The sequence below is a fragment of the Marmota marmota genome, unplaced genomic scaffold (assembly GCF_001458135.2).
Source record: "Marmota marmota marmota unplaced genomic scaffold, marMar, whole genome shotgun sequence".
NCBI classification, from domain to species: domain Eukaryota; kingdom Metazoa; phylum Chordata; class Mammalia; order Rodentia; family Sciuridae; genus Marmota; species Marmota marmota.
The window spans coordinates 8620625-8730368 of record NW_025999977.1 but is presented as its reverse complement, the minus strand read 5'-3'; the positions used below and the strand labels follow the sequence as shown (position 1 = coordinate 8730368).

At 36.5% G+C, this 109744-nt stretch overlaps 1 protein-coding gene and 2 non-coding genes across 4 annotated transcripts; 1 reads left to right on the top strand and 2 right to left on the bottom strand.

The window, feature by feature from the left end:
* Positions 1–1390: 1390 nt before the first annotated feature.
* On the top strand, positions 1391–1463 carry Trnaa-agc. The gene has a single exon. It is a non-coding gene; the product is annotated as a tRNA-Ala (tRNA).
* Positions 1464–35643: 34180 nt separating this feature from the next.
* On the bottom strand, positions 35644–35745 carry LOC125617369. Its single transcript, XR_007348342.1, has one exon. It is a non-coding gene; the product is annotated as a small nucleolar RNA U13 (small nucleolar RNA).
* An 18721-nt stretch (positions 35746–54466) lies between these two features.
* Positions 54467–82153, bottom strand: Peli1 (pellino E3 ubiquitin protein ligase 1). 2 transcript variants are annotated; one of them, XM_048804216.1, is made up of 7 exons: positions 81732–82153; positions 67895–68034; positions 64969–65098; positions 61506–61607; positions 57659–57856; positions 57375–57563; positions 54467–56881 (listed from the first exon to the last, which is right to left on the bottom strand). In XM_048804216.1, the coding sequence occupies exons 2-7, from the start codon at positions 67963–67965 to the stop codon at positions 56315–56317; spliced, it is 1257 nt and encodes a 418-aa protein (XP_048660173.1). In that variant the 5' UTR covers positions 67966–68034; positions 81732–82153; the 3' UTR covers positions 54467–56314. The 2 variants fall into 2 exon arrangements, with proteins under 2 accessions (XP_048660173.1, XP_015335095.1); XM_015479609.2 differs by lacking the exon at positions 81732–82153 and having other exon boundaries at positions 67895–68185.
* Between the last annotated feature and the right edge of the window lie 27591 nt (positions 82154–109744).

Sequence of the window (109744 nt, the reverse complement as noted above, 5' to 3'; positions counted from 1 at the left end):
AAAAAAAAAAAAAAAAAAAAAAAAAAAAAAGCAACAGTCAAACTGTATTCCCATCTGAAAGCTTGACTGGGGAACAATCTCCTTCCAAGTTCATCCAGATTTTGGCATTTTTAATTTTCTTTCAGTTGTAGGTCTGAGAGTCTTGGTTTCTTATGAGCCATAGGTTGCCCTGGCTGCGCTCCTAGAGGTCACCTGCAGGTGTTTGCTCTGTGGGTCTTTCCAACATAGCTGCTTATTTTAGCAAACAATGAGGAGTGTCTTCAACATCTCTAAATTAACCTGCTAGCCAAACAGTGATATCCTTTCTTCTTTGCCATAGTCTGTGCTTTAAAAGCAGGCCACGAGTTGCACTCAAACTTGAGGAGAAGGGCTTATAAAAAGGTGTGAACACCACACCTTTTTGAATTGTTGGGGGCTATGCTCAACTTTGTCTGTTACCTGCAATGATTAATGTCACAGTTTTTAGAATTTGGCTAAGCTTGGATTTCCAGGTCAGCTATAACACTCTAGCTATGTGACTTCGATCATCTTAGTTTTTTTTTTTTCTTTTTTTTTTTTTGGTACCAGGGATTGAACAGGGGCACTTAACCACCGAGCCACATCCCCAGTGCATTTTTGTATTTTATTAGAGACAGGGTCTCCCTGAGTTGATTAGGGCCTTGCTGAGTTGCTGAGTTGCTGAGGCTGGCTTTGAATTCGAAATCCTCCTGCCTCAGCCTCCCCAGTGCTAGGATTACAGGTATGCATCACCCGACCCAGCAGTCTTTCTCTTTCACTCTTAGTTTCTTTATCTGTGAATAAAGGCAATAACCTCTTTTTTTTTTCTTGGTACTAGGGATTGAATCCACAGGTACTTTACCACTGAACCACATCCCCAGCCCTTTTCACTTTTTATTTTAAGTCAGGGTCTCAAAAGCTGCTTAGGGCCTTACTAAATTGCTGAGGCTAGCCTAGAACTTGCAATCCTCCTGCCTCAGCCTCCTGAGCTGCTGGGATTACAGGTGAGCCCTATCATGCCCAGTGAGGCAATAAGCCTTTCCACTATTTTTCTCCAAAAAATGTAAAATAAGGCTCATAATAGAGTTGCTATAAAGATTAACTTAGCATTTTAATACAATAACTAATAACATGAAAGGCTCAATAAGCCGTTGTTAGTTTTCTTTCTCCTACCGGCCTCAGACTTTTCATGTTTTCTATTTCGGTCTGGATCCATTAGAAGTCCCCATTATTTCAAGCTTCTTAACTTCTACTTATTTAGTCTATGTCCAGGGTTGGTGTACGTGTGTATGTGTGTGTGTGTGTGTGTGTGTGTGTGTGTGTATACACTGGTATCAAGGGTCATTCAAAACCAATTCTAGATTTAATACCTTTAAACACAAGAATGAGGGGTGGGGGTGTAGCTCAGTGGTAGAGCTTTTGCCTAGCACACACAAGGCCCTGGGTTAGATCCCCAGCACCACACACACACACAAAACTAAAACAAAAAACAAAATACAACAGCAGCAGCAACAAAATAAGACTGATATTGTTGCAAATGTTATGTCCAACTTAAGCTTGGCAAAATTAATAAAATGATAAATCTATAACATCAGAAAGATAATTATCAGACATAGAGTCCTTGAGAATTTAGAAAACATTGCTGAGATTGGCTTTAATTTCTCCCTCTTAAATCATATTCCATATGCATAAGCTACAAAAGAACATGTTACAGCATAATATTATTCCTGGGCATCCATTCTAGCTAAGTAACCTTGGGCATGTTACTTCAGCTCTATAAAGCTGAGTTCTTTATGGACACAATAGTACCCCCTTCATAGGATCATGTTTAAAATTTACTTAAATGCCATAAAAACTGCACCTAACTCATAATCGGTACTTAAGAAGTGGTTATTATAATAACCATTATAATCTTTACTATCTCATTACTTTTAGGAAGACTATATTAGGAAATTCTACAAAATAGGAAGTGGGGCGACACAGCTATGAATGAAGTGGGTGAAGTGAGGCATAAGAAGCCACAAGATCTTAAGTTCTCATAATAATTGAGGATGTGGCTTAGTGGTAGAATATTAGGCTAGCAATCTCAAAAACCTGGGTTCAATCCCAGGGAGACTGAGGGAGGAGGATCCAAGGTTGGTAGGCCAACCTCAGTAACTTAATGAGACCTTCAGCAATTTAATGAGAAACTCTCAAAAGTTAAAAAAAAAAAAAAGACTGGGGATGTAGCTCAAAGGTAAAGTGTCCCTGGCTTCAATCCACAGTATTTAAAAACAAAATAAAATCAGACCATTTCCCTAGAGAATTTTATATATATATATATATATTTTTTTTTCCTAATTCTGTTATCTATTTTTGCTTTATGTTGATTTTCACAGTATTTAGTTATTTTTCCATGAAGACTTCCTCTAACAAACTAAATTATAAATATTTCCAGGATAGGATTTTCTGTTATTATTGCCATTGTAATTTTTAAGATTCCTTATGAAATCTGGTATAGTACATAGCAGACTTTCAATAATGCTTATTGAATTAGAAAATAAATATTAGTTACTCCTCTTTATTAAATGGTATTTGGTTTAGCAAATATTAATAATTTATGAAATTAATAAATGACATTGAAATTCTTCTTGACTCTTTCATATACCACATCTAATGGGTCAGCAAATCCTATTAGTTCCACTGCAAAATATATCTGGACTAAATACTTCTCACGTCTCATGTAGTACTACCCTGATCCAAGCCATCTTGCCTGCAGGGACTCTGACTGCAGCTGTTGGGCTTTAATACCCTGCTCATTACAGGAAGCACCATTCACAGAAACTTCAGGGTGAATGTTGCTTCCTGGAGTTGCAGTGCAATGATCCTACTTGCCTGTATTACTGCAAAAGCCTCCTAACATCCCCTTTCTGTTTCTGCCTTTGTTCTTTACCAGACTATTTTTTTAGGTGGGGGGGGAGCAGTTACCAGGGATTGAACTCAGCGGCACTCAGCCACTGAGCCATATCCCCTGCCTATTTTGTATTTTAGGTCTCACTGAGTTGCTTAGCGTCTCGCTTTGGCTTTGAACTTGCAATCCTCCTGCCTCAGCCTCCAGGGCCTCTGGGATTACAGGCTTGTACCACCACACTCAGTTTACCAGTTTATTCTTAACACAATAGCTCGATCCTGTTAAAACTAAAGTCAGATCATGTTATTTCTCTGCTTAAAATCTTCCAGAAGCTTCCATCTCATTTAAAGTTAAAGATAGAATCCTTGCAAAGCCCTTGACTCACTTTTACCTCTCTGGCTGCATCTCCTTCTATTCCTCTATTTTTCACTCTGCTACTAGTTGCATTGGGCTCCTCACTTTTCCTGGGACGTGCCAGCCATGCTCCTGCCTAAGAGTATGTGCATGTGCTGTTCTTTCTGCTTGGAATATGCCCCCACTCCCATATCCTCAAATATCCACATGGTTAATTCCTTTTGGTCTTTATTCAAATTCCACCTTCTGCTGGATGTGGTGGAGGTGCACATCTGCAATCCTTACTACTTGGGAGACTGAGACAGAAGGACTGCAAGTTCAAGGCCAGCCTGGGTAGTTTAGGGAAAGCCTGTCTTAAAAAAACAAAACAAAACAACAACAACAAAAAAAAAACCAGGGGTAGGTGCCACAGTCTGGCTGGGCACAAATCACGAGCCACTCAAGCAGGAACAAACTTTATTTTCCGAACTCCCGCAAACGCCACCCTCGCGGCCCTTCTAGGCACACCACACACCAACCGGGACTCCCACCACCAGAACTTCCCCAACCAACACGAACTCCCCAGGAATCCCCGCGAGAACTCCAAAGTAGCGGGCGCCCCAGGTGGACAGCAGCGATCTGTATACAATTGAATACACAACCTGTTTCAATCCAGCATCATCTTAATGGCTCGCCTCTCAACCATTACTTCTGGCAAAATGCCAGGGGCCATTCTGACTAGGCTGTGGCTCTCAACAGGTTGGGGTAAGGGGGTGCTGGCAGTGTAGCAGAGCACTTGCCAGGCATGCCCAAGGCCCTGGGTTCAATCCCCTACACCAAAACAAAACAAACAAAAAACCACCTCACCTTCTTGATGAGGAATTTTTCACATCCATATTTCTCATTGCATCACCATGCTCCGTATGCTTTATGCCTTAGCTTTTTATTATTATCTCACCCACTATTTTTACATACTTTTTGTCTGCCTTTCCCCCACAGAATGCACACTGAAGTAGGTAGCTGTATCTGTTATGTTTATCACTTGACCTCCAACACTTGGAACCATGCCTGGTGCAAATAAGTATTCAATAAATACTGGCAGAAATAATGAATGAATGATTGAAGACACAGTGGCTCTTCTAAATATAAACTACTTTCTTCCATACACTAAGCAGAAGAAATAGAGTAGTCTAATGTCTTGAAAACAACTTGCTAGTGATATTATAGGGATCAAAATTTTGGCAAGCCATTATTCATTCATTAGATTTGTGATAAAAATGATAGTCTTTTTCAGTACTGGGAACTGAACCCAGGGCTTCATGCATGCTAGGCAAGCACTCTATATACAATTGGAATATTTTATGTAATAACCATTTGAAATTATTTTTAAAATATGCTATTCTATAATTAAGTAGAACTATAATGACAGAGAGTCAAACATTTATAGAAACAGTTTCTCTTATTTAAAACTTCTCTAGAAAAAGGAAAATTTTCATCTAAAATTTCTTGAGGAAAATTATGGACAATTTAAAAGCCATACCTTTCCAGAAAAACAAAATACACAGTGGAATGGGAATCAATCGGATCAGTGGCCTGAGAATTATAATGCATTTAGGTAGCCAAGGAAAGTTAAAGCCTCTCAAGGGATTTCCACAAGAACCCCTTTATACCCAATTGCTATCATGTACGTGACTTAACACCAATCATTGCTCATAAAGAACTTCCTGAGTAGTTGGAATACAAATTCTTACAACACTGTGCTATTTTTAAATAGAGAAAAAATATCAAATGTGTGGAAATATTTTACAAGCAAAATAAACAGACAAAACGGTATTGAGCATCATGAAACTAGGAAAACTTCACAACATATTCCAAAGTGAAAGATTAGTATGACAATGAATTGCAATTACATAATGATTTTCCTTGGATATTTAAATGCATTATAAAAATCATTTAATTCTCAAGCTACTGATCATTTTGGTTCCTGCTTCACCAAGCAATAAAATATCCATGTTTTCTATCCTTATGTTTTTACTCCTGTGAATTCCTGTGCTATAATAAATAAATTTACAACAACAATAACAAGCTCTTAATCTGAATCTCATTTCAATGTGGAAGTCTTACTTCCAAAAATCTAACTTTAGATTTAGAACCACATATTTCTTTTCCATACTTTCATTTACTTAGCTTGTAAGGCTCTATGTAAAATAAAAATAATAAAAGAAAGAGAACATTGACGTCAGACTTTTGGAATTGGTGAGGAAAAGGAGGTCCAAAAGGCTGAGAGAGATAATATTTTAATGGTAAAAGTCAATTTCCAATCAGAAACCAGTTTAAGGACTTTTGGTCCAGTGCCCTTTGTCCCACACTCTACTAAGAGAATGCTGTATTAACAAATTACTGAAAGTAGAGAATTATATTTAGTGGATGTTCCTATTATTTGAATCCAAAAATTATCAGATTCCTTTCCCAGCTCCCAAGGAAAATTTAGGGCTTTCACTAAAATATGATATATGAAGCATCTCTCACTTGTAAACAAAAACAAACAAACAAAAACTTTGTAAGGAAGATTTTACTTGGTAATAAGGATTTAATAACTCAGGAAATAATGATGCAGATTAATTTATTATTTTAAGCACTCTTTACTAGTTCTCAAATCCAAGTGACAGTTCCCATATTTGGTTGAAAGAATCCAGTGTTTTAGAAAATGTATAGCTTATTTTCATGTATTCCTCCTTCATAAATATGTAAAAGCCTATTTCTATTCTTCTAAGTTTATCCCAACTTACTTTGAAGATCAGTATGCATAGCAAAAAAATTTTTTTAAAAAGGTAAAATGAGTTTAAGCAACACATTTACAAAGTATAAGTATTTCTGTGTCTATTACAAATGGAAAGTCAGATTACTGACAGGATTTTTCCCCCCCACAGATCTCTACAACAAGCATATATCAAATCAGTGAGCAAACAGAAAGCTTGTATAAATGGCTTTGTCTTTATGATTAAACTGGCTCACTGCTGTGTGCCAATGAATGCTGCTTCCATTCTGGGTGTCAGCACATCTCTTTGGTTAATGGCATCTGAGCTCCACTCTGACTGACTTATTATTTACTGCCTTTCTAAAATACCTGATTTTTGCCCCAGTATGTTAGAGACTACTTCAATTACTCACTACTTGCCCCCAGCATAAGGCTAATTTTTGTCAAAAATTATGATTCCTTTAAATGGTGGAACCAGCATTCTAATTCTAATTCTAAATCTCTTATCATAACGAAGAGTTGGGAAAAAATCTTCCTACATCAGTATTCCTTACCCCTCTGGCACACATCCTCATTCTCAAATAGACATCCAGAATATCCAATGAATATTTATCAAGGACTTTCTGGGTCCTACAAACTAGCTGTAAGCAAGGCTGATTCAGTGCCTGCTCTTATGGAACTCACAAATTGAGAGAAGAGAGACATTAAACAATTATAGAAATTGTTTGACAACAGTTAGGATATGTGTCATGGAAAGGTAAAAGTGATGCAAGCTTCTAAAGATGAGTATACTTTCATGTAGGTGAATGGAGAAGAACATTTGCCCAAAGAAGCAGCATTTAAATTGAAGAAAGAACAGTTGGCCAGGGAAGAGAGTATTAGTGGTAAAGAGTCCCAGGCAGAGGAAATAGCTCCCAGAATGAGCTTCTGAGGCACGAGAGAGCTGGGTGAGCGGAGGGAACAGGGGTAACCAGCATATAAGGGTACAAGTAGGCCTAAACCAGACCATATGGGAACGTTAGGTCATATTGAAATTTGAAATTTATTATAAGATATAATAGGGGCTTTGGGAACAATGTCACAAGCATGTTTTTAAAAGATCAAGTTGACCACTCTGAGGAGAATAAAATTAGTGAGGGTGATCATGATAAATTGTGGCACTAGCAGTTGAGAGCATCCAAGTGGTCTAGATGTTAGCCAAAGAGATGGCAGTAAAAACTAAGAGCTGTAGACAAATGTGTCAGTTAGCTTGAGCTGCCATAACAAACTACCACAATACAAGTGGCTTAAATGATAGAAATTTATTCCTCATTGTTCTGAAGGCTGGAAGTCGGAGATTAGTGTTCCAGCATGGTCTGGTTCTGGCAAAGGCTCTCTTCCTGGCTTATAGATGCCAAATAATAGCCATTATGAAACAGGAACCTCAGTTATACAATTGTAAGGACTCAAATTGCACCAATAACCAGTGAGCTTGGAAGAGGATCCTGAGATTAGATCACAGTCAACCCTGACACCTTTATGTCAGTCCAGTGAGACTCTGAGCAGATATCTGACAGAGGTGTCTGTTCCCACACCACTGACTGACTCATGGAAACTGAGAAAATAAATTTGTGTTCTTTAATATGTTAAGTTTGTGATAATTTGCTATGCAGCAATAGGAAACTAATACATAAAGTCAATATGCAAAAATTTAATTTTTTAATTTATTGGCAACAAACAAAAATTTTTAAAAATTTTAAGTTGCCAGTTACAATTATGAAAAAATATCAAATACTTATGAAATAAATCCAATGAAAGAGTGCAAGACCCCTTTCATAGAAACCATAGACCTTTATTAAAAGAAATTGAAGACAATCTAAGTAAATGGATATGTATGCTGTGTTCATGGATTGAAAGTGTCAATGCTATAAATAGGTTACTCTCCCCAAATGAAATCAATAGGCTCAATGCAATCCCATTGAAAATCCCAACTGGTTTTATGTGTATGTGTGTGTGAATAGCAGCAACCTAATTCTAAAATGAATATGAAAATCCATGCAGTCAAGAATAGCCACAACACTCTTAAAAGGTGAGAAGACTTACTTGTCATGAAGGTTTCTTAAAACCACAATATAATATGGCATGATAATAATATAGTTAAGTGTTAATATGAGAATAGACAAATAGAATCATCAAAGACAATAGTCTTTTTTTTTTTCCTGGTACTGGGGATTGAACTTCAGGGGCACTCAACCACTGAGCCACAACCCAAGCCCTATTTTGTATTTTATTTTGAGACAGGGTCTCACTGAGTTGCTTAGCACCTCGGTTTTGCTGAGGCTGGCTTTAAACTCACAATACTCCTGCCTCAGACTCCAGAGCCTCTGGGATGACAGGTGTGCACCTCCATGCCCTGCTAATAGAGAGTCTTGAAGCATACCCATGAATATATAAACACTGGATTTATAAAAAAATGTCACTCTGCATAGAAGTAAAAAAAATTGGTCTTTTCAAATAAATAGTGCTGACTCTGATAGTAATGTGGGGGGGGGGGAAGAAAGAAACTTGATCCCTACTTTATGCCCTGCACAAAAAATTAAGTTCATACGAATTATAGATCTAAATGTTCAAGGGAAAATAATGAAGCTTATAGATGATAACATAGAAGAATATTTTACTCTGAGACACAAAAGAACCTCTTATGGGAAAAGTTGGATACATTTGAGTGCATTAAAATTAGGAGCATTTGTTTATCAAATGACAGCATTAAGAGATTGGAAAGGCAAGCCACAGGGTGGGAGAAGGCATTTATATTATATGCAACTAAAAAAGTTTATACATGAAATACTTCAGATGATAAAAATTTTAAAACTTCCTACAAATCAGAAATGAAAAAAATGGGTGATTCAATAGAAAAATTATTCAGACCCTCAAATAGGCGCTTCATGAAAAAGGATACAAATCACCAGTAAACATGAAAAGGTATTCAGCCTCATTCATAATTAGGTAAACACAATATGATATACTGCACATTCACATTGAAAAAAACTGAAAATACCAAATGTTGCCTAGGATGAGGAGCAACAGGTACAGATTAGGGTAGAAGATCAAATTAGTACAATCATTTTGGAAAATAACTTGACAGTATCATCCAAAGCTAAACCTACAGATACTCTATTATCTATCAATTCTCCTCTTAGGAATATAACCAATAAAAATGTAAGCATATGTACACCAAAGACATTTACAATAATGCGGAGTGACAGAAACCAGATACACCTTTACATACATTCAAAAACTGTCAAAATTATGGTGTTAACAGTTCAGAGGACAGAGTATAATGATTGGGAGGGAGTTGAATGGATAATATTACTTCATTTGGGTGATAATAAATGGGGTATCACTTAATGATGACTTTTGACCCAAACATCTGTATTGTGCATATCTTTTCTCCATGTGAGTGATGTGTCAATAAAAAAGATTTAAAAATAGAGCCAAGTTTCCTGTCTTCATGAACTCTATTTTCTCCTTACACCCTCCATGTTGGGTGGCTTCAGTTTCAGGTTTCAAGTGAGCTCCTAGTCTACAACTTCCCATATTCAAGTCAGTAGAAGCCAAGGCATACTTGTCTTACAAGCTCACCAAAGTCCCAGATTGCTTCTCACTGATTCTGATTGAGTCATACTTCCATCCCTGATTCAGTCACCCGGGCCAATGTGAGGCCCTAATTGGTCAGGTCTGAATTACAGCCAGGCCCTGAAGTCAAAATCAAATGGGGTCAATTTCATCAGAACACAAAAAGTGAGAATAGAGAAAGATGTGGTTCTCCAGAAGCAAAACAAAACTGTGGCCCCATTTCAGAAGAGGAAATAAATGTGAGCTGAACACGCAACAAATGTCCCTAACAGGTCTCCTGAAAATGAAAACCCAGATTTACTGCTTCCTTTTAATTATTTACACACCATGTCAGGAATTTGGCTGCTCACCTCCTCCACTGCTATTGTGAGTGCAAATGGACTCTTCTCTTTTTCGGTCAATACTCTCCCTTGCTTCACCCCTATTTCTCTGACATTGAAATAACCCCCAAATAATCAACCAATGAGTCAAAAATAACAAAAATCCATCGAGTTTTAAATGTTTGTTTCTGCTAGAAACAATAATGTATCATAAGGATTAATTTTTTTTAAAAATCAGATCTTGTAAAATAGATTCTATTTCTAACCTACCTGTAAAGGCTCCTTTCAGATGCGGTGGGTCTACCTCCTCTGGTAGGATTTCTTTACCATCCATCCCCTTCTCTGATCCAAGTTAATGAGCTCCTCTGACCCTTAGCTCACTTATACTATATTGTGATTTTCTGTGTACTTGCTTGACTTAACCATGGGTTTTTTGAGGGCAGGGCTTCTGTCTTTATCTCTGTATCACCAGTACAAAGCTCAGCGTCTGGGACATACACGTGGAGGGTCAATAAATGTTTTCTGAATGAGTGAGTGCTTTATGTTCCAGTCACTTTTAATTGTGATAACAGACCAGTAAGATAGAGATGATCAACCTGAAGTTTGGAGAGGTAAGGCAAGGCAAAGCTATTGGCTTAGATCACACTTAGTAAATGGGATCAGGATTCAGGCTCAAATCTATCTGATGCTAAATCTGGGCTCCTGACCACTACCTTCGTCAAAAGTGTTCATTTATTTGGAATATGCTTCAAACTCTAGGTTGGATACCCTAATTGGATATCTTATCTGCCTTTCTGTAGTTGTTCCCCTTCATGCATCTTTCTTTACAGCCCCTGAGCAGACGTGCGCTTTCCTATCTCTTTTTTTCTGCTGCACTCTAACAACTCTGTCTGCTAGAATTTTATCCCTTCTTCAATCTCAGATGTCATCTCTTTCAGGAAAATGTTCTCTTATCACGTAACCAGAATTGACATCCTCCTCCACTGAAGTGTCATATCATTTAATTCCTGAACCATGAACATGGCATTTATGACATAATGGTTCTGTTCAAGCTACTAGTGGACCTCTTACTTTCCATATTGGACTAATAGACTAAATATGATGATTTGCATGTGGGCTGACTTTTTAAAAAATTGCTGAATGAACTAATGGTGGCAGTAGTGACTTTTGGGTACACCATCCATTTTCCCCACTGACTAGGGCCTAGGACTATGAAAATCATTATTAGATCTGCCTTTCTCCTTCATATCCCATAGGCTGTGTTCTCTCTTGATAACCACAGGGATTTGGTCTGTTCAGAACTACTAAATATCCAGTAGGCATTTTAAGAGAGACACTTGTGACAGCTGTTAATGTTTTCATAAATAGTTGGGAGATATGGCTTTGTGCATTTCTCTCCTTCCTTCCTTCCTTCCTTCCTTCCTTCCTTCCTTCCTTCCTTCCTTCCTTCCCTCCTTCCTTCTTTCCTTTTTAGTTTAGAAGGACTAGTGACTGGGAGAAAAAAAAAAGGGGGGGAATTTATTCCAGGTGTTTTTAGAGCAGAGTATCCAATCTGACAGTAAAGCCCCAAATTAACCAGAACCTGATTAGTGATCATTAATTAGCATCTCCAGTTATACACACATTTAAGGTGGGGAGGGAAGAAGAAGAGAGGAAGGTTGTGTCCTTAGCATAAAGACAAATGACAACAGCAACAAAATATCATCGAAACAGCAACTAGCCACACATGTTCTGTTCTCAGTAACAGCATGATTTCTAGAAATGAAACAACTCAGAATTCTGAATCATGCAATGAGATCAGAAGGTAAAGTTGTCACTAGAAAATTCATTTAACCTACATATGTCATTTCCCACAAATTATAGTGAAGCGGTGTTATATTGTAAGACCATAGTGAACCATTTAGCAGTTGTGGGTAGGTAGGAATGTATAATATTCTTAACAACAACAAAAGCAAAAGAAACCAACAAACAAAAATAACCTTGCAATGTTGTTTAAGGAATGAATTACATTATAGAACTAAACTAACTACAAGTGTAAGGAGTATTTTTTAAAAGAGACTGGATTCCTCAATATGCAGCTGGAACAGAAGATCCTGGTGTGCCTTGTTTTCTGCTAAATTGCAGGCTTCTTCAACCATCAGGTTTCAAGTTTCACTGCAGCAACTGACTCTAAGTGATTATTTAGCTTGCAAAAAGAGAGAGTATTAAGGGCATGATTGAGGTATTGAAGATTACAATTACAGAAGGCTCATGAAAATTGATCTGTTCTTCCATTTTATCTGGTTGAACAATACAGGAATAAGAGAATTTAAAATAAATTTTAATATTAATGAGAATAACAGAGAAATATGATTTCCTGTGGCATTATTCACAATGACAAAGCGGTCATGGAGAAAAAGGCTGACATAAGAGATATATATATATATATATATATATATATATATATATATATATNCACCATGGGGTCTCTCTCTCTCTCTATATATATATATGTACTAGGGATTGAACCCAGGGGCACTTAACCACTGAGCCATATCCCCAGCCTTTTTATTTTTATTTTATTTGTAGTTGAACACAGTACTATTTATTTATTTATTTATTTATATGTGGTGTATACTTTTGTGGTTAGTTTCCACTAGATCTTGTGCAAAAGATTCATGATTTATCTCTGCATTCCAAACATGAGGGTTTGTAGGGTTTTTAAAAAATATATGTTTGTGCTTTAAAAATATTTATTTATTTATATACAAGTTACTTTTTTTAGTACATACACTGTATGTTTTTACAAATGCACAGAATCAAATAAACAAAGGACAGAAAGAAATTCCCTCATTCCATCTGTTTATTAGCCTGTCCCCTCACTTCTAACCCCGTGGCAAACATCAATCTTTTTCCTGTCTTTCTAGAATGTTATATAAACAAAATTAGATAGTCTACAACCCTAGTATGGCTTCTTTCACTTAGCATAATGAATTTGAGACTCATCCATATTGTTATGTGTATCAATAGTTCATTCCTTTTTATTACTGGGTAGAGTTCATGGCATGGAGGTACAGGGAGATTTAGATTTTTCCCTGGTTTGGGATATTATTAAAAAAAAAATTTAAGAGGCACTTAACCACTGAGTCACATCCCAGTTCTTTTATTTTTTTAATTTTTAGACAGGGTCTCACTAAGTTGCTGAGACTTGCTTTGAACTTGTGACCCTCTGCCTTGGCCTCCCCAGTCACTAGGATTACAGGTATGCACTACAGGGTCTGGCTGGTTCAGGATATTATGAACATGTGCATATTCAGGTTTTTGTATGAACATATATTTTCACTTTTCTTAGGTAAATTCCTAGGAATACAATTATTTGGTCACATGATAAATGTGTGTTTAACTCCATAAAACTGCCAACTGTTTTGCAATGTGGCTGTACATTGCATCCCATCAATAATGTATGAGAACTGCTCTGTTCCTTTACCATCACCTGTTAGCATAATTTTTGTTTTAGAAAGCCATTCCAGGTCTCCAGGTCAGAATATCCAGCCCAATAAATAAAGCACATGATTATGAAGCAGAGTATTAGGAATAAAGACCAGAAGCTTTCAAACAAAAGAAAATAATTCTATTGAAAGAAAGGGAAAACAATAACTTCAGGTTTCTCAACAGTGTCACTGAGTTCTAGAAGACAATGGAGTATATCTTCAACATTCTGAAGTGAAATTATGTTTAGCTAAGAATTTTATATCCAGCCAAATCACCAATAAAATATGAGGGTAGAATAAAGACATTTTCAGAGATTCAAGGACTCAAAACCCTTTACATACCCTTCTTAGGAAATTAATGTTTCAAGAATACATGAGAGTAAACAAAGAAAGAAGAAGGGGTCCAAGAAATGGGGAGTCACAGGGAAGATGGTGAAGGAAATTCTATAATGACAACCATGCCCAAGCCTAGGGAGTCACCAGTCCTGATTAGATCAAGGAGACAGAAAGGGTTTGGAGGGATAGCTCAGTAATAGAGTCTTTGCCTAGCATGTGCAAGGCCCTGGGTTAGATCTTCAACACAGTAAAAATGGGGCAGGAGCCCTGTGAAGGCACACACCTGTAAATGGGGCAGTAAAAATGGGACAGCCTCCTAGTGGCTCAGGAGGCTGAGACAGGAGGATCCCAAATTCAAAGCCAGCCTCAGCGATTTAGTGAGACCCTTCTCAAAATAAAAAAATAAAATGTGCTGGGGATGTGGCTCAGTGGTTGAGCACCTCTGGTTCAATCCCTGGGAAGGAGAAGGAGAGGGAGAGGGAGGGGGAGGGGGAGGGGGACCACAAAACAAGTAGGAAATAATAANCTCTTTTTTTTTTTTTTTGTATTATATTTAGAGACACAGTCTCACTGAGTTGCCTAGGACTTTGCTAAATTGCTGAGGCTGACTTTGAATTTCCAATCTTCCTGCCTCAGCCTCCTGAGCTGCTGGGATTACAGGCATGCACCACTGTGTGCTTGGCGATAATATCTTAAATTGATAAATCAAGAAAAGATTGAATGAGCAAATTACTTAAACACAAAGAGATAAAATAGTAGGTAAAACAGCTAAAAATTTTGTGGAAGTGGCAAGGTAGAAAACACATGTGTGGTTAAGAGATGGAGCAGAGGCTAGATGGGTTTTAGAATAATTAAGTTAAAAAATACCGTGTGTATATATTGTTTTAATAAAAATTTCAAAATGTTTTCATATACTTCTCAGAAATGGGATCACTGGATATAAAGATCTAACTATTTTTAAGGTTTTTGTTTAATAATATAAAATTATCTTCCCAAAGTTGTAACCATTTATAGTCCCACCCCACCATCAGTGTGACAGTACCCATTTCTTTACCTCTTTGCTAATATAGGTTATTTTTTAAACACTTTATCAGTTGGCTAGGCAAGAAGAAAAAGTTTCTCACTATTATTTCCCGTGCATTTTCTTTAAGTAGGTCCTACTTGTAGCTGAGGATAAGTGGCATTCTCTGTTTCCTCCCTATTGATTAATGCTTGATGGAATTACAAATCTTCTCTATAAACACATGTACTAACATCTAGATTCTAATTGTCTTCAGCATGAAGTAACAAAAAACGTAACATATCCCAAATTGAATTATTTATCTGCTTGCTCAAATGAGTGCCTTGTGACTTCTCTATTTCTATTAATGCCCCTAGTAATTTTTGATACTTTCCTCCATATTTTTGATACTTTCCCCCCATATTTAGTCATCCATATTGTCATATGTAGCAGTAATTTGTTCATACAGCCTATAGGGTATTTACTCTGGTATATGGGGTATTTATATAGAGAGAATCAATACAATATTTCTCATTGTATGAATATTCCAAAACTTTTCAGTTATATCATTGATAGTTGGATTATTTCCAATGCTTGCCTATTGCAAATGGTACTGCTATGATCATTCTTGTATGAATCTTTTGCAGCACATATCTGCATATCTGTTCTATATATACCTAGGAATTGCAGCTGGATCACATGGTATGGCTGTGTTCAGTCTTAGTAAGTTTGCGTTAGTTCTTTAAAATGGTTGTACCAGGTACAACCCCACAAGCAGTGTATGAGAGACAATCAGACCACATCATCATCAACACTTGGCAGGATCAGTTGTTGCAAACTGGGTTTCTGGCAAATAGACTGTAGAGTGGGTTCAAAGTGACTATAGTTAAGCTCCTCACTGAGGTTTCCAGCAGGCTATGTTTTCAGTATGTATCCAAGGTCATGACTACCCGATTCAGTGTATGTACTCAAGGTCATAAACATTTGCTTGTGAGCATGACGCCACTTATGTAACCTGTTGGTAATATGCTTTCTTTGGCCTGCACATAAAACAAAGCCCATGGAAGGACTCAGGGGGCAAAACGGGGCTGGTGAGGGGCTATTGCTGCTGCCTCTAAATAATGTCTATTACTCCAACCATGCCTTGCATCTTCTTTCAACTGCCTTGCTACCTGGGCCTGAGCCACAGCTGTCACAAGACAACAGGCCTAATCAACAGGATCTTCTGCAAGCAAGAGGTGTCTCAACCCTGATAGATGGGGACAGGGGGAGGGACCCGTGGTCACCAAGCAGCTGACAACACTAGGTTGCCATGGTCCTATTAGTGTAGACTCCTGTAGAGAACTGGGATATGGTGGATGAGTTCCCCATGAGCATAGAGAAGACTTTAGCTCCCACCTACAAAACTGTGCCGCTCAAAATGAGCAGGACAAGTAGGTTGGATTCTTCTGATTGCCCTGCAAATGAACATGGATCTGGTGGGGTGGACTGTGAACTGAGCAGTGAAGCCCAACCACTGGCCTGCAGCCAATAAGAAGGGTGGCAGTGGTGGTGTGAACTGGATGGAGAAAGAGCCTGAGGAGGAGGAGGAGGACGATGACTAACTCCAGCAAGCTCGGCCAGTGATAATACAGAAAACGAAAGAGCAGCAGTTGATGGCTCCCATGACAGCTGCCAGCATGGCTAGCTCAGGAAACCAAGTTCACCATGTTCTGCCTGTCAAGCAGAGTTGGTGGACTTGTGAAAATAATTTGGACAAAGGCCAAGAAAGATCCTGTCCACTTTATTGTTAGGCCTGTGAGATTTAGTGGTGTCAGGAGCTGACATGGGTGCAAGACATCCTGTGTGCCTCATGTTATGGATCCTGCACAACCTTGTGACTCAGATGTGGAAGGAGCTGGCAGAGGCCAAGAGACTTCAGAAGGTTCTAGGGCCTGTGACCTATCTATGTAGGTGAACCATAAGTAAGCCCATACCTTGGAGGTGAGTCAAGTATTCTGTTCAGTGTGTGGTATACTAATAACTCCTTGTATAGAGCTAGCTGTGTGTGTGGAGACACTGTCTGCATTGATATCAGTACCAGACAAAATAGCCAGTGAGCTGAGATAAATGGTGATAGCAAATGAAATATTCCCATTGTGATATGTATGACAGTTCTGCTGTGTATTGGGTGCAAGTTCTATTGCAAGAGCTCTGGGAGCTGGGCTACCAGGAATAGCTGAACACAGGGCATGTTACCGGCCATGTGTTCCCTAACTAGTCCAGGAAATGATGAAGCAGATCCTTTGGCTGGGGTGTGGTGGTTAGAGCTGGTGCCTCTCACCAACCTGGCAGCTTGGTGGCACCACTGCCCACAGCATGAAGGTGTGAAAACTGTGTGGAATGTAGTCAAACAATGGGGCCTGTGTTTAACATGGAATGTTCTGGTAGATGCCTGCCAGGCATGTGTGGTTTGTACTCAGGAGTGTCCACACCCCTGACGCCTTGGAGCCTTGGATGTCTGGGTAATGCATGGACGCGTCTCCTTGACACAATGGCAGATTGACTACATTGGCCCTATACTGAAGTCAGACGGGCCATGTTTGTCTTGACAGCAACTGATTAGGTAGGAGTTCAGGATGCCAAGATATGGAGGCAGGGTATAAGAAAGATGCTCTTGGAGAACAAGACAGAGAGGAGTCATGTCCCTGTTTACGATAAGTCCCATTATCATGACAACTTCCACCATAGGTTCGTTTGGTATTTTAAAATGACCAATGAGGGTAAATTGGGCAATATTCTACTCAGGTATCATAGGGTAATTCATGGGAGTAAATGGTGTAAGGTCTTCAATCAGATCTGTAGAGGGAAGAGAACGCCTCATAGCTCAATTCTAAGACACTAACATCAGACACTAGGAGCTTTGTGAGCCTCTCTCTCTTGCTCAGCCCATTCCACTCTATTTAATAGAGTACTACCTTCACCTTCAATAAATCTGTACTTTGCCTGTTACTTGTGCATGTCTTTCTCAATTCTTTGTTCAGGACACAAAGGACCTGGACCCCCACTGGACACCCTGACAATAACAATACAGCTATAGGTTTGTTTTGGCCTGGCCCAGTTGTCAAGCGAATCGGCACACTACGATTCACACCCTGACAGTGTTAATAGCCTTGTACAGCCAATCCATCACAACAGAGAGTGATCAAGGCACCCATTTCATGAGTCCAGATGTAAAGTGATAAGCAACTGGGTTACAGGTTCAATGGAAGCTGCGCATCCCATACCCGCCACAGGCTGCAGGCATGATAGAGAGATATAATGGCATGCTTAAGCAAGGACTGCAGTCAACTCACCTTCTATGAAGGAGTGGGCACAGCATCTGTAGGTAGTTCTGAGAGCTCTGAGTGAGCATCCCTGATGAGGGGGATTAGCTCCAGTGAAGGATTTGCTGCACTGAACAGCCGTCCCAATATAGGTCTAGGTGACAACAAAGGATGTTGTACTGGGTTTAGGAAACAAGGGAATGTTCTTTTGCCTGCTCCCAGTGGATTGAATATAGGGGAAACTGTGGATTAGACATGGCCTTGGATAATAAAGGCTGTCCACTTTTGTTGGGTAACCCTGCTAGCCCCATGGGGAAGTTTTGGAACATATTCTACTTGTAATACCATGGGTGCTCGTGAAAGCTCTCCTACTCCATACATGTGACTTGGCTGGATCCTGCAGATGGGGCACAGATTTTAAAGGGCACATTTGTTATTTCCCTTTAGCCAGTTAGGAGTTATCCCGTGCTGGTACACACAGAGCCTGCTGAAGTTTAGGGTCAAGCTGTCTGAGTGGTTTCACTGCCCAGGGAAGCCTCCAGAGGTGGCCACTGTGCTTTCCTGGGACTCAAAGCTGGCATGCGTTCCCCTGGATGGATGGGATTTCCTGTACTAGTACTGCTTTGTCCTTTCATTCATAGGTGTGTCCTTACAAACATCATTGTGAACTGGGCACACACCTACACCAGAGTAATAACACCTCTGCCTGCTGGGTATGCACCAAAGTGCCCTAGTGAATCCAGACTACGTCCCTGGGCAATTGGACATGGCTGAGACATTCTTTCATTGCCACTTCAATATGGGATTAAATTGGCAATGGTTTTCAGTAATCCTAGGTGTTTTCTGTTTGTGTGTTATTAGAGCTTATATTATTATTGAGGCCTGTGGATGCAGAGCTCTGCCCTCCTCGCCGAAGGATCATTGCTGAATACCTCAATCATGTAGGCTGTATGGTAAGGAATCCTAAAGCGATGGATTATTGAGCAGGGCCAATATAGCTATAGTTAGGCTCCCTCACCAAGGCTTCCAGCCAGCTATGTTTGAATATGTAGTCAAAGTCATGAACACACTGATTCAGCATATGTACACAAGGCCATGAACATCTGCTTAAGAGCATGTACCCACTTATGTAACCTATTGGCAATGAGCTTTCTTTATCTGGCCTGCACATAAAAAAGGCCTATGGATGGAGTCAGGGGGCAAAATGGGGCTGGCGAGGGGCTATTTCCACCTCCAAATAAATAATGTGTGTTATCCTAACGGTGCCTTGCATCTTTTTTCAACTGTTGTAGCCCCAGACCTTGCTTCCTGGGCCTGAGCCACAGCCACACTACAGGACATAGACTTTGAGAAGAGATCATTATGTAGGAAGTTTATTGGGAGGTATTCTTGGGATTAACACTTGTGGAAGGGAAGAGACAGAGGCAAAACTGGATAGAAGGAGAAGCAGGTCTATGATACATTTTTAGCCAGTTCTTCAGTGGAGCCTGGAGAGCCCATGCTTTTGGAACCTTGCATGGCTTCTACCCTGCCACCCTGGTATGCTCTCACATCTCTGATAACATCAGAAGCAGATGACAGAGACTAGTGATCAGCCAGCCAATCATTTTGCCTCCTGGTTGTTTGGTGCCGTGTCTATGGTAGGAGCTCTGTGATGGGTGTTAATATGCAACCTTCATATCCACTTTGTATTCACCCCCAGGTGGCCACCCTCCCCTAGAACTCCTTGCCTCTAATCTACAGCATTTTTTTCTTCCAGGCCCAGACCAGCTGGCCAAACCCTTGCCACTGCTTATAATTTCTTACCACACAAAGTGGATTACAGGTACCATGAAGGTTTTATTGAAGCACCTCAGTGATTCTCGATGTCCAACTACATACCCTAGGCAAATTAAATGAAAATCTTTGGATGGATGGAAACCAGATATCAGTGTTTTTTTGTTTTGTTTTTAAGATTTCCAGGTGATGCCGTTGCTCATCAAAGGTTAAGAACAGTTCAGTTATTCTATGGTTCTCAAAGTTAGTTGTAAATTAGAATCAACTTGTCAATTTGTTTAAAATGCAGATTCCTAAGCCTCACCTCCAGAAATTCTGATTCAGAGGACTGAGTCAAGGCCAAAATTTTTGCATTTTTAACAGTCCCTTGATTCTAATGGGAGTGGACCAAAGAGCTATGAAAAACTCCAAAATAAGTTCCTGGCTTCCAATGAGGAAATCTCACAGGAGCACAAATTATTTTAATTGTTGGCAGAAGGAATTTTAGCAGTTTTGAAAAAATCATCTCTAGAGGATTTTAGAAATCAGACAATCCATAATCTGCTAGGATGATTTAAATGAAATTTCACTTGAAAAAGATATGAGTCTGAGTTGCCATGAGACACTAACTAAACATATTTAAAAATTCTTGCTGGGTGTGGTGGCACATATCTGTAATCCTAGTGATTTGGGAGACTGAAGCAGGAGGATAGCAAGTCCAAGGCCAGCCTCAGCAATTTAGTCAGAAGGTAAGTGACTTAGCAAGACCCTGTCTCAAAATAAAAAATAAAACTCTTCATAATATGTTTGACTTTTTTAAAAAAAACTAAGGCTATATTCTCAGTCTATGTTTGTAACAGATCCAGCCAAATTAAAATTGCAAAGACTCTTTTTTGAAATTCATGAGTGGGTTCTCTTTTCTGCAAAAAGCCCATGGTCAACTGGCAGTAGCAATTGTGTCTGTCTAGAGCACTGCTTCTTGAATTCAATATGCAGAAGAATCACCTAGAACTCTTGTTAAAATGCAGATTCAGAATCAGGAGGTCTGGGCTGAAGACCAAGATTTTGTGTTTCTTCCCCCCCCTACTCTCTCTAAGAGTCTGCATTTCTAACAAGCTCCCAGATGATGCTGATGCAGCTGGTTTAGGGACCACACATTGAGTAGCTAAATTCTATGAATTCCTTTTCCTTCCTCTTCAGCTTATGCTTCACCTTATAAGAAATTCTGTGGTACATTAGTCCTTTGAGCTAATGCCAATAAATTCAAACTGCTAGAATATTTGAATCTGGGGGGTTCACACGGATTCCATTACATGTTCTCTCTTGAAAATTAGAATGAGGACTTAATGAAATAAAAAATCACACTACTGTCAAATAAGGACTTTAAAAGAAGCTAAAATGTGACCCACACTCTCCATATTAATTCAGATTTTCCATGGCTTTTGATTTCAGCAATATTGTCATCACATCTTGACCTCTTGTTAATTAACAAGATTTAAAAGATATATCAATGGAAAAATGTGTTAATTTATCTGTTGATATTGTAATTAAGTAAAATTCCCTTAGAAATCTATTTGGTAATGTGTATAATGAGACATTTTGTACACACCAAAACTGCCTTACTGTTTGACCCTATATTTTCAATCCTGATCATTAATTTCAAATAATTTGCTTATATAACAAATGTTGGCTGAGCATCCCTGAGGATGACAGATTACAGAAAGGGCAAAAAGAATCCCTACTTCATTCTTTTTTCTTTTTTAAAATTTCTTTTAGTTGTCAATAGATAACATTTAGTTGTCAATAGATAACATTATTTTGTTTATTTATATGTGGTGCTGAGAATTGAACCCAGTGCCTCACACATGCTAGGCAAGCACTCTACCACTGAGCCACAACCCCAGCCCTCTACCTCATTCTTTAAGTTTGGTAATTTCTGAGATAAAAGGAATAGTGGGGTGGGAAATGGGATGAGTGGGCAACACCCTTGGAAGAAAGATAATGGTAAGCAAATCCTGATCTTAAAGATCTGTGTGTAGAGGAAGACCCAGGCAGCTGGGGTGGTGGTGGTGGTGGTGATGAAAACCTCAGGATAGGAGTAGAGAGTGGAGAAGGGAGGAGAGGAGTCTGGGGAATACAGTGATTGGTCTATATCAGTCTTGTTTTTATAGGGGAGGGAAAGACTTTCCCATTGCCCTTCTAGATTGTATAACTTGGTCTATGAAAAAAATATGTCATTAGGCAGATGATCAGGAGAAATGATATGCATGGGAACATCAGAGGGAAAAAATGTGAGGACCTGAAGAGAGCAGATTTGGGAAGGGGAGGAGGGATACAGGCAACTAGGGGAGAGTACATGGTTTGAGGAAAGATAAAAGGGCCCTTAGAAGAACAGATGAAAGAGAAGATAGTTTGTGACAAAGTTTGTGAAGATGTGGTGTCAATTCCTAGTGTCCTCTCCTATAATCAATCTTTGCAGGTCGGGGAAACTTCCAGGGGAGGAATTTATGACAACTGAGTTCCCTTTCGAAGATGTGTTTTTTGACAGATAAGGAGGTTTCAGAAGACAAAAATGCAGCTTCTCCTTTCATTTTCTGTCTTTTATACCCTTTCAGCTCAAAATAATTGACATACCAGAAAGGCATACTTTAGCATGTCCCAGACTCTTTCACTTTTATTTTGCTGAGCCATGAAAATATTTGTCCTTTTCTTGGGGGCATACTAAGCCCACCGAGAAGACTGAGAATAGAGCTTTTATCTAATGAGATGGGCACTGTGCTGATCCTGGCCTCTATGGAACAATCTGGGCTTCTTGTAAGAAGTCCAGGATTAAGGCTCAGAGGTGCTGCCCTGAAGATGAGCTGTTCAAAAATTTTCACCTGCCAAAGACTTTCCAGGGGTGTGGAGAATAAAGATACTCAGAACTAGAAAGGCTGAGCAAGTGGTAAGCCTGTCAAGAAGTTTTCTGAAGGTTACTGTGTGCTGATTGGAAACACATTGTTGCTGAGCCTGGAATTAAGGATGCTTTCACATTCAGTTGTGGTAAAGCCAGTGCATTCTGGGTACTGCTCTTTTGGATGAGTTTACCTCTTTGCTTTAAGCCAGTGCCTCCTGATTTGCCCTCCTATTTATACTTTCACTCAGAGATGAAGGCTGGTGGTGTTGTGTCTACATTAGTTTTATTCGGAGGAAGAGGTTGTCAGTGATCTTGGAAAAGTCCAATGCAAATGTGTTACAGCAGGTGGCAGCCTTTCCCCGGGAGAGAAGGAAGAGCTCATGCAAAATTGGCTTTGGTTTCATAGTTGAGTTTTATAGCTTTACCCTGACGTAAGTGTCAGGTGATTTATCTAAGATCCGAAGTAGAGATTGGCTTTATCACAGAGGGAAAGAGAAACAGGGGCCTGGACTTGGAAAAGGGGAGTATGGGCTTGCTTCCAGGGCCAGTCCCATACTGCTGGCTCTTAGGAGTTCAATGGTTCCCTTGGGGAGTCTGGTCAAGTTCAGACAACTACCAGGCATAGCGGGCAAAGGTATCAGTTTGAGGCTCAGAACAGGCTCTGAGCAAGAGTCTACAGGGAGGCAGAGAACTATTCCTAAGACACAGAATGGAGCAAATCAAGAACAACTACCATGCTGGGGCTGGGGTTATAACTCAGTAGCAGAGAGTTTGCCTAACATGCTCGAGGCCCTAGGTTCAATCCCTAGTACTGCAACCAACCAATCAATCAATCAATCAATAATCAAACAAATAGAATTATCCTGCTATGTATTCTAACATAGGGAACTTGATAGTAGAAGTGTTCCCTTTTCATTCCAAATCCATAAAGCAGCTTTAAAAACTAATCTGCCATTTAAAAAATTAAATTATTTATACACATTTGCAAAGCACTTGGTGGAAAATTATACTTGGTGGCGAAATTTTACCCTGGAAATATATCTATCTACTTTGTTTCTATTTTTTTTTCTTTCCTTTTTTTGTGGCACTGGGGATTGAATCCAGGGGCACTTTACAACATCCCCATATCCCCAGTTCTTTATGTTTTTTATTTTGAGACTCCCTAAGTTTTGGGTCTCCCTAAGTTGCCCAGGCTGGCCTCGAATTTGCAATCCTCCTCTCTCATTCTCCTGAGTAGGTGGGATCACAGGCATAGGCCACTGCACCTGTCTGTTTCTTGCTTTCTTAATGGTAAGATTGTACTTCTCACTTAGCAAGGAAGTGCTACAAAGAAAATCATGTCATTCAAAACCTAGAGTAAATGAGGAGACATTTACTAAAGTCCCTACAGATGGAGTTACTTTGTGCCTGAAGGAAATGGGGGTGATTAGACAAGGAGATGAGCAGAAAGAAACCAAGGGACTAGCTCTGACTAATGAAATTAGTAAGACTTCAATAAAATTAAAATGAAAAATTCATTTCCTCAGTTGCATAAGTCATATTTCAAGAACGCCTACCATATTGGATTGCACAGATCACTGAGAGAAGCTCTACTGAATCACTTTGGAGTAGAGGTAAAAACCACCTGTTGCCAAGCAAGAAGGTCAACAGTTTAGAACAAACCCTCCCTGTCATACAAATTGTTGTACTAATAATTCCTAAGTGTGACAAAGGTTTCAAATCATTTCTCATAAGCCTCATACTAACCCACAATGATGTTGCCAACAATGGTTGAAACCTTTTTACTGCAGGCCAGACACTATTTGTTGTCACAACTCATTAGTCTTTGCAAGGACCCAGTGAGGTGAGTACTATTATTGCTTCTATTCAACAGATGAGGAAACTGGGGCAGAGAAGGGCTTTAGTAACTTATCCTTGGTTATGTAGCTTATAAGGAACAGCTAGGATTCAATAGCTAGTATTCACATTGAATGAATGTAATTATTAAAGGCAAGAAAAATGTCTAGCTCACTCTCTATGACTAAAATTCGCTTTTGAGCCACTATGCCCCAAGGCAGACCCAACTCTTAGATTTTCTAAAACATAATTGACTTTTTGACTAAAGAAGGCTTTTTGCCAATTCCATAGAGTAACAATGATCCTGTTAGCCAGGATGTGAGCCACTTCCTTCCCCCAGAGCAGAATCTGTTGTCTGCACAAGGGAAGTTGGTTTCTCAGAAGCTTACCTTAGGAGAAACAAGTCTATTTGGATGAAAATTTCAAAGTAAAATATTTTTGTTTAAGCTGAAAATGAAGATTAAAAGTATTAATGGGTACATGCCATTTTCTCTTGCTGGTGAGATTTTGAAAAATTGTTCTGTTAATCTGTGTTTGGCAACTTTTCTACATAAACATGTACAGTAAAATCAGAAATTCAAAGTTAGACATTGTTTCCTAAAAATTGTGAATTGGCTTTTGTTAGCAGTCTTTCAATAATGTAGTAAATATTATCAGTATTATTTGATGCAAATAGCCAATGAAAATTCTTATAATTGAGTGCTAGGTATTTTGCCCAATTAGCAGAGGAAATGTGGAATTTGGTTATTAGGTTAAAAAGGATATTGAACAATCTTCAGGAACTCAATGATTCTGTGTAGATCGGGACTCGATGATTTTGTGTTCATGGTCCTATATCATGTTGTACACTTCAAAGCGAGATGCTGTCTGGTACATGAAAGAACAAGGAAAGGCTGTGAATCTCACTGATACCTTTATCCTCAGTTAGTATCACATGGTTCTCTAAAAAGGAAAAAATTGAGAACTGGTAATTGTTAAGCTTCTTTTCTCCTGCAAAATTCAAGATTTTTTGATAGTTTTGGTATAGTATTAGATTTCTTTAATTAAATTGCTGAAATTGCTGTGTTTCTAAAGGATCTCTTGATATACTTTTAGTTAAACCTGTAGGTAAGTCTACTATGAAAGGAGAGCCAAATAAGATGGTAACTAAGGTGTTTGGCCTAGTAGTAGAGCAATTGCTAGCATGTGCATGTGCATGACCTGGGTGATTCCCAGAACCACAAGAGAGAGAGAGAGAGAGAGAGAGAGAGAGAGGAGAGAGAGAGAGAGAGAGAGAGAGGGGCCGCAGTCTGGCTGGGCACAAAATCACGAGCCACTCAAACAGGAACAAACTTTATTTTGAAACTCCCCGCCAATGCCCCATATGCTCCCGGGAAAAAAAGTGTTCTCCCAGACCGGCAACAGGAAATCCCTCCTCCGGAATTCCCTCCTACCGCACTTCACCAACCAATGGGAACTCTCCAGGAGTCCCGTAGCAGGCTGAGGTGGACAGCAGGGGTCTAATATCCATATGAATGTAGATCTTAACATAATCATATCATCTCAATGGCTTACTGGTGTCACCTTTCAACCAAAAATGCCATGCATCATACTACTTGGCTATGGCTCTTAGCATCTCCCCCCTTCTGTTTAATTAAGCAACAAGCAATGTGGCTTAGGGACCGTGCCTGTTAGGTTGTCCAATTCAACATATGGTTCTTACCCGTCATCGGGATGAACTGACCTCTAGGCGTCAGCCTCCTGTCTTAGGTTGATACCACTGCAATTGGATCATACCCGTCACTGACTACCGGTCCAGCATATAGCCATACTTGTGGATAGGCCTATGCACCAGTGGGGGGGTGAGGTTCTTTGCCTCACCTCTGTTGGCCCCCAAATTTAGACCATCACTAGTAGAAGGGAGGAGGATACAGAAATGCCACGACACCAAGCCAATTGACGGCTCCTTAGGAAAAATTGCATCACTGGTGACACATCAGCAAAGATACGCCAGCACTACCATAATTTGCTGCATCAACAGATAGATCACAATGCTTACAAGTGATACATAGTCCAGGCAAGTTCTGCAAGCAGTTCAAAGTGGAGGAATCTATCAATAGAGAGAGAGAAGAAGGAGAGAGAGAGAGAGAGAGAGAGAGAGAGAGAGAGAGAGAGAGAGAATTAGCTAAAATGTTTTCAAATATCTACGTATTCTGAGTAAGGTTTAAGGAATTATTCATTTTTAATGGCTAAGGAAACCAATTTTAGGCACAAAAGGTAACCTAGAGGAAGATAATATAGAACCAAAGAATCAAGAATCCACCCCCCACCTGCACCACTCAGGCTTCCATTTTAAAACCAGTTCCTTCGAAGAGAGTAATTTAAGCGAGATGGCTATAACCCTGAAGTTACAGAAAATGAGAGATAATGTGAAATCCCAGCAGTCATCTGCCCAGGCAGATAGTTGGAGAAAAGGAAGAATGAACTGGAAAAGGGTAATAGACTCATTCCACAGGTGGTGCATGCAGCTGCAAGGACTTGGGTCAGAGAGGCCTTCTCAGAAACACAGAACTATTCAGCGTGGTTCCCTTCAAGAGTACAGACCTGGCAGCCTTAAAAAGGAAGAGTTCTGGAATCAAACCAGACTCCTTTGTGTTTCCTGTTTGGCTGAGAGCAATCTGAAACAAACAAAATCCTGAGATCAATTCACTTTAAAAATTTATATATGTGTGTACACACACACACAAACACCCACATGCGCATTTTATATTGCCTGATGATACCAAATAATTCACTTTTACCAACTAAATTGGTTTTGCAGATGGCCTGGAGCTACCTATTTGTCTCCTGTTTTCTGTTTTTCATATTTGGATAATATTTCAAATAACTTTTCTTTTTGCTTGATATAAATAACCAAGTTAGGGTCACTGATGTGACACTGTGACATGTTTATTCTTGGTCTCATGTTGCACTTCTAGTCTCATAAATAAGGCTGAATTGGAGCTTGTTTTATGGAGTTCAATTTTATAAGACTATCCTCCACTCTCTTTTATTCCTACCGTCTGGCTTTTCATGGATGTGTGTTTTGCTCAAGTGTCTCCTGAGAGTTGGAAGGACCAGCTAGATGGATGAGCTTTGAGTTGCTGCTCACACAGCTGTTTACATGGATGATCTCAAAAAAGCAGGCATCACATCTCATTTGTTGGATGAACAAACTTCAAGAGAGTAAGTTGGGGTTAGACCTTTTTAAATTTTTTTTTTCCTTCTGGACTTCAAGTGCAAAGACTTAGTTAATTCCTCTCATCAGATCATGATACGTGATCATCCACGCCAGGCCTTTTCTTGTTTTCCAAGCTATTTTATTTTACCTTATTATTCCTACCCACCCCCTATCAATGTCAGTCTTTGTAGCCATTCTAACATAATTAAATATGTGATTGGATATGAATGAATTTTTTTAACCTAATGTTGTTTGATGAATGCATGTTTAAATTCTATAATGTTCCATGGCTTTCATTCTTTCCTTGATCTTTCATGTAGAGCTGTTTTTAAGTTCTATCCATGTTTAGTCCACCTAGCTCATGTCTTGTCTCTGCTGCAGAAGGTTCTATATTATGTGTCTGGTACTTTTAACATATCCATTAACATACCCATTCCCCTAGTGATGGATCCTCTAGACAGCCTCTATCTAACTCCTTTCTACCAGCACCAACTCTGCAGGAGACACCTTTGTACAGATCTCCTCATGAACCTGTGTGAAAAGGCATTCCTGGGTGGTAGGTTGTACATATGTACACACACACACACACATACATACACACAATAACACATTGCCCAGAGCTCTCTGGAGTAGTTGTATCTATGTACAGTCCCACCATCAATCAGCACTTGGGGATTATTGTTTCTTACATCTTTGCCAAGACTGTCAAGATTGCCCAATTTATAATTTTTACAAATCTATGGGGTGTATGATGGTATCTCAAAGACTTTTTAAATTTGCATTCCTCTGTTTACTACTGACAATGAACTTCTCTTTAACCCTTCTTAGGTATTGCATTTCCATTTCTGAGAACTGACTTTTCATATTTCTGTATTTCTGCCAGGTGCCTTATCTGATTCACAGGAGCTCCTTAGATATGCTAGTTGGTTTGCGATATCTTCTAAACTGTTCCTTTCAGTCTGTTCTCTATCTGCTTAAATTTGTCTGTGATGGTCTTCATTGAACAGAAATTCTTAATCTTGGTACAGTCAAATCTTTTAACATTTAATCTTATGGTTTATTTTTTTGGTCTGACTTACAAAGTTCTTTCCTACCCCAAAGTCTTAAATATATTCTACCTATGTCTCTATTAGCTTTATCCTTTTGTAGCTTTATAAGAGGTTATAAGATATGAAATATTTGTGACTTTTATTATTATTGGCTGCCCCTAACATTGTTTAAATAGAGTACTGGCCACATTGGAAGAACGTCACAGATAAGTCAAACATTCTATTTCCACCTCTAGCCCTGTGTCTCTGTTAGTGAACTGAATGAGCACTCTGGCGCAGACTGCTTGGTGCCTGAAGAGGCTAGATGACCCATCTCTGATGAGGGCATCAGTAAGTCAGTTTCTCCCTGCCCTATCCTAGGATCATCTCTTGCCTAAGCTTCTGGAGTAACCTCCTATCTGACCTTGCTAGTACTCTTGGCTTTTTCCTATCCATTCTTAGCCCTGTTGCCAGAGTTCTGTAGCTTAGGACAGTGCAGGTTCATAGTAAGTGCCCTTTACATGTTAGCTATTATGATGATGGTCATAATCATTATTATTATGCATTGTCATTTCTGTGTGAAATTTATATTTTTGACCCTCCTATCAGTAGGATTTACATGTTGAGTTCCTTTCTCTCTTTCTCTTTGTCTCTCTCCTCAAATTATCCTAATTTAAGTGTGCCATCTGTTTCTCATTGGGACCCTAACTGGAAAAAAAAATCAATCAAAATTCATATTGTATAGCAACACTTCAAGTTTAAAAAAATCCATTTTCTCTGATTAAGTAGCTCATATCACAAAATTTACTTATGAAATCATTTGCCTCACAATATCATTATCCAACGTGACTTGTCAACTACTGTATTATTTGTATTGTATTTGGTCCATTCTATGTTCAGAAAGCACTTCTCCCAATGGATCTCTTTTCTTTTTCTTTCAGGGCTCTTGTTACTGGTAATTTTTCTCACAGGGAGAAATATGGATTTAATTAGCTTCAATGTCTTCATGAATTAATGGAATATATTGTTAGGAATGTGTGCATTTTAAAAGAGGACGCCAGGATAAAAAGATGAAGCCCGATGGCAGAGATTATGGACACTAACTCTGGTGAAGGATGTTTGACTTCATCTATTCTGATCAGAATGACGACTAATTTTCCTCCATCTTTGTTCAAAAACATATCACTCATTGCAGAATTTTAAAGTCCTTCTGTCAGTGTTTGTGCAGCCGCTCAGGATTGTCCAGTGTACCATGTACTCAAAATTTGAAAGCACATATCAAGGAGAGCTTAGCTTCCAGTCTTGAAAGTACAAGAAATACCCCAAATTTGTTGGTGATTGTTTTGTAGTGTGCCTGAAAAAAAAAATCACATCGCATCTCTTTTTGGCTGTTCCCTCTGATCAGCCCTGCCTCCTCTGCTTCACTTAAAATGAAAGAAATCAAGTAAACAACTTGCAGCAATCAGGGGACCCTAAAATAGCTGGTGATCTGCAGCAGGTTAAGCTCAGACCAACACACATGCAAATCATTCAAATTGTGTACCTGGCAAATAAAGCTAACAATTTATACTTTGATCTTACTTGATTATTTGAAAAAAACAAACAAACTGATTTTTCCCCCCTGTGGCATAATTATAGATGATAGTTCTGTCTTACAGCCAAGTTTCTCCCTAGAAGGCAGATTAATCTTATGATTCCTTTACATAGAAATCATACATGGAAATTAGTATTCCCTAACATAGAAATAAAATGGCACACACTAGTGCTTGTGGAGCTAAAAAATATGTTTGTAGCTGGGGATGCAGCTCAGCATTTGAGTGCTTGCTTAGCATGTGTGAGGCCCTGGGTTTTCCCCTGCCCAGCTAGCTTCCTTCTTTTCTCCTCTGGTTGAAATTCTTTGATTTTAATCCACAAATATTTGTCTTTCTTCTCTTCCCCTCTGGTTGCAATGAATTAGTTTTAGTCCACAAATATTTACTGAGTGTTTACTATGTGCCAGGCAAGAAACATAGTGCTACAGAAGACAAGCCAGGTCCCTATTTAAGGTGATTGCATTCCAAGTGAGGAGGGGACAGCTAGTAAACATGCAAACAAGCCAAATAATGCAATTTCAGTAACTAAGGGCTGTGAAGAAGATAAAATGGAACAATATGGCCGATGTTACTGGGGTGTGGTGTGGCTAATTGATGACATCATAGTTGCAAACTGAAGCCAGAGAAGGATACACTAGAGTGACAATCTGCAATCAAAGAAACAATAAGTGCAAAGGACTGCCGCGACCCCTCGCCGGCAAGGGAAAACACGACACAGGATTCTTCTTTCAGCAGTTTATTCAGGCCTTGATTCATGTATCATCTTCTAGTGACCCGTCGCCGAGCCCCCAAGCACAGCCTAATAAAGCCTCCAGCATACCAATCTTAAGCTGCCACGTGGACCTTTCTCATAGGGTGGGAAGGGATTGCGTGCCAATTCTCCATATTAGGAGTTGTTTATCACAGGCCACAGTGGAAGCCGGCGCCATCTTAATGGCGGCCACGGTCTAATTAGAACGGCTCACCACAAAGGACCTGTGGTAGAAATGAGCCTCATATGTTTGAAGACACAAAGGTGGGCAGTACAGAGCACAGTAAGAGGAAAGGCTTAGAAGATGATGAAGAAAGGAGGCTAAATAAGAGCCTGGTTGACAGAGGCAGAGCCAGATCAAAGAATGATGAGAAGCTGGGAAATTACAGTGTAGCATGAAGCATGAGATGGGGTTGTTTGTCTTGTGAATTCAAAGAATGAAATCCACAGACACAGGGTGAGAGCAAAGTGATAGAATTTATTAGAGTAATAGAAAGCAGAGCTCCTAAAGGGGAAGAGTCCCAAGAGAGGGATACCAGAGAGTGGCTATTGTCCAGGGGTTTATATGGATCTACAGGAAGAAGGAAATCATCCCCCTAACCAATCCTGGGTAAGGTACTCAGTGCAAGGAGCTTTTTATGCCGACTTTGGTCCAATGAGTTTACCAAACCTTTTTTGGTGGGGGTCTGGGTACCAGGCATCTATTATTTCTATTTTTTTCCCTCTCTCTCTCTCTCTCTCTCTCTGCCTACATACGAGTAAGCCTGACCTTGACCAGACCTGGCTTGTGTCTAGTTTCTCAGCCCTGCTACTTAGAGACCTGACCTTGAAGGGGTCCAATTTAACATGTCCATTTTAACATTTTCTCCTGTCTCAGTTAGGATCTGACTTATATTTGAAAAACATAACTCTGCCTATTTTGTGGGAAATGGACTTCAGGAGGTCGAATAAAGAAGTAGAGAGATTAGGGACAGAGTATACCTATCCAGGTGACAGATTTTAAGGACCATGAAGTTTTCACATGCAGTAGGTATACCTGTAGTAGCACCTGAAAATTCAGTAGCATTTACCATGCTGACTTTGGCTTCCCTTCAGCTGGCACTGGGAATGTTAAGCTGATGTAACAGAGATAATGCCTGTGAGATATTAAACCAACATATTTGCCTTCCCAGTAAACCCTTGTCCTCATGGCTCCCCCACCCACTAATTCAATGGCATGCATTGTGTCATGGAGACAGAAAACTCAGCCAAGAATGGGTAAGTCATCACTTAGCTTAGAGTCTCAAAATAGGATTAAAAATATTCACAGCAAAACAATAGTTTGGAATCAAATAATTTTAGTTAGCAAAAGCCACACTGTGATTGAAGGGAAAAAAAAGATGAATTTGTACACACACCAGTGAAGAAGAGCTGGGAGAACTGCCCTTGAGCAGATCAGAGGTAAAGCCAAGAAGAACACAGGATATGACCTCAGAGCCATTTTCCTGGACTGGAAAGGAAGATAAAAAGTTAAAGCAACAGGCAGGAAATTAGGCTATTCAGAGAGTAGAAGCACAGGGTTACTCCAGATGAGTGAAGGCAGAGCCCTGAAGAAGAGGTGTGTACCCCACTTTCCATTTGGAACTGAGGCAAATACAGAGAAGCAGAGATGCTGTGATTGGACAAGGACAGGCCTTGAGATCAGGCTTCCAGCTCCTTGGGGCCTGTGCACTGTTTGAGGAGATCCAGTGGGAGAATGATGGAGGTTGACAGGATGAATGGGCTGGAAGAAGAGTCCTGGCCTTGAGTCAAGAAGGGGCAAGGCTTATGCTGTTCATCCTTTAGGGCTGGGGCAGGGGCTAGGGCCATCAGAAACTGAAATCAATGTAGGTTCAAAGGCCAGAGAGAACAATTTCTTCACCAAGGGAAGTGGGAGGGCCTAGAGCATGGCAAATATATTTTTTTCCTGCACCTAGATGACATCTCGGGAAAGGAAAGGAGGGAGGAGAACCCCTGGGTGAGGGAGAAACCTTGAAAGATTGAGTGATTTCCCAAGAGACAAATTTCCCAGTTTCTAAAGAGATTCACATATCTTTAACTGGCAAGACCAAGTATTTCCACCTGCCTGTGGAATGGGGACTTTCCAGCAAGAAGTCATTATAGATAATAAGGTGGCTTTGCTTTTGCATAATTGATTTTTAGTGGATACAGAAATGGGTTGAAAACTCTGCTCTATTTGGAAAGTCTGGATTGTTACCAGATGAAGAGCTGGTGTACCTCTGCCTGAGACGAAGAAAGGGGAGGAAGGGGTCAGGAGGAAGGGGATCCATTCTGTCAACAGTGATTACCTCTAGGAAGGGTGACTGGAGGACAGAGGAGGGAGGTAGATATATTTTTCACAGAATACCTTCTGTGCCTTTTGCATTTGTTCTATGTGCATGCATTAACTATTTTAAAAAGAAATTAAAACAGGAAAAATAAGCTTCTGAAATTAAAAAAATAGCAAATGCATTTACTCTGATATTCAGCACTTGACAATTAACATTAAATACTTCTCCTCGGTGCACTTTTCGGTTATTCCTTTTACTTCTGTTAATGTTAGTTCTGTAAGCTGTCTGTCTTAATGAAAGGTCAGCTTTTTGTTTGATGATTGAAGACTCACTTCTTCTCAAAAAATATATTGCCTCTTTGGCTAACCTGAACACAGTACCACATAACCTGCAGGTGAGCTATCTTTTCTGTATGGGAAAATAATCCCACTGAGCCAGACTTTTTTGTTATCCTGGATTGAAGCATGGGAAGGATTGATAAGGGGTATTTGTCCCTACTCTGGCATCATATAGCAATGGGGAGGTAGTGGAAAGAACCTGGGTCCTGGAGTTGAACTTAATAGGGCTTACTTCTGCCAGCTACTAGCTTGAGGTCCTCAGGTGGGGTTCAAGTTTCTTCGTCTACACATTGGAGTAATATAAACCTCATTGAGTTGTCCCAGCACAATGCGAGAACTGTTCTGATTACCTTCAACTCTCTTCTCCTTGTTTCCCTCAGTTTCTACCCAAGATATAAGCCCCTTCGTTCATCCCTGACTCTCATTTCCATCCTCCCCTGTGTGTATTTCACTCCTTTGATTCAACTGCCCTCAGTTCCCTCTTTTATTAATGAGTATGCTTTCATCTGCCAGTAATAGGAAACTGAAGCCTAACTCATTTAAACACAGAGGGGATTTAGAGACTCAAATATCACAATTTTCACAGTGGCAAGGCCCTTGGGGTTGGTCACAATTCAGGTGTACCGAGAACGCTGTGTTTTTGTCTCCACACTCTGTCACACTCGGAGTCTGTGTCATTCTGGGATTGGCTCCCCTAGTGGTCCTGGAGGCCGGATGGCAGTAGCAACTAGGCCTACCTGCTTCTTCATTATATCCACAGGGGCTGAGAAGAAGTGAGTCTTCAATCATCAAACAAAAACCTGACCTTTCCTTAAGTGGAACAGCCTGAATCAATTGTGGTGACTAGGGGAATGCCATGTGCTAATTCCCTTAGTTCTGGACTTAATTGTCCACTCTTTAAGTCAATCACAGTAGCAAAGGAGCTGGGATTGCCATGATTAATTTAGATTATTTGTTCTCAACTGGGAGCCAAATGATTTCCTTGGGAGTACAGTCATGAATTACTTAACAATGGAGGTAGTTCTGAGAAACACCTCATTAGGCAATTTTGTTGTTAGGCGAACATCACAGAATGTACTTACACAAACCTAGGTGGTTGTATTAGCTTTCCATCACTATAATGAAATACGAGAGATAATTAACTTATAAAGAGAACAGTGTTATTTTGGCTCATGATTATGAGGGCTCCAGTCCAAGACCATGCTTTGAGCCTTTGGTGCGGGTGGTAGATCATGGGAGAAGCACGTGGTAGAGCAAGCTGCTTATATCACAGGCCCAGAAATGGAAGACAAAGAGATGGGGGTCCCACAATCCCCTTTGAGAACAGACCCAATGACCAAGGACCACCTCCAGAAAGTCCCACCTTGTAAAGGTCCAAAGTACCTCCCAATAACACTGCAGTGGGGACTGAGCTTTTAGCACATGGGCTTTTGGGGAACATTTAACAAACTATAAAAATGGTACAGCACACTACACATGAGCAACTTGGGTATAAAGTTAGTCACCATCATATCTGTAGCCTGTCATTGGCCAAAACATCATTATATCACACATGATTGTATATGCAAATGTTGTTAGGACTAGTAGGAGTGCCAGTGGCATTTAGGTGATGGTAGTGGGGAGATCAGGAGCATCAAATGTCTTGCAATGCACAGGATGGTCCCATTGGTTTTTCCAAAATGCCAATATTGCCCCTGTAAAGAAACACTGGCTTAGACCATAAGCACACATTCCTGAAGCTGGGGGCTCAGTGTACCCTGAAATATGGAAGTCACATTTATGGAATATGATGCATATCTGGAAAAAAATAACAAGATCACTTAGCTCCTCCCTAATTTTATTGACTCCCTGTCTTTACTTAAATCCCAGCTCACACTATTATATATTACTTTAGCTAACCACTTTTTTTTTCTCATGTCAGATGGGTAATGTGCAGATGTGGTAACAAAGTTTAGAGGGAGGCACATCTCACACAATAGCGTGACCACCCAATCATCACGCTTATGAACCAAAGGATCTTAGCTAACCTCTTAACAATATGGTTTACTTTGAACTCCTGTTGCACTTATCCAGACAAACCCTATTGTGGCCATGACTTTTGTATCTATCATTGGATCCCTTGAAAAAAGAGGCTCAGAAATTTAACTGGACACATGGTCATTCATAATAAAGACTATGTTTGTGCCGGGCATGGAGGTGCATGTCTATCATCCCAGCAGCTTGGGAGGCTGAGGCAGGAGGATTGCAAATTCAAAGCCAGCCTCAGCAACTTAGCAAGAGCCTTAGCAACTTAGTGTGAACCTGTCTCAAAATAAAAAGGTCTGGGGATGTGGCTCAGTGGTTAAACACCCCTGGGTTTAACCCCTGGTACTAAAAAGAAAGACTAATTTGTCAACTTCCCTATGGGACTAAGCCCCAGTCAATGAATTTAAGTAAAATCAGCATATGCCCTTCTCCTGGTACTTACTTCTTACTGATAGCTAGAATACAAACAAAATAGATGGAGCTGAAGAAGCCATATTGAACCATGACACAAAAACCAAATCCAAAGGATGGCAAAGGACGGAATTAGAAAGAATCTGGATTCCTAACACCATAAGTTCTACTCTAGCCTTATTCATCTACTTGGATTTTTTTAAAAAATATTTTTTAGTTGTTGATGTAATTTTATTATCTATTTATTTGTATGTGGTGCTGAGGATTGAACTCAGTGCCTCATACATGCTAAGCAAGAATTCTGCCACTGAACCACAACCCCAGCCCCCTATCTGGATTTTTATGTGGGAGTCATCAACTTCTTTCATGTTTAAGCAACTGGAAGAGGATGCAAAGTTGAATGAAAGGGTTGGTTGGTTGGTTCTGTTTTGCAGATGAGAGCTACTTGAGGATATTTGAAAGCTGAAAGGAAGTGGGGTTAGGGGAGAGAAAGCAGGGGTAGAGAGTAGGATGGAGGAGAGAAGATAGGAAAAAACAAAATGGGGGGTAGTCTTGAAGATAGATTATTATTTGGGATTTTCTGTCATTTGTAGGAAACATAACTGATATAATAATATTAGGTCAATCTACCCACCCTCATATGGGGGTCTTTAATACTGATGCTTTGACCATCAGTATTAAAGACCCCCATATGAGGGTTGATGCCAATATATGGTGGGTTGATGCCACCCATATGGTGGGTTGATGCCAATATCAAGTTATCAAGTATGTTCTCCAACCTCAACTGGGCCCTCAGGGCTACTCAGCAGTCTCTCCAATTCTCTAGCAAATGCTTCAGGCTTTCTTCATGCTCCTTAGACTTACACTCTTCCTTCTCCCTCCTTCTCTCTCAGTAGTTGACCTCTGCTTATCTAAGAGGGGCAATACAAGAAATCTTATTTTTAGATAAGGGGGTCCCTCCACTGCCTATCTTCAAGATTACCCCCCTCCCCATTTTGTTTTTTCCTATCTTCTCTCCTCCATCCTACTCTCTACTCATGCTTTCTCCCCCCTAACCCCACTTCCTTTCAGCTTTCAAATATCCTCAAATAGCTCTCATCTGCAAAACAGAACCAACCAACCAAGCAAGCAAGCAACCTTTCATTCAACTTTGCATCCTCTTCCAGTTTTTCTCTTCATTCCTTCCTCTCTGTCACCCTTTCCTTCTCCTTTTCTTCTTCACTATAGTTAACTAGTTGACCTTGTTGAGTCTCCACTTCTTTATCCTTAAGGATCTTCTCAAAATCTTTGGAATATGGCTTCTTATTAAGGTCCTAACTCTTTCTTTGTAGTTAAATCCAATGGACATTTCTCAGACCCTAACTTACTTTTCTCCATAGTAATGTGACATCGTGGACCATGTCTACTTCAAGGATTCTCTTCTCTTGGCTTCTGGACCATTGATCTCTTCTGATGTTATGCTTTTCCCCACCCGCCACCCCTAGGTCCCGATATTTCTCTCTTTGTTATGGGCTTCTTTTCTTCCACCGTACTCCTGTTAATCTCAGCCCTTCTAGATCATGGCTTCCTAGATTTACTCACTTGTAGGACCTTAGGCTTGAATGATCTCCAAATCCATATTTCTAAGGCAGATCTCTTTTGGGGATTCTAGACTCATACACTCAACTGCCAACAGAACAACATCATGGATATCTTATAGTGATCTCAAACTACATGTATCTTCGGCTTCCCTATTATAAATCACCTATCTAGCTACCCAAGCCAGAATCATGGTTACTCTTTCATCCAACCAACCACATAGTCCTGCCAAATATAAAAATATTAAAATGTGTTTAACATTCACCCACATGTCTCCATTCCCAAGGCAGTTCTCCATTCTCTCTCACCTGGGCAATGCTATAACTTTTTCTCTCTCTCTGCCTCCAGACTTCCATGCTGATTCTCCACAATGCATCCAGAATAATCTTTCAAAATTAAACCTCTGATCTTGTCATTCCCTAACCCCCACAGCCCTTAGGCTAAAGCTCAACATTTTGATTCAAGCAAACAAAAAACCCTGTCTGATGTCTCCTGCCTGCATCTCTTGCCCCCCTTTTTGCCACTCTCTTCCTTTTACTCTCCACTTAGCTACATTTAATTTCAGTTTCTCAAGTATGCACTACTCTCCATTGATGCTGACTCACCAGTTAAGCTGTGGTCTCTGCTAGGAATCCTCTTCCTACTGCTCCCCCTGCAATTCTGCCTCCATCGGTGTCTGCCTCCCTCTACTTTCAGATCCCTGATTCACTTCAGAAGGTCACTTCTCTGACCTTCTGAGTCTGTTCAGTGCTCCTCATATGTGCTCCCAAAGGATCTTCACTTCTGTCCTAGCACTTACTACACCACATTATGATTGTTTATTTACTATTAGATTTTTAGCATCATGAGGGTAGAAACCATATTTATTTTATTCATCTTTGTATCTCCAGTGCCTCTCACTTAGCTCAATATGTTTTTGTTGAACAAATGAATCCAAAGTAGATATTCAATATTCAATACATGCTTTACCTTTCATAGTGGACAAACATGTCTGACTGGTCAGGCAATTAAGCGATATTCAGTGTAACAACCACTCTCACTGTGAATGAAATGAAAGAATTCCTTTCTCCAGACATCTTTAGTTCATGTTTTTAAAAAAAATGTTGCTAATTTTAACAGAGCACTGTGAATTGCCACTGTTCACACAGAGAAAAAGATCAAACTGAAAGCAACTCTTGCTTTCCAATTCAAGGTGCCAATGGGCCTCTTCTTTGAAGTATGCCCAAGGGACCCAAGAACAAGAAGAGAGAAAAGTTTTTCACAATGGTTAGCCAAGACTCTTCCTACTTTCTAAGTCTACTAAAAAATGGAGTTCTGTCTCCTATCCTGTGATCTCAAGGTTGCTAGAAAATTAGAAATAGCTCCTCAGCACATGAAGGATGAAGGGTCCAGCTCTAATCTGCTCAAGTATTCAATGAATATTTAACTGCAGGCTAACTGTACGCAAGACATCGTCTGCCTTTTCAGATTCTCCTTAGAGTTTATGAGAGATCAAACCTTTGTCTTCCATTATTTCATTCTCTCACATAGTCTTCCATGAGAGGAGGAGCCTAACTATTACAAAATGCCCTCTAGCCTTTAAGAAACAGAATAAAAATCAGATGAACAGTTTCAGACCCAGTCATACAAGCCCAAATCACATCTAATTTATGATTATAAAATGAATGTTGCTGTTTGTTGAATCTCATCTATCATGATGTACACTCCTATATCATTCTCGTATAGATCAGCTCTGGCACTTATTTGTGAAATTGCTGGTCATAGGACAGTTTTCTTCATGAGAAAAGAATTGGTTAAGGAATAGAATCAAATTTTAAATGTATTAATAGGCCAACTGCACTACCTCCAACTCCACTTGAAAGAGAACCAGTGATCTGGAATTCCATAAAAGCATGGCATTATCTTCTTGGTACCCAAGGTAGGTTTAGATTGCTTAGACATAGTACCAGAAAACAAAAAGCAAATGCTGGCATTTTAGAATTGCTGTGTTAGCTGGAAATGAATAATGCAAACAGAAGCACATGAGAGAGAACTTCAAGGGTCAATGCATTCTTTCCAGCTAGGAAGATGGTGTTCATGCACAGGGCTCCCTTTTAATTATACCTAGTTCTCTAAATAAAGCCTATCAACTTTTCATGAAAAAAAAAAACCTTTAAAGAAACAAAGTAATAAAGCAAACTTTCTGGGAATGTTTTTACTCAACTGGTGCAGACTTGTTGTTTGTGTGCAAACCTTCTCTAGTACCAACTGCGTTCTATTGCCCAGTATAATGAACATTAATGATGACAAAGGTTAATGTAATATTCTCAGTGTAGAAATGTGCATGTAATGTCAATTCCTTTACTGATGACTCTCCCATTTTGTAGTACATTGTATTGGTAAGCAGGCTTAATTCATCATAATGAAGCTATGCATGAAACGGTTAAGATCAAATTTTAATCTGAATCACAACAAAACATTTTTGCAGGTCAAAAAGCATTTCAAACTAGTGTCAGAAGTCAACATATGATTCAATAACAATACAGGCTAATAGGAATAGATCCTTGGCATTTGATATTTGGGATTTTTTTTTTGTATTAGGGATTCAGGGATAGAATCCCAGGGTGCTTAATCACTGAGCCTCATCCCCATTCCTTTTTATATTTTTATTTAGAGACAGGGTCTTGCTAAGTTGCTTAGGACCTCGCTAAGTTGCTGAGGCTGTCTTTCAACTCAAGATCCTCCTGCCTCAGCATCCCAAGCTGCTGGGATTACAGGTGTGAGCCAGCCACCATGCCTGGCTGTTAGGGAACTTTTATGTTGGGTCACTGCTGTACAGGTACTGTGTAAACCAAATTATACCCTTTCAAGAAGTGTTTCAGGGGATCCAAGATGGTGGGCAAGAAGGAGGCTGCATTCTGTGTCGCTCTGTGACCTGGGATTCTAGTAGTGGGAATACTGTTTCTCTGTGAGTTACTGGAGGACCCCCGACAGCTGTTCCTGCACAGGAATCAGGCCACTGTGCCAACACAGAACTTCTGGCTGCTCACCCATGCAGGACCATGGGCCACCATGCCTGAGCAGCACTACTAGCATCAGCACCCATGTGGGACCCCTGGCCGCCATTCCCACACAGTATACCCAGCCACTGCCCACAAGCAGGACCTCTGGTTGCCACTCCTGTGTGGATCTCCATCTAACAATATGGGGCTCCCTCCACTGTCCCCTCCATCTTGGGACACTGCAACCATGCCATAGTCCCCTATATGTAATAGCCTGCACCTGGGGACACAGGACTGGGACTGGAGACAGCTGCCAGTCACAACACGGCATGCCACAGAGTTGCATCTCTGAACATGCGGCCCAACACCACACCCAGCCTGACCTGACCTGACAACCTATCTCTGAAAGCAGCCGCCTCCATCTTGGCACAACTTTGTCTTCATCTGTAGTTAGGGAAACACCCAGCTTGGGACACCTGCTGGGGCCTAAAAGCAATATCAAGGTACCTATAGTCCCCAACTCGCCTCTTTCCCTTGCAGCCACTAACCTGGCACAGTGCCTGTAGCTACGCAGCAGGTCAGTAGCTCACAAAGCCTGGCCCTGAACTGCATGATACAAAACAGCTCTTCTGGCAGGTGCGCAGCCCCCAAAGCTCAGCCCACAAGACCCCTGGAGAGAGAGGTTCATGATTAGGAAGTAGAAAGGGAGGGGGGGAGTGAGATACAATGTAGACTAAATTAGAGACCAGGAACTGTGAGGTCTACAGATGATATCGGGAGATAAGACCAGGTATCCACATTACAGGGGCAGGCCCCAAAGGAGAGCCTTGGGGTGCAGTCTCCCTCCCATCTAGGATGGGCAAGTGCTATACCCCACCTCCAGGGACTCCACCCCAAGACCAAACCTCCCAACCTAATAACCTTCACCATCCTGAGGGTGAAGATATCAGCAAACAGACAACCCCACCTATTGGATGAGAAGGAAAGCTGGAAAGATACTGATCTCCAATAAAAACAATTCTTATATTTTCCTTCGAGATATTTTTTTCTTTTCTCTTTTTTTTCTTCTTTTTTCTCTCTCTTCTCCTGCCCTCACATCCCCAACATTTGTGAAACCAAGTATTTTTCATGAATTAAGTTACTGAGGACTGGGATTGCTGAATAGTATATTATAGTTGTGATGTATATTCTTTTATCTCCTATTTTTACTTTTCTTAATTTTTATGTTTGTTTGTTTTTTGTACTCTATCATCTTCCCACTTACTTGTCGTCTACCCCAAAACACTTTCTCTTTTCTCCTGCTACTAGCCAACTTCTTTCGATTCCTCTTTCAAGCTTCCTAAGATCTAAAAACTCGATATCCTCACCTCCTCCCTCCTTAACATCTCATTCTACACCACACCCCCAGTTTTCTCTTTGTTCACCATCAGAATATATTGTAGATAATAATTGAACTAAACATTTCTGAATATTGTGACAAAACCGTAAATGTCTTAATAGCAGTGATTTGGTATAAGGCTGTGCATTGTTTGTATTTGGATCTGTTAATATTGTTCTCCCCCTTTAAAGAAGAGGTATTGGAATCCTGCAGGGACACTATACGCCTATAGGGTTAAAACTGTAATGCCTCTGATCCTCAGTGCTAGAAGGGAAGATACACGAACAACATGAAATAACAAGGGAAGAAAGTGCTTCAAACAAACCAAGAGACCACATTATTAGAATCCATGGCCAGCACAGCAGAAGAAATTACAGAGAAGGAGTTCAGGATGTACACAATTAAATGTTCAGGTTGTACATAATAAAATGTTCTGTGAATTAAAGGATGATATAACAGAGCAAATACAGACAGCAAAAGATCATTTTGATAAAGAGCTACATAAGCAAATACAGGAAGCAAAAGATTACTTCAATAAGGAGATAGAGGTTCTGAAAAAAAAAGCAGAAATCCTTGAAATGAAGGAAACAATAAACCAAATTAAAAACTCAATAGAAAGTATAACCAACAGATTAGATCACTTGGAAGAGAGAACCTCAGATAATGAAGACAAAATATATAATCTTGAAAATAAAGTTAACCACACAGTGAAGATGGCAACAGACCATGAGCAGAACATTAAAGAATTATGGGATAACATAAAAATACCAAGTTTAAGAATTATTGGGATAGAGGAAAGCATAGAGTTACAAACTAAAGGAATGAACAATATATTCAATAAAATAATATCAGAAAAATTTCCAAAAATGAAAAATGAATTGGAAAATCAAATACAAGAGACTTACAGGACACCAAATGTACAAAATCCCAACAGATCTACACCAAGGCACATTATAATGAAAATGCCTAGCATACAGAATAAGGAGAGAATTTTAAAAGCCACAAGAGAAAGAAATCAGATTACATATAGGGGGAAACCAATTANGAGAGAGAGAGAATGAGAGAATTTTAATATTTAATTTTTTAGCTTTTTGGCTGGACACAACATCTTTGTTTGTATGTGGTGCTGAGGATCGAACCCGGGCTACACGCATGCCAGGCGAGCGGGCTACCACTTGAGCCACAACCCAGCCCATTGTTTTTCCTTTTTTTCTAGTCAGAATCATCCCTTTTACGAGAATCAAAACTTTTTCTAATTTGTTATTTATTTGATATATAGTGAGGCTTACTTGTTTTACTTTATATCCAACTTTTGTTGTTATTATTTACTTCCCTCTTGAAATTATAAAATATAAATAACTTGAATGTGTAACATTGAAACCACTGAAAATATATATTTTTGCAGTGGACCATCTGCTGTCATGAAGTATGACAGAGTTGCAGCATCGTTTTCTTTTGTTTGAAGAGGGTTCCTAATCTTTTGTTGGATCATTTTATGATGGTAGCTTTAAAATTCCTGTCAGATAATTCCAACAACTGAGTTATCCTGGTTCTTAGCATGACAACGGGTTTTTTTTTTTTTTTTAAAGGAATTTATAACTAGAAAGCCTGCACTAAAGAACGTCTTTGGCAAAATATTCCATGAGGAGGAAATGAAAAACAATAACTAAAATCAGCATAGGGAGGTATCACACTAAAGGAAAAACCAATCAATCAAAGGAGAAACACCAAGTCAGGTTAAATTACCAAAAATAAACAAAAGTGACTGGGACTATAAATCATAAATCATGTCTCAATAATAACCCTAAATGTTAATGGCTTAAACTCACCATTAAAAGACATAGACTGGCAGACTGGATTAAAAAAAAAAAAGACTTAACAATATGTTGCCTCCAAGAGACTCATAAGGAAAAGATATCTACAGAGTGAAGGTGAAAGTTTGGAAAAAACATACCACTCACATGAACTACGGAAACAAGTAGGGGTTTCCATCCTTATATCAAATAAAGTAGACTTCAAGCCAAAGTCAATCAAAGGGATAAAGAAGAACATTTCATACTGCTTAAGGGAACTATACATCAACAAGATATAACAATTATATATGCCCCAAACAATGGAGCATCTATGTTCATCAAACCAACCTCTTCTCAAGTTCAAGAGTCAAATAGACCAAAACACAACAATTCTGGGTGACTTTAACACACCTCATTAGCTACTGAATAAATCTTCCAAACAAAAGCTAAACAAAAAAACTACAGAACTCAGTAATACAATCAATAACTTAGACTTAACAGACTTATATAGGATATTTCATCCATCAACGAGTAAATACACTTTCTTTTCAGCAGCACATGGATCCTTCTTTAAAAGAGACCATACACTATGCCACAAAGCAACTCTTAGCAAATACAAAAAAGTAGAGATACTACCCTGCATCCTATCAGATCACAATAGAATGAAATTATAAATCAATGATAAAATAAAAAATAGAAGCTAAGAGACTAAATAATATGCTACTGAAGGAACAACAATGGATTACAAAAGACATTAAAGAGGAAATTTAAAAATTCTTAGAGGTAAATGAAAACACTGATAGAACATATCAAAATCTCTGGGACACTGTGAAAGCAATAAGAGGAAAGTTCATTGCATGGAGTTCATTCTTTAAAGGAAGAAAAAGTCAATACATAAATGACCTAACATTATATAAAAAAAAAAACCCAGAAAAAGAACAACAAATTAACACCAAAATCAGTAGAAGACAGGAAATAATTAAAATCAGAGCTGAAATCAATGAAACTGAAACAAAAGAAATAATTGAAAAAACTGTCAAAACAAAAAGATGGTCTTTGAAAAAATAAATAAAATTGATAAACCCTTAGCCATGCTAATGAAGAGAAGGAAAGAGAAAATTCAAATTACTAACATTGTGATGAAAAAGGAAATATCACGACAGACACTACAGAAATACAGAAGATAGTTAGAAATTATTTTGAAAATTTGTACTCCAATAAAATAGAAAATATCAAAGGTATCAACAAATTTCTGGAGTCATATGATTTGCCCAAATTGAATCAGGATGACATACACAAGTTAAACAGATCAGTTTAAAGCAATGAAACAGGAGACGCCATCAGAAGCCTACCAACCAAGAAAAGCCCAGGACCAGATGTGTGGGGAGCCACTCTGAATGATTCGTGTCTTCCATCCTGGAGTGGAGTGGCTTTGACCGTCACTACATCTCATAGTGACCTGGACATTGCCCTGGTCCCAGAGGTTTGAGGGCTCCTCTTCAGATGTAGGTGTGTCACCCCATGGCCCCTTGGGTCAAATTACACTCACCTGTCCTTTATAACTCTGCCCTTTCTGACCTTTTTTGGATGGAACTTTCTAAGAATAAGGAAATTTAAAAATTCTTTAAAAAACCAATAAAAGCCCACTTCCGAACGTGCTTTCTCTTTCTCTCTCTCCTTTCTCTCTCTCTCTCTCTACACGCGCCTGGTGTCCCTGGAAATTCACACGAGTGACCTTAAGTTCAGCTGCCCACACAGGTCAGGGGCAGCACACATGGATACACAGCTGAGTTCTACAAGACCTTCAAAGAAGAACCAATACTCCTCAAATTATTCCATGAAATAGTAAAAGCTGGAACACTTCCAAACTCATTCTCTGAAGCCAATATCACCCTGATCCCAAAACTAGACAAAGACACATCAAAGAAAGAAAACTTCAGACCAGTATCTCTAATGAACATAGATGCAAAAATTCTCAATAAAATTTTGGCTAACAGAATACGAAAACATATTTAAAAGATAGTGCACCACGAAAAAGTGGGGTTCATCCCAGGGATGCAAGGTTGGCTCAACATACAGAAATCAACAAATGTAATTCATCACATCAATAGACTGAAATTTAAGAATCATATGATCATCTCAACAGATGCAGAAAACACATTCGACAAAATACAGCACCCCTTCATGTTCAAAACAATAGAAAAACTAGGAATAATAGGAACATATCTCAACATTGTAAAAACCAGCTATGCTAAGCTCAAGGCCAACATCATTCTAAATGGAAATAAATTGAAATAATTCCTGCTAAAAACTGGAAGAGGACAGGGATGCCCTCTTTTATCACTTCTATTTAACAAATTTCTTGAATCTAGCCAGAGCAGAAGAAAGAAATTAAAGGGATACGGATAAGAAGAACTCTATCACTATTTGCCGACGACATGATTCTATACTTAGAGGATCCCAAAATTTCTACCAGAAAACTTTTAGAACTAATAAATGAATTCAGCAAAGTAGCATGATATAAAATAAACACCCATAAATCAAAGGCATTTCTGTATATCAATGACAAATCCTCTGAAAGAGAAACTAGGAAAACTACATCATTTACGATAGCCTCAAAAAAAATTAAACACTTGGGAATCAACTTAATGAAAGAAGTGAAAGACCTCTACAATGAAAACTAAAGAAAGAAATTAAAGAAGAAGACCTTAGAAGATGGAAAGATCTCCCTTATGCTTGGATAAGCAGAAATAATATTGTCAAAATGACCATACTACCAAAAGCACTATACAGATTTAATGAAATTCCAATCAAAATCCCAATGACATTCCTCATAGAAATAGAAAAAGCACTCATGAAATTCATCTGGAAAAATAATACACCCAGAATAGCCAAAACAATCCTCAGCAAGAAGAGTGAAGCAGGTGGCATCACTATTCCAGATCTTAAACTATATACTACAGAGCAATATTAACAAAAACAGCCATGGTATTGGCACCAAAATAGACTTGTAGACCAATGGTACAGAATAGAGGACACAGAGACAAACCCACATAAATACAGTTATCTCATATTACATAAAGGTGCCAAAAACATACACTGGAAAAAAGATGGCCTCTTCAACAAATGGTGCTGGGAGAACTAGAAATCCATATGCAACAAAATGAAATTAAACCCCTATCTCTCACCATGCATAAAATTCAACTCAAAGTGGATCAAGGACCTAGGAATTAGACTAGACACCCTGTGCCTACTAGAAGAAAAACTAGGCCCAAATCTTCATTATGTCAGATTAGGCCTTTACTTCCTTAACAAGACTTCTATAGCACAAGAAATAAAATCAAGAATCAATAAATGGGATGGATTCAAACTGAAAAGCTTCTTCCCAGCACAAGAAACAATTAGTGAGGTGAAGAGAGACAGAGAGCCTACAGAATTGGAGGAAATTTTTACCACACACACATCAGATAAAGCACTAATCTCTAAGATATATACTCAAAAAACTTAATACCAAGTAAACAAATCACCCAGTTAATCAATAAACATATATTGTTCAACATCTCTAGCAATTAGAGAAATGCAAATCAAAACTACTCTAAGATTTCATCTCACTCCAGTCACAATGGCAGCTATTAAGAATACAAACAACATTACGTGTTGGTAAGGACGTAGGGAAAAGGGGCACACTCATACATTGCTGGTGGGACTGCAAATTGGTACAACCAATATGGAAAGCAGTATGGAGGTTCCTAAAAAACTTGGAATGGAACTACCATTTGACCCAGCTGTCCCACTCCTTGGTTATACCCAAAGGACTTAAAAACAGCATACTACAGTGACACAGCCACATCAATGTTTATAGCAGCACAATTCACAATAGCTAAATTGTGGAACCAACCTAGACGTCCTTCAATAGATGAATGGATAAAGAAACTGTGGTATATATACATAATGGAATATTACTCAGCATTAAAACAGAATAAAATTATGGCATTTGCAGGTAAATGGACAGAGTTGGAGAATACCATGCTAAGTGAAGTAAGCCAATCCCTCAAAACCAAAGGCCAAATGTTTTCTCTGATATATGGATGCTGATCCATAATGGGGATGGGGGTGGGAGCGTGGGAGGAATGGAGGAACTTTAGATAGGGCAAAGGGGAGGGAGGGGAAGGAAGGGGATTATGGGGGTAGGAAAGATTGTGGAATGAGATGAACATCACTACCCTAAGTATATGTATGAAGACACTGAATGGTGTGATTCTACTTTGTGTACAACCAGAGACGTGAAAAATTGTGCTCTATATATGTACTATGAATTAAAATGCACTCTGCTGTCATGTATAACAAAGAATAAGTAAATAAATTAATAAAAAGTGTTTCAGCTATGAATTATTTCAAGTACCCTTTCCATCAGCCATTGAATGGAAAGGGTACTTTAAGATAGTCGTAGTTCATTTAACATACTCTGACTTTGTTGCATTTCAAATAGGCTTCTGAGTTCCCCAAGTGAAGAAGCTGTAAATTTGATAAGTCTGGGACCATCTACTGTCCAACTCCAATTTCATACAAAGGACCAGCACCAAAGACCTAAGGAACTAAGGAACTAAGATGAGGTATAATGAGTGTTAATTCATTGAGTTGGATTACTTTTTTTCCTATAGAATTTCAGGTAATCAGATTCATGGCTACCCACAGAGCCAAGAGTTAAAAAGTATGTTACAAAATTACAGGAAATGCTGCCTGCAGCACAACCGCATCCTCTCTAAAGGGCAGGCTGCTTATCTTGATATCTTCTAACTCCCTTCACTCAGTCTCCAGTTTATTTACAATGAATAACTGCCCATTGTTACCTACTCTGATAAAGGAACATCTAAGGACTGGTCTCTCTGGCCAGACTGGATTAAGGCTTGGATTTGTGCCTTGCCTGAAGAATTCCGCTTAGTTGTGAAATCCCACCCAGACAACATTTTCAATGGCCCTTTTGTATAAAGAGAAATTAAAACACTTTGGTAAATAAGTATGGCCATATTTGAAGTCAGCAGCAATAATGAAACCAATAAAAACACCTTCAAACTCTTGATTGTTAACTCTCACACTTAAAAAAAAAAAAATCCTAGAACATATACCAAAGCACTAAAATGCTCTTTTAAAGCTTCTCTGCAATAGGCCACATCCCAAGAGTAGTATCTTTTGACTTTCATTTCATCACATACAAGTATCACTTCACAGTTAAATTACCTCTGCAATAAGAAACCAACTTTGCATAGTGTATTTGACTTAGGAATTCCTGCCATGGTTGAGTTCTTTTGAGTAAAATTAATGAAAAACAATCAATATGCAGTATAACTAATATAGAAACGACACTAACAAACTTGCTAGAATTTACATACTCAGGTGAACAGGTTTTTTCCCCCCCCTTCAAGCTAGTCATTTTTTCCCCCTCCAACACTGGGGATTGAACCTGGGGCATTCTACCCCTGAACTACATCTCCAGTCCTTTTTAAAAATTTGAGATGGGGTCTTGCTAAATTACCCAGCCAGGATTGCTTTAAGCTTGAGATCCTCCTGCTTCAGCTTCCAATGAGTCCTGGGATTACAGGTGTGCCCAGCCAAATTAGTCATTTTGAGAAGCAATACTAATTCTAGTTGGGAGCAATCCGGTGTGTTTGTGTGTAGGGGTGGGGGGAAGATATTCTTGGACCTCTCTTTCAGAAGCTACCTGTCCTTCCCTCCTCAATCCCTGTACAAACTTGACTTTGGAGGTTATTACTTTAGGGATTCTAAGATCTTACCAACACCCACAGCTGCTACTCCTTCTCAGCTGCCACTTGAGCCTATTCTTGCTCTAGGAGCTTCTAACTATAGACACCTAACAACCTACCACACTCTCTCATTCTCTTTTCTCTGTGCACCTGATCCAATCCAACTCCTGTCTCTCCACTTAAGGATTTGCCCTTCATGGTTCAAAATCTACTCAACTTTATGGGTACTTGGTATTCAGATTATTCTTATTCTTATTGTGAACTGAGATTTTTATTGTTGTTGTTGCTTGACAGTATAATAACTATTATATCATTTTCATTTCTATTTCAAATAATTTTCTAAAAGGAATTTAATGAAGCCAAGTACAATTGAAAACTACCTGAATGCCTTGCATTCCTAAGAGAGGTGTGGTATGCAAAATAACTTTCATTTCACTGTAAGTAGAAAAATAAAGAGCCTTGTCAATGAATGAGTGGATGATTTGAAATGATTCATGTAGAGTACCAAAGAGCTGCAAGGGAAACTCCCAGAGATTTTGTTTTGTGTTTTCGTTGAGACAGGGCCTTCCTATGTTGCCCAGAATGGCCTGGACTCAAGTGATTCTCCTGCCTCAGCCTCCTTCGTAGCTGGGATTACTGGCATGAGCAACTGTGCCCAGCACAACTCTTTCACATTTGTCTTTCATTTCCAAACTAGGCAACCTTTTCAATGAAATCTGAAGCAGCCCATCCCTTAGACTTGGAAATCATTGTTCACATGACAACAAGTTATTTTCACTCTGCAGACACTTGTAATTTAAAAATAAAAGCTATTAAATGCAAATAAAAGCTATTAAATGTCTGCTTAAATAATCAAAACATAGGAATATTCCTGAGGCTGGATGACTCAAATTTATGATAATCAGGGTAGACGGGGGATTGAGGTTCTACTACCAGATCTGTCAAATCAATGATCACTTCACCTGACTAGGACTTGGTTTCCTCACCCATAGCCTGAGTTCCAAGATCACAGCTAGTTTATATTCTATTTAAGATAAATAGTTATACAGTAAAAAGATATAATACTTTAGGGCTGCAATTGTAGCTCAGTGGTAAATTGCTTACCTACCATGTGTGAAGCACTGGGTTCAATCCTCAGCATCACATAAATAAAGGCATAAAAAATACAATAACATTAAAAGCATGCTAATACTTCAGGAATATCTACAGTAATCTTAATTTTCCCTTTTAATATTAGCTGCCTTCTGTGTTTTTCTTATTAATCATAGGGTCTCAAAATGAAATGTCTGGATGACATACTTTTGGGCTATAATTGATATTTCTTCACTTCTCCATGAGAATCCTTTACAAGTTTGCCCTGTCAAACTTCCAGTCAGTGTCACTTTTTGTAGTCTCCTCCTTTTCCTGCTTTTGTCTCTTGTCCAGCCAAGGTAAATGCATTTTCTGATCACATAAACAGCTTCTATAACCTTCTTTCCTTTTCACTATTTTTGCTAACCCTCCTAACTCAAGAGTGTTTCAGTAGTTTAGAAGTTCTCAGTTTTCTCTGACTATACAAGAAATAGTTTTTAAGCATTTACTGTGTGGCTCAATAAGTATCATACGACTATGATACATATCAACTTGCAAAAGAATTTCTTCAATGTATTTCATCATTAAAATGGGGAAGCAGCAGAATGTAGTGGCTGTGTACACACAAATGGGGTAAGACTTCCAAAGTTCAAATTCTGAGTCCTTTGGTTAGTTATAAGTCATGAACCTTGGGCAAGTTACATTGTTGTGGCTGATATCATTATAAAATAGAGATAACAGATCCTACCTCACAGGGCTGAGTTTTAAATAATACCACTAATATTATTAGTATGGTGCAAACAGTGCTTGACACACACACTCAAATGTTAGCTGTGACAAATTTATTTTATACTGTGGCTTAACTTTTGACTTACATAGCTGGGTTTACAATTTACTATCACCCTAAAGAACCTTGCATTCCCATCACATCACTAGTACCATGTTTGGACATGATACTTTATGACAATTATTAAGAAAACTCTTGATCTTACTTATTTTCTGTTGATAATGATCAGAGAGAGGCATATTACTTCAGGGAAACTGGATATTAAAGTCTGGATTTATAAAATAGGTTCAAGAATTCTGTGTGCTGCTAGGGCGCAGCGGCACATGCCAGTAATCCCAGTGTTTTGGCAGGCTAAGAAAGGAGGATTGTGGGTTCAAAGCCAGCCTCAGGAACAGTGAAGGGCTAAGCAACTCAGGGAGACCCTGTCTCTAAATAAAATACAAAATAGAACTGGGGATGTGGCTTGGTGGTTGAGTGCCCCTGAGTTTAATCCCTAGTACCACCCCCTCCAATTGTTTGCCACAAATAGTTCAATGTTTACACAAAAAACAAAAAAATTTCAAGAAAAAAAGAAACACTTTTGCTCTGCCACTGCCTTTTATAAAGGATTTGAAGCAACAAATTATTAAAATCCAGAAAAACTGAGAAATATTTATTTTAAAAGCCAAGAGTCAAGTAAAAAGGTGGATATGGATGAGAATAAAGAAAAACTATCAGAAGACTTTAGCAAAAGGAAGTTACTGACTGCAGCTGAAAACAGAACATATTTCCTTAGAGGGCAGCCAAAGCGAAGACAGAAACACGAGTGCTGTCCCAACTCTCCTACTTCTATGAGAGGAAGTCCACTATTAATCACGAGGAATATGTTTTGTTGGTTTATTTCTAAGCTAGCATGAGATATACTGGGCTAGCAAGATACATATAGAGAACACTCATCATAATGATCTTTAGTATACTGAGAACTTGGATAGCAGTTAAGGAAAGTAAAGGCATTCCAACTTTGGCAAAAATCTTTTCTAATAAGAGGCTCAATCAAATGTCCGATTACTTCCTGAATCCACTGCCAGAGGACTCTTCCCCTCAAACAACTGTTGGTGCCATCTTTCCAGTTGCTCAGGCTGATTGAGCTAAGCATTTTTTTCCCCTTTATTTTGTATTGGTGCTAAGGATTGAATCCAGGGCCTTGGACTATGTCACTGAGCTACACCCCAAGCCCTGAGCCGTTGTTGATTCCTTCACACATCATACCTGATCTTCCAGCAAATGCCATTGGTTCTACCTGCAAAAACATCTAGAATTTGATCACTTCTCAAACTATTTCCACTGTCACCGCCTTGATCCAAGCCACTGTGTATTTCTCTCCAGAATTACTGCCTATCCCCTTCACTGTTTTAGATCATGCCACTATCATTCTCATGCCCTAGACCCTCTATGGCTCCCATCTTACTCAGAATAAAAGCTACATTCTCAGGTGGTGCCTCATGATCTAGATCCATCCCAATTCCCTCCACCTTTAACCTGTCATTTTACTTCATCTTTATCTACTACTCTTCCCCTTTTCATACCACTTTAGCCACACTGGCTTCTTTGCTATTATAGAAATATTTCAGAAAAGTTTCCATTCCAGGGCCCTTGTGATGGTTGTTTCTTCTGCCTAAATGCTCTCCTAAGTAGCCCTACCCTTCAGCTTCTTCAAATCTTTAGTCAACTACTACCTTCCCAGTAAGGGAACGTTCCCTGGACCTCCTACATATTACAAAACACTATCCCTCCCCACCAGTACATAACTTATTTATTTTCCTTTTCTGCTTTTTCTCTTCAGCATAGTTCACTATCATGTTACATTTTAAATTTTTTTCTTGCTCATTTCTATCTTTATCACCTGATTACAAATCCCAAGGTGGAAGGGTTCTTTTTCTTCTGCTTATCACCTAATGTTTAGAACAGAATTTGGTGCATACTAGCTATTCAGTATCTGCTATAAAAATGAGTAGATGAAAATTTGAGGTCAAGGCATTACAGTACACTTATATAAGAGTCAAAGCGGGGGTGTTAAGATCTTAGTTTAGTTAGGTAGAGTTTTGCTGATCTGATTTGCTACAGGGATAATACTCTGAGCAAAGACAGACTCCTGTTTCTCAATATCTGCCCTTCATGATGTTTTACCTCTAGACTGTAGCATTTTAGATTAGGGAAACTGAACATCTGTATAAACTGATGAACTTTTAAATGCAAAATTGCTTTCATAAAAGTTAAGCCCCAGGGATTCAACCCAGTTGCGTTTAACCACTGAGCCGTATTCTCCAGCCCTTTTTATCTTGAGAGAGGGAGTCAAGAGTATTACTAGATTGCTGAGTTTGACTTTGAACTTGAAGATCCTCCTAACTCAGCCTCCTGAGCCACTGGGATTACAAGTGTGTGCCACCAGGACCGGCTAGGATTATCTTTCTCAAGAATGCATTTAAGAGACCTAAATACAGCCTTTTCTCCTCCTTGGCCAGAATACTGACATTTCTTTAATACAGCTGAATGAATAAATAAAAGTGTTCTATTAGGTACTGGAAAAATGACAGAACTATTACTCAAAATGCTAAACAAGCAAACACCTAATGATTTACATTGCTTGAGTATTTAAAGTTTAAAATTGATATAAAATGAACCATGTTATTCCCAGATGCTAGGAGGAAATTCAGGCACTTTGGGAAGAAGATGAAACTTTTATAGTTACTGAGGCACTATTTTAAATAGCCCTGTATGCAACCTGTGTAGAACCAACTCTCTAGCAGGACTTGACTTAGAAAAGGTCTTCATTATTAAACCACTATCATGTCCCTCTATTATTAAGAGAAGATTTCCAAAGAGAACCAGAGACTTGTGTTGGGCAGATCTGTCCAGTCTCCACTATGGTTTCCATTCTCCACTATGCAAAAAGGCAAGACACAAATTCAAATATCTATTTTGGAAAGTATTTACTTAGTTTGAATAAATTAATTGCAAATAAAAATTAAGCTACAGTATATAGCCTGAATAGAAAGGACTAGAACAAATACAACACAGGACTTGATTTCCTTGCATTAGTCACAAAGCATGTGACAATCTAGAAAATTCAGAATCATTATGTTTCTTTGAAAAAGGGGTAACAATAGTTACTGATACATCACAACTAATAAACTTATAATACAAGTTTCCTGACATGCATTTCCTGAGTGAACTCAACGATCATTTTTAAAAACAAGGAATTTTGACAGTCAAAGTAAAATAAAATAGTTCATGGCTTCTAAGTGACAAGTTTTGCTTTTTTAACCCCCCTAAAATATAACAGCAATGTAATAGGATAAATTAAAGCTATGCTACCACATATAAAAACCTGCTAGTCAATTAAGTATCATACAACTTTTCAAATTAAAGGAAAACAAATCAAATGACTAAAAAACTATTCTGTCAAAATCTGAAAATGTATTGATTTCTACAAGTGTCAAAAAGGGTTTGATGTAGTGCAACTATCTATACTTTTCTTGTGGCACATTTAGAAAAAAGATTAGGGCAAAGGAGAAGAAACTTTTTCTTACTTATGAAAGCAAAGTACTTACTGAAGTTAAAGAGAATAAACAGACCTTGCAAGTGTATCCCTCAACTCTGCTGTCACTGGTGAGCATCTGCCAACCAAACATTTATTTGAGTCACACTGTGGCAACTCTTATTAGGATTCAAGTCCACAGTTAAGGCTGGTCTGCTAGGTTAAAAGTGGAGGGCACTATCATCATTCTTTAACCCTCTATCTCTAAATTTTCTAATGCCCAGATAAAGCCAAATACAGAATTAACTAAGCATTTCTTTTTCTAAAAGCAAATCAAGTCACTCTCCTTTCTTGTTAATTTATATTTTTCTCATGGGAATGATTTTTTTTTTTTCTAGAAACACTGAACAGATGAACCACAGTTTATATCCAAAAAATAAACTTGCCAAATGTTGCTGATACTAAAAACAGGTTAATTATCATGGGAGAAAAATAGATAATCTAGATTAAATTGCATATTCAAAGGAGCATATAAAATGTTTCTTAGCATTAAGTTTTTGTTGTAGTACTACACTTGAGAGAAACATTAAGGAAAAAAAAATCTTTCCTGATTATCTTCAATGTGGTTAAAAACAAACACTTCTTAGACAATGGTAATTAATGTGAACCTGATTTTATAAAGTATTCTAATTTACCAAATCACATATTTAGATGGGAAATGGGAGAGAGGCTCTCTTGTTCTTCTTCCTAAGTTTGCAAATCCTTGAGATTTGTGCTCACTAAACTACCATTCACACACACGGTGTGACGCCATCATTACCATGCTACACTATCAAGAACGTTCTAAGATATTTTCTAAAATAAAGATAAATAGAAAAAAGTTAATATACATGTTGCTGTATTTTACAATGTTTGCAACAAACTGTAAACTAACATAGTTTGAACCAGCAGTACCCTCAGTTATACAAAACAATTTCTCGACACTGAGGATGGGTGATTCAAAAACACTAAAATGAAGGCATCAAATTAGACTATGTCTTTTTCTCCTCAAAATATATTTTCAAAGATCGTAATTCAGAAGTCTGGAACTTTCAAAAATTCCTTTGCTTGAGTTTCCCCGATTTTGCTCAGAAATTGCTACTATTTTTTATAAATTTTTAAAAAAATTCTTCATCTTAATGCAAATGACCAGAGCAGAGAAACTGTGACGTGAACAACAGGTTGCAAAACCCAAATCACTTAGCTTATAAATTTATAATGTAGTCCTGGAGGACAACTGTCTGTTAGTCTAGAGGTCCTTGGAAAATGAGTCTGATGTAGCCTTGTTCACCAGCCAACTGATGTGCACAAAAGGGACAGGCTGCGTGAAAAGTGTGAGTACCATGAGGAAGCGGGATCTGGGACCAATAGGCTGTTGTCTTCTCTGAACACACATGCCCACAAGGGCTAAATGCATGTGTTGGAGGGCCAGCGTCCACATAAAATCCAGCTTCACATCCAAGCCACAGAGGGACATAGGGACCGACAGATCTACACATAGGACATTCACGATCTTTTCCGTCACGTTCTTCTTTGTTTCCCCAGTTATGATAGCCATGTACATGGCCGCAGTTTAGATATACCCATGGTTGTTTTTCATCTACAACATCTTTCCTCTTCATACTAGGAAATGCTAATGTGTTGAACCCTACAGGGCACTGAGGTCGTGCTGCGTTGATTTCCTGTCTTAAAGCTTCTAAATGCTTCACGGTGGGAGTGTGGGAAAGGCCTTCTGCAGTACGCCACAGCAATGTTGCACCACAGAGGTCAATCAATGAGCCATCTTGTAACTGATTGGTTTCAATTTCCACCTAGAGATTAAAAAATAAAAATAAAAAAGTGCATTCACTACTATGTTTTGGATTTTTACATAAAAGGGAAAGTCATGAAAGATGTAAGTTTGAAAACTAAGGATAAAATACTGAGCAGTAACATCTCTTTATTCTCGAGGACAACTTACGATTAAAACATCTAGCTAAACAAGAAGCCTAATATTTCCAATTAGGTAAAAATGGTCAAAGATATTTAGACCAAAGAAAGGTTACAGTGCTGTTTCATTGAGGAAAGCTTGAGTTTTAAAATCTATTGACATAATATGACAGACAAAATCCTTATATTTTCCTAATTGAAACAACGAGATGTTATCTTCTAGTATAGAATCTGGTAGTGTATTTGACACTCAGACTCAGTTCTCTTTATCAGCGATAGATTTAAGATTTTTTTTTGACTATACATAATGTGTTCAGTCCAACTTATCCTATGTACTGATGGTGGCTAAATAAGAAACTAGAATTCAGTATTTACCATTTTTCCTCTCTGTTGAGCTGATCTGGTTTCACGCAGGCTGAATACATTCCCACACACCGATATTTCTCTCCATATTCCAGGCTTGGAGTCTTCTGTGAACCCATTACGTGGATGCATCACAAGAACACCATTAGTGGTTAAGCCATCCATCTGCCCATCGGATGTCTTCCATTTGGCAGCCTTTTCCTATAGAAATAATAGTAGTGACCTCACATTTATTTTTAATTTGGAAATAGAAGCTGGTATAAAAGAATGCATCATTTAGGAAAAAAGCTTTTTACCCCAAGAAAAATGTTTTTTGATGAATCAAATCCTGCAGCATAAATCCGTGCTGTAAAGGGGGGATTCCGTTCACATATGATTCTACAGGCAAATCTTGATATAGTGCTTTGAACTGACTGTGTATCAGAATTACTTTGACTTCCAGGAACCGTGTCAGTTACAACGAAATCAATAGGACTTTCAGTCGACCGACCAATCTGAGGGAAAAAGAAATATCTATAAACTTATTTGAAGAAACAGTGGAAAAATCTACTCAAGAAAAGTGAAATGTTAAGGTGAAAAAATTAAGACTGAAATTTCTAACTCAAACTTAGCATACTTAACTTTGGGGGCATCTATACCCTTGAAAACGAATCTTTCAGACTCTCTATGGTGTAGTAATCATTTGCAGTACCGAATAAAGTGGGAACTTATGACAGAATTTATAAAACCCTCAGAGTATGAAGAATTCAGGATAACTGATATTTCTAGATGGTTGCAGACTATAACCTTTTTGGGTGGAAATACATCTACCATTTATTATTCTCCCTTGTTTAACAGGATATATTGAATATTTAAGCAAATCCTGTATGATGTATCCAGAACATTACACCATTGACTACCATTTACAGAATGCTGCAATCCAACGATGTCTTCAGGTGCTATAAGATAATTACATTAAAGGCTTGAGTGACCTTGTTTTGAGGTCTTTTGTACACTTTACAGATTTTCCCACTTCCTTTTTTGCTAAGTTATCAGCTATCATTTCTTGATTTAAGTGATATTATTTCCCCCTCTAACCAGCTTTTCTTATTTTGATATGGGTTGAGAAATCAAATAACCAACTTTAAAGAACAGCATTGCAAAAGGTTCTTAGAGCCTAAGGGATTCTCTAAGAAGCACAAAAAAAGGAATTTCAGTGAGACTCTGTGGCATTTACTTTATATTGCATAGATTTTCTTGCTGGTTCTTGCTCATATTTCTGTTTTTTTTTAAAGAGAGAGAGAGAGAATTTTTAATATTTGTTTTTCAGTTTTCGGCGGACACAACATCTTTGTTTGTATGTGGTGCTGAGGATTGAACCTGGGCCGCATGCATGCCAGGCGAGCGCGCTACCGCTTGAGCCACATCCCCAGCCCTTGCTCATATTTCTGAAGAGAAGGTTCCAAGATAAGAATTCTGGATGAGTGAGGTGTTAGAGAATAAGAGAAATTTTCAAAACTACTAAGCAATAAATAAATTAATTCCATTTTTAAAGTTGAAAAGAAGATAACAAATCACTGGAATAGGTTACAAAAGTGACAAGAGTTACAAGGTTTTAAACATTTAGAAATTATCAGTCTGTTAATATTTGTTAAAAAGTAGTATCATTAATTGAAGAATGTGAATACTGAAAAGACTCTTAAAAGTCATTCTTTGCATAGTTGAGCCTCAAGAGTTCCTCATATCAGCAACAACAAACCCAATCATTAAGAATTATGGTGCACCAGTAAAAAAATGGAAAAAAAGAGTTCCTCATATCAGCATACTTTTAGATAAAACTCTTTAGTGTTTTTTTCCTATCAACAAGTATAGTTTTTACATTTAGTTTGAATAATTTTAGGGAAAAGTTGGTTGGTTAACCAATGTTAGATGTTCCTTTTGCTTATTTTTAAGTTAATGATATCTCAAGAAAATGACCACAGACCTATGAAACTAAAAATATCTCCAAAAATAAAAAGGCTCTTTTAGAGGCAAAAGATGTATGCCAAAGAGTAGACTGGGGATTAATATTTGGATCAAGCAAAAGCATCATTTATTTGTTTGGGAAGAGCCACTGGACTGTTCTAGAAAGTTGACATTTGATCTGGGCCTTGGAGAAGACTGAAGACTTCAAAGCAATACTGGTATTGCCAAGTAAGAAGGAAGAAAGCTTAAATATTTATAAAGAGAAAAACTACACGAGCAGATGCCAAAATATTTTATGTTAAACTCCAGTAGTTCTTCCTTTAATTGCTACTATTAGCTTTAAAACTACAGATTTCTCATGTCACTCTTTCCCATGACCATGAAAATGGTTCCTTACAGCCTATCCAAACTTTTTATTTATGATAAGTTAGAAACTTACTAAGAATTTCCCTCTCTTTTGTCAATTCAGCCCAATTTCCTATTACTTCTGTATACAAGTATATATTATAGCAATAAGTAGCTTGTTCATCAATTTCCTGCCACACTGCATAGAATTTTTCTGCCAACTCTTTGGCCAGAATGCCTTTCTCCTGGTTACCGGCAAGGATCCTACTTGACCTGATAAGAAGGACCAAATGAATAGGCACTGCTGTGAAGTCTCTTCTCCATCCTTCTGCCACCCTATCAGAAATCTGTACTTCATTCACATTTAGACAACAATATAGCAACTGGGCAGGAAGCTGAGTTGGAGTTTGAATGTCTGACGGATTGAAATATAAATGTTCTTGTTCAGTTTAGAAAGCAGATAATCTAAAATGTTTATAAAACCAGTTCCTGGAAGACTGCCTAATTTAATAGGATATTTCTGATTTATCTTAGGTTTTCTGATGTAAAAATGTTTGTATTTTCCATGGGAATAATGCCTGTAGAAAGGCCAAAATCAGTTTTATTATTATACTGGGAAAAACTCTCTATGATAAAGGAGAAATTGATTACATATGATAAAGGGATGAGCAAATAAACATAATGTACTTTCTGCAGTTAAAATTCTGTGATCAAGTGTCTAAGAAGCACCTTGATTTAAAAAAAGCTAAACAAGTTCATTTTAATTGTTTGGTGGTGAAATAAAATGTGGAAAATCATCCTAAAGCTTTGTGTTAGGTTTATGCTGGGATCCAAACCTTCATGTCACTAAGGACATTATTTACTTACTTTTGGTAAAAACAAGGAAACAAAAAAATACATTCTAAAATTAACCACAGAGACACTAGTCTAAAAGAAGTGTTGCATCTTATTTAAGGGCTAAAGGGAGAAACCAACCTCAAAGAAATATTTTGCTATTGGTTAAACTTAAATGTGTCTCTGGGACTTTTCATCTTTATTTACTCTTGTACAATTAAAAAAAAAAAGGGGAAAAATAACTGGGACAATAATAATAATAGCAAAATTTATCATGAAACATTTATGTCCTACTGAAGTTTCTTTAGCAAACCCAGTATTAAGGGAGAGGATATTAAGACTTCTGTTTACATCTTTGGATTTAGCAGTTCTGTAAACTATCAGTTTATAAAAATATCAGCACTGGATTGGTACAAAAATGAAGGTGTACCAGTAATAACAAGTTTGACATCACATATTTGATATGAATAGTTAGAAATTGCCTGTACTTTTTGTTGCCTAGGGAGGAAGGTGGGAGGTAGTGGGGAAAAAAAAAAGGGCATAAATGCATGCAGAGTATTTTTGAGTTTCTTTTTTTAGATATTAATAGCTAACATTTACTAAGAGTTTACTAAGTAGCTAGCAGAGCTCTGAGCACTTTACATGCACAACTCATTTAAGCCTGCGATGAGGAGGATTCTATTACCTGCACTTTACAAAGGATGACACGGAGGGCTAAGTAATGTTTATCAGGGATTCTGATTATTGAGGCCATCTCTTAACCATGGCATAATGACTTTTATAAGGCTCAGAAATCAATACATATTTTAATGAGCTACATTATTAAAAATTATAATTCTTAATTTGACTGCAGCAGAAGTTACTGACAATATATTTTTTCCTTTGGTGCTGGGGATTGAACCTAGGGCCTTATGCATGCTAAGTGCACATTCTATCACTAAGCCATATGTATCTCAACCTCCAACAATAGATTTTTAACTATTATTTTTTTTTAAGAAAAAAAATTTCATGTTATAATACCTGAAACATATCAGTGTTGCTATCATGAGTATATTCAACCACCACTGTCTGGGCCCGAGATAGAGTGTATGATATGCTATGCTGGTCCTTGTTGCTTATTGCCTGTGAATAAAAAAGTTAATAACAAATATTAGATAAAGCAAATCAGAAAATCAATCAAGTTAATTGAAAAATCTTTCCAATAAAATAAAGGTAAAACTATTTTTCACATATATGATACACTTATGTATCTCCCCCCTGAAATTTAAGGTCGAGGTTAATAACTCTTGCATAATCTCAGCTATGACAATAGTTTCCTTAGATTGAGAGGGTATAGAAGAATATTTTCAAATAGTTACAGAGTAAAACCACATATTTTAAAAACAAAAACTCTAAGATCTATCTCCCTTGTAAAGTATTTTAAATTATAAAGTAATAAAAACCAAATGCCATATAGAAGCTAAAATTGATTCTCAGTACAGGAGAAGAAAATAATTTTTATAAGAAGAAACTTATTTTTAAAGTCCTTTAAAGAGTTGTACAGTTAACCAATCAGCAGGGTTAGCTGGTTTTCTAATCATTTGATGACTTATACAGATGATAAATGTTTGCCATATATTATATATATTGGGCTAGATATAGAAAAATTTGTAGAATGATTAAATATTAGCAAAGGCAATAGATATTAAAGCTTATGACTGTACTTCTGACTTATCCCAAACTAAAAACATTGCTAAAAAGAACTCTTCAGTTTTGTTTTCAGGCCCTTTTTATGTATATGAGCTAAAGATAATATCAGAGGGGGAAAAACCTAGTCATTGCATAAAGGAAGTGGAAACAGGTTGAGTAAAAGGAAAATAAGATACAAAGACACAAGAGAATGATTATACACAGCAAAGGAGCTAAATGAAAACTGATTTTTAAAAAAATATTTTGTTATATATGGACACATAACTTTATTTTATTCATTTATTTATTTTTTTGTGGTGCTGAGGATCAAACCCAGAACCTCACATGTGTTAGGCAAGCATTTTACCACTGAGCTACAACCTTAGCCTGAAAAATGTTTCTTAATTAGAAGTTTGGCATTATAAAATTTTAGCTGGTTTCAATTTTTAGCTAATCTGTATCAGATTAAGCTTTAAAATAATAATTTTAGATTAAGATAATTAATTTTCAATACTGAAGGAGAATAAATATCTGAGTTCTATCTACCCAGCTTTATCAGTCTAACAATGCTTTTGTTTCTGATATATTTTTTTAAAAAATTAACTCTACAGATATAACTGAGCCTGCCCATATGTCCCTCCCTATTCTTCCCTTCTCTTCAGAGGTATACAACCTCAAGAATGCAGTGTATATCACTTACATGCAGGTTGTTAATATATTTTTTACTACACATTTATGTTTCATGAAAATTGTATAATTTTTTTCACATGCTCTACAATCTATACTTAAATCCAGCATTAAGCAACTGACTTTTCAAATGATTGCTCAGTATTTAAAAATGCTGTCTTTTGTGTGCTTTGAGACTAAAATCTTTAGTTTTTTTTTTTTTTTTTTTTTTTTTTAACTACTGAACCTACTCTTAGATTAGGGATAAGAACTATGTCAAGTTTGAGTCTCATGGGGCTGGAAGGCAAGGTTTTAACCACTCATTCCAGACGACTGCCAGACTAAATAATTTAAGTTTTCTTCATGACCTCACTAACATATTCCTTTAAAATTTAAAAAGAAAAATTTGTTTGATTCCCTGTAAAGATAAAAAGGAGTCAACAAAAACATGAGGGGCATGCTGGGTACAGTGGTGCAGCACTTTAAGCCCAGTAGCTCTGGAGGCTGACAGGCAGATCTGAAGTTGGAGGCCAACCTGAGCTACTTAGCAAGTGTCTGTCTCAAAACTTAAAAAAAGGTTGGGGATGTAGCTCAGTGGAAGAACACCCTTGGGTTTAGTCCCTAGTACCACAACAAACAAACAAAAACCTAAGTGGCATTACAGAGTTAAAAAACCAATATTTCAGAGTTTGGAGTTATAAGCATTTTCCCTCAGAGTGGTTCTCAATCAGAGGTGGTACTAGCTAAGAAGCATCTGAAAATGTGTATTTTTTGGCTGTCACAATGATTTGAGGACTCAAATAATACTTGATGGGTGGGGGATCAAGAATATTAAATGTCCTATAATATGTGGATGGTCCTGTACAATGAAGAACTGGTACACCCCAAATGCCAGGAGCTTACTAGAAATATCACAAAAAGCTCCTCAGATTGGGATCCACAAGCCATTCACGTATACCACTGCTCAGCACAGACCTTTTCTGCAAAGGAGCAAGAATTATCACTTAAAGACACTCTCCCTTTTCTACACTCATTGGCTCTTGAATAGTATAAAGAAGGCCTAGAGCAAAGGCTTGAGGATTGTGTTTTGCACTCCAAACTGGATAGGCTTTTTATTTGAAGATATAGGTACTTTCTGAAGTCACTCCAAACTGGATAGGCTTCTTATTTAAAGATACAGGTACTTTCTGAAGTCAAACAAATCTGTAATTTTTCTTATTTGTTTATCACAGTATCAACTGGAAATAGAGGAATTCACAAGGAAATGTAAAGATAAATCTCTACTTGTCTATTATTCTAGGAAAAGCACAAGTGTCCTGAAATGGTGGTCTAGCTTCTGGAGATTTTGGTATGGAAAGGAAAAGGAGCATTGATAAGGACAGGAGGGTGAGAAATTACAGCTGAATATTTATTTCTATAGCTTTGATTCAAGCTAATAATTACTGAGCTCCTCTATGTACAGGGTACTGTAATAAAACCTATGACAGTCATGAACCAAAAATAAAAATAAGCCAGGTGCAGTGGCACATGTTTATAATGCTAAAGACTCAGGAGGCTAAGGCAGGTGGATTTCAAGTTCAGGGCCAGCCTCAGATACTTAGCAAGGTCCTTAGCAACTTAGTGAGACCCTGTTTCAAAAAATAAAAAGGGCTTGGGATGTGGCTAAGTGGTTAAGTACCCCGAGTTCAGTCCCTGATACCCCAAACAAGACAAAAACAACAAAAACAAAAAATCCACAGAATCTTAGATAATCATTAAGTTTAAACACTACCTTGTCCATCTGATATCTTATTATGCATACTAGACACCGTACTCCTTCCACCAGCCCAGGGGATGTCCCTGAGTAACAGGAATGCCCTCTTTATCAGGGTGGACAGTCACACAATTCTAAACACTACCAGATAAAAAGTCCTGGCCCTACATCCACATCTTTTAATAAGGAAAGGGAATGTTTCCTTGTAATTTCTATCCACAGAACCTGGTGTGTCATTTTAAAAGAATAAAAAGCCAAATTTCCCTTCTGATAGCAGTTCTTCAATCCAAACAAAATTTATGAAACAGAATGTGAAGGGAATGCTAGAGAATATAAGAAACACACAAAAGTTTTTCAATTTCCCAGTTTACATAGCTTTTATTTTTATTTGTTTACCTTTGCTGCCTGAGGAGTACATGCAATATGCACAGTGCTGGGCTTTACCCCATTTGCCTTAGGTCTTTTAAACAAAGCAAACCTACTTTTCCTCCTTCCTCTATCACCATTTGGGAGAGATCCATTATACCTGTTGTGGAAAAAATAAAAGAGATTAAGTGAGCTCTTTTAAGAATCACACAATTATAAAACAAATGTTTTACTTTACCTTGTAGAATCAATTCCCAATTAATTATCTATTAGCATATTATAACAATCTCAAATTCTTTTTGGCAACTGCTTATCTCCACACCAGTTGTCTGGGTATGAAACAAAGTAAGAATCTCTTTGGCTATATCCCAAGTCTCAGAGAAATACATTTTGTATTATGCATAGCTTTGTGTTGTCTACATATTTTTGTCCCTCTTTTAGTGAATATAATAAAGAGCTGATTAATGGCCTAACAGATTCCTTATGACTCACTGTATTTTTTTATATTTTTAAAATTGTTTTTGCATGTGCTAATACATTTAAAAGTATAACATATTTTGTTTAAAATAGACTCTCCCTTAATTGTGAACCAAATACTTTAAATAGCTGAACTTTCTTTTAAAAAATATTTTTACTTGTAGATGGACACAATATCTTTATTTATTTTTATGTGGTGCTGAGAATCGAACCCAGTGCCTCACACTTGCTAGGCACGTGTTCTACCTCTGAGCCATAACCCCAGCACCTACTTGAACTTTTAAAATAAGAACTATTTAGATTTCTTCATTAAGTTTTGGCTACCTGAATACATACACATACATAGACAAGCTCTGCCAACATGGTGTGTATGTGTAAGATGTCTGCTAGCTAGTAAACATACTTTTTGTTTTTCAGGCCTTATAACCATGTTTTCATAAAAAATGTATGCCCGGAAGATAAGCAAGTTAAGTAAGGACTGAAACAACTGGAAACAAGCTTTAAAAAAAATCCAAACAGAAACACTTGGGTGTTCACTCTATGGTAGGTACTTAATATAGTCTGCAAGACTGGCCCTATTTTTGCAGGCTAGGAAATAAACTCAGGAATTATTTTCTGAAGGCCACATGACAATGGCAAAGCCAAAGCTTGAATCTGGGTATGTTTGTTATGCTTTTTTGTCATTCTTCACTGCTTCACTAATGTATAAACAGCTAATATCTTCATTCACTCTTTTCTATTCTGATAAAATCTTTGGTTTGATAATTTCCTATATGTAGTTGGTCAATCTGGGCAGAAATGAGGCAGGGAATAGGGACAGATCTGGAGTTGGAGGAGAAAGTGATTGTAAAATGGCCTGCAATTATGGTTGAAAAGGAAGAATCATGTTTCAAAGTTGAGAAGTAATTTACCCAGTAACTGTCATATACAGAAACCACACTGATTCTTTATAAAAAAATAAACAAACATTTTGTGCTGGGAGAAAGTCCTAACTATTTCTTGCTAGCCTTTACAGTACAAAGCAGAATCCCTTGGCTAATATGTTAAATTTACTATTCTAGGCTATGGGTTGCCACAAGTTCCACTGTAGGCATCTTATTTACCCTCACTACTGTCCTTAAGTTGCATGGCTCATTCCTCTTCTGTGTTCTATACTCTCTGTCCTCATATTGTGTTCCTGAATTCAAAGATCTTTTCTAAGAGAAATTAACAGCAGGAAATGAACACCTTGTCCAATTTCACTTCTTCTAGAATTGGGAAGAAGCATTATTTGCATTTTAAGACACCAAGTACCAGATACAGAAATGACCACTACTACTAGAAACTACTAGGCTGAGAGGCAGTTTAAAACCACACATTAAATTTTAACCCTTATTTTTCAAATATTCTCAAATTTCCCACTAAAATACTTAGTTGTTTTTTTTTTTTTTGGTAGTTAAAAGCTGTTTGTCATTAATAGTATTAAAAGCAATGTGACTTGAATTTCTAATATTGAAGTTACCATATTAAGTTTATGATCTTTTAAATTTGGTTTTTGATAGGAAAAATTTTAATGTCTCAAAAGGTCTTAGATCATCTTATCACACTGTCATTTTATAGGGGAGGAAAAACAAAGGTCTAGAACAGTTGACTTGCCCAAGGTCACAAAGTTAACAGTGTTGGAATACGTACTGGAATCTAGATTCCCTGTCAAGATCAACAACTCTACGGATCTCCCCTGTGTCTCTTTCTCATCTGAAACAACATGTTCTTACTTGAGCAAGAACTTATACCATTCTGACTCTCAAATTTACAGCAGTATCTAGAGCTGCTGTTTAGGCAAAAGAAGAGAAACAGTAGGTGGGGAGGAAATTTTTCCAATTTTTAGTTTCTGGAATCTCTAGAATTAATATTAACACAATATTAACAGATTAATATTATGTCCCCACTTTGACAGTTATGGCAAGTTTATATTTAATAAATTGAAATAATGGAATAATCTATTCTTCAATCCATAGGCTGTTTTTCTGGGAATTATATTACTGAGATTACTATTGAAGCAAACAAGTAAGCTAGGTACTGGCCTTCAGGGTCTTCCTAACTTCTTTCAACAATACAGAGCACAAAGCCTCAACTACCTCTGGGGACAAAACAACAAATAAACACTCATTTACATGAAATGTCCTAAAGCAGGAGAAGAGGAAGGGAATTTTTGGTAAAGATGGCTGAAGTAAAATTTTCAAAAAGATGAGACAGAGGAGGAAAACTGTCTTCTTTGAGGGTACGGGTAAGATAAAGTTTATGAATCATTTAAGCACTTACAAAAATGGTATAAATGTAAGCATTATAAGTTTCTTAATTTGGTAACATTACCCCATAACTTTAAATTTCTCTTTGGAAGCTAGTAAGATATAAATTCTAAAAAAAGTACTTTTAACCTAGAGGCTAAAATTACTATATATTATTCAATTTTATATCTCATCAGATGTAGAACGCTTACCCTAAGACAATAAGTTCACCATATTTTACTGGTGCTTTGGAAGGATGATTTTCTTGATCAGGAGAAAACATGAGCTTGGCTGTCTTTCTCAAATCTTTGTTTACTGGTCAGGAGCCTTGGGACACCTTTTGCATTATCTCCTAGAGGGGAAAAGTTTTCATTAATAATGTGAACAATGAATTTCAGTCTAAATAAAGATATTAATTTCTAGCAGTCTTTTTGAGAACAGTAGTATGGAAGTCATCATCTGATAAAGTATGTGACACTTTCTGCTTACAACATTTGATACAAATGGATCCAAATTTAAATTTGGGCCTTCTATTTACAGAAGATAGAGGTGTACTTTCCTCTATTATTTCTACAAAGTACAACTAAAAACTCTGGACATCATATGTGAAATGCAAGATGACATGAAATGATTGGGGATATAGCTCAGTGGTGGAGTACTTGCCTAGCATGAGTAAGGCCCTGGGCTTGATTCCCCATTAAGGAAGAAAGAGAAAGAGAGAAAAAGGAGGAAAGGAGAAGAAGAAAGGGAGGAAGAAGAAAGGAAAAGAAAAGAAACATGAAAAATGGAAAGAGGCAGAACAGGTAGAAACCCGAGCATCCAAGAATCAACCTGAGAGTGAGTTCTCTCAGTTTTCTTTTTTTACTAATACATTCCAGACATGGAGCTACAGAAGCCAGAATCCGGATATGTCAACTAATACATATCAGAGGAGGAAAAGGCACAACAAAAGCTTGCTTTCTAGTTAAAGGAACAAGAAAGGGGCAACCTACCAAAACAAAACTTTGGACAATAATAATTGTTCTACTACAATCAAAGCCTACAGAAAATACTACATACTCCTCCCACTACACCACCAAGAGTTGAATGGGGAGACTTGACTTCCATTTTGGGTACCATAAGGAGGAGGTCCAATGCCCCACAGAGGTAGCATTAGAGTAGGTCAAGTAGGAAGACAGGCCTTTCACTCCAATGGCCAGGTACATCTTACACTTACCTCAGCATTATCAGTAGGGACTACATAGGGAACTTGGATTTCCACTATGACCCAGTAATAACAAGGACCGTCCTCATGTGTCAATGGAGGTAGAGCAGAGAAGTTGAACTTTCATATAAACCTGGCAGTAATATTAGATAAAACACCCCTATTAATCTGTCAAAGCAGTGTCAGGAAAAGCCAGGGAAACAGAAGGTTTAGATGATATCCAGAGCCTTAGAATATAATATGAAAAATGCCCCAAGTTTTAAAAGAAAATTACTCATCATATCAAGACTGTAAAGATTTAAAACAATGCAAAAGATAACCAGTAGATGCCCAAACTGAGATGACAGAAATGGAAGAATTATCTGACAGAGTTAAAAGCAATCATGATAAAAATATTTCAGTAGTTACAAAACACATTTGGGGCAAGTGGGGCGGGGAAGGAAGTTTCAGAAAAGAAAGAAGATACAAAGAAGCAACTGGAAATGTTGGAACTAGAAAATATATTAACCAAAATAAAAGAGAATAATAGAAATTACTCAATCTGAACAAGACAGAAAATGGTGTGTGGGGGGGCATGGGCAGAGCCTTATGGATTTATGGGACTACAGCAAAAGATCTAACACTTTGTCACTGGAATTTCAAGAAGAGAGAAGAGCAGAGCTGAAACAGTACTTTCAGAAATAATGACTGAAAATTTAAAGTTGTAAAGAAAAATAAAACTACAGCTCTGAACAAACCACACACAGGATAAACCTAAAGACATGCAAGCCAAGATGTATCACAATTAAACTTCTGAAAACCAGAGGCAAAGAAAATATCTTCAAGGCATAAAAAAAAGCAACATCTTATCTGGAAAAAAACAATTAGAAAGACAGCAGACTTCTTATAGGAAACCATAGAAGCCAGAACACTGGTTTAATAATTTTTTCCTGTGCTGAAAGGAATGAACTGTCGACAGAGAATTCTATAGTCAACAAAAAATAGAGAAGGATTATTAAAACATTCTCAGATGGGGAAATTAAAAGAATTTGCCAGCAATAGACCATAAAAGAATGGTTAGAGGAAATCTTCAAAACAGAAAGAAACAGATAAAAGGAAAGATCTTTGGAATATCAGGGAAAAAACAAACAAACAAACAAAGAAAATGGTAGCAAAAATACCAGTAAATAATAAGCTTTCCTTTCAAGGTAGAAACAACACTTGGTTGCAAATGTAAAGGTAGGTAATATTAAAGACAATACTGTACTCCTAAGCGTTAAACCTGTTTAAATGAAGACTTATGTACACATAAAAAATCCGTAGACAAATAATTATAGCAGCTTTATCTGTAATAGCCTTATAACAGAAACAATCCAGATGTTCTAACTAAATGAATAATTGAATTAGTATATACACATCATGGAATACTACTCAGCAGCAAAAAGGAACAAACTGTTAATAAATACAACATGGATGAATCTCATTACTTATTTATGTTAAGTAAAAAATGCTAACTCCAAAGATTATATGAACAATTACTTTTATATAACATTCATGGAATGAGTAGAAAGGACAATGGTTCTGGGTTACAAAAGACCAACAGATGGGCCACAGTGGTGATAGAGATAAAAACAAAAACAAAAAACATTTCTATCAATGTCAATATCCTGGCTGTGGCTGGGGATGTAGCTCAGTGGTAAAGTGCTTGCCTAGCACGTGCAAGAAGTGAAGACACTGAGTTTGATTCTCAGCACTGCCAAAAAACAAACAAAACCCCAAAACCTAAGAAGAATATCCTGGCTGTGATATTCTGCTATATATATATTCTTACAGAACTATAGTTCTGCAAGACATAACCACTGAGATAAGCTGGGTAAAGATACACAATCTCTATTCTTTCTTACAATTGCATATGAATTTACAATTATCTCAAAATAAAAAGTTTAATTAAAAAATATAAATTTAACCTAAGTATGAAAAACAAAAGAGAAACACTTCTGATAAATAAAAACATCCCTATATAAACAAATCCTCGAATACTATCATGTCTAGTTCATTAACAGATTAATGGGACCATGAGTTTCTTTATCTGTTTCTCTCTCTGGTTTTCCTGATGAACACTGTTACAAAGGTTTCACAATAAAACTCTTATTACTACCTAGCCCATAAATGTCTCCTGTTTTTATACTTCCACCAATATGATTTACAGGAAACTCATGAATAAAAAAAAATGTCTTTTTCTACAGTACACTGAAATATAGTCTACAATAGAGGCACTTCTGGAGAGAAGGCAAGAACAGAATATTTAGTTCAATGAGATCAAATCAAATCAGAGAAAGCTTAGCTATTCTGACACCTTTAATCCTTTGAAAGCAATACAACACTATTAGACCAGCAATCCGACAAATATGCTAACTTTATTGGAAGTTCAAAAATACTGATTTATTTTAAAGAAATGAAGCATACTTAAAACTATTTTAAGGAAAACATTTCCTCTGTTCAAATGAACTAAAACAACAACAACAACACAACCAAAAAACCAAAAACCTCTCATCTTCCAAAATAAATTCATTCTTGTTGTCTTGTTGATCAAGATTTTAACTCATTAGATTGTTTAAAATTTAGGTAACAGTTATCAATACATAGGTATGTCACCATAATTGTCAGATGTTAGCATTGTGTGGAAATGACTTAAGCAAAAATGAACTACACTGATCAAACTCCTTATTTAGAAAATGAAACTGATGCTAACTAAAAATTTCAATGCCAAAATTTAAGAGTTTAAAAAATTAATTCAAATGAACCAAAGAACAATTTTTGTTTCTCACAAAAGACCTTCTTTCTGGTATACATGAAATCATAATTGAAGGCTGGGATGTAGCTCAATGGTAGAGTATTTGCTTATCACTTGCAAGGTACTGGGTTCAATCCCCAGCACAGTAAAAGCCAGAAAACAAAGACAAAAAATATCCCAACATAGCTGAGCATATAAACATGTCTTTATATCCTCTTATTTCCTTCCTAAGAAGCATTCCATTTAAAAAAGGAATGCAGAAGCTTAACTGGAGGTCTTAACTGTGCTTTTTCTTTTCAATTAGGATGCTGCCATCAGACATGAAAACATTGCCTTGACACATTTCTGAACCAAGAACAGCAAGAAATAAAAATTTAATAATATTAATTAATTAAATTTAAATTAAATTTTAATAGCATTGTCTTGTTTTGATTGGATTTTTACTCAGTTACTTTCTATTTAAAGAAGTGATAACTTCTATGTTTAGTAGAAAAAATGTTTGTTTAAAAAAAGTTCATTCATTTAAAGAAGTCAATTTAAATATTATTAAATAATATCAGCATGGATATGGCAAAAATATGAAAGTGTCATATCAAATGGCTAGCAAATATTAGCCTATGTTCTAGTTCTAGCTCTCTCTGAACAATGCAATCTGTTTCTTGATCTCTAAAAATGAAGGAACTAAAGTAGAAATGAAGAGAATTTTGAAGTTAGAAAAAATATAAGCAACCATCTGGTCCTGACATAAGAATTTACACATAACATACATAGCATTACATTATGTAGGTTTAGTTCTACTGCCTCTATAGTAAAAGAAACAGCTTAGATGAGAAACTAAAAAGAATAAAAGTAGAGGTTAGCATATACCCTTCAGTCTACATTTTTTAAAGCCCTTGGCCACATTAGCTAAGAAAAACAGTATGTTTTTCCATTCAGACATATTCTTATTACTCTGCTTAGGTGCCTCAGAAGGGCTGATCTTAAAATAATTTATCTTTGACACTGAAGTTTCTACCACAGAAACAATCTCAAACTTATTTTCTATTTTTGTCTTTAATAATCTAAAATAAACAATTTAGTAGTATTGGTTATTTATATCTTAAATAGCCCAAGATAAACAGTTTTCTTAAGTTTAAAATGGCATATGATTAATTGACATATATCTGGCATTACTAAACTACAAATAAAATGTTGACAGTTATTTTTTGGAAACTTCCATTGAATTTCTAACACATGTTGATAGGTGATTGTCATAAAAGAAGCTGATATACTCTTATGATTTTCAAAATGGGTCAGAATTTTTTTTTTTTTTTTTTGTGGCGGGTAACCAGGGTTTGAACTCAGGGACACTTGACCACTGAGCCACATCTCCAGCCCTATTTTGTATTTTATTTAGAGACGGGGTCTCACTGAGTTGCTTAGCACTTCGCCATCGCTGAGGCTGGCTTTGAACTTGTGATCCTCCTGTTTCAGCTTTCTGAGATGCTGGGATTACAGGGTAGTGTCCGGCTGGGTCACAATTTTTAACACAGCATAGGAGCTAGAGCCTGGGCTCCTGAAACTTTGGCAATATACAAGCTAAGCTTATGCTTGTGCATTCACTTTCTCATTTATTCTCTCCATATTTAAAAATCTGATTAAGATATGTAGTTCTTCAAAATGAATTCCTGAAGTCATGCACTTGACAACTTGAAATAAGGGTGTACACAAAGAAAATTCTAATGCTTCAATTACTGGTCCCACTTCTTGGTGGTCCTCCATGTATATAGCTGTTTTTCCCAAGGTGTTCTAGCTCAAAGAACATGAAACAATAGCACCATTAATTCTACCCTACTAGAGAAAAATATTAAGAGAAAAAGTTTTTTTTTTTTTTTAATCTTTTTCCTCTTTGTCTTTGGTACTGGTAGTTGAACCCAGGGGTATTCTATCACTTAGCTACATCCCTAGATCTTTTGATTTTGAGACAGGTTCTCACAAAGTTGCCTAAGCTAGCCTCAAACTTGTGATCCTTCTGTCTCAATTTTCAGAGTAGCTGGGACTACAGGTGTGCACCACCTGGCTTATGATGCTGTTTTCTATAATATCTATTACTTTGAAGCTCTGCTTCATCCTTAAAAATTAAGCATGTTGCTCTCAAAGGCAGGAACTAATCTTCCTAAGTTAAAACATTTTTTTTCAATAAACATATTCTGAAATAATGTTATTTTCTGTGTAGGTTTGGAAGAACATGAAAAGTTGGTCATAAGATATTTCTTAGGAATAATCTTATTTGTTTGATAGATATCACTGTCTAGCCATATGTTCTCTGAAGGCCGGTGAAGTATAATTATTTTCAAACGATGTCTTCCTAAAGGGAAAACTTTCTATAACTGTCAGTTTCATCTCAAAAAGGGAAACTGGGAAATAAATCCTCCCTCAACATAATGTTTTCTTTTACTAGTTACATTACTTAGTCTTTTGCTTTTGCAGACATTGATCAAATTTAACAATGCCAGTAAACACAAATACAAAATTCCTGCTCTGAAAAATAAAAAAGAACTAAAACAAATACTAAGTAAGGGACAAAACCAATCTTATTTAGATGTTTACCCAATCTTTTGAACACTTCTATTTTGGTGGCAAGTGGGTAGGCATAAAGGGATGCTAGATGGAAAAGAGGAAACTTTTAAAATATGAAATGTTATAATGCTGCTTTATGGTGAAAAAAAAAGTGGACTGTATTTACTATCTCTGATGAAAGATTTCCATCTACCCAAGAGTCCCTGTGTGGTTGATTTCAAGAGGATGACTCAAACAGAAAGAACTGTTCAGGTATATTTGTGTGTGTGGGGGGCACTTTATGAAACCAAAGCAGCTTATGATTGAATGGAGGTAAATGTATAGTAGTTTCTTGGTAAGAGTGATACTTCAATCACATTTTTCCTACTTTCACAATCAGCAGAATTAATAAGCGGAATTTTTACACAAAAGGAGAAATAATAGTGTCAGAGATGGTAGTTGGAGATTACTATTTTATTTGCTCAACATAGCAGGGCAAGGAAGTAAGATTCATGTTCCCTTTCCAAAGATACAGGATGCCAAATGCACAAACTCCCAGCCTGCCCTAGCAAGAGTAGCTTCATGACATGCTGAGAGTCTATCACCTACAAAGATAACTTATTTTCATTCAGATGGAAAAGTAGTTAACATATTTGCCAAGGACTGAATTTATTTCTTTATAAACTAGGGTTTAAAGGTCTGGGCATCACTGACGTTTTGACATTGGAGGGGCCTGACCTGTGTGCTGTAAGAGGCTCAGGACATCCTTGGCCTTGACATCAAAAATGTCTCACTGTTCCACTGTAAAAACCATCGCTCTAATTTTAAATTAGGGGTAACAGAATTTGTTGCAAAGAGGGAATTTCCCCTAGTTTTTGGCATAAAGCTTAACAGGTAGTAAGGTACTTAATAACATACCAATGATGTCTTATTAGGTTATTTATTTTAAGCCTTCTGTTAGTGAAGGCAACAGCTTTGAAGGAGGTTGCAGTGAGAGTGAGAATGGAAGAATTTCACCTTGCCTTGATGGCACTTATTAATGTTCCTGTGCAGTTAAAATGTTGTATTATATTAAAAAATGAAATATTGTTTTATGACAACCTCTCTCAAATGGTTGAAGGAAAGGGACTAGAGCTGAGGTGGCAACAGAAATAGTTAAAAGGCCAGTACTATAGGCAGATAAAGAAGTATCTTCTGGACCTAGAGACCATACTTAGAAAAAATAAAAGCAGGCTTTGGAAAACAGGGAAATCCTTATAAGTCAGAGGGGTGTCAATTTGAATCAATTTTGGGCTAAGGTCTATTTTTTCACAGGTACCGAAGGTTAATTAGCAAAATACTTTCACATAAGATTATTTAACTTGACCTTCATAATAGCCCTGTGAACTGAGTTGAAAATTCTTATAATCATTTATCCCCATTTTATAAACAGGGAAACTAAGGCTCCTAGGTGAAGTAGTTTAGGTTTTACCACTAATTCATACTCTAGTTAAGGATGAATGGGCTAATTCCTAAATAAGAATAAGAGACTATATTAGGGACCATTTAGAAGAGAGATTATAAAATATACCTGCATAAACCCTAAAAAGGTATACTTCACAGACTAATAACAATTATGCAACAATGACTAGAGCTTTTTGAGATTATTTGAACTTTTGTCGCTTCCTCAATGCTCAGCCTATTTGTCAATCCTGTTTCCTGGTAGTTACCCACAATAAAAAAGTTCAGTAAATGAGGTAGACTTTGCATACTTGTTTTAAAAATCAGGAACCCAAAGGGAGAAAGAAGGGTATTGCACTGAGGTAAATTCTTGGTACTATCAGGAAGAAAAACATTAGAAATGAGTTTAGACTGTTTAGGGACAGAAAGTTTCACATGCTCCCTAGAAGTTATAGCTAAGAAAAAGACTGCAGGGGCAGCATTACTGATTGGGAGAAGGGGTTATGAAACAGCCTCACCCCCTTCCCCCATATAATCACTTAATTATTCATACTTAAAAGATGTTATTTTAAAAGCATAATTAGAACTCAAACATTTTTATTGTCCTTTTCTGTTCTTGGCCTGCATTCAACCATTTTAGATTCCCAAAATTCCTAAAATGATAATATGCTTCTCAAAAAGCAAGACTAGAAATTCCCCTATTAACCATTAAAACATAAAATGAAAATTCTGCAGAAGCAGTAAATCTGGTGGAATTTGACAATTATTTGGAATAAAAACACAAGATTAAACTATATTTGTGGGAAATTCTATCATTTTCTAAAGTCAGCATCCAACACTGGTAATACCTTTTGATAATGGCTAACACTGAGTTCTGTCTCTATGCCAAATACTGTTCTAAGTAAGTACTTTATAAGCACTTTATATGTATTCAGTCATTTAAGCCTTGAACAACCTTACCAGGCAGAAACTATTATAAACCTTATTTCATAGGCAAGAAAACAAAGGTCATACACCTCAAGCTTATACCACCATGGAATTGCTGAAACAATTACAGTTTGCAGTACACTGGGTAGGGGAAGAGGGGAAATTACACTGGGAAACTAGATTAAACAAGAACTAAAAAATCCCCCAACTCCTTTCTTACTAAAGTACTGCTTGTATAACTAATACTATTGTCCCAACAGCTTTTAAAAATAGACTTCTATAATAACTATTTTAATTTTCTCAGTAATGCAATCAATTGTTAAAAGTACCGCGGATAAGCTAGGCATGGTGGCACAGGCCTAATCCTGGCAACTCAGTAGCACAGGCAGGAGGATTGCAAGTTCAAAGCCAGCCTCAGCAATTTAGCAAGGTCCTAAGCAACTTAGTGAGACCTTATATCAGTATAAAATGAAAAAAAGAAAGGGCTAGGAATGTGGCTCAGTGGTTAAATGCCCCTGGGTTCAATCCCTGCTACAAAAAACAAAAAAACAAAAAACCAAAACAAACAAAACAACAACAACAAAAAACCTAAAAGCCCTTGGATAAATTCTAAACTTGGTGAAAAAAATGCATAATTATTTCCCCAAACACTTTAAAGTCCATCAACCTACGGGATTTAAACATGGAACATTAAGTGAGGGGCACTGTTTTATTTCCAGGAATAAGCAATATTAATCTTATATAGGCCCCGGGTTTTTCTCACAAAAATATTATGATTGGTTGGGGAAGTCAAATTACTCCCAGAAATAGAATAATCTGAGTTTTCTCTAGTCTTTGTTTTTATTAAAACAATAAATAAGTTCCACACATTTTTTTTAACGGCAACAATAGTCTCAAAGTATCTCTCCTAAGATAATTATGAATTACACAGGGGAAAACAGTAAATTTACAATGGGACAAACTTGGCAGACATTGATCAAATTTAACAATGCCAGTAATAAGATATTTTCATATCACATATCTGAGGGATGTTGCCCCAAAATGGATAACCTCAATCTAATGACAAGAAAACACCAGACAAATCCAAATTGACAGACATTCCACAAAAGAACTATGAGTATTTGTTAAAAGTTCCATGGTTACAAAAGGCAAGTTAAAACTGAGAAACTGTCACAGATTGGAGATGATTGTGAAGATGTAACAATTACATGAGATCATAAATTGGATCCTGGAACAGAAAAATGAAAAGTGGGAAAACTGGTGAAATTTGAATATGACTTAAAGTTGTGTAAGTAGTATTGTATCATTGTTAACCATGGTTTTGGTAAATACACTCTGGTTATATAAATGGTAATATTAGAGGAAACTGAGTAAAGGGTATATGTAAACTTGATGCATTTGTTTTCTAATTTCTAAGATCAAAACTACTTCAAAATAGAAAGTTTTAAAAAAAGATAACAAAAATTGAAAACAAACAAAAATGCCCTTTAAATGTAATATAAGGCATTGAAAATATGAATCTGAGACTCAAGTTTTCCTCCTTTTAGCCTTCCTACAACCTAAAGGTGTGAGAGTTCCCTGTTACTTGGTCCTGCCAAATCACAGTCTCAGGGTCTCATGTCCTTTCTCTTAGGTGAAACTGTTCCATCTATAGCCCTTTGGTCAGGAAAGATGTCACTGCACAAGTGACACTTGGGCACTCACTGGACAGAGTGACACTGAATCTGAGCAATTCATGTACTTATCAGAATTTGATAGAACCATGCTTCATGTTTTTCTTTTCTTTTTTTTTCCTTAAAAAAAGGTAAAACAAAACAGAACAAAAACATAAAAGGACAATTTTACTGCTCAATGTTCCAGGTGATTTTAGAAAACACTTTGTATATGCAGTTATATAATAACTTCTAAATTTATGTTGTACACTGAAATCTTTTAACAGTATTTGAACTTTTCAATCTTGTCTACCTATCCACATGAATAGAAGTGGGGGCTGGGAGAAGAAAAAGTAAAGAATAAAAAGCAGTTCTGGGTAATTTTGACACATTTCATTTAAAAAGCTTTAAATTATAAATCTTAAGCTAACAAGTATATTATTTTTTAAAAATTATCACTAATTATTTCATTATAATACTGTTGTTTTCATATCAGAAAAGACATTTGTGAAGTACTAAGCCATAACTGTACATATGGCCAACTCCAAGAATTTGGGCCCCTCACAGTCATAAGGGCTATATTCACAGTTCTCAACAAATCCCCAAATTTAAAAATCAGATCTGTCCCACATTATTTTCACAGCATACAAAATGGTGAAAATATTTCCCATACCTCACATGATTTGTCACAAGGTTTGAATGAGAACAACAAAGCTGCAATGATATGAATGTTGTCATGTGCCTGATTCACTCATTAAATACTCACTATTTTCTGTTGTTGCAGTACTGGTCACTGAACTCAGGGGTACTTTACCACTTACCTACATCCCCACTCCTTTTAAAATTTTATTTTGAGACAAAGTTTCACTAAGTTGCCCAGGCTAGCCTCAAATTTGCAATCCTCCTGCCTCAGCCTTTGAAATTTCTGAGATTACATGCATGTATTACTGGACCAGACCTATTTCTTTATTTTTCTTTTCTTTTGGTATTGGGGATTGAACCCAGGTGCCATTTACCCACTGAGCCACATGTTCAGCCTGTTTTTCATTTTTTTGAGAAAGGATCTCACAAAGTTGTTTAGTTGCTGAGATTGGCTTTGGACTTGAGATCCTCCTGCCTCAGTATCCCCTGCCCCAGCTGCTGGGATGGAAGCATGTGTCACCATGCCCAGCTAATTCTTCCTTTTATAAAACTTTGGGGTACCTTCAAATTATCCAAACTGTAAGATTAAAATAGTGATTTCCAAGTACATAAAGTAATATTTTAAAAATTAAGTATTTGTTAAATGTCTACTATGTATTTAATTAGGCATACAAAAGTAGGTCTTAATAAATACTTGGTTCACTTTATGGTGAAGCTGCTCCATCACTTAGGATTTAATTATTTTCTAAAAGATTCATATTTATTTCTCGGTATCTAAATAAACATAACCTATTCTTTGTGGATAACTTTGATACTCTGTAGAAAATTCTAGTTTTCTACAGCTCTTAATATATAATAGACCTAAAATATAATCAAAGACCTTAAAAACCACAACTTTAATTTCAAGGCTGAATGTTATGTTTGATTCTCAATAGAGGAAAACATTACATCTAAATCAAATCAATTAGAACATGTATTCCCTCTTCTTGTAGGGAAGACTTTAATTCTTCCCATTTCAAAATTCCATAATAAGTTCCATCCAAAAGGAATGGGAAAAGAAAAAATAGAGTTGAAAATTTGAATTACAAATAAATCTCTTAACATGGTTTTCTTCAGTAAAGCCAGCTATCAATAGAGAGGAAATAATTTTAAGATTATTATCATCATTGTAAAATGACAATTAATACTACCACTGAGCTACATCCCCACAGTTCTTTTTAATTTTTTTTTTTTTTTAAGTTTGAGACAGGGTTTACTAAGTTGCTTAGACAAACCTCAAATTTGGGATCATGCTGTCTTAGCCTCATGCATAGCTGGGTTTTATACGGTGCACCACTACACCCAGGCAACAAGTTTCACCTTATGAGTTTTAATTTTTCTTTTTGGTTCATGAAAAGTTCTCAAGAGTAGGAGCTGATCTTTCTTTGATCAAATCATAATGTGTTTCCCATAAATTTTTATAACAGTAATTTAGAGACACTGTGTGTAGGAGGCTAAGAACATGTTATTTTATTTTTTAGAAGAATGAATATTTTAAATCACTCAGTATGGTATTCCTATTTAACCATTTTCATTAGGAAAATAATAAATACAAATAGTAGGGATATTTCTTTTCTTTTAATTTTTTGTTGTTGTAGATGGACAGTATGCCTTTATTTTATTTGTTTACTTTTATGTGGTGCTAAGCATCAAACCCAGTGCCTCACACATGCTAGGCAAGTGCTCGGCTACTGAGCTACAGACTCAGCCTAACAGGAATATTTCTATAAATTTTCTATCATTCTGACACTCTGGTTATTATTATATTATCACATTACAAATACCCCGATTACATAAATTATGATCAATATCCCCCATTTGTACTTTCCCCCTTGTCACTGACTTATTGTCCATCTTATACAAAAGAGTAAATACTTCTTCCTCAGAAAAAGATTAGAAAATTGGATCAAAATTCATGTCAATATTCTAGGATCTGGATCAAGCTGTTCATAAATGTCCTTCAGGAAGACAAAAATTCAGTTATACTTTTTCTGTTGATGAAAAGAAAATGCTTCAGAAAAGAAAATTGCTGGAAAACTTATAACTGTTCACTTTTTTTTAGCAGAAAGAGTCCCTCTAATCAATCATCAGACTTGAAATTATTAAAGCTCTTCCCACTATATCAGAAGAACAATCAAAATATCCAGGTAGAAACGTTACTTAAAATTCCTATATAGCATAACTGTTAGTATTTTTTTAATTCCTTATAATTTTTCCCATCTTATGATAATGTTTAAATATTAAATTATAGTTTTCACAAAGGCCCAGATCTCTTTCTTGAAACGATCTTGGGAGGAGATTTATGGCTAAGAAACTAAGATTGTGAATAAGCTGTCAACAGCTAAGCAAAGTACAATGACAGCACCATCATTCTGGCAACAAGCAATTTCCTTCAGAAAGCAACATAATTCTCAGATTTTATAACTGAAAAGAAAAAAAAAAACAGACAACATTACATTCTAATATATGTAAAAAAAACTACCGTAGCTTAGATTTAAAAATATTAAAAATGAGCAGCTTTCAGTTTTCTATTGATCTATAATGAACAGACAATAAACACCTGTAGCTATATTTCTTAGGCTTTCTTTATGACTGATGGGAAATAAGATTAATGATGTAAATCCACCCTAACAACCCGAACGGTGTTTGAGATTTATTTAACCCTTTCCCTAAGTTGGAAGGAAATTTAATTCATACAACACACTTCTAAAGCTGAATATGAAAAATGAAATATAAATGATTTAATTATGCTTCAAATCATTCTTTTTTGCAAGCTTACTTTAACCTGAAGCACCGACAATGTGACACTTAAAATTAAGCAACAGAACACCTACCTTTTTATTCTATCGCTATCACCACAAGCTAGACAAACAACATTCTCATCAGAGGATAAAATCCAGATAGTATTAAAGCATCTGCCAAATACATTTGGAATGACACACTGAATAAGCTAGCTGTCTGCTCAGTGTTCTTTCACTTAAGCACCTCATAATGTGTGTGGGTGGGCCTGTGTTACGCAAAGTAGGTAAATACTACATAATTCTAGATTCTATTGGCTGAAGTGAAAATTCACTTCTTTTTCACCTCCTCCGTAAGGAAGTCTGTAGCCCAAAAGGGAAGAAACGGAAGTAAGAGGAAGCACAGAACAATTTTTACACAGGCTTAATAACAAGCTATGGAATAAGGTACTTGAAAAGAGAAAAGTATTCTATTTATTAAAAAGGCTGTCTGAATTAACAATAAATGCTCTATAAATGTCAGAAAAATATTCAAGATAGAGAACTACCTTTTCATGAGAGCAAAATAGACTATTTTAATAGATTTAATATGATAATCTATTAAAAACTCCGTTTGAAAAAAAAATACAATTCATATGTAAAGAAAGTACACTTTTAGCACTACTAAATGAATCCAATTTTTTAATTTAGTCCTAAAATTCTATATACTCCAGGACATAAAAACTGAACATTTAATCATATTTCCAGTTGATTATATTTATTTATTTCTAGCTTTACACTTTAAAATAAACTAGATTCATTTGGTGCTCACAAACATGGAGAAATGACAGCTGTACCCAGAGATAAGTTGGGACTGGACAAACTTCAATAAATAGCTACTGTAGTCACCCTACTTAATGACTTTTGCTGCTCTCAGATTAGCCTATATATAAATTCTATTCAAGGAGTTGCTTACCTGTACTATTAATTTCCCCACACCCCTTCTTAACAAAATAAATATATTTTCTCATGGGGAATAGTTGTACACGAACCAAGTCTGTCCCTCTAAACAAAAGTGGAACCACTTTGTGTTAATTATGCTTTTTTTTTTTTTAAAGAATACTAAAGTTAAGTCACAAAAATAATGCTGGTTCATACTTGTTCAATAAGGTGCACATGCAAATAATCTATATAACTCAGTCATTAAACTGAAGCCCAACTTGAGTCTAAAGTCTTTTAATATTCTTCAAGTGTTAAACCCTATTGTTAAAAATAATTAATGGAACACTAAAATTGATATTGATACCCACAGTTCACAGCCACCTATTAAATGGCTATGTAGCCAATGAGATTTAATTCAATTACACTACAGTGAATAGTATATTGCTAATAACACCTGACTGAAAAGTTAAGTGCCCTTTGTGACCTTAATTAGAATCAAAGTCCTACCTATCAATATATTGTATTTTTTAAAGTATCATAAAACATACTTTTAATGTCCCTAATTTATCTGCAAAGCATTCTCACAAAGTGTCCACAGGATAAAAGAGCAACATTTTGAAGAAATCATCATTATAGTAATATCTTGTCACTAATGACTTGGCACAGAATGAAACCACCCTCTCTCGTGGCTGGTTTCTACAGGTCTCAGCATTCCAGAAATTGTCATATGCCTTAAAACTGTTCTTCAGTAAATCTGGATAACACTCCTTTTGCTCCTTCTACTGGCAACAGGCCCATTTAGATTACAGTGAAATAAATCTGCTCAGGTATCTTGATTATGTTCAGTCCAAAAAACTTACATGTAAAGATGATCTGGTTGTATTTTAAGAACATGCTACCTGGTAATCCTGCCTTGTCATGTGATTCTGGACTGACGAAACTGCTCAAGAAGTTGGACATGACAGGTTCAGTGTTCATACCAAACAGAATGTAGTTTGGTTGACTATCTATACTTTGAAGTTGATTTCATAAAAAAAAAAAAAAAATCTAAGAACTTGCCCACTCTTTGGATCAATATACCAATTCTCTTAATTTTGGAAGTCTATTTGTTGCTCAACCCTATGCAACTGAGATATTAACAGCCCATATGATATATCATCATTACTCCCTTAATGGTTAAAAATAGAACATTAAGAGGATAAAAATGTGTCAAAATGCATTCTACTGTCACATACAAAAATGAGAATAAATTTAAAAAAACGAATATCAAATTTCTTATGTATACCATGCTCTGTGTTTATATCTTCTAAAGAAATATATTTTCTTAAAGAGCTCTAATAAGATATTGAAGATAAAACCTCCATATTTTCTAAGTAATTACAATGAAATTTTTTATAATAGGACAAAGACCCATATTCATAAGGAATAAAAAGGTTAGAATTAAATTTCTATGCTTTTGTCCCCAGTCCGAATTTTGACTACTTCAAAATACATATGTAAATAAAACAAAACCACAACAAAAAACCCCTTTCTTTTGTTTGTCACATGTGCTTTTATTTACACTAATATTTGATTAAAAATATCATGGAGGCCAGTCAAATACAAATACAAAACATAACCAAAACTTTAAGTAGCTTTCTTGGTTGGTGGGAATCAAAGTTATGAAACTTTGGCAAGCACCTTTATCTCAACGACTTTTCCCCTACTTACATATCCGGTTTGGCTTATAAGTATCTTAAACTTCTTTATCTTACTCTTCAATGAATCTGGCAATTATTTCAGTTGAATTAAGGACCAGGCTTTTTTACACAGGCTTAATAACAAGCCCCCAAGGACCAATTATAAACTATCAGTACACTGAAACTTCTTAAAAAATCACTCCCCCACAAAATCAAATCAAATAAAGTGTGCTTACCTCACAATTTCTAGGTCTTCTCAGATGTTCGTTTTCTTATAGTCCTATTTTTTTCTCCTTAGTTGTTGAGATTTTGGTTTCACCTTTGGACCCAACTGACCTCTGAGAGCTTGCTTCTTTTCTAATGATCTCTGAATACTTCCAATGACACAATCACGGACTCATTCCTCATAGTCACTTTACTTCTAGTCACACCCTCATCAGGTGTGTAAATTATTTCTTCCTTTAGTTCTGCCTCACTGGTGATGCTTAAGTCATGTTCCTCTAACCCACAATACAATTCATATAGATGGTATTTGTTACTCTACAGCAAATTTTTATTGAATATCTATATGTGCCCAGTTTTTTACTTGTCAAATTCATCTAGACAATCCTTTTGAGAAAATAAATATCAGACCTAAGTAAAAAAGGCATAGTTCATTCATTTTAAGGGAAGAAGATGAAGAAAAAAAAAATCACTGATGTTACTGTAATATATAATCACATTTTAAAGCCAAAAAGAACCTGAAAGAATATACTATTCAATCTTCCTTTCAATTCTCTCATTTTATAGATGAGAAAAATCCATATCCAGAGAGGTAAGTTATTTGATGAAAGTCACAGGGCTAAGTAGGGAAGCTAGCTAAAACATCTTTCTACTACTATGTTAGAGCTTGTTTCATTAGTTTTAGAGGCAATATCACAAGCACTAAAGAACTGAACTGTCAGCAAACAAGTTAACTCATAGTGTACTGTATAGATATCATCACATGAGATGGCGAAATGTTTGCTGTTAGTGCTGTTCTTTGCTGTATGTTGTCATAATTTTACATCATAAAAAGAAAAATGAAACTTAAGACAAATAAAAATTTGGTGCCAGGTATGCCATGGAGATCTGTTTCTCTGTACATCAAATGGGGCATGCCTCCTTGAACTGGCTGTTTACACCCCCACCTTGTAGGTTTTTATCACCTATAAGTAACCTAAAAAGAAATCTACACCTCAAAAGTACTATCATAAAGAACCCACAGAATGGTAAAATATTTGAAAATCATATATACGATAAAAAGACTTGTATCTGGAATATATAAAGAACTCTGAAAACTCAATAATAAGATAAATAACAAATTCCAGCAACTCAGGAGGCAGAGGCAGGAAGATTACAAGTTCAAGGCCAGCCTTGCAACTTAACAAGATCCTGTTCTCAAGATAAAAAATTAAAACAGGGATGTAGTTCACTTGTAGAGTCCCTGGGTTCAATTTACTGAATTAAATAACTTAAATAAAAATTGGTAGAGGATCCAATTATTTCCCCAAAGAAGAAATATGTCAATAAATACATAAAAAGATGCCTAATATTATTTGTCATCAGGAAAATGCAAATCAAAACCACAATAAACTGCCACTTCAGATCTACTAGCATAATATAATAAAAAGGACAGCTAATGACCAATATTGACAAAGATTTTAAAAAGCTGATATCATTAATCACTGTTAGTGAAAAAGTAAAATGGTATAGTCATCTTGGAAAACAAAGTCTGGCAGTTCCTCTAAATTAAACAAAGTTATCATATGACTTAGTAATTCAACTTTGAGGCATAAACCTAGGCGAAATAAAACTATGTCAACACAAAACTGATGCCTGTGTTCATAGAAGCATAATTCATAATAGCCCAAAAGTGAAACAACCCAAATGTCCAACAACTGATGAACAGGTAAACAAAATATGGTATACAACCATACAGTGGAATATTAGTTGGCAAATAAAAGGAATGAAGTACTAACACATGAGTAAACCTTTAAAACATTTTACTAAGTGAAGGAAATCAGTCACCACATATTTTTGTTGTATGGCTCCATTTATATGACATGTCTAGAACAGGCAAGTCCAAAGACAGAAAGTGGATTAGCAGTTGCCTGTGTGTGTGTTGTGGAGTGGGGAGCTGAATTAGGGGATTGGCTAAAAGATATGGGGTTTCTTTTTCAGGTGATGAGAATGTTCTAAAACTGTGATGATGGTTGCACAATTATGGGTAAACTGCATGGTATATGAATTGTACCTTAATAAAACTGCTACAATAAACAGGAAAGCAAACAAACAAAGCACTAACACACTAAAAGAAATCCACTACAGACTCAAGGATCACTGGATACCAGCATTCATCTGGAATTCAAATACTGATCTTATGCAACTTTTAGAACTTATGTAATTTTGAAAATTCTAGATATTGTAACTCCTACTTCTTCTTGAGTCAGAGAAGCTGAGGAAAACTAATTACATGAACATTCTACAAAATAGGTAAATTTTTACAGAGCTAGACTTTCCCCAAACAAATGCTTTTTGTATCAGAAATCATGAAATTCACAATTAGGCTTTTTCGGAATTTTAAATCTCCTATTCTGTTTTGGTCAGTTTTTAATTGTAGATATGGAGCTTTTTGGTGGTGTTTATATTTTTACTGATATCTTACATCACTTTCTATGACAGCAATTGGAGAATGTGTTCTCTGACATCAACCAATTCTCTGACTAAATAATTGGACAGCCAACAATTCAATTCAATTTTGACACCACCTATCTGGAGTTAGTGTCAGATCCTACAAGTTGAAGGGCTCAGTCCCCAAAGACTCCCCCACTCCCAGTTCGGGGGGCAAACAAAAGTCCCAGGCTTCCTGTACCTCTGACCTACTTACTGGCTATAAATTGAGGGGTCCCATAATTTATTAGTACAGCTCACAGAAGAACTAAAACAAGACAATACACCACTTATGTTTCTTGGTTTATTATAAAGACTACAACTCAGAGCCAGGCACTGGGGCATGACTGTAGACCAGCTACTCAAGAGGCTGAGGACAAAGGATAATTTGAGCCCAGTTTGAGACCTGCCTAGTATTGCAAGACCTCCTTTCAGAAACAAACAAACAAACAAACAAACAAACAACCATCAAACTCAGAAACAGCCAAATGGAAAATACGCAAAGGGCAAGGTATTTGGAGCAGGTGTAAGCAGTGGAGTTTCTGTAGTACCCTCTGCAGACATGCCATTCCCAGTGCTTTGATATGTTCACCAACCCAAAAGTTTGATGTCATGCCCCACTCTTAGGGTGAGACTGACAGATGCAATTCTCTAGTCACTTGGTCCTTCTGGTCACCAGTCCCATTCTGAGGCTATCTAGGAGCCCCACTCTAAATAACCTCAAGAGCATAAATTAAAGCATGATCTAAAAGAAGCTCATGATGAATAACATAAGACATTGCGATCACTCAGGAAATTCCAAGGGTTTTAGGAGCTCTATTCCAGGAACCCCAGGAGACACAGATGCTAAACAAATTTTTGTATTTTACCATAACAACAGTATCATATTAAGCTGAATATTCAAATAAATAGCTCAATATAAACTTATGGCCCAATATAATGTGACTTAATTCCTATAAGAACAAAGAAATTACAAAACCAAGAGATATGGTATTTAACCGTAAGTTGGTGTCCAAACTAATTAGCTAGCCTGCCCACTACCTAATAGTCCTATTTGACTAAATAGCTAAAAATTGAAGTCCTCTTATAACTAATATTTCTAAGTTACCAGATGATGACATTCCTTCAAAACCAGGGAATAAAGAACCTTTTCCTAATATTCTAGATTAGTACTTTCCATTAAATACTTTATGATTTCTCCTATTAACAATTGTGGGCTTCTCTTAGAGTTTTACTAGATATTGAAGAAGTTCCAAACTGAGGGGTACAGTCTCCCTACTCTTAATTTTGTGTATCCAGAGATACCAATAATGCAATTACTGACCCCAGAAATACTACTGAGCATTCATTATGCCAAGAGCTATGGGAATATTCGAGTTAATGTAAAGGTATAATGCCCTATATTGACACTTGCTGACTTATGAAATAGAAGTGTAAATCAATTACCCCAAGCCAAATCAGTAAAGGAGAGGCAATATTATTAATGCAAAACACCATAAGTACTAAGATTTCAAAGAAAATTATACCATTAAGGTGGAAAAGATTCAGAAAAGGTTTTATTTGAGTTGAAGTATCTGAGTTGTATCCTGAGACTAGATTATGATAACTGGAGAAAACGCATTTCAGATAGAAAAAAAATCACAACAAAATAAAAAGGAAAAGGGGGAAAAACTCCATATTACATGCTCCAGAAAGGGTTAGCCAGCAAGTTCCCTGAGTGAAGGATTTAGTTAGGAGATCAATAAAGACCAAATGTGTGGAAATCAAGGACCATAACTCTGATAAGCTTTGAGACTATAAGCAAGCAATACATACATACATACAAGTTTAACTGAATGAGATACAGCTGGAAAGGTAAAGTGCTGGAAAGGTAAAACAGGCCTTAAAAACTAGATTAGAAAATAAACTTCATTAAATAAAAAGAATTTAAATGAGGTTTCAGAAAGAGGGAAGAAAGGAAACTTGTATATAGCAGGTACTCAGAACATCACCCATGTTAAGCTCAATATTTATCATTGTCCTATGACTGATGAGGAAATTAGACTAAATAATTTGCTCATGGTCATTTAGAAACTAAGTGGCAAAACAAACTTATTTGAAACATCTGGTCTTTCTAGATGTTTAGAAGTGTAAAAGTATGTTAAATATAGAGATAGTAAATAAAACATTTTGTAGACTGAAGAGGAAAAAAAGATCCCCCCCAAAAAAAGACTCTTAGTAGCAGAAGCCAAATCTGAATTTAAGCACGTGTTCTATCATTCTACACTGTATGAATAAGCAAATCCACCAAACTAGGGCCAGAAAATGTATGACAACAATGTCTAGGACAAAAATAATGTATTACATCATATATCAATTTTATATTATAGTAAACTCTTTTATTTTGCCAAATCTGGGTGGAATATTGGAACCCAAAATATAAGCTGCTTGGCACACATAAAATTCACTTTTGGAATTCTTGGACAGTTTAACAGTAAACTTTCAGAAGAGATTAAATTGGTAGTCGAAAGTTTTGCCTAATGATGGAAAGGGAAAGATAAGTCCTATGTATTAGGACAGAATGGATGATGTTAAGTCATAGCCTTCTTTCTAGTTACTGATTTTCCTTACATTTTGGTAATTTCTTGCTGTTAATTTATGAAAATCTGCATCAATGAATACCAAAGGTTTGTGTGGGCTCCCTCAACATTTTTATACTTTATTGTTCAATTTCTCCACGAGGAAGTCTCTTTATCTAAGGAAGGCAGGAGACCTCTGAGGTCACCAGGGATAGGTTTGCACCCTTCCTTTTTCCCAATGTGAATGGATCAAAAAATACACTAGTAATCAATTAAGCAAGCAGTAATCTCATCCTTGAGTAAGTTGGGTTGCCTAGACATTTATGAAATGCAAGGATGTTAAAAAAGTAAGAAATTACGTATAAAAAAATACCTTATTAAACTATGTATAACTAGCCAGAACAAAACCGATCCAAAAAAGGCATCTCTGATGTTGGGTAGTCTTTATATTTTTAAGTATTGAGAACCAGGACAAACTTGATAAAGCATGAGTTTACTAGCAGAGATAGGGTGCAGGAAGAGTGGTTTGGAACAAACCTATTAATTAATTATTAATAAATTTAGTATTTATCCCTAAAATATAAAGTCTTATTTGGAAAAAATTCAGTTCAGTACAAATAAAAAGTAAGACAATTACTGATTCTCCTTCATCTCTCAAAAATAGGGAACACCGACACTATATACTTTTCCAACAATGGATAGACTACTAAAACCTGAAAAAAATATAAAACACTTTTGTTGATATTTACTAAACAACAATAACAAAACAAAGAAGAAAGCAAGCACAAAACCTATCAAATTCCAAGCCATTTAGAGTTTATTTGAAAACTTTCCAGAGGCACATTTGTGCATAAAACTTCTGTTGGGCCACTATTCTTTAGTAGATCATAATATCACTGCAATATTTTCTAACCAATGGTGAGTCAGATTTTTAATACTGATGAATGCTGCTTGAATTGAAAGGGATGTCTTCTGGTAACTTTTGTTGAATTAAAAATATATTCATTAAATGTTGTTTTAACTTTTTTCCCAACCTTATATTTCCAATAAGATCAAGTGACAACTGCAATTTTGCTAATTGTAGTTCTTTCCCTTGTTGTCAAAGGGTTACTGTACTTGAAACTGGAACCTATAAAATCTAGGTTGTTGTCTCAGTTGACACTTGAAAGTTGTAATTGAGCCTCTAACTACAATGTTAGAATTGACCACTGAACAGGAATATCTATTCCTTTTTTCAAAGCAGTTCTTCACTTCTGCTGATTCACTTTATAGATCATATAATTTATACATGTTTTCTTCACATTCAAAATTGAAGATTTATTTGTATCAAAGCGAGATACAAAGGGTGAATGGTGTATATTTATTATTTTTAAAAAAATTTTTGGTTGTAATTGGACACAATATCTTTATTTTATTTATTTATTTATTTATTTTTATGTGGTGCTGAGGATCAAACCCAGTGCCTTGCACGTGCTAGGCGAGTGCTGTATCGATGAGCCACAGCCCCAGCCCAGAATGAATGGTGTATATTTAAAGGCCAGAAAAATAACACTGCCTAACCCTGAAATTTCTCATATTTAGGTTAGTACCGTAAACATTTATGCTTAAAGAATGCCTACTGTGAGTCCTATTCTGTGCTACGAAAACAATGTGAAATGTTCCTATCTTTTTTTGGGGGGGGGGGTGGTGGTGGATAATGGGAATTGAACTTGGGGCACTCAACCACTGAACCACATTCTCAGCCCTATTTTGCATTATTTAGAGACAGGGTCTTACTGAGTTGCTTAGCACCTCACTTTTTGCTGAAGCTGGCTTTGAACTCACAATCCTCCTGCCTCAGCCTCCCAAGCTGCTGGGATTACAGGCATGCACAACCTCACCCAGCAAATGTTCCTATCTTTAAGATGCTAATAGAATTAGGAAAAACAGACTTTTCCCCCTAGAATTTTTCTGAGATATCTTATTTTTATTCATATAATAATGGTCTTAAAAGTAAGACAAAAATATTTGTCCTAATTATGCCACCTGCCTTTACTGAAGTTTTATTACAGAGTATATATGACAGTATGTTTAAATTTCTATACATATCTGAATTTCAGTTTCCAATTCTCAGTAAGGATCTCCTCTCTCTTTTCACATATTAACATTGTCAAACTATTGGGTTCTATGTAAGTTAACATGAATATTTTTTATAGCAGAAATATAGGCAAGATCCTAATGAACATATTACTCTTTCTCTTTGAAGAGTCACAGATATAAAATTGCAAATATTTGAATCTGTATGTTTGCTGGGTTTTTTTTCAACATTTTGTCACAGAGTATTTGGTCTATCACCATCCCTGTGTTTACTGAGCCAAGTATCTACAAGGACAAACAGTAAAGCTTCCTATTCATTCCAGTGAAATCAATTAGGTTATTCACACATTTATGGAACACTTGCCAAAGTTTCCCCTTTCTTGGTATCAATAAAAAGCAATCTTATAATAAAGGTTATTTTGTTTTGGAAAAAAAAAGCCAGGGTTGGTTCTCAAATTCACTGTACTACTCTGCAACTCTTGCTACCAGTGCCTTCAACATTGTGTGGGTGGAGGAAAGAAACTAAGACATTCAGAACAAAATGTGAAGTCAAGGGAAATTTTTAGACAGCAATAAATTGTGAAAATCATTTAAACTTAGAACAATCTTTTGTAGAGAAACATAAATGGAGGCATTTTAATATATCCCTGGCATTTAGTGAAAAAAATACTAGGCAGAGAATACAATAAATTTACAGATCTTAACTGTTTAATTGGGCTCTTTTTTCATACAACTCAATAACTTGCCACTAAAACCATATTCAAATATGTTTTGTCTAATGGTTCTTCTTAATCCCATTTTAAAAGGAAGACTTTATCTGGAGACATATTGTTAGCTCATGCAATGTATTATTTCCTTTTTTATGATTATAAAAATGTTCTTCAGTAAATACTTAGACTATAGTCATTTAAGACCACTCATTTAAGTCACACTGTATCTCTAAAAGCCTACTTAAAAAAGAATCATTTTATATTTGTAAAATACACAAAACCTATATAAATACCAAATACACTGCTGATTCTAGAAGATGCAGAATACAGTGTACAGTGGCTATGATTGCTGATCCACACACAGGCACAGGACATGTGACAGATGAAATTATTACCTTCTAAGACAATACATACTAAGTTATCGTGTAAATCACTGATTACCTCCTGAGAAATACAATATAATTTTTGTTAGAAACAATTTCAAGCTGGGCATGGTAACCTATGCCTGTAATCCTAGAGCATTAAGAGGCTGTGGCAGGAGGATTGCAATTTCAAGGCCAGCCTCAGCAATTTAGTGAGACTGTCGCAAAAAACAAACCAAACCAAAACTAGACATGTAACTCAGTGGTAAGGTGCCGCCCCTGGGTTAAATCCTCAATACCAAAAAAAAAAAAAAAGATTTTCAATTCTGTTTTACATTATTAAAAAATTACTGTAGTAGTGTAGTAGCTAAAGAAGAAAGCTCCTCAATTTGATATGTCCCAATATAATCTATTAATTGTAATTTTAAAATTTCAAGCCATGTCTCTTTTGGACCTGCCTTAATTCAAATCTTCCCAAATTTTTCCTAAATTTACAGTGATATGACTCTCCCGCTCTTCATCACATGCACTGAAAATTTTTGACAAAATACATAAAAAACGCTCAGCAAACAATTTTTAAAATATTATCACTACTTACTTTTGATATTTCAAGACCTACTTGATATGCCTTTTCCAATCAGAGTCTCTCTATCCCCTAAATTGGGTATAATTTTTTTTGAGCCAACAGTTTATATGCAAATCTTCTAAGGACCTTATATCTAGTTTTGCATTACAGTTACATATAACCTTGTCCTATCATCTATTAAAGCTGAACACTCCTCCAAAGGAGAAACTGTCTTGCTCATTTTGCAGCACTTCAAAGAATAAAGGAAAAGATTTTAAAAAATGTTTGCAAAGTTGTATCTTAAGGAATTATTTAATTTGGTGAAAAAAGAGATATTTACTATGGTGTCAAGAAATATAAATTTTTTTCCCTACACTGTAGAATCTTAAACCCTTTTGGGAATGGATGTTCTCATTCATACATACATTAATATGACATAAGAAACAGGAGGAACTTTGCACTTTGTCTCTCATTTTTGGGGAGAGTAATCAGACCATGGGGAATTTATCTTCTGTGTAGTAAAAAGGGACTTTTCATTTTCAGACTAAAATTGGTTATAGAAATCAGCATGTAAAGCCTGTCAGTAGCCCTCACAAACCCTTACTCCTACTGTAGCTCTCTTAAAGGCCCTAACCTAGGCAAGGATCTTGGCCTCACAGTTCTTTATGACTTTCTTGTTTCAAAAGCTTAAAACATTGAAGGACTAGCTCAACAAATTTGATTATTACAGCTAACAGGAAAATTAGTTAATATGGTATTTGTTAAAGTAGCAACAAATTTCGATACATTTTCAAAGCCCTATTGGTAAAAAGTACTAGCAATTTCCATTTAAAAACAGTGAATTTATATATAACCCAAAGTAGAACTAAATATCATGTAAAAAAAAAAAAATCTTCCAAGTTTTTTCCTAGGTCTTTTCTAATTAAGTACTCATTCTTAACCTGGAAAAGGTACTATCAAGCATTATGGACATCTGTTTTGTTGTCCAGAAAATTCACCCCTCCTCTGGTATAATGGTATCATCATTTCATTTCTGGAGGAAAACTCTTTTTTACTTTCAGTTCGTGTCTGGTGGAGACTACACCCTCAAACTTGGCTGTGCGTTAACTGTCTCAAAAACTTGAGCTTCATGTTCCTCTGGCCACAGGGGAATGGACCAGCTAAGAGCCAATAAGATGCAATAAGACTTTGCCAAGGCTTCTAGGAAAAAGATGGTCACTCCTTTAGTTACTTGTGACACTGTGAGGTTTTAGAAGGTAAAGGAATAGAAGCTACCAGGAACACTAGATTAGAAAGCAACACTGAGGAAGCAGTCCTTAAAAAGGTAGAGAAACGGAGTCCTGATAACATTATTTGCATCTTAACTGGAGTCATTCTCAAAGACACACCTATCCTGGACCAATTTACACAAACCAATACATTTCCTTTCTCCTTCTCAATCCTGTTGAATTTTCCATTACAGCAGAAAAAGTCTTAACTATATAAAAACTATTTCAAATGTGTTTGTCTCCCCCAAAATAAACATACTAGGTCCCAGAATTCAGTTCCAAAAGTAAAAACTCTCGTCACAGATGATTTTAGCTTTTTAAAGCCTACCTTCCTCTTAAGGCCTTCTTCCCCTAAATTCAAAGGCTACAAGATTTCATATCTTCTACCTTATATTTTCTCACTACAAAGGACTTTCTTTTCCCCTGCCACAAAGGAATAAAAAACTGACATTGGAAAAAAGAAAATAACAAGTAATGGGAGGAGGTGGAGGGGAAGAGCAAATCATCTACAGAAGCTTTAAATAGTAACCAGATGTGCTTTTTATTTTTACTAGGAGCATAAACAAATATCAGAGACTAAAGCTTAAAAAAATAAGCAGATTCAACTACATAAAGATTTAATACAAAGACATCAAAATACTAAAATCAAAGATCCTATTCAAAAAACAGCTGATGAAAATTAAAATTCACAGAAAAACTTCTTGGGAAATTAAAATGTCTTGGACTTTTAAAAACAGGCAAATCATTACATAATGTCAAAAGAGATACCAATTAATTTTATTTATAAAAATTCTTGATTTTAAACACACTATGTGGTTATGACACACTATTGAACCCCCAAGTCATTCTGAAAATGTTTAGCAAAAAAAGATTTAATACAGTAAGTAAGTCACAACAATCAAAGTCATTACAAGAGTAATGTAAAATTAGTACTTCCACTTTCTAGGGATTTTGGTGACATAACCACTAATAAGAAAAAGAGGATGTATATGGAACAAAATGAAATTAAATGGAGGTATATTCTTAGGCTTCTCAGATGGTAGCAAAGTGAGATTTTATGTGCATATTTTTGTATCTTGTACATCTTAAGCACTAGGTGTGAGTGCTAGAATGCATTACCATACTCTTCTGATCACAAGGAGACCATTAATATGGAGTCTGTAGGCAAACTGATGAAATAAATTATTATTATTTGAGATGATATAAAATGGAGTAGTTAAGGGAGTTCTGGAGTCAGATGTCTATGTCCAGCTATTGGCACCATCATTTAATAGTTGTGAGACTTGGACCAACTTCACTGAGGCTCAATTTCTTCACCTGTAAACCTGAGATAATAAATAACAACAACTAACACATTTGCAGTCTTTAAGTGGCAAGCATTTTTCAAAGAGCTCTGTGTACTAATTCTTTAATTCCTAATAATGTTCCTAGGATACAAGTAATATTATTGTCTCTGTTATAAAGGAGAGTGAGACAAAATCAGTTTAGTAAATTGCCTGAGGTCACAGAGCTATTACATCAGTAGGACTGACATCTGGGATTAGAACCTGAGACACCTTGGTTAAGGCTGATAGCTGTCTCCATTATACCCTATTAATATTACTTAACCTCAAAGGATTGTTATGAAACAAACAAAGGTCTAACATATGGTAGCAGCTCTACAGAGGTCTTTAGGCAATCCCTTCCTAATTATCTGAATATTTATATTATCAACTATTTAGAAATAATTAGTATGGAAAATATTTCCTGTTGAAGAAAATTTTTTGGAGTAGGAACAATGTTGGAAATTAGTTTTTATTAAATGTAACAAATTACTTAAAAAAAATTCTATGGTCTGGTACTCTTAGGGCTTCTGGAAATTTACTTTTGAGATACCTGTGGAGAAAGTTAGAAAGATATAAATATATAATCTGGCACTTGGAGAACTATGGGTCATAAATGTAAATCTGGAAATCTTCAATTTATATATCTGAAATGACCTATGGAAAAGAGTATGGAGTAAAAAGGAGAGTCTAATACTATGGTTTCCAAGGTCAGATAAGATGAAGACTGGATTTAGCAAGATGGACACATTATATTAAGTGATCTCCACATCTATTTCAAAGGAATAATTAGATTTTATTATTTATTTAGCATTATTATATATCTTTTAATCAAGAACAGAAAGCATTTGAGATATGTTGATAATTATACTGAGATTTTCATTTTCCCCTCCCCGTCTGCCAGCCTTCATTAATGTACATAATTAACTAATGCATATTATTGTGAGTGAGATATTCAACAGTTATACTATGATCTAATGAAATTTTCTCAATTCCAAGTTAAGTATTAGGTGCTAGGGAGACAAGAAAAAATAGGACTTGTTCTCTGCCATTCAATTTATGCTAGACAATTTAATGTTAATATGTGGCACAAAATAAGTGTTTGGGCACCATGGAAGCAAAGAAATACTCATCCCAGTTTGGAGGGGGATTGTGTTAAGACTGCTTTTATAAAAAACATCTCATTCATTATCTGAGAAACTCTATGTTCCCTAGATCCTGGGAACACAAAGACAATAAGCTTAGATGTCTATAAACATGGCTTATACTTTAGTAAAATATATCCACATATGTTAAAAGAGAAATTGTAATACAATTGAGGTATCAATCAAATAGCAGTAAAAAGTCCTGAGATCCAATCCTAAACCTAGAGAAGATTATATACAACAATAATATTCCAGATGGACCTTGAATAATGAAAAGATCTTAGAGACACTTATTCAACCCAAAGGGAATAACATATGCAGAGGTATTAAACAGTTTGGAGAAAAAACATTATGGCTTAAGCAAAATAATGAAGGAAAGATGAGGGAGAAGCAACTAGAGAGGCAGGTTTGTTAAACTATGTAAAGACTTTAAAAGCCAAGACAGAATCTGGAACAGATGTTATGGGAAATGGGAAACCAGTGCAGAGGACTAACTTAACTACAATTATATTTTCAGATTTTCAACCTTGACAAACTAAAGTGGTTCCACCCCCTTGCCCTAACCTGTCCTCACCTGGTATCTCTGCTTCAGTAAATGGCACAGCCAAAAATCTAGAAATTGTTCGTATCAGCAACTTGAAAGTCCATCATACTTTCTCTCTCATCTTGTATCCTACCCATCACATCCCCTATCAGTTGACTTCTAAAACATACTCAACTTTCCCCACTCAGGGTTTTTGCTCATGCTTTATTCTCAGCCTGGAACAACATTGTTCTGGCTCTCCATCTGGCTTCTTCTCATTCCTGAGACAGCTTAAGTGTTAACTCTTCAGAAGGCTTTCTCTGACAACCCAATATAATCCAGGTCCCCTCCTGTTACTCTCTCTCATAGCACCTTGCTCTGTACTGCCGCAGTCTGGCTGGGCACAAAATAACCCAGCCGCCACAGCCTTGTAGATTCAAACAGCAACTCTTTATTCCCGAACTCTCACCGGCACTCTACACACACTTCGGGGAACACACTCCCTCCACCGGGCTCCGTGTGGGCTCCCTGTCTCCCGAAACCCCAAAGTAGCGGGCACGAGGCAGCAGGATCCGCCCTAATCCCAGAGCAGGGTCACCTTTCAACCATTCCCTCTAGCAAAATGCCAGTCATTCCGACTAAACTGTGGCTCTCAACACTGTATACATGCTTGCTTTGAATATCTGTCTCTAGTCTACGATTTTCATTAAGAAAGAACAGTCTCATTTTGTTCTTTCACCATATACCCACTGCCTGCACTGCATTCTACATTGTAGATATTCAAGAAATATTTGGTTCATAAAAAAGAATTTTTAGGAAAAATAACTTGAAAGCAATATGGAAGATGTATAAGAAACATGTAAGGACAAGAACCAGGAAGATCGGATAAAAATAACCCAAAAGAAAGAGGATGACGATGAGCTGACCTAACATGATAGCAGTGAGGATAAAGGAAAGCAATACTTGGGAAATCGAGGCAGAAATAACAAATTCCTGACAGGCATGTAGTCAGTGAAACACTAACTTCCATCAGGACTGAATGAGGTACAAAAGGTATGGAAAGACAAATAAGTCTGACATGGCAAGTATCAAGAATCTGAGTTAATATAAATTAGTAGGCAGTTGAAAATTTAAGTGTGGCACACAGGGGATCCTGGGCTAGGGGCAGATCTTCCCCTCTCATTTTTCTTTTTACCAAACCAAATCAGGATAATAATAATAATAATAACTGAATAATACTGTTCAATATTGTGTGCATGTACAGATATATAACAATGAATCCCATAATTATATATAATTATAATGTACTAATAAAAATACGGAAAAGAAAGAATAAAAACTTTCAGTTTTTGACTACCTGCTTTATGTTTGATATCTAACTGAGGGCTGAATATAGAGACTCTATTCAATTATGTTACTACTAACATACTCAGAGTCTTGAGAGATTAAGTAAACTGAGTCAACTACTCAAAGCAACAGAGCTACTAATCAATGGGTGAGGATTCTGAATTCAGTTTCCTTCTACTCAGAGCTCCTTTCTAGCATACTACCTTACCTTTAACTTGAGTGACTACCTTTACTGTTTTTCAGGAAAGGGAAAAACATCAAAATTAAAGGAGTTGTCAGAATGAGAAAATAGGGAACAAATCCATGAAGAAGAGGATTCAAAAATAACAAATTTAGTAGTGATGTTAATGAGATAGAGAGAAAGAAGTAGCATTAAGATGTAAAGACCCTCTAATCTAGAAGAAGATTTGGAAATTACCTAATAAATAAAACTTTAGTTTTGATGTTTTTGGTACAGTTGCACAAGTACAGGCATATGAAAAATGAAGAATCTCAAGCTCCTTTCAGATCTAAAGAATCAGAATATGCCTTTTAATATGATCCCTAGGCAATCAATACAATACATTAATGTTTGAGATGCACTGATGTGATACCATTAGATAAGAACATCAATCAGGTTAAAAAACAGTTTGCAGAGCTAGAACTCAGGCCTCTGTGTCTAGCTTTCATTCTTTTTCACAGTGCACACTCCACACAAACATATCACTTTGAACCTGAGGTTTGTATCACAGAACTGTTAGAACTTGAATTTAAATCAAATTATCACTAACCATTTTGATTTGTTTTCATCCCATGTAGAATTTAAAGTGCCCCTGTGAATTTTCTTCAATATTTTGTTTTTAACATTACTACATAAAACATAAACATACTATTCTTGACGGCAAAGAATTCTTATATTCATGCTTAAAGTTAAGCTTTGACCCTGAGCCCTCATTGTAAAGACACAGTAGACTCAGAAAGGAAGAGATTTCTTTCAAATCATTTAAAGTCATGGAATCTTGAAGTTGGAAGAGACCTTATATGATTGGGATAACAAACAGATTTCACCTAGAATACCAACTATATAGTTTCTGACAGTGCTGTATCAAAAAGAAGTCTGAATATGGTTTGGAATCCATCTTTAGTTATTATCAACCAATGGGCTGCTTCAAAAGAGGACATAGGTGCTACAGATTAGCTGATCTTGTAAAGATAAAGAAACTAGGGCCCAGAGAGGCTAAATGAAATATATGATATCACATATTTAATGGACCAGTACTCTAGTTAGGTCTCTTAACTTCAGGTGTAGTAGTTTTTATCATATATCTACTGCTTTTCCAGATACATTTATTCAATTTTTAAAATTCCTTTTCAATTAACATACAATAAAAGTCAAACCAATTAAAATTTAACTGGAAATAAACCCTTATATGGTTTTATTAGGTATTAAAGAATTCATAACCCAATAATAAAGCACACATGTAAATACACTTAAGGATTTAAATGAAGCCTACAACCTCTTGGTTGTATTATTATGATCAATGAATGATCACTGACTAAGGTTGCTTCCTAACAATTTTACTTCATGGTGAATTTTTCCATATGACAACTCTTCTTTATGGAGTTTAGCCATGATGACTCAGGGCACCTAGATGCCATAAAGGCGCTTTCAATTTAAGGGGTAGGAGGAAAATTAGGGGGCCTACTGAATCATTAACAGCCTACTCAGTTATGAAACCTTGCAAATTCTTTTTGCAAACCATTTTAAAGGCAGCTTGGAGATAATTCTGTCAAAAAGCCTTAAAGACTAGTCTAACAGATGAACTATGTAAATAAATCAACACACTACTTCTAAAAAAGATACAAGTTGCTTTTAGCAAAATGTGATTTTGTTGAACAAATTTCAGTAGTGAATTAAAAGAAAAATGTTTGGTATCAATAAAGTTATAGATGTGCTCTAAGTTCAGCAGTTTAAAATTTATCACAAAATTTAAAGTTCACCTCAAAATTCATCACAGCTCCTTTGGTAACCTAACAGGACTAGTTCAGAGACAGAATCACCCTATTTTAAATAAAAATTACAGTAAAGCATTAAGTACACTTAAAATGCTTTCTGATACATGAAGTCTGCACATAGGGCTGTGGTTTCTAATTAGATACAGTCACTACTCTACAAAAGATACATGTTTTAACACACTTTCTTATGAATGATAACTGATTTTATACTTTGGATGTTTTAGATGATGTTAAATTTAAAGAATGCTAGTGAGAAACAAGTAGAAGAAAAATCCATCATGCTAACTAGGTCTAAAATGACAGAAAATCAACTTTTAGTGCTTCCCGTACATGCATATCATTAAATCTGACTTAAACCCAGAGGAACATTAAGTACAGAGGACAGTATATGCTAAGAACCAGGAATACAATGTTAAGGTTTTAAAGAACAAATTGTTTTCACTCACTGTAAAAAAAATAAAATTGAACTCAACTGTGCCTTCTAAAGATTAAGCCACTCTTAAATGTTGAGCACTACCAACATGCAACTAGGAAAATCAGAGTCAATCACTTCATAATTCACTTTATCTATTTTTTTTTTCTTTTCAGTTCAGGGGATTGAACTGAAAGGTACTCTAACACTGAGCTACATCTCCAGTCCTTTTTATTATTTTGAGACAGGGTCTCCCCACGTTTTGCGGGCTTGTCTCAAGCTTGTGATCCTCCTGACTCAACCTCCCAAACTGCTGGGATTATAGGCACATGTCACCATGCCCAACTTTGTAATTCATTCTTGTGGAGGGAAGAAGTTATAAACTTCACCACACTTACCAATCTTCTCATCATTTCTACTTGACTGTCAAAGAAAAGCTCAATAGAAATCCAGAGAGTTTTTGTCATCAGGTTGTGTACGATCAACTATAATTATGATCTTGATGAAATACCCAGTTGTTTACCATTTTGGGGAAAGACAAAAAACACTAAGAACTGGAAATAGCTTTTGAAATTCCACTAGGCTGTCAATTCCATTAAACTTTGCTAGTTTAGGTATATAGATTCTGGATGGATACAGGATTAATTACTGGGCTTTCAAATCATTAAGTCTATTACTGTTTCCTACATTATTGAGTTAAAAAATATTGTACTCTGCAGGTCAAACAGTTATCTAGCAGTGTCTAGCTGATAGAATACATTGTTTCTACCAGAATACACGTTTAAAAAAGGGGTGGGGGGATCAAGGAAAGTTAAGACAGAAGAAGTAAGGCTCAAATAGGAAAAGTGTTATACTTGCTATCTGCATGTTACTTTTTAGGCACTTAATTCATTTTAGGTCCACTTTGAGATACTGTGGAAGAGCAACGGGCATGACTAAAGATGGTGAAGGACCATAGACAGAGATAGTGGCAGAATAATGTAAAAATGAAAACGAGAAAGGCAGGGACATGGAATTATGAGTTATCTTGCAATGCACGAATTCAGAGTAACCATCTAAAATCTGTTGTTGCAAAAACTTGATTGAATTTTCAAATAATTCTTAATCTTAATGTTGAAGTAAAAATAAGATATTCTTTTAGCAAAGCAACTTCTTTTCTCTAAATAGAAGTTTTATTATTTTCATTCTCTAATTTGAGTCTTAGCTCATTAGGTCATAGTCGTGTAAGTAGATCCAAGTTACAAGAATTATCTCTGGCAATGTTTACTATTTTGCGACAACCATTATTTTCCCTTCTTTCCTTTTTTTTGTTCCTTATCCCCTCTTTTTTCTTCCATTACAAGTTATTTATTTGTTCTACATAAGTGGAAGTAAAAAACATTCATGATTCAACTACCAAATCAATAGACTGAAAGCTATTTCTAAAATAAGCATAAGTATGATTATCACAGAATTTCAAAGTCCTTTATGAAAAACTGCCATTTTTATTTTACAGATGAATCAAAGATAGCTTTTTAAAGACTTTCAGAGTCAATGGAAAGCCCAGGAATTAAACATGAGCTCTGTGTTTCACACTAATAGGCTAGCATTTAAAACCCTTTAAATAATCCAGTCTAGCAGATCAATCCTGATGGTATGTACAGTGTATGAAGAATGGGTCTGGTTATCTATTTACATATACACATGCATATATACATATATGTACACACATATACACCAAAGGGATAAAAACTAAATGAATTGGCTTGATTCCTAACAGTTTACTGAAAAATGTTTAAAATAGGAAGCTTTGTTAAAGTATTCCTTTTATGGTTATGTACATATGGTCTTAGTGATCACTAGATAATTTCCTATATAATAACAGTTCACAAATTCTACTCAATGCCATTAAATTCTAAATACTACTGGTTAAAAATTCAAATGGAAAAAGTTGTGTTCTCCCACTGCTATACATTATGTGTAACTAACTAAAAATCTTATTTAAAAAAAAATTGTTTTTCTTTTTCCTTTTTTTTAAAATAATTTTTTAGTTGTAAATGGACACAATGCCTTTATTTAATTTTTATGTGGTGCTGAGGATCAAACCCAGTGTCTTCCACATGCAAGGTGAGCACTGTACCACTGACCTACAACGTCAACCCTAAAAATCCAAATTTATCAAGTGTTTTCGTTGACATTTAAAAACATCTGGGGTTGGGGATATAGCTCAGTTGGTAGAATGCTTGCCTAACATGCACAAGGCTCTGGGTTCAATCCCCAGCACCACCAAAACAAATAAACAAACAAACAAATTGGTCTGTATTCTTATTTTTAAAATGTGGATGACAACCAATTTTCTATAGTTTTTTAAAAATATTGTTTTTTTAGTTGTAGATGGACACAATATCTTTATTTTATTTATTTATTTTTATGTGGTGCTGAGGATTGAACCAAGTGCCTCACACATGCTAGGCAGGCGCTCTACCACTGAGCTACAAAACCAGCCCTTTCTATAGTTTTAATAATAAAGATTTAAAACTTGAAACAATTACTGATCTGAGTAAAAAATACAAGATTCATCTATCAACAATGTACATTAGTCTTTCAATTTCCCAATTGTCCACCATAGCAATAAGTTATACAATTTTTTTTACATTTTAAAATGTCATCTTTTTAGTCTTGAATGTATGATATAAATGAAACATCTGCAATGACTGCTTTGAGTATTTAAACATTAAGAAATGCACATGGGCCAGAAGTGGTGGTGCATGCCTATCTATAATCCCAGCAATTCTGGAGGCTGAGACAGGAGGATCACCAAGTTCAAGGTCATCCTGAGCAATTTAGCAAGGCCCTAAACACCTTAGCAAGACCCTGTCTCAAAATAAAAATAAATAAAGGATTAGGGATGTGGCTCAGTGGTTGAATGTCCCTGGGTTAAATTCCCAAAACCTGCCCCCCTCCCTCCAAAAGCACATGGACTTGTTTTCATTTGTGTTTAAAGTATTAAAATTTAAATATCCAAATGAACTTAATGCCTTCAAACTAGTCACACACAGAGTATTATACCCTTATTCCAAATGATGCTACAATTGTCCAGAACATTATTAAAATTCCTGTTTAGTCTATGGGTGGATCTGATTTTTAGAAACAGAGTTGCCTTCTCAGAGTGGATCCAATTATTATAAATACCCTCAAGTTATTTCCTATATTCTGTCAAAATCTTTTGAGTCATATCTGATAAATAAGATGAAGTATCATGTGGCTCATAACCCCTTTTTCCTTAAAAACAAGGAGTAAATACAAAGTAAAAAGCTATTTTCATGTGTGGCTTAGACTGGCTTAAAAGGCAAGCAAAAAAAAAAAAAGGACTAAAAATATTTTGAGTAATGTTAGTATTACTAAAGAAGTGTATAGCTTCCATGGTGACTACTCTAAAATAGAAGACTTATTTTAGGTTAGTGTTTCTACATTAAAACAAAGATGGACTAGTCCTATTCAATCTACTCTTTACTACCTTCTCCTTACCATTGTGACTTTATTATCTGATAACTCTGTTTCAATCTGTTCCATCCTAATCTTTCAGTTTCTTATAGTCTAACACCTCCCAACCTGTGCCCAGAACCACTGTATTTGCTATTCATTCTGTCTGGAATGTCTTGCACAAAGACTACCTACAAGTCTCATTCTTACCTCCTTCACTTTACTCAAATATATATCATCTTCTCAATGAGGTCTTTTCTGAAAAGACCTTGCCCTTAAAACTACATCCTCCTCCTATCCCTTACTTGTGTCCCACATATTCCCTCCTTTGTGTGTCATGTGTGCATAAAACCTGATGGAAATTTACCAACACACAGAAGTGGAAAGAATATGTATCTATATGGCATCTTCCATCAACAAAATATATAGTCAATCTTGTTTCAACCATATTCTCACTTCTAAATTATTTTAAAACAAAAAAATCTAGACATTTTAATTCATATATTTCCATAAGGCAAGGACTTAAGAAAAAAGGACTAAACATATTTTGAGTAATGTTAGTATTACTAAAGAAGTATATAGCTCCCATGGTACCTTAAAAGTCAATAATTCCTTCAAATTAAATATCCAGTGTTCAAGTTTCCCCAATTTTTCATAAATGTATTTTTAAAGTTAGTTTATTCAGAGCAAGATCTAACTTAGGTCCTTTTATTGCATTTGGTGGATATGCCTCTTAAGTCTCTTAGAAGTCTTATAGTTTCCCCCCTCTCTTGTTTCTTGCTATTTATTTTCTGAAGAAACCAGGTCACTTTTCTTGAAACATGAAATATTTTACTGATTTATTTTATTGTCTGAGTTTTGTTATTAGAATGTAAACACCAGGAAGGACAGATTTTAGTCTGTGTGACATCAGTACCTACACCAGTCCCTGACATGTAAGAGCATCAAATAAATAATGAATATTTGGCACTCATTCTAGAAGTCCATTGCCTATCCAATAGCAAAAATTGCTAAGCACAGCCCTCGTTATTGCTATATCTGAATTAGGAACCCCAGTTTTCTAAACACAGCACTCTAGGCAGTGACCATTAGCAAGTGGATTTGGTACCCAAGATGGTACCTATTTGTTATCCCTGCTTTAGACATCTTCAGAAGTGTACTTCTACCCCAAACAGATTTGAATGCACCTTCTAGGCTGAAAATTTAGCATGATAAATTGCTGAATGTATTTCTTGTTAAGTATGTTTAAACATTTCATAGCTTATTTTAGACAGTTTGGGGAAAAAAATAAACTGCAGCCAAAAAATAATAGAAAAAGAAACTACAGATGATGATGGGAAACTGGGGATACTACATATTTTTAGAATTAGCAACATCCCAAGAGATTCATTACAAAATAAAAATCAGCAACAAATGCTTTGAGAAGTAAATTACATGTGTATTGAATTAATTTTTTTAAACTACATGAATGGTCAAGATTAACTAAGGGATGATGACAGATGTGAGGATTTTCCCATTTATATGCATAAGCAACACAATCTATTTTTCTCTAAATGGTATTTTGAGGTATAAAAGTACTACAGGGGTGAAACTACAGTACTATGTAGAATCCATTTCTCTGGAGTTTACTGTCAGCAAGAAAATATAAAACATTTTGTACAACATTCTGAAAAAATAAATCTTCTCAGAATCATTTACAATTAATTTCTCTTAAATCATCTGATGAAACCCTTTCTCTCCAAATTTATTGGCGAGAATAAACAGATGTTTATGTTTCAATTACCTATTTCTACTAAAAAAGAAAAAAATCAGAAATTCCCTGGCATTCACTCCAGCAATCTTGTTTTCTCTTTAGCACTTTCAAATTCATTCAGCAGCAACAAAAAATCATTTAGAACCTGCTAAATGTAATATGTTGGGCAACTATTTTCAACTTTTGAAAGAAAAAAATGGAGAAGTGATCATTCAAGATAACATGAAAAAAACTAGTGGCAAAACCTGGAATCATATCCAGATCTTTCAGTGATCAATATTTCTTACTTTGAAGTTCCCGCCTTTCAGTCCCAGGAAAGTTTTTCTCTAACAGAGGTCAACTTTAACAAAGAAGAAAAACAATAAACCACCCACTACCACAAACAATAAAATCTCCAATAACCCAAATCCCTTGAAAGAAAGAATACTATTTATTTCTGTGTAATATATTTAGAAGGAATCTGGGAAAGGTGCTACCAATCTATAAATGGAACAAATTGAAATGCACTGTTTATAGACTTCCTCAACTAGAATTTTGTCTCTTATTTATATGTGCTGCTGGGAATCTTTAATATTGACCCTTTAAATTTGTCTTATCATTTTCTTTCTTTCTTTTCTTTTTTTTTGGTGCTGGGAATTGAACGCAGGGCCTCAAATATGCTAAGCAAGTGCTTTAAGCTACAATCCCAGCCCCTCCATTGGCTCTTAAATCTTCTTTATTTTCCTCAGCTAAAAGATAAAATTGGAATAACACAATTTTTCCAAAGAAACTCCTAAAACCACCTCAGTGCTATCATATATTGGTCATTATAAAACTTTAATATACACAGTTAAAATATATACAATAAAATAATTCTGTAAATCTTTCTGACATAGTACTAGGATAGACCTATACTGATATTCCAAGATAAAATGTATGTATATATGTAGAAAAGACAGTTTTCAACTCTAACTTTTGCCTTAAAATTGTTATCTGCTAATACAAGCTTCTGTTGTTCACAAAGAGAATTACTACAATCTTTATCCCTGGAGCTACTGGACAACCACAATAAAGTATATTTGGAAATGAGAATTTTTAAAATACAATTGATGTTCTGACAACCTGAAAGGAAGCTGAAACTAAGTCAAATGGAAACATCCTTAATCTTCCCCTCAAAACTTGCCCAAGTGGCACTCAGCAGTATTAAACTCAGTTTCCCATTGAGTACTTTCAGTCATTTGTTTTAAGGGAACTCAAAAGAAATAAGGACACCTGCAAAACCAGACTTCACCAAGTCCACAATGACTTCTGCCTTTGGAACTCTAGGGACTAAGTAAAAACTCTGTGCTACAAGCTTCCTTAAAGTACAAATGCCACTGTTAAATCTGGTAAATACCATAGGAAATACTTAACACAACTCTAAGGTTATTAAATGCCAGGTTTTTTTAAGGAGGGCAGATCTGCCACTAAGGCGGATTTCCAGTTTATTTTTTTTTTCAAATAATACATTACTACCAGGCTAATAAAAATCTAGGTGACAGTTTCTTAAGGGTTTTAACTTTATTAGATGAGGTACGATAACCATTTCACTACATGCAACTTTTTGCATTTAACTGTTCTAATTTCCAATTGTTTTAAACTCAAGACTCTTTTAATAAACTACAGAAAAAGGGAAAGGTTAGAGACTTGAGGGGAAAATAACAAATGTCTAACTTTCATTTTCTGATGTAAACAACAGAATGTAAATTCTGAGGGGTACCTATATCGTACATAATCAAATTCAAGAGAATCTAGGATAAGTGAACATATTCACTATTACTACAGTTCTGATCACTGTTCATCTCAGGAAGAGTTGTAGAAACAATGCTTGATTTAAATTTTTGGTACCTTCCAGTTTGGTATCCAATACATAAAACTACAGAAATAAAAAAAAATTGCCCTCAGAGTCAAGTATTTTACTCCAAAAGTTGTTGATATGAACAAAAAGCAAAGAATTTATATGCTATATTTATTTAATAAGGACAATGTTTTCCTTAAACCCAAAGGGGTCTTTACACTGAGCTATATTCCCATCTCTTTTTAATTTTTAAATTTTGAGCCAGGGTCTCCCTGAGTTGCTAAGGTGCCCCAACTTGGAGAACTTGGGTCTTGGATGTAAATCTGATTACTTTGAGGAAACAGTTCCCTGTTAGGTATAAAGAAACTGTATCAAAAACCAAAAGAGAAAAATTGCCCGAACTTAACCTCCACAATTCAAAAATTTAAATTCACACTAGTATGGAAAATGAATAATAAACTCATTTCTCCTCAATTGTAAGAGTTATATTCAATGTCAAAAAAAAAAAAAAAAAAAAACCAAAGCCATCTCTGAAACAAAAGATCACTTGCTATGAAAACAAAATAACATTTTGCAGAGTAAGAAAAAATAAATAGTTTTTGAACCAATACAAACAGATAATCATTCTAAAGCACTTAATAGCTTCAGTTCTTAGTGCAACCAGCACCTTATGGATAAGGTGCTCCATAATATTTGTGGATACACTATTTGATGATTAAAGGATGGGACAATTCTTGGTGACCAAATCAAGACACATTTCCTTGTGTGTAGTGGCTAAAATCTTGAGTGACATTAACACAAAACAAAACAAAAACCCTATCATTCCTCTCATCTCATGAGAGACTTGCACCTATAAAAATAAAAGTAGATGGTGAATTTATGATTTACAGTATTTTCTCCACTCAGAACATTTTTCAGGAAGTCCTTTGAGGTTTTAAGATTCAAACACTATGCACTAAGAATTATTGTTTGAACTACCTAACAATTACCCAGACTTCTTTCAGACTTCAGTTAACCTGAACGTAAAATGAGCATCTTAAACTTTTCCACGGGGCATTGGAGAACGAGTTATTACTCATAAACGCTTTCAGATCCTCAGACACCAGGCGCGGTAGATCAAGCGTATCCATCCATCAATTAGGGAGCTTTCCGACCTCAGTTTACCCACTGGACGGAAACGGGTGTATTAACTTGCTTGGCAAAGGCCCCTGAGCTGAAATTAATTAGTGTTTTTAAAAATGCTCTGAGATCCAAAGATGAAAGGAAATGTGAGAGACACGCAGAGATGATGACAATCATCCTAACAATAAAAAGAATGACTAACTTGGAAGTCTGTGTTATGTAAGGGAGGAGAAAGAAGTTATCAGATCCGCGCAAACAAAGCAAAAGCCCACTGCCCCCTTTGTTTCTCTTTCATTTCCCTTTGCCTCCCGCCACCCGCAGGGTTCCCCTCCCGCAGCAGGAGAGCGCGGCCCGCCCGGCGCGGGGCCGGGAGTCGGACGCC

Bases quoted from the DNA above. Each gene is read 5' to 3' on its own strand.
- Peli1 (XM_048804216.1), bottom strand. From the start codon at position 67,965: ATGTTTTCTCCTGATCAAGAAAATCATCCTTCCAAAGCACCAGTAAAA. The intron at 57,857-61,505 runs GTATTATAACAT...TTTTTCCCTCAG, and splicing joins GCAACACTGATATGTTTCAG to ATTGGTCGGTCGACTGAAAG. The intron at 57,564-57,658 runs GTAAAAAGCTTT...TTATTTCTATAG, and splicing joins CAAAAAACATTTTTCTTGGG to GAAAAGGCTGCCAAATGGAA.